This window comes from Rana temporaria, chromosome 6 (genome assembly GCF_905171775.1).
Source record: "Rana temporaria chromosome 6, aRanTem1.1, whole genome shotgun sequence".
In the NCBI taxonomy this organism is placed as follows: Eukaryota; Metazoa; Chordata; class Amphibia; order Anura; family Ranidae; genus Rana; species Rana temporaria.
This window is the reverse complement of record NC_053494.1, coordinates 33,242,478-33,381,040: the sequence shown is the minus strand read 5'-3', so window position 1 is coordinate 33,381,040 and position 138,563 is coordinate 33,242,478. Positions and strand designations below refer to the sequence as shown.

Below are 138,563 nucleotides of genomic sequence, written 5' to 3'. Positions count from 1 at the left end.
TGCGCCCTTAGTTACGGTGGCGTAACGTATCTGTGTCGGCGTAAGCCCGCCTAATTCAAATGTGGACGTGTTTTATGTATATTAACTGTGACCCCGCGTATCTGACGTTTTTTACGAACGGCGCATGCGTCGTTCGTGAAAAAATCCCAGTGCGCATGCTCAAAATTCCGCCGCAAATCGTCATTGCTTTCGAGGTGAACGTAAATTACGTCCAGCCCTATTCGCGAACGACTTACGCAAACAACGTAAAATTTTCAAAACTCGACACGGGAACGACGGCCATACTTAACATAGGATACGCCTCATATAGCAGGGGTAACTATACGCCGAAAAAAGCCTAACGTAAACGACGTAAAAAAAAAGCGCCGGCCGGACGTACGTTTCTGAATCGGCGTATCTAGCTCATTTGCATATTCCTCGCGTAAATCTATGGAAGCGCCACCTAGCGGCCAGCGTAAATATGCAGCCTAAGATACGACGGTGTAAAACACTTACGCCGGTCGGATCTTAGGGATATCTATGCGTAACTGATTCTATGAATCAGGCGCATAGATACGACCGGCCGGACTCAGAGATACGACGGCGTATCTGGAGATACGCCGTCGTATCTTCTCTCTGAATCTACCCCCTATTGTACTTCTGCTTTTTTTTTTTCGCCCACGCAAGAATGACATCTAATGTTTCCCAGACCTTTCATCCAAATACTAAATGGCTGCATTTGTAAATGTCAAAAGCCAATATAAAGATATAGCAGTGCTAAAAAACACACTTTTATTTGTATAATTTTCCTTGAACCTCCTTCCGCCCACACTATAGCCGCATAACGTGTACAGCGTGGGCATTAATTGCCGGGAGGCCGTCATATGACGTCCTTCCGTGCATGAGCTGCCTGCACGCCCCCTGAGTCTATGAGACTCGGCTGATGATTACAGATCGGAGTAAAAGGCCGATCCTGGCCCCTTACCACGTGATCAGCTGTCAGTCAATGACAGCTGATCACATGATGTAAACAGAAGATTGGTAATCTTTTTCTTTTTTTTCCCCCCTCACACTATCAGACTATGGGGGGGGAAACGATCACCAGCTTCTGTCAGAGGGACATCGGTCCCTCACACACACAGAGACCCACGGCTGCCTTATCTGTGCCCACCAGTGCCCCTGCCAGTCCCACCTATCAGTACCCACCAGTGCCACCTACCAGTGCCACCATCAATGCCCACCAGTGCTGGCAATCAATGCCCATCAGTGCCTCATCATCAGTGCCACCGATCAGTGTCACCTACCAGTGATCATCATTGCCACCCATTATTGCCGATGTAGCACCCTGATGTTTAGGCAGGGTTGCTATCAAATTTGGTTGCCAAGCGATAGTTGCCTTGGTCGATTGTTAGGAGATCAATTCATTCCCCTCTAAATCTGGACTTTCTCTTCTGTCACTAGGTGGCGCTATGCTGGTGACACTAGATAAGACAGGGGTAAGGATGAGCTCCGGCATGTTCGCATTAAACACGTGTGGAGCCCGCCAGGAAGTTGGCACCCGCGCTGCGCTAATCACAGCCAGGCAGACATTTCCCGATCTCTGCAGCCGAGCATCGGGAAATGTCTGCCTGGCTGTGATTAGCGCAGCGCGGGTGCCGACTTCCTGGCGGGCTCCACACGTGTTCAATGCGAACACGCCGGAGCTCATCCTTAGACAGGGGCTTTGCAAGCTCAGACGTGAATGAATGGGTGCCTCAGCCAATGGACAGTGATTTTCTTCGGTCCCTTGGCCTGCTGGAAAAGCCTATTTATTTGGGTGGAGTCAGGTGATTGGGGTTCTGTGCCACCTGGATGGCTGTCTGGGTAGACGTTAGGGTGACCACATTTCCAAACTGCCATTCAGGGACACCCCCCCCCCCCCCCCAAAAAAAAATACGTTTTTTTACATATTTTTTTGCCAGTTTTGGGGGCAGGGGCGTATCCTGAAATCAGCGGGCCCGTGACAGAGGGCTGGGTGACAGGGGACTGGGTGACAGAGGGCTGGGTGACAGAGGGCTGGGTGACAGAGTGACAGAGGACTGGGTGACAGGGGACTGGGTGACAGGGGACTGGGTGACAGGGGACTGGGTGACAGGGGACTGGGTGACAGGGGACTGGGTGACGGAGGGCTGGGTGACGGAGGGCTGGGTGACGGAGGACAGGGTGAAAGGGGACTGGGTGAAAGGGGGCTGGGTGACAGGGGGCTGGGTGACAGGGGGCTGGGTGACAGAGGGCTGGGTGACAGAGGGCTGGGTGACAGAGGGCTGGGTGACAGAGGGCTGGGTGACAGGGGACTGGGTGACAGAGGGCTGAGTGACAGAGGGCTGAGTGACAGAGGGCTGGGTGACAGAGGGCTGGGTGACAGAGGGCTGGGTGACAGAGGGCTGGGTGACAGAGGGCTGGGTGACAGGTGACAGAGGGCTGGGTGACAGAGGGCTGGGTGACAGAGAGCTGGGTGACAGAGATCTGGAGCTGGGTGACAGAGGGCTGGGTGACAGAGGGCTGGGTGACAGGGGACTGGGTGACAGGGGACTGGGTGACAGGGGGCTGAGTGACAGAGGGCTGAGTGACAGAGGGCTGGGTGACAGAGGGCTGGGTGACAGGTGACAGAGGGCTGGGTGACAGAGGGCTGGGTGACAGAGGGCTGGGTGACAGAGGGCTGGGTGACAGAGAGCTGGGTGACAGAGAGCTGGAGCTGGGTGACAGAGGGCTGGGTGACAGAGGGCTGGGTGACAGGGGACTGGGTGACAGAGGGCTGGGTGACAGAGGGGGACAGGGGGACTGGGTGGCGGAGGGCTGGGTGTGGGTGACAGAGGGCTGGGTGACAGAGGGCTGGGTGACAGGGTGACAGAGGGCTGGGTGACAGGGTGACAGAGGGCTGGGTGACAGAGGGCTGGGTGACAGGGTGACAGAGGACTGGGTGACAGAGGACTGGGTGACAGGGTGACAGAGGACTGGGTGACAGAGGACTGGGTGACAGAGGGACTGGGTGACAGAGGGACTGGGTGACAGAGGGACTGGGTGACAGGGTGACAGAGGGCTGGGTGACAGGGTGACAGAGGGCTGGGTGACAGGGGGTTGGGTGACGGAGAGCTGGGTGACGGAGGACTGGGTGATGGAGAGCTGGGTGACAGAGGGCCGGGTGACAGAGGGCCGGGTGACAGAGGACTGGGTGACAGGGTGACAGAGGACTGGGTGACAGAGGACTGGGTGACAGAGGACTGGGTGACAGAGGACTGGGTGACAGAGGGCCGGGTGACAGAGGGCCGGGTGACAGAGGGCCGGGTGACAGAGGGCCGGGTGACAGAGGGCTGGGTGACAGGGTGACAGAGGACTGGGTGACAGAGGACTGGGTGACAGGGTGACAGAGGACTGGGTGACTGGGTGACAGAGGACTGGGTGACAAAGGGCTGGGTGACAGAGGGCTGGGTGACAGAGGGCGGGGTGACAGAGGGCGGGGTGACAGAGGGCGGGGTGACAGAAGGCTGGGTGACAGGGTGACAGAGGGCTGGGTGACAGGGTGACAGAGGGCTGGGTGAGGGGGGACTGAGTGACAGAGGACTGGGGGACAGAGGACTGGGGGACAGGGTGACAGGGGACAGGGTGACAGGGGACAGGGTGACAGAGAGCTGGGTGACAGAGAGCTGGGTGACAGAGAGCTGGGTGACAGAGAGCTGGGTGACAGAGAGCTGGGTGACGGAGGGACTGGGTGACGGAGGGCTGGGTGACGGAGGGCTGGGTGACAGGGACTGGGTGACAGAGAGCTGGGTGACGGAGGGCTGCCTGACGGAGGGCTGGGTGACGGAGAGCTGGGTGACTGAGAGCTGGGTGACGGAGAGCTGGGTGACGGAGAGCTGGGTGACGGAGGGCTGGGTGACGGAGAGCTGGGTGACGGAGAGCTGGGTGACGGAGGGCTGGGTGACGGAGGGCTGGGTGACGGAGGGCTGGGTGACGGAGAGCTGGGTGACGGAGGGCTGGGTGACGGAGGGCTGGGTGACGGAGAGCTGGGTGACGGAGAGCTGGGTGACGGAGAGCTGGGTGACGGAGAGCTGGGTGACGGAGAGCTGGGTGACGGAAGGACTGGGTGACGGAGAGCTGGGTGACGGAAGGACTGGGTGACAGAGGGACTGGGTGACAGAGGGACTGGCTGACAGAGGGACTGGCTGACAGAGGGACTGGCTGACGGAGGACTGGGTAGAGAGAGATTATACAGTCCAGATTACAATTTGCAGGGGCAGCAGAGGTGACAGAGAAAGGGGGGTGCACCATGCAACCCCCCCCCCCCTTTCTCACTGTCACCTCTGCTGCCCCTGCAAATTGTAATCTGGACTGTATAATCTCTCCCCCCATTGCATGGTCAACCCCCCCCCCCCCCCCCCCTGCACCTACCTTTTCTGCCCCTGCTCCAAGGATGGCCGGCGCGGCGCAGCGGAAGTCGGGACTCGCGGGAGGTCGGGACTCAGGACGGGCGGCGGATCGAGTCCAGCTGAGCAACCAAGGCCTGAAGGGGAGGAGGAGGATGTCTTGGTCTGTGCCGCGGTAGGTGAGTGACTCACTGCTGTGACGGTGCTGTCTCTCTGCCTGTTACGCTGGCGCTGCTGCTCTCTCTGCAGCAAGAATCGCGGCTGGCCGCTGGAGGAGGAGGAGGTGGGGGAGGAGTCGGAGGCGCAGAGAGCGGGACACGGTGACGTCACTGGTTGCTACAAGCCAAGCGGGGCTTCCCTAGCAACCAGTGATTTAGAATCATTTAATTACAGCGACAGCAGCGGCAGTGAGTGTGGCAGGCAGTTGATTCCGGGACTCTCTATTGTCCCGGTTTGAAGGCTCCCGGGACACGGGACAAAAATGTATATTACGGGACGATCCCGGGCAAACCGGGACACGTGGTCACCCTAGTAGACGTGTGTTACTCTGCACTGGGCTGCTAGGCCATAAGCTTGAAGCCTATCCCGGGGACAACTGGCTGCTAGGCTGTCTAAAGTAGGGTGACCAGACATCCCCAGTTTCAGGGGACAGTCCCCGGATTGAGGACACTGTCCCCGAACCAAGTCTGTCCCCGGATTTGTCTCCGGATTGGATTTGAACAGGGGTTGAGGCAATTTCAAAGACAGTCAGTGCAGAATAAAAAATAAAAACTGAAAACTGAATTACACCCCCCCCCCCCCCCCGCCTCTCCTACTATCTTAGGTGCGGGGGTGGGGTATTTTTTTCATGATCTGTGCCACTTTTTGATGATCATGTGCTGGTCGGAGCAGAGGGAATATTTTTTCAGTTTCGGGTGCCCGTTCAGCTCCGCTCGCATGTTCTTCTGCCTTGGCTCAAGTCCCGGCCAGCCGCCTGCCTGCTTATCGCCTTGCCTTGCCTGGTGGAGTGATCTTCCTCCGCTCCCCACCCAGTAGTAGCCGGGGGCCCGGAGAGTGAGACTTGATAGGCTGTGAGGTGGCAGTGATGGGCAGAGAGTCGATGATTGCCGCCATTACTAGTAAAAAAAAAAAAATATGTCCCCGGATTTCATTTTAAAAATCTGGTCACCTTACTTAACAGTATATCCCCTATGACCGTGCAGTAAGTGGTTACAGCATAGCTTCCAACTGTCCCTGATTTAAAGAAAAGTCCCTCTGTCCCTCTTTCCTCCTCATTTGTCCCTCATTTTGGTCTGATCTATATAGTTGTATATAAAATATAGTTTTTATCTTTCAAAAAGTGTTTCCCAGTGCTAAACCTTTCATCTAAATTCTAAATGGCTGCATTTGTAAATTTTAAAAGCCAATATAAAAAAATAGTCGTGGTAAAAAAAGGCCTTTGTGTATTTAATTAACCTTTTTTTTGTTAATTCTCCTTTAAGCGGATGTGGCAGGGGCGTGTCCTATGCCTACATACGCTTGCTAGTAGATGTCCCTCATTCCGATCTCAAAATGTTGGGAGATATGGTTATAGAGACAGAAGGGAGGAAATGTTCATGTAGTGCAGAGATGACTAAATATTGTGTTGAATTTTGTACAGAAATACACAGCAGACCAGTGTGAGGAAACCTCCCGCCACTGGAATATGAGGGAAGAGGTGTCACATGATCTGAAGAATTTAGGATTTACCTGGATATGGTACAATCAGAAATTGGCACGCTCCAAGGTGAATGACATCATCTGGTGAGTTGGAAATTTTTGCTGAGTCCACAGTATTTATTTATTTTATACGATTTAGATCAGAGGTCTCCAAACTTTCTTAAGAAAGGGCCAGTTTACTGTCCTTTAGATGTTGCGGGGGCCGAACTGTGCCCAGTGGGAGTAAACAATGCCCAATCTTTTATATTAGGAATAGAAATAGTTGGTGTCAGTGACAGGAATTATGCCCCGTTGTTGGTGTCAGTGGCAGGAATTATGCCCCGTTGTTGGTGTCAGTGGCAGGAATAATTGCCTTAAGGGCCGGATAAAGGCAAGCAAAGGGCCGCATCCGGCCCCAGGGCCACAGTTTGGAGACCACTGGATTAGATTGTCAGCTCTGTGGATCACAGCTGATGGTGTCCAATTTCACCCGCAGCGTGCTGTGAATTCCTCCCTGGTGAATGATGTGAATCTTGTGTATCACCTCCTGTGGACGGCCATGGCTGGACATGTCTGGGTCCCCGGGGAGGGAGTCCTGCCAGTCAGGGTGCATGCGCCGGAGGGAGACGTGTCTGACGGTCAGGGTGTATGTTCCGGAGGAGGAGCGGCGTCAGTCAGGATGTATGTGCCAGGGGGAAGCGTTGTCAGTCAGGGTGTATGTTCCGGAGGAGGAGCGGCGTCAGTCAGGGTGTATGTGCCAGGGGGAAGCGTTGTCAGTCAGGGTGTATGTTCCGGAGGAGGAGCGGCGTCAGTCAGGGTGTATGTGCCAGGGGGAAGCGTTGTCAGTCAGGATGTATGTGTCGGGGAGGGGGGATAGTGTTGGTCTGGTTGTATGTGCCGGGGATGGTGAGAAGTATTGATCAGGGTGTATGTGCTGGGGAGAGGAAGCGGTGTTGGTCAGGGTGTATGTGTCGGGGGAAGTGGTGTCGGCCAGGGTGTATGTGCCGGGGGAAACGTTGTCGGTCAGGGTGTATGTGTCGGGGAGGGGGGATAGTGTTGGACTGGTTGTATGTGCTGGGGATGGGGAGAAGTATTGGCCAGGGGGATTCGATGTCGGTCAGTGTGTGTGTGTGCCCGGGGGAAGTGGTTGTCGGTCAGGGTGTATGTGTCGGGGGGGGGGGGGGATAGTGTTGGCCTGGTTGTATGTGCCGGGGATGGTAAGAAGTATTGGTCAGGGTGTATGTGCTAGGCAGGGTGTATGTGCCGGGGGAAGCGGTGTAAGTCAGGGTGTATGTGCCGGGGAGGGGAGTGTATGTGCCGGGGAGGGGAAGCGGTGTCGGTCAGGGTGTATGGGCTGGGGGAAAGCGGTGTTGGTCAGAGTGTATGTGCCGGGGGAAGCAGTGTCAGCTAGAGTGTATGTGCTGGGGACGGGAAGCGGTGTTGGTCAGGGTGTATGTGCAGGGGGAAGCGGTGTCAGTCAGGGTGTATGTGCTGGGGAGAGGAAGCGGTGTTGGTCAGGGTGTATGTGCAGGGGGAAGCGGTGTCAGTCAGGGTGTATGTGCTGGGGAGAGGAAGCGGTGTTGGTCAGGGTGTATGTGCAGGGGGAAGCGGTGTCAGTCAGGGTGTATGTGCTGGGGAGGGGAAGCGGTGTTGGTCAGGGTGTATGTGCGGGGGGAAGCGGTGTCGTTCAGGGTGTATATGCCAGGGGGAAGCGGTGTCAGTCAGGGTGTATGTGCTGGGGGGAAGCGGTGTCAGTCAGGGTGTATGTGCCGGGGGGAAGCAGTGTCAGTCAGGGTGTATGTGCCGGGGGGAAGCAGTGTCAGTCAGGGTGTATGTGCGGGGGGAAGCGGTGTCGGTCAGGGTGTATATGCCAGGGGGAAGCGGTGTCAGTCAGGGTGTATGTGCTGGGGGAAGCGGTGTCGGTCAGGGTGTATATGCCAGGGGGAAGCAGTGTCAGTCAGGGTGTATGTGCCGGGGGGAAGCGGTGTCAGTCAGGGTGTATGTGCGGGGGGAAGCGGTGTCGGTCAGGGTGTATATGCCAGGGGGAAGCGGTGTCAGTCAGGGTGTATGTGCCGGGGGGAAGCAGTGTCAGTCAGGGTGTATGTGCAGGTATTTCTTGCAAGAAGCCTCAGCCTCCCAATGTTTTAACCAAAGGGACCTGCGCATGTGTACCTGTAGGAGATTCAAGCGAGATGCTTGTTGAACAGAGTCCATAATTGCATCAATCGCAAAGCACAAGGCCTTAGGAAGGTCCAGATAAACCTCAATCTCTTCTGTAGGGAGGAGGTTAATCATCTGCTTCATTTGTTCCTTGAGGAACTAACATACACCAATGGCTGCAACTGCAGGTTGTACTACAGCCCCAGCCATGGCAGAGGAGGCTTTTAATAGGGACTCCAGCTTTTTATCAGTTGAATCCTTAAAACCCTGTGCATTGTCTAAAGGACAAGTCAGGTTTTTGTTTGCACAAGAAATAGCTGCATCAATAGCAGGTACCCCCCATTTCTTAGTGAAACCTTCCTCTATAGCAGTGGTTCTCAACCTTTTAGGGCAGTGACCCCTTGATAAAATTTCCCAAGTTGTGGGGACCCCTAACAATAAAATTATTTTCGCAGCGTGGGTATTATTTTCGCAGGCAAGACAAGTAATCCTAACCCACCGACATTTAGCTCATACAGTATTAAAATCCCTATGGTACATTTTAAGATGAGTGGGGAGTTGGTATGAGTGGCAGTGCTGGGGAGAGTTCTGATCAGCCAACTTAGGTGCTCTTGATCAAGGTCATCTGCTGATCTTAGAACTGTAGTGGGGACTTCTAATGGCAACTATAGTCACAGGTAGGGTCTCCGGCTTCACTGTGTCTCCGGCTTCACTGTGTCTCCGGCTTTGTGGTATCTCGCAGCAGTGACACCTATTTTGATAACAGGAGATAGGGTCTCCTCCAGCCCCTCCCACTTCACATTCCTCACCAGTCAGCTGACTTCTAGTCTCTGCCCCCCAGCCATGCCATGAACTGAATGGGCGGCTGTGAAGAGGCTGAGTGGGCGACCGTGGGCTCCAGGGACAGCCCTGCTGAGTGGCCGTGAAAAGGCTGGGAAAGCGGTGTGGGCTTCAGGAACATCCCAGGATTTGGTGACCCCTGGCAAATCGTCATTCGACCCCCGAGGGGGTCCCGACCCCCAGGTTGAGAATCACTGCTCTATAGGATAAAGGAGGGAGAACTGCTTAGAAAACAGTTTATCTGGGTGAACCCAGTCATCATACATCAGTTTATCCAGCAAGGAATGAACTGGAAAGGAGCATGCAGCTTGTGGGCATTTCCAGGATCCCAAAGAGGAAACAGAGTGCCTAGAAGCTTCAACAGGAGGCAATTTGTAAGTGGCACACACCATCTCTGCATAATATTGCACCTGCATCTTTAGCGAATGAGAAGTCGCAGGAAACCTCTCATCCTATGAGTCTTCAGACTGCACATGATCCTCATTTTCAGAGAGGGATTTTTCACCCTCAGAAGGCTTATCTGAAAAGAGAGCCAGAGCAGATGAAGGGGATCTACCCCGTTTTCTGCTGTCTTTCAAGGAGGTTGCGACAATATTAGCAATCCTTCCTTCCAGGCCATCCAAAGCAACTTTTAAAGCATCCTCAGTGACGTATACAGGAGCTGCCATTGGAGAAGCTGCAAAACCAGACAGGGGTTCATCAGGCTGACATGGGATGGTAAACTGCAGGCAAGCTCAGAATCCTTAGCTGTAAGCAGGGATTTTCTGGCCTCTTTTACTCGCCCTAGACCCACTTCTCTGGGACATAGTCCTTACTGCAAAGCAAAGGTACTATCCACAAATATAAATGCAATCACTGTTGTGCTATAGTCTTACAATACACAAAAATATCAGCTCACTGCACAACCTGATGCCGAGCAGGAGTCTTAGGTTTGCCTGGTCCACAGGGATGCTTACAGCCCACAGCTCTGTGTCCATGCTGTTTACAGAAGGCTCTGGCATGTTGGGCTTTTGAACCAGCCTCTTAGCGCCTGCACCCAGGTGTCCTGCATTGCGCACGGGCACTAGCAACCACTTTTGGCTCTCACCCCATTCATGTCTCTATTCTGACAGAAAAACGCGCTCCCGCGCGCGCAGGTGGGCACACACGCGCACTTGCGCCGCTGTCATGGCCCCGCCCAGGAGACAAAGAAGAGGGGAGAGAGATTACTGGGGGTGATATTGTGGACCCCTGTATACGTTTCGTGGCAAAGCCTGCAGCGGAAGGAGGTAAGTGGTGTTGTATTTGACCAACTTCACTGAGCATGTTATCCTGGAAGGCTATGTAAGAAAACAGCAGGTTGCACTTACTCCCTCCAGTGGTGAGAGCCAGGAAAGACATCCTACTCCAAAGAAGATAATACATAAATAAAAATGATCTTCTTCTTACCTGATTCATGCCGCAGGAAAGCTACTAAAAGTAGTTCCAGCTTTCACCCATCACTGCAGGTAAGTTGTGCCAACCTTCAGGTTTACCAAGGGTTTTATTAGAAAAAACCTCATACCTGGACCTGTAGAAGACTTTGCCAGAAACTTTTCGTGCCACAGATGTATTAGTACACCAAAGTCTGGATCCCAGAGCCCAGATCTCCGCAGAGAGACATTACAGGCAAACCTTGTTTCTTCTTACACGAGGCCCGGGTACCAACCATCTTAGGCCTTTGATATCAGCCCGAGGAATGGATCCAGTTATAGCTCCTAGGTCTCCGCAGCCAGACCATCTAAAGAGCATTTTTCTTCTTAGCACATGTTGAACATGACCAACCACCTTAACACTGGCGAAAAAACTGAGGTACTCTCCATTTGGGAGGGGTTATATAGGGGGAGGAACTCAATTTTAATTGGGTTTGTCAGTGTCCAATCACCTGTGGTGACTGCATAACCCATTAAGTAATTAAGGCTCTGTGTCCCGTGATGTATGATCAAAAAATGGAAAATTTCAAGGGGTATGAATACTTTTTCATTTTATTTTAAAAATCTGGTCACCTTAGTCTAAAGGTCTATCCAGAAGCAGGAGAAGCAGCGCAGGGTTGGGACTGCGGGCTTGTAGTTCAACCAGGAGAAGTGGTTCAGCCGGATGGGGAACCAGCTGTGATTGGAGGTAGAAGGGGAAGCCACTAAGGGACCATCATCCACCTTGTTACTGGAGATCACTGTGAGTAAGCTGAGGACAGTACCAGAGCAGACTTCTCACCAGCCAGGGGAAAGAAGTGGGGAAACTTCAACAAGTTCCAAGTCAGGGACCCAGCAGGACAGCAGAGGTGATGCTTACGGAGCACCAGTGAGTGCCAAGCCAGGGATCTAACGTGTCAGCAGTGGTGACTCTTGAAGAGTATCCAAGTGCCAAGTCAGGGACCCACCAGGGAAGCAGGGTGACGCATGAGGAAGGTACAGAGTGCTAGAAGTGGAAGAGCTCAGGGGATCCAGTGGATAGTGGATCTGAAGTCTAGTGAAAGACTGGGAGAAGGATGTCAGCTGTCCCTAACTCTGGAGGTCACCATTAGGCCTCAAGGGACCTGGGACTTTGCTACACCAACTATCAGTGCCACCTATCAGTTCCCATCAGTGCAGCCTCATCAGCACACATCAATTAAAGAGAAAAACGACCTGTTTTGAAAATTTTATAACAAACTATAAAACGTTTTTTTTTTCTTCAAAATTTTTGCAAATTTTACTAAAAAATTTAAAACACAGCAGTGAATAAAAAAAAACAAAAGAAAGCTCTATTTGTGTGAAAAAAAAAATGATAAAAAATACAGTGTAGCATGACCACACAATTGCCAATTCAAAGTGTAAGAGCGCTGAAATCTGAAAATTGGTGGGGGAACCCAATGCGCGTGGCTGGCAGGCGCGATCCCCGCCAGCATGGGGATTTGTGTCTGTAAACACACAAATCTCTGTGCTGTCAGGGGAGAGGAGACATGTCATTTGTTCCTAAAAAGTAAATAGGAACAACGATATATCCCCTCTCTTACTCAGTCCTATCCCCATACAGTTAGAACACACTGAGGGAACACACATTTAACCCCTTGATCGCCCCCTAGTGTTAGCCCCTCCCCTACCAGTGACATTTACACATTAATCAGTCAATGGTCCCAAAAATGTGTCAAAAGTGTCCGATTTTTCCACTGCAATCCAGATAAAAATCGCAGATTGCCACCATTACTAGTAAAATATAAATAAATAATAAAAATGCCATAAATCTTTCCTATAGTTTACAGACGCTATAACTTTTGCGCAAACCAATCAATATACGCTTAATGCTATTGTTTTTTACCAAGAATATGGTAGACGAAATGTGTTTTTTAAAAACATTTTGGGGGATATTTATTATATCAAAAAGTAAAAAAAATATTTTTTTTTCAAAATTGTTTTTTTGTTTATAGCGCAAGAAATAAAAAATGCAGCGGTGATCAAATACCCCAAAAATAAAGCTCTATTTGTGGGAAAATTTTGTTTGGGTACAGCGGCTCATGACCGCACAATTACCAGTTAAATCGACGCAATGCCAAAATTGTAAAAAGTGCTCTGGTCAGGAAGGGGGTAATATCTTCCGGGGGTGAAGTGGTTAAAGGAACAGCGTGAATATCTATAACATCGAAAAACCTCACAGAAATATTCCTACTACATTAGTTACTTGTTTTATCTCCCTGCCATAGCAAACATATACAACAAATTGTCCAAATAGGAGAAAGGCGCTTTGTGAGAATCTGCAAAGCCACCCATTTTTATGAACATAGACTAGGTGAAACTGGAGGCTAGCGAAGTAAGCCCACCATTTACAATGGAGACAGTAAGGCTTTGTAAACATTTCTACCTCTGTATCTTTTCTTTAACAGATCTGCATCAGAGGATCTCTGTGTCAAGCCATCCTCACTTTGGCATCCTCTACTTCTTTGCTCTATTGAAGGATTCTCATCAGCACCTGTTTCCAAGTGAGCAATGCCAGCAGCTCTTTCAACAGGATTGGACCGGCTATGAGGGGAGGTTGTAGCCCTGAGTCCTTTTTTTCCATAGGCATGCATTGGACTGGCTATGAGGGGAGGTTGGAGGCCAGTAGTCCTTTTTTTCTGCAGGCATGGGTTGGACCGGCTACGAGGGAAGGTTGGAGGCTGGTAGCCCTTTGTTCCTGCAGGACTGGCTATGTGAGGGGAGGTTGGAGGCCAGTATTTTTATTTAGGTGTGTATTGGACTGGCTAGGTGGAGAGGTTGGAGGCCAGTATTTTTTTTAGGTGTGTATTGGACTGGCTATGAGGGGAGGTTGGAGTCCAGTTTTTTTATTTAGGCGTGTATTGGAATGGCTATGAGGGGAGGTTGGAGGCCAGTATTGGACTGGCTATGAGGGGAGGTTGGAGGCCAGTTATTTTTATCTAGGCGTGTATTGGACTGGCTATGAAGGGAGGTTGGAGGCCAGTATTTTTTTTAGGTGTGTATTGGACTGGCTATGAGGGGAGGTTGGAGGCCAGTTTTTTTTATTTAAGCATGTATTGGACTGGCTATGAGGGGAGGTTGGAGGCCAGTATCTTTTTTTAGGCGTGTATTGAACTGGCTATGAGGGGAGGTTGGAGGCCAATATCTTTTTTTAGGCATGTATTGGACTGGCTATGAGAGGAGGTTGGAGGCCACTATTTTTTTTTAGGCGTGTATTGGACTGGCTATGAGGGGAGGTTGGAGGCCAGTATTTCTTTTTAGGTGTGTGTTGGACAGTCTACAAGGGGAGGTTGGAGGGCAGTATCTTTTTTTTAGGCATGTGTTGGACTGGCTATGAGGGGAGGTTGGAGGCCAGTATTTGTATTATTTTTTTCATCTGGCAGGTGTGTTGAACTAGCAAAAAACATTTGCTGAAATAATAAGTTGGGAACTCTGTGCAGCTTCCCATACAGTATCTCACAAAAGTAAGTACACCCCTCACATTTTTGTAAATATTTTATTACCGTATATACTCGAGTATAAGCAGTGTACCTGAAATTCTTGACAGGCTGAGGGTGTCCATTGTTTAAAAGTCGCGGTCTCCTCCTGGTCCCTTCCATGATAGGCGTTTCCCAGCAGACACAGTTCCACCTATCACAGACATTCTCTCATCTTCGGACTCAGTTTCCCAGCAGACACTGTGTTCAGTGTTCCACCAATCACAGACGTCCTCTTGTCCGAGGATGAAAGGGCGTCCGTGATTGGCTAATTAACCTAATGGTTGCAAAATGTTAATCCATCTCTTCCTTGACCGTACAACTTACTTTAGTTTTTTATTATCCTGTCTCAATCTTTTTGAGATGTTTTGCCGCCATCAGTTTTAAAATGACCTTATTTTTTTTCCTTGGTTATGCTTTGGGGATCACTACATTCACATTTGTTTCCAATTACAATGTATTTGACCATATGGCATATGCACATTTTTATGTGGTTATTGATTTGCACAGTTTGTAATGGTAGCACTGCACTCTCTCTTTCACTATTTGGTATCACAAATTTTAGTGCTGGCAGCTCCAAGGTCTTCTTTACCTGTAGCGCAGGTAAAAAAAAAAAAAAAATTCTATATTTGTACATGTGTGAAGGAATGATCACTAATGGAAGTCTCTGTGTCTCCATGGCTCGTTCATCTATTAAATAACAGAAGAATAGTATAATAAAGGGAGCAGATTTTGAGTATTTGGTGTTTTTTTTTTTTAACTAAACAATTTTCCTTCCCTAAAAAGAAAGTAATGGTTGTCACTGGAACAGGAGTTCCACTTTAACTCACTTTTGCTTAGGTAAATTAAGTTATCCTATCAAGACAAGGGCATTGGATTTACACACGCAAAATCAAAAAGGAGAAAAACATGCTTGGATAGATGTATTTTATTGTAGTTTACACTTTTAAACATGTTTATTGTCCCCCATGCCATACATTATGCTGCAACCTAACCAACATCTGAAAAAGCATAAACCCCTCACCAACATAAAAATGATATATGGCTTTGTATGCTTTAAAGTAGAACTATAGGCACATTTTCTTTGTTATCATTTTGGATAGAGTAATGGAGGGCAATGACCCCTCCACTTCCTGTACCATAATCCAAACTGGAAGCGAGAGGAAATCTTTGAAGATTAAATGGGAATCTCTTGGGAACCCCCAGAACTAGTGTCCCCAAATTTGAAATTCTCTTGCTGCGCTTCCTATAAATGCTGCAGCCACAGGCTGCTGCAGCACTGCTGCCTCTCTCGTCACTTCTTCCTCTTCCCTGTAGCATGGCCAAGCTCCTCTTCCTTCCTCCTGTCAGTCCGGCCGGGTACCGTGCGGTACAGGAGTTTCAGTTTCCTGTTCCCGGCCAGACTGACAGGAAGTGCACACTGAGGGCTCACTTCCTTTCAGTCCGGCCATGGTGGTGTCCCATTCGGCTCCCCATCACAGAATGCTCCGGAAGTGACGTTTTGTCGCCGCCATCTTGCTACACCCCACACTCATGCACAGTAATGATAGAGTGTGAAGGGGGCAAGCGGACATCTTGTTACACCCACCGGAGTTTTAGATTTCACAAGTATTTTCAACACAAAACGGAGCTTATATGCTTAAATACAGTATTTGGAAATCCGACGGACAGTTTACATGTTGAATTTTAAACGCAGAAGCAAACCTGCTGACCTTACATGGTTGCTAATGTGACAGAACACCTCTGATTGTCACATTTAACATGTAAACAGTCCATCGGATTTACAAACACTGTATTTAAGCATATAAGCTCTGTTTTGTGTTGAAAATACTTGTGAAATCTAAAACTCCGGTGGGTGTAAGAAGATGGCCGCTTGCCCCTTCTCACTCTATCATTACTGTGCAATGGTGTGGGGTGTAGCAAGATGGCGACGACAGAATGCTCCAAAAGGGGATCCATGGGGATCCATGGGGACCCTGCTCCAAAAGGGGATCCATGGGGGCCCTGCTCCAAAAAGGGGAACCTGCTCCAAAGGGGGATTCATGGGGGACCCTGCTCTAAAGGGGGATCCATGGGAACCCTGCTCCAAAAGGGGGATCCATGGGAACCCTGCTCTAAAAGGGGGGTCCATGGGGAACCCTGCTCTAAAAGGGGGGTCCATGGGGAACCCTGCTCTAAAAGGGGGATCCATGGGGACCCTGCTCTAAAAGGGGGATCCATGGGGACCCTGCTCTAAAATGGGATCCATGGGGAACCCTGCTCCAAAAGGGGATCCATGGGGAACCCTGCTCCAAAAGGGGATCCATGGGGACCCTGCTCCAAAAGGGGATCCATGGGGACCCTGCTCCAAAAAAGGGGAACCCTGCTCCAAAGGGGGATTGATGGGGGACCCTGCTCCAAAAGGGGGATTGATGGGGGACCCTGCTCCAAAAGGGGGATTGATGGGGGACCCTGCTCCAAAAGGGGGATTGATGGGGGACCTGCTCCAAAAGGGGGATCGATGGGAACCCTGCTCCAAAAAGGGGGATCCATGGGAACCCTGCTCCAAAAGGGGGATCCATGGGAACCCTGCTCCAAAAGGGGGATCCATGGGGACCCTGCTCCAAAAGGGGGATCCATGGGGACCCTGCCCCAAAAGGGGGATCCATGGGGAACCCTGCTCCAAAACGGGGATCCATGGGGAACCCTGCTCCAAAACGGGGATCCATGGGGAACCCTGATCCAAAAGGGGGATCCATGGGGAACCCTGCTCCAAAAGGGGGATCCATGGGGAACCCTGTTCCAAAAGGGGGATCCATGGGGAACCCTGCTCCAAAAGGGGGATCCATGGGGAACCCTGCTCCAAAAGGGGGATCCATGAGGAACCCTGCTCCAAAAGGGTGATCCATGGGGAACCCTGCTCCAAAAGGGGGATCCATGGGGAACTCTGCTCCAAAACAGGGATCCATGGGGAACCCTGCTCCAATGGGGGATCCATGGGGACCCTAGCCTGCTCTGTTTTGGATGGTTTTAATTTGAAATGTACCTTGGTGTCCTTCACTAAGGTTCACTAAAGTTCACTAAAGTCCACCACAGCCTTGGTCGGTGCCCATCCTTGCTCCTGTGATCATCTGGCATTTCTTCAAAGAACTTTCAAAGTATGCAGTTGACTTGGAAGGAAGTCCAGATCAGCAAGAGCAGCCCCCATAATTCTCATAAAGTCACCCCTACCAAATAAACTCAGTCAAACACAGTTTTCTTATATCCTAATGGGAATGTCACCGGAATAATCACCTTATCCCCACAGCTGCAGCAACTACTAAACCAAAAGGTGGTCAACAGAAGTTTTTATAACCCTTTATCCATTTATAGTCCTGTGTGTGTGTTACGATTTGTTTTGCTTCCTAACCTTGCACCGCTGTACTGGCAGAGCTGAGTAATGGCCACACCTCTCCTCACACAGGCTTGTATTGCAGGAAAGGGGAGGGGCAAGTCCGACCAAGTCTCTTACCAAGTGCTGATTACTGAGAGCGCTGGGTGGTGGCAGTTCTCTATGCTAGCATGGCTACCAGCCAAATCCTACAACATACGTCCTTACACAGACTTGTAAGTAAGTCTAAAGCTGGCCATAGACGGATGAATATTTGTACGGTTCAGCAGGGAGCAGCTGAATTTTCGATCCATCTATGGTAGTTCCTGCTTGACAGAGGTCGATCTAACAATCAATTACTGTTGAATGGGAATGTTGGAAAATTGTCATTTTATCAGCAGCTGCAGCCAATCGGCGCTGATCAGTGTATTCTAACAGCAGGGAAGGCCTATTGTCAGAATACAATAGTGCAGCGGGAAGAATCCCTCCATCCACCTCACTTGTGTTGATGGAGGAATTTGCTCTTGTTTTTCCCCAATCAGCTTACTGGCTGATCTAAAAAAATAAAATAAATGACCCATAGATGGGCAACCTTATCTATGGTGGCATAATAAACCACATAGGTGTGTGCAGCCTATAGCATTAGGGTGTGCACCCCAAAGCCCAAACACATACTACCGATCACTCACAATGTTTATTCAAAAAGGGAAGAGGCTGGTAAATTATATATTTACTGGCCCCTTCCCCACTCCTAAAACATCCCAGCAGCAACAGCCGATAGGAGAGGAGGAAAGCTGGCAGCGCTGTGGGGGGAAAGATGGGAGCCAGGGCAGTAGAGGGAATCTGTGCTGCACAGGGTGATTAGGGTGTGCCTGGGCACACCCTGTGCCCACACCTATAATAAGCCACCACATCACATGTCCTAACACAGACATGTATTTTACAGAAGGGTGGGGGGTTGTCTTACCAAGTCTGTTGCCAAGTGCTGAATACTGAGAGCTAAAGCTAGTCATGTATGGATCAAATTCGGTCCAATTTGTCCTGAATCAGCATACTTTTTTTTTATCGACTTTTATCAAAGAACTCTGGGTGAAAAATTCTCAGCCAAACAGCATCTGCATTCAGCCAGATGCAGGCACTGTTTGGGTATTCTGATAGCCACGGCTGTAGGGTGTCATTGTACGGTAGCCGGCACTGCAGATTTGTAGACCCAGGCATTATGTAGCATGGATGGAGAATCAGGTGATTTCTCTAATTAAAGCGGTGGTTCACCCTAAAAAACAAGTTTCTACCATGAAATCCAGCATACCAACGTGAGCTACAGTATGCCTTTATTTTTATTTTTTTGCGCCGTACTCACAGTTTAATACCGTATTTAAGTTTCAGACTCCCCGCGGGGAGTAGGCGTTCCTATGCAGAGGGGAACAGGATTGACGGCCGGCTATGGCGCATCACGCTTCCCGAAAATAGCCGGAGTAGGACTCGGCCCTTCACGGCGCTATATGGCGCCTGCGCACAGACTAGGAGCTGACTGCGCAGGCGCCGTGAAAAGCCAAGTCCTATTTCGGCTATTTTCGGGAAGCGTGACGCGCCATAGCCGGCCGTCAATCATGTTCCCCTCTGCATAGGAACGCCTGTTAAGTCTGAAACTTAACTACGGGATTAAACTGTGAGTACGGCGCAAAAAAAATAAAAATAAAGGCATACTGTAGCTCGCGCTAGTATGCTGGATGGCATGGTAGTATATATATTTTTTTTTTTTGTTAGGGTGAACCCCCGCTTTAAGCCTGTGGGGCTGCATGTGAGAAATCTTAACATGTATGGCCAGAAGAACTCTCGTGTTCATTATTGCCCTATGCTGGCATAATAAATAGCCACATGCCCTTACATAGACTTTTCTTGTGGAGAAGGAGGGCAGAGGGAAGGTGTATCTGACCAGGACTGTCAACAAATGCAAACTATTAGGAGACCCCCGAATCTAACTCTGGTGTTTATTGAACTGCACATTCATATTTCAGTACCCCGCACAACTCCTGTATAAGGAAGGGGCAGGCAAGGCTAAAAAAGTGTAAGCTGGAACTACAATGAAGTTGATTTGCTAAAACTGGAGATTGCAAAATATGGTGCAGCTGTGCATGGTAGCCAATCTGCTTCCAGTTTTTTTCTTTTTTTGGGGGGGCAAATAATGTATTAAAGTGGTTGTAAACCCCACTTTTTGACTTTTACCTACAGGTAAGCCTATAATAAGGCTTACCTGTAGGTATAAAGAATATCTCCTAAACCTGTACGTTTTAGGAGATATTCCCCCCGCAATGCGCCTCTGATTGCAGCGGCGCATGTGCAGGGGGGATCCTCGGCTAAGGGACCGGCAGCTACCGTGCCTTGCCGAATTGAAGTCTCCCGCGCGCATGCACGGGAGTGACGTCATCGCCGCTCCAGCCAATCACAGCGCTGGAGCGGCGATACCCGGAAGACACGCCGGAGCAAGATGACATCTCGCTGGGCGTGGACCAGGTAAGTTCTCTTCACCTTGTTTTAAGGTAAGTATTTCATAATGAGCTAGTATGCGGTGCATTATAGCTCATTATGGTTTTTCCTTTACAGGTGTAAAAAACAAAACAAAAAAAAAAACAGGGTATACAACCGCTTTAATTGAATAAGCTGAAATTAGAAGCTGATCTGGTACAGCTGTACATGGGAACCAATTTTGCACTTTCCAGTTTTAGTAAATCAACCCCAATATGTATTTTTTGGGACTTGAAGTGGGCTTTAAAGCGGTTGTAAAGTATGCTTTGTTATTTTTAACCTACAGGTAAGCCTATAATTATTATATATAATTATAAAAAAAAATGTTTTATATAATAATAGTTTAGGTAAAATTAATATCTCCTAAACGTTCACCATTTAGGGGATATTCACCCTTCTTTCCGCCGCTGACATCAGCAGCGCATGCACTCTAAAGGTCTGCCAGACGGTAGTGACGTCAACCCAGCTCTGGCCACTCACAGCACTGGAGCCTGCGAACCCAGAAGAAAGGGGGGGAAGACATCAGCATTCTCAGCAGTGACCAGGCAACGCTGGGAGGGCTTCATGCTAAGGTAAATATGTCGTAATGTGCTAGTATGCAATGCATACTAACACATTATGCCATTTTCTCGCAGGTTTTTTTTTTTCAGCAGTTTACTACTGCTTTAATGTCCATTTAGGATTTTTCACGATTTTGATTTAATGGGCAATTGTAAGATCCAAATACATTTTTGCTTTGGTTTTGTGGGAGACGGAGAAGGCTATTCTTGGGAGAAATCTCGTCATTAGATTTTATAGAAGAGATATAAAAAGCTTGAAAACTCCCTATAGCAACCCAAAACTAATATTTCAGGTATATTTTATTTGCAACTAACTGTCTTTTCTCACAGATAACCAGATTGTCCCGTCTATCCACTGATCACGATATAACAGAGAAGATCGATGGCTCTTTTCCATGACCGATAGCTGGCACTCTGGCGACATCTTGTGGCTGCTGTATGGTCATGCACAAAAGAATAGGAGTCATCTCCTGATCAGCAGCCAGGAAATAAGGCACTCTAGCAGGATGGATGAAAATAAAGCAGTTCCTCAGGTAAGTCCTCACACTGCCTCATCTTATGTTAAAGCCGGATTCATCCATACAGCCTCTCCTGCTATGTAGGTTGCTTCCACATTCAAGCTATCATCGAGTAAAACAAAATCTGTGAAAATAAAAAGAAGATTAAAAAGTGCTAGAAAAGACAAGAATAAAGAAAAGGCTAGATGTAAAACTAAAAAGAGCTCATTTCAGGGTACAAAATAAATCAATCACCTAATCATTTATAGTAATGGATAGAGCAGTGAGGGGGTTAAAACCTCTGTCCGGTTTTTATGTCTGTCTGTGTTTTGATTGAACCCCTTTCCCACTTGTACGACTTGTCCCACGATTTGGGACTGGAAAGTAGCATGACAAGTCGTTCCCCAATGACAACCATTCAAGTTGTGCCGACTTCAAAATAATCCCTGCACACCGCACACAGCATTAGAGCAGGAGGGAGCGCTGAGTCAACATCGGAAGAAGAGCAGAGGGAAGAAGACAACGGAGAAGACTGGGCAAGAGCGAGCAAAAGAGCAGAAGATATCGGAGGAGACCCGGCAGAAGACATCGGACAGAGGGAGAAGAACCGGAAAGGGAGAAGTTGGAGCAGACCCCCAGAGCGGCCTAATAAATTGCTTTAAAAACCTGTGTATTGCGTTTTATTTTTGACACTTTTTTTCAGGTGAATGGGTAGGGGTACAAAGTACCACATACTCATTCACATAGGATGGGGGGCCAGGATCTGGGGGCACCCTTATTAAAAGGGGGCTCCCAGATTCCATAAAGCCCACCGCCCGCAGACCCTGACAACCAATGGCCAGGGTTGTCCTCATCAACATGGGGACAAGGTGCTTTGGGGTGGGGGAGTGTTAGATTTTAAATTTATTAATATTTTTATGTGATAAACGCTTCTGAATCATTGGTTAAACATGGTAGTTTTGAGGACAGACAAGGTCAGTTACAGGACACTACATCTATTCTTGAAGTTCTACGTCAAGACAGTGGGTGGCGATATGTTACTTAAATATACTCAAGTGGGTGTTACGTTTGTGACAGAAGCTTGCCACCATCCATGGAGCTAGTCTAAATGTGCATTATGCTTAGCTTGGCTTTTAAAACAGTATAAGAACACATGTGGTGTGCGTAGCTAGTTAGGAAGCTCTGGGGTCACCGACCCTACAGGGAGATGGGGGGCCCACCCAGCAGGAAGCTTTCTCTATGGAAGCCGAGCAGAAAGACGTACCATCATAACATCTCCTGAAACCTTTCTGAATTACCATCTAGCAATGTGTTATCAGCTGCCAATATGTAAGCATTGACTGTTTTGCTTGACTATCTTTGAAGAATAAATTTCATACTATTTGGAAGAAAATCTGAGTTTTGTATATTGGGAACGAAGCGCCTGGAAGAAGGAGACTTTTGACATATCACTTGACACGTGTTAAAAATGTCCCCTCTCTCCCACATTCTACAGGGAGCGCATGGCCCCCCTGCCCCAAAGCACACACCCCACATGTTGAGGGCATGCGGCCTGGTACGTTCAGGAGTGGGGGTGCTTGCTCGTCCCCCCACCCCCTTTCCTGACCAGCCAGGGCTGCTTGCTCGGATAAGGGTCTGGGCATGGACTTTGAGGGGACCCCCACGCCATTTTTTCAGTGTGGGGGTTCCCCTTAAAATCTATACCAGGCCCTTCCTTAGGGGAACCCATGCCAGTTTTTTTTGGCATGGAGTTCCCCCTAAAGATTCATACCAGACAGACAGTGCCTGGTAGTGTCGGGAATCAAAGTCGTATCCCTGTTCATTGAAGTCGGACTTCAAGTCGCAGGGCAAAGTGGGATCCACAGTCGTATACCGTTTTGTCAAAATCGCGGAAAAATCGTGCAACTTTGAAGTTGCACAAGCGTGAAAGGGGCCTTAGGGAGATTTCCTCTCACTTCCTGTCCTAGTGACCACTCTGAAGAAGGCGCTACAAGATTTTGTATGAAGTATTAAATAATGTTCAGTTAGCGCGTTCAATTTGTTTTCCCTGTGTCATTATTTTATTACACATAACTTAATTTCTGAACTCATTTGTTTTGGTTTCTTTGTATGTATGGATTGCATGGGTTGACACATGGGGAAAATGTCACGTCAATAGCACCTTTAGAAATATATTCACCTAGAAAAATGGTGACGTGTTCAACTCTTATTTTACCCGCTGTAAACGCTGGAATTTTTTTTTTTATACTAGCAAGAGCAGTAGTCAGAGACTTCTAGTGGAACTGTGGTGGGCAATCTAACACTAACTGACGCTGGGGGAAAATGACTAACTGCCACCGACATCACCAGTGACACTAATACAGTGATCAGTGATAATACTGTATACTTTCACTATACTAATGACACTGGCTGGGAAGCGGTTAACATCTAAGGCAATCAAGAGGTTAAATGTGTGCCTAACAATTGTGCTGGTTTTACTAAGAAATGTGTCGGTTTTTACTTCCGGCTTTGCAGGGAGAAAAAAAACGACACATCGCTGCTGTCAGTAGAGAGCCCTCTGTTCAGCTACACAGGGTTCTCTTCTGTCATTCGCTCAGCTGATCGGCAGGTTCTGGCCATAAATCATTGGCAGGGACCCGCCGATCGGGTTGTGCTGTAGCGAATGACAGCACAGCCGGGCGGCAGGCATGCGCTCACGCACCCCCCTACCCTGGGAGTACCAGATCACATACGGTTAATCTACTATTTTGCCTTTCCTGGTTCCTCCGTCCCCTCTCCTAATCAATGAATGAAATGTTTCCTATCGTTGCATGCCTTATTTTAAATTCTGTGACATCATCAAGGGGTCTCTGTGCTTCTCTATACAATACATGCAGATTAAACCATGTAGGAGAGTTCAGCAGGGTGCTGTACATAATTTCAACCAATTAAAGTGCTTCCAGCGTTTAGGTGCCGCTCCCCCATGCACAGCCTTTTACCGGAGAAAAGATCACAAAGCGTTTTGTATAATGCCGAGGATCCCGGCAGCCAACTCCAGTATGGCAACAACTAAGGGTAGCTCTCTCATTATCCAACTCTCCAATTCACAGGTATTACCCAAATGAAATTATGGAGAAGCCTCATAGTACACTACAGCTTAAAAGCACAAATTTATTTGCACTCACATTTCAGTAGCAACAAACAGTATGAGTATGCACAGCACTGCTGCGGGACCGGCAGGTGTGCATGATGATGTCACAGAGAAGCTCCGCCCAACACATTCCCTACATACGGGCGTCCCCAGCCAGGGCTGTCTTTTCCATTGGGCACGCTGGGCAGTTGCCCGGGGGCCCCACTTGCCTGGGGGGCCCCCCCCCCCATCGGCTGCCCAGTGACCCCAGTAAAAAATGGTGGAGAGCGGCGGGTCAGAACTGTATCGTGTCTACAGTCTCTGAGGGAGAGTCTGGAGAGGAGTCAAGAGTGGGAGCGTCGCCAGGATGGGGGTCATGGGAGAAGTCAGACACGAGGAGACTGTAGGATAAAACCAGAGCAGCCAAGCTGGAGCCATCTGACTGAGCCTTGCATGGTGCACCTTAGAGGAGGTCAGTGATAGCACCGCCAGGCCAGTCTAAGGGGCAGGTGGTTGCTGATGTAAGGGGGGAGTGAATACAAAAATATTAGTGACCCCCCCCTTTACCTTAGTGTATTTACTCTACGGAAGGTGGTCTCTGGTCACCAGAGTGCCCCACACATCAGAGTTCCTGGTGTTCCCCTTTACATCAGAGTCTGCAGGATTCCCCCTTACAGTGCAAGGGGGAAATCAGTCTTAGGACCCTGATGTAAGTGGGAACTCTGATGTAAAGAGAAAGCAGTGGACTCTGATATAAGGTGGTCTCTGGTCACCAGAGCCCCCCTCCACATCAGAGTTCCCCATTACATCATGATCTGCAGCGTTCCCCTTTACATAAGAGTTCCCTTTCACTGTAAGGGGGAATCCTGCAGACTCTGATGTAAGAGGAAACTCTGAGCAGGCTGGGTTATAGTAACCTAACCTTTAATGTCAATGAAGACATTTGTAAAACTGTAATTTTAGGTGCTTTTGTTTGCAGTGCCGGTAAAAAAATGTGGTTCTGCCAGTAAATTTCATAATTGTTGTCAGTAAATTCTTGTGCGTGATTGTGTAGACAGGGCCCCAGTGCACTGTATTGCCCGGGGGCCTATAATGCTCTTAAGATGGCACTGTCCCCAGCAAAGGAGATTCCTCTTGATATAACTTTCGGACATTGTGGCATTTATCCTTTATATGATTTACTTGCATTATTTATATTGGAGTATTATATAAGAAAAAATAAATGATATATAATTTTTTGGTGTAGTTTCACTTTATGATTGCATTTTAAAAAGGGACATGCCCACTTATTGTTTTATTTACTTGTTTATGTCCTGTATTCAGACATTTGTGAGTGCTGCAGTCCTATACACTGATGCAGTTTACACACGATAATTTTTCAGCAATTAAAAAACTTCATTTAAAATGATGGTGTGTGGGCTGCACATCGTTTTTCAGGTTCTGAAAAACGACAATTTTTTTCCCCGAACATACTGCATTTTTTTACGTCGTTTTTCAGGTTGTAAAAAATGATCGTGTGTGGGCTAAAACAACGTAAAAAACCTGCGCATGCTCAGAAGCAAGTTATGAGACGGGAGCGCTCGTTCTGCTAAAACTACCGTTCATAATGGAGTAAGCACATTCATTACGCTGTAACAGACAGAAAAGCGCAAATCGTCTTTTACTAACACGGATTCAGCTAAAGCAGCCCAAAGGCGAATGGAACTTCCCCTTTATAGTGCCGTTGTACGTGTTGTGCGTCACCGCGCTTTGCTAGAGCATTTTTTTTTAACGATGGTGTGTGGGCAACATCGTTTTAATGATGAAGTTGGGAAAAACAACGTTTTTTTTTTCATGCTGAAAAATGATCGTGTGTACGCGGCATAAGTGTGAGTTATAATCTTTTCTTTTTCATATGTTATACATCTATCATCTCATCTCCACATCTAGTGGGACCGTGTTGATTTATGTCACTACCATACCTGCATCTGCTCCAAAATCCAAAGTCCCCTTGCGGTTCTGTAGGCCCAGGAGTTGTGCTGGATGAAGAGAGGCGGCTTCTAGTGCTTCCTCCACTGTACAACCTGGCAGAAAACACACGCTCAGTAAATCACCATCATACTATGACCAAGGTACAATATTGACGACAAGGGGCAAAATGGGGACAAGGGGACTTTGAATGAAACACATCACTGGGATTGGAAGAAACAATCAATATATAATAAACAAGTTGTTTTATTCATAACATAAGGGAGCCTATTGCATAGAATGACATTTCAGTTAATAAATACTAGTGTTGCTCACGAATATTCGTATTGCGAATATTCGGCTCGAATATGGCATATTCGAGTATTCGCGATATATTTCGAATTTCGCGGTGAATATTCGCTATTCCGAATATTCGCATTTTTTCAATTTTATTTTTAAAACAGATCACATCCTATCGACGTCTAAAAGCATTGCTGGTATGATTAGAGACCCTGGGCCGAGTAGCTAAGCTGAGGCGATCCTTTTATGTTGCCGAATATAAAAAAAAAAAATTGCGAAATTTCGCTAATGCGAAAATGATTGCGAATTTTCGATAACTGTGGTAGGAGAACTCTGATTGTCTCTGATGCAAAAGGGGGGGGGCTTTGTGTATGTTTCTGTTATGAATATTTGTATGTTTGATATTTTTTTTTTTTGTAAGAAGGAAAAAATTGCGCATACCTTAAAAAAAGGGGAGAATACAGCAGCAACTCAAAAATGTTATACAACATAAATTAATACAAGACAGAAAATGGAGTCGCTCTACAAGAATAAAAAATATGTCTAGTGACAAGACATGTGGGCAAATTATAAAATAAGCAAGCGCAAATAACTTGTGAAATACACAGTCAAACAAATATATAAAGAAATATAGTCCCAATAATAGAAAAATAATCTTTCATAAAAATGTCTTTGATATGTGAAGTGAAAAAAAGTCCAAAGCATGCAGCATGAACGTGTTCAATCTTCAAGGTGTTTGATTGACAAACGGCTGTGACAGATGGATAGAGTAAAGAATCACCACCAATGCAAAACACTTTTTATTTTCTATTGTAAAATATCACGAATATTCTGAGCCAATCAGAGTGCTCCTTCCGCATTTGCCGAATATTCGCAAATATTTTCTATTGTAAAATATCACGAATATTCTGAGCCAATCAGAGTGCTCCTTCCGCACTTGCCGAATATTCGCAATTATTTTGTATTGTAAAATATCAAGAATATTCTGAGCCAATCAGAGTGCTCCTTCCGCATTTGCCGAATATTCGCAATTATTTTGTATTGTAAAATATCAAGAATATTCTGAGCCAATCAGAGTGCTCCTTCCGCATTTGCCGAATATTCGCAATTATTTTGTATTGTAAAATATCACGAATATTCTGAGCCAATCAGAGTGCTCCTTCCGCATTTGTCGGAATTTCGCAATTATTTTGTATTGTAAAATATCACGAATATTCTGAGCCAATCAGAGTGCTCCTTCCGAAATTTCGCCATCAATATCGCATTTGCATTTTGCGAAATTTCGATACAATATCACGAATATTCTGAGCCAATCAGAGTGCAAAATATCACGAATATTCTGAGCCAATCAGAGTGCTCCTTACGCTGTTGTCGAAAATTCGCAATTATTTTCGCATTCGCAATAGCGAAAATTCGCAATCATTTCATTTCGATAAAATATCACGAATATTCGAATTTAGCGAATATATCTCGAATATTCGACTATATATTCGAGATATATCGCAAAATCGAATATGGCGTATTCTGCTCAACACTAATAAATACGTACAGAGTGAGATAAACACATGGGGCCAGATTCACAAAGAGATACGACAGTGTATCTCCTGATACGCCGGTCGTATATATGCGACTGATTCAGAGAATCAGTTACGCATAGATATTCCTAAGATCCGACAGGTGTAACTGTGTTACACCGTCGGATCTTAGGCTGCAATTCCAGGCTGGCCGCTAGGTGGCGTTTCGTTTTTTTTTTACGCGACTAATATGCAAATGAGGAGTTACGCCGATTCAGAAACGAACGACCGCCCGGCGCTTTTTTTTTACGTCGTTTGCGTTCGGCTTTTTCCGGCGTATAGTTACCCCTGGGTCTTTGAGGCGCAGCCAATGTTAAGTATGGCCGTCGTTCCCGCGCCGAGTTTTCAAATTTTTGCGTCGTTTGCGTAAGTCGTTCTCGAATACGGATGGACGTAATTTACGTTCACGACGAAAACAATGACGTCCTTGCGACGTCATTTGGAGCAATGCATGCTGGGAAAATTTGCGATCGGCGCGGGGACGCGCCTGATTTAAATAGTACACTCCCCCTAGCCGCGGAATTTGAATTCCGCCGGGGGATTTACGATCCGCCGCCACAAGTTTTGAGGTAAGTGCTTTCTGAATACAGCACTAGCCTCAAAAACTTGCGGCGGCGGATCGTAAATCAGATAGGTTAGCGGATCTTTAGATCTGAATCTGGCCCATGATTGGTAATTCACAATGAGGAAATCACATAATTAAAAACATAATAAACAATGTAACATATGGTAAGCGTAAATGTCAGCAATTTACCCAAGAATGTATGAAAAAGTAGCATAGCATAGTAAATTGATAATTCAACCAATTGATTAAAACCCATGAGGACCACATAATTGCTGTAGTGAAACATAAATAAAAGGCTCTACGCGTTTCGTGGAGTGATATCCACTCATCAGGAGCTAGTTGGGGACACCTATAATATAGAATGATTTAATTAATGGTAATTAATTAAAGCAGGAAGAGAGGGAACAATAACTGTAATCCTAACACTCTTACCTGAAGGTAAAATATAAATGTTGAAAGGAAGAGCTACTGCTAGTATTGAGAATAAAAATGCCTAGGGGCGGAAAGGAGACCGACCCCCTGAGGTACAATATTGTTAACATTACTGACAGACAAGAGTGTCCGGCAATCTTGTGAGTGTGGAAACACAACCAATTTCACCGATAAAGTTGTCAATATTCACATATAAAATGTTATTGGTCATGCAAGGTAGGCCGGCTCACTTTCATCCCAGGGCCGGTTCCTGGTCCCAATCTGCCACACTGGAATTCAACCTTCCAAGGTAAAAGGACCACACACAAACACAAACATCAAGGCATAGAGTCCATTTATTCAGGCTAAGTGATTGCAAAACAACAGTGTGACATGAAGTGACTTGAGGAATTTCACAAGCACTATACAATTATAAGAACCTTATGATGAAGTAATCCTTGCATGTTGTCCATTCATGTCATACTATTGCTTGTAAGCATTCAAAGTACATGTGAACTAACAATGAGATTTACTTTGCTAAAGCACCACACATGATAGACCACTGGAGTTTTATGAATACTGGGCCAGATCCACATAGAATTGGATAGGCGCAGCGTATCAGAGATACGCTACACCGCCGTATCTTGCCTGGCTTTAAGTCGAATCCAGAAAGATTTTGCGCCGTAAGTTACGGCGGCGTAGTGTATTTCTGGCGGCGGAATTCAAATCGGCGGGTAGGGGGAGTGATTCATTTAAATGAAGCGCGTCCCCACGCCGATTGAACTGCGCATGCTCCGTTTCGAAATTTCCCGCCGTGCTTTGCGCGAAATGACGTTGCAACAACGTAATTTTTTGAACTTAGACGTGACTTACGTCCATCCCTATTCACGGACGACTTACGAAAAAAAAAAAAATTCAAATTTCGACGCGGGAACGACGGTCATACTTAACATGGCAAGTCTATCTATACGCCGCAAAATAGCAGCTTTAACTATACGCCGGAAAAAGCCGACTAGAGACGACGTAAGAGAATGCGACGGCCGCGAGTACGTTTGTGGATCGTCGGAAAAAGCTCATTTGCATACCCGACACGGAAAACGATGCAAACTCCACCCAGCGGACGCCGAAGTATTGCACCTACAATTCAAAGGCGTAAGAAGCCATACGCCTGTCGGATCGAACCCAGATGCCGCCGTATCTTGGTTTGAGGATTCAAACTAAAGATATGACGCAGGTAATTTTAAAGTACGCCGGCGTATCAGTAGATATGCCGGCGTACTCGCTATGAGGATCTGGCCCACTGTTTTCACCTTTCTTTTTTTAGGTCTATTGTTGTCTACCAGCACACAGTGCCAGCTGGTGCTCCAAATTTTTGGGGGGGTGCAAACAAACTGAAAAATTCTGAAAAAAAAACAAAACAATTGAAACCTCACTGTGCACATCAAACGCAGCCACTGTGCCATCAATTGGCACCACTGTGCCCCATCGAATCCTGCCACTGTGCCCCCACCCGCAGTCTGCCCGGCACTTACCCTGTCTCGGTGGGGCAGCTGGTGACTGCGGCGAGCAGTGTCCTCCATGTCTTCTCCCGTCCTCTCCTATGATTGGAGCCTGTCGTTTCAGCCAATCAGGTGATGGGCAACAGACCCGAGCACCTGATTGGCAGAGAGGTGGTTCAGTGTTGGGAAAGCAAATATTCATTCACTTTTCTCATACAGCTGGGTGAACTGCAAAGAGCCAAGTATGGCACTCGCTGTTTGCCTTTTCCGACGCCTATTAGAGCCTATGGCTCTAATCAGGGACTTAAAAAACACCCCCCGCCGCTGTAATTCAGGCGCTTGAAAAAAGGCCGGCGCCTGAATAAGGGATGGCATCGGCGGCCATGGATAGATTCATGCAATGCATGAATCCATCTATTGGTGATAGAGGGGGGTGGCTGGAGAGAGGGGGCGGTGCCCGTGCACCCTTATGGACGCACCGCCACTGTCGGCACAGCTGATCTCCTGTGATTAAAGGTCCTTGTTCAGGTATTTCCTGTTATGGAATGACAAAGCTCTGTCTCCCAATTGTGTTCTTTCCCTGTACCATTTACTTCCAGTGGAGACTATAAAGGGGGCTATACACTGCCCTCTGGAAAGCGATCCGTGGTGGGACGACAATAGCCATTGCTGCCAGTGTGCAATAGCACTATTTTTTTTTTTTTTTTTGGATGAACGAAAAAAAAATTAACAGTGCATATCAGGGGTGGTCCATCCATTAAGAGAGAGAGAGAGAGAGAGAGAGAGAGAGAGAGAGAGAGAGAGAGAGAGAGAGAGAGAGAGAGAGAGAGAGAGACTTGTAAAGCGCAACACATGCGAACTGAATCGCCTCTGGGCGCTGTATCCATTTCATGGGTAAGGAACCCCTTGACCTCAGAAGAGATGGGTTTGAAACTTTCTCCTGAAGGCCAAGTGGTCCGACTCCGACTCGGATGGTGGTTGGTAGTGCATTCCACAGGCGAGGTCCCTGGACTGCAAATCTTCGATCTCCTTTGGACTTGTATCTGGCTTTGGGTATTTGGAGGAGGTTTTGATTGGTGGATCGCAGAATGCGATTGGGGTTATGGGCTTTTATTTTTTCGCATAGATATTGGGGGGCGTTGCCTTGAATACACTTATGTATTAGGCAGAGTGCCTTGAAAGCGCCCCCGCTCCCCAATCCATGCGTCCGGCCCCTTTCAGGACAACGGCGCATGGATTCCAATGCAGGGGCCGATTTTTTTGAAGCACCGATTAGAGCCAGAGGCTCTATTAGGCTTCAATATAGGGTGGGCTCAGATCGCAGAGAGTATGCTCCGATCCCACCCAGGTGTGTTACAACAGTGAATGAATATTCGCTGTTATAAGACTGAATGTCCTCCCGGCCAATCAGGAAGCCGGTTTTGACACCAGTCACTCGATTGGCTGAAAGGACAGGTGATCCTATTGCACGCCTAGTAGGAGGGGAGCAGCTGGAAGCCGCCATGAAGGAGAGGACACGGAGCCGCTGCCTGCCGTCGCCAATGTGGGAAGGGGCCGGCAAACAGCAGGGCGGGTGCCGCGGGGGGGGGGGGGTGTGTTTGCCACCATTGTTACCATCAGTAAACCCACCTTGAGTGCTGATGGGCAGCTGGGGTGCATGCAGATAGAAAGTGGCTAAGAGGCTGCAGAGTAGATAAGCAGAGCTGAAATGCAACCAAGGATAATAAAAATTAAATAAATAAAAAAACAGTATTTCTAAAAAGGAAAAAACAAAATATGGCCACTGTACTCAATACCCAGTGCTTTAGCAAACGCTAGTACATCTAATTAGGGGTTACATCCGATGATTAAACATGCCTAATTCTTTAAATTAGATAACATTTTTTAAAAATAGTCGGTCTGTAACTTTCTAAGCGGAAGGTGTACATCTTCGCCGTTCATTTGCACTCATCAGTCATTTGGAAAAAGGGAAATCCTGGAATTCAGCCGTCATGTAACCCAAAGCAAACAGGAAGAGTTAAACCGGAGCAGATGGATACACGGGTCACCATGGACAGCCTGCCTCTGGCATTTAAAACCCCCAGCTGTCAATAGAGGATTAATTTAACCCCAGCACTACAATCAATACTCAGAATGTAACAATGACTGCAGACAATAGTCATGGTGCATAGGAGTGGACACAGTTCATGTCATTTATTGATGTATGCTCCATGCACTAGTACTATCTATATGTGGACCTCAGTTATCATTGCCTCAGAAGGAAGAAGAGTTATGTGGGGTGCCAATAATGACAAGATTTAGACTTCATTTTTGGTGCAGATTTTAAAATCACTGGAAGAATGGGAAATATCTAAGCGGCATCTGCCAGAAATATTTGTGGTCCCTCCTTAGCAACGACATCCTTTTCCTGTTGCTAGGCATTTTAGACCATCAAAGGGAGCAGCCGGTTGGTAGCAAGAGAAAAAATACAGAGCGTTCCTCAGCGTGACATTTTATATGAAATGCCAATAAACCTATTTGATTGCTAAAGGAGAATTCCACCTTTAAAAAAGTTAGCAAAAAATAAAAAATAAAGTAAAAATGTGCATTTTATATTTTTGCATTTAGCCTACCAAGCATTGCAACCATAATAATTGGATTACAGGTGCAATGCCTTGGCTCTTGCAGGCTCTCCCTTAGACCCCATTCACACCTAGGCGTTTTTACGCCTGTAGCGCTACGCCGCTGCCGCCAGAGGGCTGAAAACAGATGTCCCTCTATGGAGATGGTTCACATCTCCACGCCGAACGCCGGACGCCTGTCGCCTGCCGCGTGAAAAAAGGTCCCGGACCTTTTTTTCAGGCGTCTTCGAGCGTTCGGCTAGGAGATGGCAATCATCTCCATAGATGGGGTCATCTTGGGGCACATCTAGGCGGACAATACCGGCGTTTTGTCGCCGCAAATCGCGGTACAAAACGCCGCTATTTTTACCGCGATTTGCGGCGACAAAACGCCGCGATTTCGTCCGCCTAGATGTGAATGCAGCCTTAAAGTGGTACTAAACCCACAACAGTAAAATCAGTCTGTACATGCAGTAAATCATGCTTGTTATACTCACTGTGGAACCTAAGGGGTTAATCCTCTGCATTGTATAAAAAGGCTGTTTGATCCTGTCTTCTCTGACCCTCCCCTTTTACTGTCCCCAATCCATCGGATAGAACAGAGCCTTGGGGGCACTCTGCACATGCGTGTGTATTGCTAAAGAGGTTTTTTTTTGGAGGGTGCATGTGATCAGCACAGGGCCCATCGGCACTGTCCAGACAGAGGGTCAGGGGTCATGCAGCATCATAGGACAGTCAGAGGAGAATAAAAACTTCTCCTACAAGCTTTAACCAGACGCTAATAGAAGTCACATATTGTTGATGAGAAAAGGTATTTAGCAGTTTATAATTACTAATACTTTTGCATTTCCATGTCCTGTGTACTGTGGGAGACCAGATATAGTGAATGCAGGGTCCTGGGTTTAGTTACACTTTAAACTTTAGAGCTGGAGGAAATATCAACAAACTACATGTGCAGGGTTCACTTAATTTCAGTTACCGTCGGGGTATACTGTGCCCCAGCGTATAACACGCACCCCAAGCTCAGCAAGGTAAAAAATAAATAAAACTTACATTTTTGCCCTGCGTCCATCGGCGGCCTTGTCCGGCATCCGTCTGCGGCCTTGTGGGTGTCCGTCTCGTCCAGCGTGTCCGTCTGCGGCCTCCATCCAGGTGTCCGTCTCGTCCAGCGTGTCCGTCTGCGGCCTCCATTCAGGTGTCCGTCTCGTCCAGCGTGTCCGTCCGCGGCCTCCATCCAGGTGAGCGTCTCCGGTGTCCATTTTGATTTTGGCGTGAGCCGAGGGGAGACGGATTTCCTGTGTGTTCGGCTCCTCTCGGCTTGTCTCGGCTCCTCTCGCGCTGCTGCGGGTGGAGCTGAGCGTGGCCGAGCCTAGCCGAGTGCGCAGTACACTTGGCTCGGCCAATGTCGGAGACAGCGGGGATCGGCATATATCGCGCACCCGCGATTTTCCCCTGATTTTAAGGGGGAAAAAGTGCGCGGTGTACACCGATAAATACGGTACTTTTTAGTTAAAAAAATAATTCACAGTGGAGAAATTACTACACGCGTTATTGTTTGCTGAATTGAAGCCACGTATGTGCATGAAACCTAATGAACACCACTGAAAAGTCTGAACCAGGTACTAGAACACTGATGTCACTAACCTGTGGCTTCATGAAAGTGCCTTACACACATGTCCATTGTAGCAATGCTGCCTGCCAGCGTATGTGTCCCTATATAGCAGAATGAAAAAGAGAAAAAAATAATCTTATAATCCAATAAATCAGCAAAATGTCCTTCTAATAATAGTGAATACAAACAGTGGACATAGGGGGAGATTTACTAAAACTGGAGCACACAGAATCTGGTGCAACGGTGTATAGTAACTAATCAGTTTCTAACTTTGGCTTGTTCAATCAAGTTTAGACAATAAAACCTGGAAGCGGATTGGCTACCATGCACAGCTGCACCAGATTCTGTGTGCTCCAGTTTTAGTAAATTTCTTCCAATGTTCTCAGACATCGATGGCCACAGTGCTGGATTACCAAATAGGCAGAGTAGGCATTGGCCTATGGGCAATGCTGTATCCTGGCCTAGGCCAACAAGGCCCAGGCCTAGGGCAGCACTTTGCAGGGGGGCAGCATGGAAAGTGTCCCCGCTGGCTTGTGCTACACTGTTGATGTAACGCAAGCTGTTTCTAATTTTGACTGTCCTATCATCCTGGACCACAAACCTTCCTCATTGTGCTATATGTTTTCTGCTGTACCATTGGCATGGTTATATCTTCTTAGTCAGGAATTTTTTCGGAAAATCAGTTAGTCTGTATGGAATTCCGACGGGAAAAAAAAACATGCATGCTCAGAAACAATTGTTGACGCATGCTCGGAAGCATTGAACTTAATTTTTCTCGGCTCGTCGTAGTGTTGTACGTCACCGCATTCTTGACAGTCGGAATTTGGTGTGACCGTGTGTATGCAAGCCAAGCTTGAGCGGAATTCCGTCAGAAAAAACACCCGATTTTTTTCCAACGGAAAATCCATTCGTGTGTACGCAGCATAAGAGGCGAAATCTCTTGAATAATGCAAAAATGGCCAGAAAAATGAATTTTAACTATTCCCCAATCTATCTAAAATAAGAAAAAATAATACTTGGCTTTATTAAAAGGATATAATCCTAATGCCGCGTACACACGACCGTTTTTCGGGTTGTAAAAAAATAACGTTTTTTTTATGTCATTAAAAACGATTGTGTGTGGGCTCCAGAGCATTTTTCACGATGTAAAAAATGGCCATTAAAAATTACGAACATGCTCTAATTTTTCACAACGTTTTTAACGTTGTCGTTTTTAACGTGGAAAAAAATGGTCGTGTGTGGGGCTTTAACGACGTGAAAAAACGCGCATGCTCAGAAGCAAGTTATGAGACGGGAGCGCTCGTTCTGGTAAAACTACCGTTCATAATGGAGTAAGCACATTAATCACGCTGTTACATACAGAAAGGTGTGAATCGTCTTTTACTAACACAAAATCAGCTAAAGCAGCCCAAAGGGTGGCGCCATCCGCATGGAACTTCCCGTTTATAGTGCCGTTGTACGTGTTGTACATCACCGCGCTTTGCTAGAGCATTTTTTTTAAACGATCGTGTGTAGGCAAGGCCGTTTTAACGATCGGGTTGAAAAAAACGTTGTTTTTTCTAGACCATTAACTACTTGCCGACCAGCCACCATCATTTTACCGCGGCAGGTCGGCTCCCCTGCGCGAGAGCCCTTAGCTATACATCGGCTCTTGCGCAGGCCACTAGGGGCGCGTGTGTGCCGCCGGAGGCGCGCGCGCCCCCTGATCGCCTCCGACTCCCGTGCGCATGCCCAGCGGGCGCGATCGCCACCGGGCACACGCAATAGCTCGTTACAGATCGGGGACCGGGAGCTGTGTGTGTAAACACACAGCTCCCGGTCCTGTCAGGAGGGGAAATGCTGATCTTCTGTTCATACAATGTATGAACGGAAGAGCAGTCATTTCCCCTAGTGAGGCCACAGTTAGAACACACCCAGGGAACATACTTAACCCCTTCCCCGCCCCCTAGTGTTAACCCCTTTCCTGCCAGTGGCATTTTTATAGTAATCCAATGCATTTTCATAGCACTGATCGCTATAAAAATGCCAATGGTCCCAAAAATGTGTCCAAAGTGTCCGCCATAATGTCGCAGTACCGAAAAAAATAAAAAAACGCTGATCGGCGCCATTACTAGTAAAAAAAAAAATATTAATAAAAATGCCATAAAAATACCCCCTATTTTGTAAATGCTATAACTTTTGCGCAAACTAATGAATAAACGCTTATTGCGATTTTTTTTTTTACAAAAAATAGGTAGAATAATACGTATTGTCCTAAACTGAGGGAAACAAAATATTTTTTTATATATTTTTGGGGGATATTTATTATAACAAAAAGTTAAAAATATTCATTTTTTTTTTAAAATTGTCGCTCTATTTTTGTTTATAGCGCAAAAACTAAAAACCGCAGAGGTGATCAAATACCACCAAAATAAAGCTCTATTTGTGGGAAAAAAGACGCCAATTTTGTTTTGGAGCCACGTCGCACGACCGCGCAATTGTCAGTTAAAGCGACGCAGTGCCGAATCACGAAAAGTGCTCTGGTCTTTGACCAGCAATATGGTCCGGGGGTTAAGTGGTTAAAAACATCATTTTTTACAACCCGGAAAATGGTCGTGTGTACGCGGCATAAGAGATTCCATATCTGAATACAAAGAGTCTCCAGTAATCTACTCACCAGCCACATAGGCATTTAACCCATCAATGAGGATTTCCTGCTGGCCCAGAGTGTGTTTACCAGGTCCTAGACCCATGGCTGTGATGGCGTCTGTCACCAGAACCAGGCCTGCAATACACAAGATACATACAATGTGTGTCTCTATGAGGAAATGGATCCCATGTATAAGAAAAGAGGAGAGGTGTTGCTGCTTCAAAGTAATCGCATTGCTCTTGGTGATGATGCAGAAACAAGCTCTCTCCAATCTAATCACAGCACACTCACCATTGGGGTGTGCGCGGTGTGCAATCCTCAGTGCAGCAGGGTTTGTGTGTATTCCATCTGCAATCATCCCATAATAAACTGTCCTCCCAGCTGGAATGCGATCACTGGTCAAGAGCCCCACAATGCCGGGATCGCGGTGGTGGAACTAGAAGGAAGTTATCGTGATTATTACAAAAGCAGGTCATTTGTGAATGAGATCAGAAAATTTCTTAATATAAGACATCCTTCTACCGAGGTTGTATCCACCTTTAGATAATTGACTATCTTAAACCAGTGTGATCTTATAACCCTGCTTTAAACTTCTCCACAACTTTATCCCTGACTTGTCTGGTGTGTTCCTTGGCCTTCATGATGCGGTTTGTTCACAAAGGTCCTCTAACAAACCTCTGAGGGCTTCACAGAACAGCTGTATTTATACCGAGATTAAATTACACACAGGTGGACTCTAGGTGACTTCTGAAGGCAATTGGTTCCACTAGATTTTAGTTAGGGGTATCAGAGTAAAAGGGGCTAAATATAAATGTACACCACACTTTTCATATATTAATTTGTAAAAAAACAACATTTATAATTTTCCTTCAACTTCACAATTATGTGCCAACAGGGGCGTCGTTAGGCCCGGGCTTAGGGGGCTGGAGCCCCGAATGGGTCCCCGTAAAGCCCCGAGCCCTGGGCATTTAGCTAGCCGTTGTTAGCCCCGAGCAGCGAGCACCGGGACCGTTCTGATCCCGAGTGCCGCCGCGCCGAGACCGAGTCCTGCCGAGTGCCGCTGCGCTGATTGTGGCCGAGTCCTGCCGAGTGCGATAGCAGGCTGGTCCCGCCTTCTGGAGCCCAACGCATATGATGGACGTCCCACTGATCCAATGCCAAGACCGCGGGACGTGTGACGTCCATCGTAGGCGCCCGAAGCTTCAGAAGTCGGGAATTACAATACCGCGCCACATCACTGAGATGATCCCCACTTGGAGCTCGGGCGGTCGGCTCACGCATCGACGGTAAAGGTAAAGGTAAAGGTAAAAAGGCCACAAGGTCCAACAGGCAGTAAAGTAAATGTAAATGCAAAATGCAAAGTCAGATAGGTAGGTGAGTGTATGTAGGTCAGGTAGGTGTATGTAGGTCAGGTAGGTGTATGTATGTCAGGTAGGTGAGTGTATGTAGGTCAGGTAGGTGTATGTATGTCAGGTAGGTAGGTGAGTGTATGTAGGTCAGGTAGGCTTGGCCAGTGTAGGTCAGGTAGGTGTATGTCAGGTAGGTGTATGTATGTCAGGTAGGTAGGTGAGTGTATGTAGGTCAGGTAGGTGAGGTCAGTGTAGGTCAGGTAGGTATGTCAGGTAGGTGGTGTATGTATGTCAGGTAGTCAGTGTAATGGTCAGTGTGTCAGGTAGGTGAGTTTAGTGTTCAAAATTGATGTGCAATGTCAAGCCAGGCAAGTGAGCTTACCCCCCACCGCCCAGCCAAAAAAACCTGCGCCATGACCATCCCGGATCCAAAACCGCGATGACGCCGCTCCCCCCCCCCCCCCCCCCCCCCCCGGTGCCGGCCTCGGGCTGAAGCGCCGCCGACGTCTCCCACCCCCCCCCCCCTCGGGCTGAAGCCCCTGGTCTTCTTGCCACCTAGCAACGCCCCTGTGTGCCAATTTATATTCGTCTATCACATAAAATCCCAAGAAAATACATTTACGTTTTTGGTTGTAACATTCCAAAATGTGGAAAATTTCAAGGGGGTGTGAATACTTTTTCAAGGCATTTCAAAGATTTACTCAGCCTTTTTATCTGCTTATGTGATAGGACAGCACATGGCGTCTCCAGGAGAAGGCGGATCAGCGGGGCTTCCTACCAAGAAAACTCTCAGAGTGTGTTTTGTGCCAATTAACCACTTCCCGTCCAGCAATGTACCCGTACGTCGCTGGATTTTCAGTGGTCATATCTGACATCTTAATACTGCCAGCGTATGAGTTCCTGGACAATGAGAGCAAAGAGATCCATATTCTTTAATTGAATCATTGCCCATTTTCTTAATTGCTCAACTCCTCCGCTACCAACACCTACCTTCCTGTGCTTCCCCGCCGGAGCCTTGTGAAATATCCAGTGCTTCCAATCAAAAGGTAGCATGTGACCTTCTATTTATTAAACCTTATGCTGCGTACACACGGTCGTTTTTCGGCATGAAAAAAAAAAACGTTGTTTTTAAAAAACGTCATTTAAAATCATCGGGCCAGATTCAGAAAGAAGTTACGCTGGCGTATCTATTGATACGCCGCGTAACTTCTAGGATGCTCCGGCGTATCTTTTTTCTGTATTCAGAAAACAAGATACGCCGGAATTTTGCTAAGATCCGACTGGCGTAAGTCTCTTACGCCGTCGTATCTTAGTTGCATATTTACGCTGGCCGCTAGGTGGCGCTTCCGTCGATTTAGGCGAGGAATATGCAAATTAGGTAGATACGCCGATTCAGAAACGTACGTCCGGCGCATTTTTTTACGTCGCTTACATTAGGCTTTTTCCGGCGTAAAGTTACCCCTGCTATATGAGGCGTATCCTATGTTAAGTATGGACGTCGGGCCAGGGTTGAATTTTTCGTTGATTACGTCGTTTGCGTAAGTCGTTCGCGAATAGGGCTGTGCGTAATTTACGTTCACGTCAAAAGCATTGGCTTTTTGCGGGTTAATTTGGAGCATGCACACTGGGTTACGTTCACAGACGGCGCATGCGCCGTTAGTCAAAAACGTCAAATACGTGGGGTCAGCCTTTATTACCATACAACACGCCCACTACATGGATAATTTGAATTCCGCGGGCTTACGCCGGTCCACATACGCTACGCCGCCTTAACTTAGGGCGCAGGTTCTTTCTGAATACAGAACCTGCCTCACTAAGTTACGGCTATCTGAGATACGCTACGCCCGCACAAATTTACGCCGGGCTATTTGAATCTACCCCATCGTGTGTGCTTTCCACATCGTTTTTCGGCTTCTGAAAAACGACAAAAAAAAAATTCGAACATGCTGCATTTTTTAAACGTCGTTTTTTAAAATGTCGTTTTTAGGGTTGTAAAAAATGATCGTGTGTGGGCTAAAACGACGTTTTAAACCCGCGCATGCCCAGAAGCAAGTTATGAGACGGGAGCGCTCGTTCAGGTAAAACTACCATTCATGGAGTAAGCACATTCATCACGCTGTAACAGACAAAAAAGCGCGAATCGTCTTTTACTAACAAGGAATCAGCTAAAAGCAGCCCAAAGGCGAAAAAAAACTTCCCCTTCAGAGTGCCGTCGTACGTGTTGTACGTCACCGCGCTTTGTTCATCATTTTTTAAAAATGATGGTGTGTAGGCAAAATCGTTTTTAATGATGAAGTTGGAAAAACTTCGTTTTTTGGACATGCTGAAAAATGTCGTTTTTTTTAATGCCGTAAAACGACCGTGTGTACGCCGCATTATACAATCCTCTGTCAAGGCCAACATCCATCCATCCAAAAAGAAACTGACTTTCTAGATATCATATATAGAATATTACCCATCAATCCTTGCGGTCCATTTTTAATTCAAAGATCTACCTGAAAAGTGAAGCTTTAAATCCTAGAAATGCACTTGTCTTTCAGCCATTTAGATACACCACAGGCAGGAAACACGGACTTACTGGCAGCATGGCATTGAAGAGATGAGTAATAAACGAAGCACCTTGATTCACAGCATCTTCGGCCTGAGATAAATTAGCCACCGAGTGACCTGAGGACAAAGGACACACATCACCAATATTTCTCTCAAACAATTCTTCTTAGCTACATCTGAGAGACAATGACAAACTCCAGGCTGATATAAAGGGCACAAAGAAATGCATAAATCCATCTTTATTTAAAGCACAACTCTAGGCAAATTATAAATGCAGTGAGGCTGTGTGAGAAAATGATACATAGAAGCTTCACGTTCAAACCTTGAGAAAGAGTTACTCCACAGCGCCTGCATCTACAGAGGTCAGTGAGGTCTTGATTTAAAGCGCATTTACTTCTTGTTAATAATTTGTAAATATTTCAATGTCCATCATTTGGCCACAGTTCTACTTTAAAGCAGATTACTCACTTTTGGGTGGGTTGGGGCAGGGTTTGATCTTTAACGACTTCCCACCTGGCCTATAGCAGAAGGACAGCTGGGTGGGGGTTTCATTGTTCTGAGTGGACGTCATAACGTAACTCAGAACAAGTGATCGTGGTGCCGTGTGTCCCTCAGACACACCGTATTTCTGATCTCAGTAAAGAGGCTATGATGTAGGCTCTTTACCATGTGGTCAGCCGTGTCCAATCACAGCTGATCACAGTGTAAATAGGAAGTGCCAGTTACCGGCTTTCCTCTGCTCACTCTGACAACACCCGAGGATTGGGGATCTGTACTGATAATCAGTGCAATGATTATCAGTGAAGCCCCATAAGCAATGCCTGCCAGTACCCACCAGTGATGCCAATCAGTGCCCATTAGTACCGCCTATCATTGTCATCTATTAGTGCCAACCATCAGGGCTGCATATTAGGGCTGCATATCAGTGCAGCCTCATCAGTGCAGCCTCATCAGTGAAGGAGAAAAATTACCTTTTTACAATTTTTTTTAACAACATTTTGGGCCTTTTTTTGTTTGTTTAGCACAAAAAAATAAAAAAAGAATCCAGTGGTGATTAAAATACTGTCAAAAGAAAGCTCTATTGGTCTTACAAAAAAATATAAAAAATGATAAAAATTTAGTCTAGGTACAGCATTGCATGATCGCGCAATTGTCATTCAAAGTGCGACAGATAAAGCTAAAAATTGGCCTGGGCCGGAAGGGGGTGAAAATGCCCGGTATTGAAGTGGTTAAATAGGCTGGTACTGTTATCATACCCGTTGTGGCATAGCAGTAGCAAGCCAAGCATGGCTTTTCAGCCAAGTTGCTGTGACCATTGAATGTCTTCTCTGTATTCCTGTGGAGGATCCACCAACACAGAAATACTGCATTAAAGTAAAATATATGTAAACCCATCTTGTAAAACAACCCATTCAGTTTAAAATAAAAATGAAAGGCAAAACATGTGTGTACATACAGCATCAGAAAACATTATAAATACCTTTTACCCCCTTTTTTATAATTGATCACATTCCCTCTGTTCTCAGCTGCATCAGAGCTAGGGGAGGAGAAGCAGCAGCAGCAGTATGCTGATCTTCCCAGTGAATTGCTGTGATTTGGGGGGGGGGGGTGTCAGCACAAGCCTGATCATTTGATTAGCCCCCAGCACAGCCAGAAAACTGACCATGCTGTGTTCTTATGCCTATTGTTGTTTTGTTTTAAATAGCAAAGCAGAGGGACTGGCAGGGACACCAGGGATTTTACTCAAAGGAAGCACATGGTACAGCAGGCACATATCAGGAATATGAAATGTTGGGTTTACATATCCTTTAATTTCCCATAGGAATATATAGCGGGTTCACAGGCTGTTGAAATATATAGCCCACCTAAATAGTTAGAGGGTGGGTGGAACCTCCCTCCTGAGGACGTAAACCTTGGCCCACATTATACAAAACAGAGAAACCAATCTTAGGTGAAGTTACTGATGGTATATATCTACCTAAGGAGACACATATTCCACGATTCACCAGTTCCTCGATCACCTCTTTACTCCTTTCCATTTCTGGGGCCAGAGTCACAATGCTGACCCCATCTAAGGTCCCGTAGGTGTCCATAACTTCTGAGAATCCTCTTTCATTGTACGACCGTAGACAATGCTCTGGATGGGCTCCCTTCTTCTCCAAACTGATGTATGGACCTTCCAGGTGCATGCCTGCAAGAGAACATTCAGTAATCAGAAAGACCAAGAAACGTCAGGTCTTTCATGGCAAGTAACATCTTTTATTAGTCTGCCAGTTTTAGACTTGGACTTGTGATCTGGCTGGTATGCCTGCCACCAGAAAGGGGAGGATATCAGAAAATATTTCACCTGTTGTGGAGCGCCTCAGCTTCAATCAGTGCTGTTTTACAAACATTAAACAAACTCGAGCTATAATAACATACTATAGTGATAGAGTTCTCAAATTTAATAATAAGGAAGCACTAAACAAACTGAAGACCAGGATTACCAACAGACTGATTCTTAGGTTATCAGTTAAAGCAATTCTAAACTAGCCATTCTCAGCTAGGGTTTTAAGGGCAGGGGTGTCAAACTCAATTTTTATTGTTGATTCAGCACTATGGTTGCCCTCAAAGGGGCAGTTGTATCTGTGTTGTGCTATGTACAGAGTGCAGAGATCAAGGCTGCACTGTGTACAGAGCACAGGGTTTAAGGAATGGGCCATGTACAGAGCGCAGGGTTTAAGGGATGAGCCATGTACAGAGCACAGGGTTTAAAGGATGGGCCATGTACAGAGTGCAGGGTTTAAAGGATGGGCCATGTACAGAGCGCAGGGTTTAAGGGGTGGGCCATGTACAGAGTGCAGGGTTTAGAGGTTGGGCCATGTACAGAGTTGCAGGGTTTAAGGGATGGGCCATGTACAGAGTGCAGGGTTTAAGGGATGGGCCATGTACAGAACGCAGGGTTTAAGGGATGGGCCATGTACAGAGCGCAGGGTTTAAGGGATGGGCCATGTACAGAGCGCAGGGTTTAAGGGATGGGCCATGTACAGAGCGCAGGGTTTAAGGGATGGGCCATGTACAGAGCGCAGGGTTTAAGGGATGGGCCATGTACAGAGCGCAGGGTTTAAGGGATGGGCCATGTACAGAGCGCAGGGTTTAAGGGATGGGCCATGTACAGAGCGCAGGGTTTAAGGGATGGGCCATGTACAGAGCGCAGGGTTTAGGGGATGGGCCATGTACAGAGTGCAGGGTTTAGGGGTGCACCATGTACAGAGTGTAGTGTTCAGGGGTGTGCTGTGTACAGAGTGCAGGAAGGAGAACTACTCTGAACCCGGGTGACAGAGGATGAGGATGATAAGGACGGCTTTGTTATCCACTCCACAAACTCTTCTGCATGTTCTGGCTCAATAACACGGCCAGCAGCGAAAAAAATATTAAAAAAGGACAAGCGTGGCCCACGGCCACCTGCAGAGGATGCACCATGTCTACGACCAGACACAGAGGCTGCTTGCCCTCTTTTAGTGGCCTGTGAGCGCCTGCCTCTCCTTGGTGGCCTTTCTGGACATGATGTATATTTTGTACACTGTATTAGATACCACAATAAACGGCCTCTAAAATGATTGCATTTTGACAGCTGGAACCTGCGGCTGTCAGAACACCTGAACAGTGACTGTAGCCGATTGGCCGCAGTGACTGTTTTCCTCCTGCCTCCTTAGAATTCTTAAATTAATTTTATTGAGCCGAATGGTGTAAGCGGGGCCACCAACAGCTAAAATTTCAGGAAATGGACGAAATTAAAGTCATGTAAACCCAGCCTTAGTCTACCAGAAAATCGTTATCGATTGTTTATTTTTATTCTGTAGAATTTTGTACCGCAAGAGGAAAAATAAAGCTGAAATTGTCTATCCCAGTAGAGAACATGTTGATGCCACTCAGTCTGAATGTACAAAGCAGAAGATCCTTACCCAGCACTCCAGCTCCATGTGGTCCTCCGTCATTCACAGTCATCTGAGGAAGCACCTGTAAATAAAAGGAAAGGGTTAGTGCCACAAATACCTTTGTTTCCCTAGTTTTCTAATGTTAAAAGAACTCTATCAAAAACAGAAAATTCTGTTCTAGGTGGGTCACACCAAAACAACATGGACATGTAGACAGATCCAGGCAGACAACGACACAGCAGACTCACCCGTCACTATAATAGCTCAGCTGCACTCCAAGTAAACACGGGTCAAAAACAATACTTGCAATAAGAAAAGAAACTGAGGATCACAGCTAACTATAATGCAAATCTGTGTTTCCTAAAGCTGCCCATACACTTGGCGATTTTAAACTCTGGAAATAAAAAACCTCCAATGTAGTGGGTATCCACCCCTCCCCCTCCACTTCTACCCCACACACTGCAAGGGTTAATTGCTCAAAACCACTAAAGAATGGAGCAGGACCGCCATCAGGGGGGGTACTGCGCATGCTCCGTTTTGAAATTTCCCGCCGTGCTTTGCGAGAAATGACGTCGCCCCGACGTAATGTTTTGAACGGCGACGTGCGTTACGTACTTTCGTATTCCCTGACGACTTACACAAAACAAAAAAAAAAAAAATTGAAATTCGACGCGGGAACGACGGCCATACTTTAACATGGGCTGTCTATTGTTACACCACCTAAATAGCAGCCGTAACTTTGCAACGCGAAAAGCCGACTAGCGACGACGTAAGAGAATGCGACGAACGGGCGCACCTTCGTGGATCGCCGTAAACAGCTAATTAGCATACCGACGCGGAAAACGGCGCGATCTCCACCCAGCGGCCGCCGAAGTATTGCATCCTAAGGCGTACGAAGCCGTACGCCTGTCGGATCTTAGCCAAATGCCGTAGTATCTGTTTGTGAATTACAAATAAAGATACGACGCGGCAAATTTGAAAGTACGCCGGAGTATCAGCAGATACTCCGGCGTACTTCTTCTCTGAATCTGGCCCAATGTTCTTTAGCAAGGAATATACATTACACATTAATATTTATTCTACCAAAATTAGTGTGTGCATTGCTCCTTTCTCTTCCTGCTGGAGGCCGCCATATTGCTGAATCCCAGAGCCCCTGAACAGCAGTAAATCATAAAGTGGAACTAAACCCATTGATTTAACTGTTTAAAAAAAACAGTTACATTTCTGGAATGCCGAGATTGCCAACTGTCTCATTTCATACCTCCCAAACGTCCCTGATTCGCCAGGACCGTCCTGGAAATTGGTCCCTGTCCCAGAGAATCAGGGCTGAGTCTCAGATTGCCCAGTGTGTGCGGAGTGTCTAGGTTTCTGCACGCCGTGGGCAACACTGTGTATGGCAGCCGCCAGCTGGCATCTCTCCTTGCCGGTCCGGCTGCCTCTGACACACATGCAGCATTCACAATGCAGAGTGGAGCGTCCTTATTGGTCCTTTATAGTGAGACTTGATCACCGATCAAAACGGAGGCTGAGGAAGTAGCACAGGCAAGTGCAGAAAATGAATTATTTAGAGAGGTTATATATTTAGTCTGTGTAACCTGCGGGGCATTAGGTCACCTGATACAGAGACGTATAACAAGAGTAGGGTGAGATTCCATAGCAAACACCCATACTTCAGGTATTGGCAGCTGTTACAGAATTAACAGTATAATAAAAGGACAAACAGGAGAACTTGCAGATAACAAGACCAGAAGACCAAAGGTCATGATTGCATTATACCATATCAAGTAAAGAGAAAATGCTGAGCAATGGCATCCTAAGATACTTGTTAGTTCTTGTATGCCTGAGATAGAGCTACAGAGTATAAAAGAGAAGAGAGGCGCCTCCAAGTGTAGCAAATGCAATATGGTTACATTAAATTAAGGTGCAACATTTAGCAACTCACATGGTTGATGATTAAAGCGGTAGTTCACCCTCACTGGCTTGATTTTACCATCGAGACAGGCATTGTAGCGCGAGCTACAGTATGCCTGTCACGATTTTTTTAACCCCGGACTCACCTTGTAATCGGACATCGTAGATTTCGGCTCCCGCGGGGAATGGGCGTGCCTATGGAGAGGGAGGATGATTGACGGCCGGCCCTGGCACGTCACTCTCCCCGAAGACAGCCGGAGTAGGTCTCGGCTCTTCACGGCGCCTGCGCACAGGCTATGCGCAGGCGTCGTGAAGAGCCAAGCCTATTTCAGCTATTTCCGGAGAAGCGTGACGCGCCAGAGCCGGCCGTCAATCATCCTCCGTCTCCATAGGCACGCCCATTCCCCGGTATCTTCGATCTACGAGTACAAGGTGAGTACGGGGGTAAAAAATTCGGGACAGGCATACTGTAGCTCGCGCTACAATGCCTGATTTTATGGTAAAAGAAAAAAAAAATGTTTTTTTCGTTGATAGGGTGAACCCCCGCTTTAAGTATGCGTGTGTGCGCGTATATTATATTATCAGGTATTTAAGTGGCAAATTAAGACCATAGCCCCACTACCTACATCTACATACTCAACACCTGAAAAGCAAGTACAAATTCAAGACCCGACTACAAGTAGACCCATGAAATATATAGGTTGGCAAGCGAAAGGACACGGTACTGAAAGACAAGAACAGGAACAATCACACCATCATCAAAAAAATGATGAGGGGCCGAGTCATCAAACGCCCCATAACAATAAACAGAAGAAACCCTATAAAAAACCGTTCAAAAAACCTAATTGGAACCGTCGCAATTCGGAGAGGGAATATAGGGACAATAGAGGACCTATGTACCATCCACCGCCCCCTAATCCTCCACCCTATTACCCGCATTACTATAACCATTTGCAGCGGAGTCCAATTTCTACCTACAATAGGTACGAGCCCCTACGACACTATCCAGAACATCACTATCCAACATACCATTATGACACCCAAAGGTCTTTTTTAGACAGAGATCGGAGGGATCGTTCTCCAAGGAGACACCCCCAAGAAATGTATCAATCCCCAAGGAGATACACTCAAGAGGATCGCTCACCCCCAAGGATATTTCAAGAACCCCCCAGATCACCAAGAAGACCAAGGGAGGAAAGACTAACCCGCACATCAGAAGAAAACGCGGATGCAGAGCGGGGAAGAGATCCCAAAAGAAAAAGAGTGGAAAAGGGGAGGGTGTCTTCAACATAAGTGGAAAAACATTGTCCGTAGAGGAGTTGGCAGTACTGGAAGGGGGCCTTAAACATGCACCTGTAAAGAATTTAAACAAATTCGATACGTACATTAATATCCAAAAATACATTCGAAAAATAAATATTAAAAAATACTTCCTAGGAAATCCAGCGAAACATCAATTATCCACATCCATAACTAGTGACTTCATACAACACAGTACTCTTCGGAACAATTCTGTGTTTAACCCGCAGGTTGTCAATGGACAACACATAGAAGTATTCAAGAAATTAGTGCTTCAAGAGTTGGATGGCCTCAAAGTAAAGAAAATATCAGACCCCCCACACATTAAAAAGGGAATCCAAAGCCTAAAAAAACGTAATGACATTGTGATCCGCCCTGCGGATAAAGGGGGAGGAGTGGTTGTCCAATCGAAGGAACAATACCATGAAGAACTCCTCAGACAACTTGAAGATGAGGATACCTATATAAAATTATTAGGAAATCCTATTGCTAAATATAAAACACAACTAAAACAACTCATTCATTTAGGCAAGAAAAAGGATATTCTAAATAAAAAAGAGGCCATTTATTTGTTGCCTGAAACCTGCAGAATCCCTGTCATTTACACTATCCCAAAATTACATAAGGATAAGATTAATCCTCCGGGTAGGCCGATCGTCAATGGGATTGATTCCCTGACTGCAAGGATGGGTCAATATTTGGACCATTTCTTGCAACCAGCGGTTCAGCAGACGAAGGCCTATTTGAGAGACACAAAACATGTCCTTCAAATACTAGAAGAAATACCTGTCTCAGAAGGGAATACAATACTGGCCACTGCAGATGTGTCATCTCTGTACACTATCGTGAAACATCATCAAGCCTGTAGTGCAACCAAGTGGCTTTTGAAGAACTACACCATTTTAGCCTGTAAGCAACGTAAATATTTGATTAAGTGTTTAGAGTTCTGTTTAAAATCCAATTATTTTTGGTATAATCAAACCTATTACAATCAACAAACAGGCATTGCCATGGGGGCAAAATTTGCTCCGTCGGTGGCTAATGCTTTTATGGCACAGTGGGAAGAGAATGCAGTGTATTTCAACACCCCACCAGAATTAATCCTGTATAAAAGATACATCGATGATGTGCTGATTGTTTGGAAAGGTTCAAAAAATTCCTTGGAAGAATTCTTTACACGACTTAATTCAAATGACCAAAACATTAAGTTGGTGGTCAACATTAGTGAGAAAACCGTTAGCTTTCTAGACTTGGACATCACGATTACAGAGAATTCGCTTTTTACTAAAACACATTTCAAAAGCGTTGACACCAACAGCTATTTATCATTAAAAAGCTGCCATTATAAATCATGGCTATTAAATATCCCGAAAGGGCAGCTAGTACGCATTCGGCGGAACTGCACGAAGGAAACAGATTTTCTAATTCAAGCTGAATTCATCGGAGATAGATTCCAAAAGAAAGGCTACTCTGAACATTTTATTCAGCAACAAATTCAAACAGTAGCAGGACTTGACAGGAATTCAATGTTACGAGGAGACATCAAAACACAACGTAAAATGGAAGCACCGGTTATCATTCTGGACTACAATGTCCAGCATAAGGATGTGGAAAAGGTATTCAAAAAATACTGGCATGTATTGACAGCAGACAAACATCTGAAAAAGATTCTACCTGCTCGTCCGAACATTATTTATAAAAGAGCACCAAATGTTCGAGACATGTTGGTTAAAAACGTGATTGACCCTCCCCCTAGGAGTGGGTACACGTTCTTCAATCAAAAGGGCTTCTTTCCTTGCAAATATTGTTTTGCATGTTTGCACGCAAGGGGTCCTCAATTAAAGAGAACAGAATTTTTGGGTACACACACCAGTGTAATGCATCCCATTAAAGATTTCATTAGCTGTCACACTGAGGGTGTGGTGTACGTATTACAGTGTACATGTAATTTACAGTACGTAGGCAGAACCAAAAGGCCATTAATGGTCCGCATTAAAGAACACATTAAGAATATTTTGAAGGGTTCTGACAAACACAATGTCAGTAGACATTTTGAGAAGTTCCACAATAAAAATCCACGTGATTTATCCTTTTGGGCGATTGATAAGTTTAAAAAACCATGGAGAGGGGCACATTTAGTTAGAACTATCAGTCAAAAGGAATCCCAATGGATACACACTTTACATACATTAGTGCCTGATGGATTAAACGTGGACTTTGATGTCAACTGTTTTATAAGCAATTTTAAATTTTTATGCATTTTAAAGCAATTTTTAATTTTTAATTTTATGCATTTTATTGTAAAGGACGGGATTGAGCAGCACTGTTGGTCTAGTCTTCTAGTTCCTTTAAATCCCTCCCTGTGACGTGTTTGAGTGAATCTCCACGTTAATCATAAACATAACAGTTTGTGGGGTTGCTGTACTTTATCCGTGCAATCCACTATATGGTTCCTATTTTGGTCTTAAAGCAATTTTATAATTAATTCAGGAATCTATTTTAATGTATAGTCCTCGTTTTTAATACACCTATTAAATATATACTATTTAAATATAGTTTTTAGTAAAGTTCATTCGTTCATGCAGCTCATGATGATACTATGAGGATTAAGATGTTTTCACATCACTTTGCTTGCCAACACTTGGTTGTAATGAATTGCGTGCCCGCCTTCTATGTGTTTCCCACACACAAGATGGCCACGATAGATTCGATGGGTTTTCCCATCTTCAAAATGGCCGCTATTGACTTCCGCCTATTAGCCTATATAAAGGGGGTCCGTCTAGCCAATCCCCAGCCTCTGATGAAGTCACGTGACGTGACGCAACGCGTAAGGCCCTGTATAGACGTGACCGGAAGTGACGTGACGTTCCGTCCGCACATTTGATACTCGCTGTTTCAACGTTTGATTTTTTAGCTCATGTTGAGCATTTCACTTTTTTGACCAATTAAAGACTGTTTGCTGAGAAATATTTCACCATTTGGAGCTCCTTTCTTCTTTCCTTCTTTCACATCCGATCGATGGCTTGTGTATACTTTGAGTACAGAGCCTCCATTTTGGTGTAGCCCCGGACCACACACAGAGAGGGTGACGCTCTCCAGGCAAAAGGATAGAGGATTGTACTACACTCGTCCCGAGCAGAAGGAAGGTCTTTAAGTCTCCATCTGAGCATCCATACGCTGTTTATATACATCAGGAAGGTAAGCGCTCCGTGAGCCCGGCTGCCGGTGGGATCGTATTTAAACACTTTGATTTGGATGCACAAGTTTTTGTTCATCACATTGGGACATTCACTTATGTTTCTTTCATTTATTATTTTTTATACACATGGACACTTTGCCTTATTGTTTGTTCATCACTGTCACAGTGATCTGAGTGATTTGATTTAGTAGTTTAATCATTCGTTTACTGGCTTTTTCCCTATATTGGGGATTATATTTATATTATCATTGTTTGTATACTCACCATTCACTTATTTTTGCGCTCATCATTTAAACTTATTCATATTATATTATATTATATACACACATATACATATACATACACACGCACACGCACAATATTACCAAAAGTATTGGGACGCCCGCCTTTACACAAACTTTGGGGCAGATCCACAGAGATCTGCACGGGCGCAGCGTATGGCAGATACGCTACGCCACTGTAACTTTCTTTTGAATTCTTTGAATCCACAAAGAATTTGCGCTGTAACTTACGGCGGCGTAGTGTATCTATCGGCGCGTAATTCAAATCGGCGGGTAGGGGGCGTGTTTCATTTAAACGAAGCGCCTCCCCGCGCCGAATGAACTGCGCATGCTCCGTTTCGAAATTTCCCGCCGTGCATTGCGCGAAATGACGTCGCAACTACGTCATTTTTTTAACTTAGCCGTGACTTACGTCCATCCCTATTCACGGACGACTTACGCAAAAAAAAATAAAAAATTCAAATTTCGACACAGGAACGACGGCCATACTTAACATGGCAAGTCTATCTATACGCCGCAAAATACCAGCTTTAACTATACGCTGGAAAAAGCCGACTAGAGACGACGTAAGAGAATGCGACGGCCGCGCGTACGTTCGTGGATCGTCGGAAATAGCCAATTAGCATACCCGAGGCGGAAAACGAAGCGAAATCCACCCAGCGGACGCTAAAGTATTGCATCTACGATCCGAAGGCGTACGCCTGTCGGATCAAACCCAGATGCTGTCGTATCTTGGTTTGAGGATTCAAACTAAAGATACGACGCAGGAAATTTGAAAGTACACCGGCGTATCAGTAGATACGCCGGCGTACTCTCACTGTGCATCTGGCCTATTATCTTTAATAGTAATAAAATAATATTGCGCAAGCCACTAAGTGTCGTGAATCAGGCAGCCAACATAACAAAGTGGATACTAAGTGAAAAATGCTGTAAATAAATGTAGCGCCCAAAGTGAATAAACCCTTAAAAGGATGTAGGATAAAAAGAACCTGATAGTCAAATGATCTGCATCACCAACTAGTCAAATCCCCAAAAATATGTGAACCTGTGAAGTAAACACAAATACATAGACCAAAAATATTCAAATAAAGGTCTATATGATAATGCCAAAAAATTGTGTCAATATATACAGTGCTATGATCAAAAAGTGAAAATGATATCTGTATGAGTTCAAAATTCTTTCTCAGTAGTCCCTGAGAAAAAAATAATGTGCAGAGATGACATATAAGTGATCAAAAAACACAAGTCCTTAACAGGAAACAAACATGATAATGAGTTGCGACAAAAAGGGATAAGAACACCTTGAGTGGTTCAATGACTGAATAGGTCAGTGAGCGTGACACCATAACAGTGTTAAAGGAAAAAAAGTATTTTCGAAAATGCACATAAGATCTTCAATTGTTGGAATGGAGCCACAATCTTCAAGACACATAACAATCTTCACACATGGGCATTGATAAAAGGGTGGGTATGCTTACCAGAAAAGGTGGACCCTCAAACTACACCGTATGGTGGGAGGGTCATTAGAGCTTGTACAGACTCGCGTCTGGATCTGGGAGTCTCCCCTTCAGATGGTCAGAACCAAAGATAGCCTCAGGTGTACTCGATTGTCCAGGACAGAGTAGCTGAAATCAACTCATCAAAATTGCTCCAGACATCCCAATAGTTATGCAAAGAAAAAACATATAGAGGTGCTCCTCATAGTGTAAAAAAGTTTTTTTATTTGCACTCATAAGGCAAATTTCAAAATTAAAATAATGAAAAAGGCTTACAAAGCCACACTGCAGGTAAAAAAACACAAACAGCAAGCTAAAAAAATCCACGGTAAAAAACCACAGCAAACTGATAAAATAGCAGCAGATACTCTCACTTCAGATGGGTATGAGAGAATTTCCAATAAGTCAGCAATGGAGTTATAATAGAGCTATCACCCGACCGGTTTCGTCTCGATAGGACTTCAACTGGGGTACTGACAGTCTACCAACTGCCATACCTGCAGTGTGGCTTTGTAAGCCTTTTTCATTATTTTAATTTTGAAATTTGCCTTATGAGTGCAAATAAAAAAACTTTTTTACACTATGAGGAGCACCTCTATATGTTTTTTCTTTGCATAACTATTGGGATGTCTGGAGCAATTTTGATGAGTTGATTTCAGCTACTCTGTCCTGGACAATCGAGTACACCTGAGGCTATCTTTGGTTCTGACCATCTGAAGGGGAGACTCCCAGATCCAGACGCGAGTCTGTACAAGCTCTAATGACCCTCCCACCATACGGTGTAGTTTGAGGGTCCACCTTTTCTGGTAAGAGTACCCACCCTTTTATCAATGCCCATGTGTGAAGATTGTTATGTGTCTTGAAGATTGTGGCTCCATTCCAACAATTGAAGATCTTATGTGCATTTTCGAAAATACTTTTTTTCCTTTAACACTGTTATGGTGTCACGCTCACTGACCTATTCAGTCATTGAACCACTCAAGGTGTTCTTATTCCTTTTTGTCGCAACTCATTATCATGTTTGTTTCCTGTTAAGGACTTGTATTTTTTGATCACTTATATGTCATCTCTGCACATTATTTTTTTCTCAGGGACTACTGAGAAAGAATTTTGAACTCATACAGATATCATTTTCACTTTTTGATCATAGCACTGTATATATTGACACAATTTTTTGGCATTATCATATAGACCTTTATTTGAATATTTTTGGTCTATGTATTTGTGTTTACTTCACAGGTTCACATATTTTTGGGGATTTGACTAGTTGGTGATGCAGATCATTTGACTATCAGGTTCTTTTTATCCTACATCCTTTTAAGGGTTTATTCACTTTGGGCGCTACGTTTATTTACAGTATTATCTTTAATGGCATCCCAGTCTTGGTCCGTAGGGCTCAATATTGAGTTGGCCCACCCTTTGCACCTATAACAATGTCTACTGTTCTAGGAAGGATGTCCACAAGGTTTAGGAGTGTGCCTATGAGAATGTTTGACCATTCTTCCAGAAGTGCATTTGTGAGGTCAGGCACTGATGTGGACGAGAAGACCTGGCTCCTAGTCCCAGGCTACCAATCAAGTTCCTCCACCCCAAACTTGCTCATCCATGTCTTTATGGACCTTGCTTTGTGCACTGGTCCAAATCATTTGGTGGAAGGCAGATTATAGTGTGAGGTTGTTTTTCAGGGGTTGGGCTTGGCCCCTTAGTTCAAGTGAAGGGAACTCATAAGACGTCAGCATACCAAGACATTTTGGACAATTTCATGCCCCCAACTTTGTGGGAACAGTTTGGGGACGGCCCCTTTCTGTTCCAACAAGACTGCTCACCAGTGCACAAAGCAAGGTCCATAAAGACATGGATGAGCGAGTTTGGGGTAATTTGTATTTCTGTCCATCCAGTTATGAGATTTACAGAGCAGTGCTAGACAGCACGGCCAGCTTGGTGACCTGATTTTCTGTAGTACAGCCAAGAAACACAGCTAGGTTGCATTGCTTGGGTATGGTGGCATACAGTGCTTGCCCAGTGCCCATGGAAAAATATGCAGAACTGCGCCTACATTTCTCACTGCCAACACATGACGTAGATGGGTGTACTGTCCTGTGCCCTGCCCCCACTTGAAGGTTCTGTGACTGGGGTGGCTGCCCCTGCAGGGTCACCCCACCTTCGCCCCTATTTGTCCTGGACCTGGCTGCACACCTATAAGAACTACTTGATCTGACTGTCAATGGCTGGACCAGGCGATCATTCTTGTCTCCAGCGGCCCATTAAAAATAAAAATACTCCAGCTGTAGACTGCTATACTCTTATATTCTTAGGTCATACCTTGTGGTAAAGCGATTTCGGCGATGTCACCAGGGTCGGACAGAAAGAAGTCACTCCATGTGGCAGGATGTTACGAGCAACCAGAGAAATCCCTTGTTTTACATTATCTGATTCCTGGGAAAAATCCACACCGAACCCACCTACAATATAAAAGGGGGTGAGGAATAACCTGCAGCTTCAAGCTAGGTACACAATTATTTTAATGGCATTTAATCTACTTAAAGTGGACGTTCCATAAAAAAAAAAACAATTTTGCTTTAAACTGTAGCTTACGACTAAAAAATAAAAAAAATATATTTTTTTTTTTTACTCATCTGGAAATGCCTGTTGCTATGCGGTCCCACGAAATCTGCCTTTGAAACCACCTAGGATTCTGACATCATCTCCCTCTAATGCTCCTGGGAAATGTGTCATCATTTCCCAGGATGCATTGCGCTGTCCAGTTATCACTCCCCATCCAAGACTTCCAGGAAGCAAGTCCCTGTAGGCTTCACAATGCCCACAAGCAAAATGACAATGGTGTAGATATAGTTTTATAAACTATATTTTTTGAATATCTATGCGGATCGGCGGCGGATTGTAAAATAGTAAGTGAGCGGATTTATATTATAAAAACGCAGGATGAAAGGACATACATTTAAAAAATGCTAATTGTGGTTGGAACTCCGCTTTATTTCTTTGGGGTAAAAAAGTTGCCAATAATTTTCAGCCTTCATATTAGGTTTAGAGGCAGTGGCATCCTCCACATTGATGCTACTGTTGATGATGTGTCATGGCAGGCAGACCTCAAGTTCCATAGACAAAAGTATTCTTCTGCGCTCGAGGGTGGTGTAATGGTTTTATCAAAGGTTCTTGGTGGCTCAATAGAGAACACAGGTTTTGCTGCCCTCTAAGGGTTGGGGGAGAAACCCAATGGAAATCGTAAAAAAGAAAAAGAAAAGAGGGCACACCAACCTTGTGCATTACCCAAGTGGCATCTTTAACCACTTAAGACCCGGACCTTTAGGCAGCTAAAGGACCCGGCCAGGTTTTGCGATTCGGCACTGCGTTGCTTTAATAGACAATTGCGCGGTCGTGCGACGTGGCTCCCAAACAAAATTGGCGTCCTTTTTTCCCCACAAATAGAGCTTTCTTTTGGTGGTATTTGATCACCTCTGCGGTTTTTATTTTTTGCGCTATAAACAAAAATAGAGTGACATTTTTGAAAAAATTTCAATATTGTTTACTTTTTGCTATAATAAATATCCCCAAAAAATATATAAAAAAAAACTTTTTTTTCCCTCAGTTTAGGCAGATACGTATTCTTCTACCTATTTTTGGTAAAAAAAAAAAAAAAAGCAATTAGCGTTTAACGATTGGTTTGCGCAAAATTTATAGTTTACAAAATAGGGGATAGTTTTATGGCATTTTTATTAATAATTTATTTTTTACTACTAATGGCGGCGATCAGCGATTTTTTTCGTGACTGCGACATTATGGTGGACACTTTGGACAATTTTGACACATTTTTGGGACCATTGTCATTTTCACAGCAAAAAATGCTATAAAAATGCATTGATTACTGTGAAAATGAGAATTGCAGTTTAGGAGTTAACCACTAGGGGGCGCTGTAGCGGTTAAGTGTGACCTCATGTGTGTTTCTAACTGTAGGGGGCCGGGGCTGGACATGTGATGTCAGTGATCGTCGTTCCCTATATCAGGGAACAGACGATCACTGACATTGCCACAGTGAAGAACGGGGAAGGTGTGTTTACACACACCTCTCCCCGTTCTTCAGCTCCTATGACCGATCGCGGGACACCGGCGGCGATCGGGTCCGTGGGTCCCGCAGGTGCGGTCACGAAGCTTTGGACCGGGTCGTGTGCGCGCACGACCCACGGCTGGGCTCTTAAAGGGGACGTATATATATGCTCTTGTGCCCAGCCGTGCCATTCTGCCAACGTATATCGGAGTGCGGCGGTCCTCAAGTGGTTAAACACTTGCCAACTGCCTAACGTAGAGATATATGTCGGCAGAATGGCACGGCAGGCAAATCAACGTACAGGTACATCTGTCGCCTGTATGGGGGCGGGGCTGGACTTGTGACGTCAGTGCTCATCTTTCACTATATCAGGGAACAGACGATCAGTGACTCTGCCACTGTGAAGAGCGGGGAAGGTGTGTTTACACTCACCTCTCCCCGTTCTTCAGCTCCTGTGACCGATCGGGTCTGCGGGTCCCGCGGCCGCGGAGCTTTGGACCGGGTCGCGGGGGCGCGCGACCCACGGCTGGGCACTTAAAGAGGACGTACAGGTACGTGATTGTGCCCAGCCGCGCCATTCGGCCAACGTATATCGGCGTTAGGCGGTCCTTAAGTGGTTAATTGGCTCCTGCTCAAATTGGCCCTAATATGTGTACGTATGAATGGGAGTTGGGGACCTTAGAGTGTAAGCTCCTTGAGGGCAGGGTCTGACGTGAATGTACTATATATATATATATATATATATATATATATATATACCGTATTTATCGCGGTATAACGCGCTCCCGCGTATACCGCGCGCCCCCGAAATTCCTGTAAAAAAAAAAAAAATGTTATATGATTTCATTACCTACAGTTTTGGTGTCTTCCCAGCGTCCATCGTCCGGTCCGGCGTCCGTCTGCGGCCTCGATGGTGTCCTCCCGGCTTCTCCAGCCCTCGCCTCAAATCGAGTCCCAGCTTCCCGCACTCAGTTCGAACGCCTCCGCCAACATATACCGAGTGCAGTACACTCGGGTACATTCAGCAAGGCTCGGCGTCGCTCGCGCTCTGTGACGTTTATGCGTGAGCACGAGCGAAGCCGAGCCTGGCCGAATGTACCCGAGTGTACTGCACTCGGTATATGTCGGCGCAGGATTTCAAACTGAGCGCGGGAAGCGGCTATCGGCGTATATTGCGCACCCACGATTTTCCCCTTATTTTAAGGGGAAAATAGTGCGCGATATACGCCGATAAATACGGTATATATATATATATGTAAAGCGCTGTGTAAATTGATCCCGCCATAAACCAAATGTAAACCATTTGGCATATATTACTTATTTGTATAAATTGTTAAAAAAAAAATATTATAAAACAGTTTAAAAATGATGAAAAGAAACATAAAACTATTATAATTTCTCCATAAAATGGTCTATTCAGGCTACAAGAGCAGCGCCGTTCTCTTACTGTAGACAAGCAGATCAGAACTCTTCTAGATAGGAATATCTTACCATTGATCTGTGTGTCAATAAATCCGGGTGCAAGGATTCTCCCATGACAGTCCACCTTGACATCAGCTGCCCCTTTCTCATCAAAGAAAAGTTTTTTGGGGTTGAGGATCCTCCCCTGCCGCACCCATAGATTCTCCCTACAACAGTTAGGGGCAGAGGTGAGACTTTAAAGAAAGCGGTCAGTAAAAAAAAAAAAAACACACACACCTGGAATCTGCCTCTTCTAATTTAATTTCAAAGGTGCAAATACCAGAGCTCTGTCTGTTATGAGACCCGAGAAACTGCAGATTCTGTGGGTGGATCTGTTGTCTGGAGCTCGGTGGGTGGAGTCGTGATGTCAGTAGACTCCCCGCCCACCTCTACACTCCCCTTGTCAACATGCATTTTTTCCTATGTATTCCTTACACTGACTTCTGCTATGATCACTAACATCCAGTCAAAATCCAGAAAAGTAACCACATGACTTCAGAAAAGGAGTGGGGGTGGGAATTTAAAAATAATGCCTGTCTCCAGGCTAGTGCATGAGATATTTAAATAACCTGTCACTCACAGCAAGGGGGCGGAATGGACTAAGGATTTTCCAAGTCCGTTTTATTTCACTGAACAATAAAAGAGGATTGCTCAGAGCTGGATTAACTCTGTGTGGCAAGACTGGGCACAGATGATAGGAAATCTTATACTCTACATTGTGACATAATAAAAAAATAAAAATAAAATTTCGGGTTTACATCCACTTTAAGCATAACTTAGATAAAAAAAAAGAAAAAACACACAACATACAGTATATGCTTCAAGTTTCAATACTTGGTTGTTATATATATACACACTGATTTGGGTTATTTCACCAAAGAAATGTCGCAGAATAAATGGTGGGCCAAATTTATGAAGAAAGATTATTTATTTGCAAAATGTTATAACAAAAAAGAAGAAAAATGCAGTTTAAAAAAAAAAAAAAAAATTTTTTAAATAAAATTTAGCCAAAAAATAAAAAAATACAGCGGTGATTAAATACCACGAAAAGAACTCTCAAGTAGGATGAACAAAACTATAAAAAATTTGTGTTGCATGACATTTGTCATTCAAAGTGTGACAGCACCGAAAGCAGAAAATGGGGGTAAAAGTGCGTGGTATTGAAGTGGTTAAAGGGGTTGTATAGGTTTTTTGTTTTTTTTTCACCTTCATGCATCCTATGTATCAAGGTAAAAAAAAAAACTGCCAATGATGGCCCCCACAATTGGCGTCATCATCGTTTTGCTTTTTTGTTTACCTGCGCCCGTTCACCTGCTGCGCTCACCTTCGACGTCCTCTTTTCCACTCAGTCTGGCTGTTGATTGGCTAGATTGACAGCAGCGGCGCATTGGGGGCGGGGCTAAGTGATTCAGTCACGCCGGCTGCATCACGGGAGCGCGCCCACAAGAACTAACCCCCATGGGAGAGCGCTCCCGTGAAGGGGGTTAGTTCTTGTGGGAGGATCAGAGACAGCCGCCGAGGGACCCCAGAAGACATGGATCGGGGACACTCTGTGCAAAACTAGCTGCACAGTTGAAAAAGATGAATACCTCTAAGTGAGGTGAGATTTTTCGGGCAACCAAAAAAAAATATAGTGACAACTAGGTCATAAAAATATATAAATTTTAATACATTAATTTACAGCATAAACATTTCATAGTGACAACATTATTATGTTAATAATGTTGTCACTATGAAATGTTTATGCTGTAAATTAATGTATTAAAATTTATATATTTTTATGACCTAGTTGTCACTATATTTTTTTTTGGTTGCCCGAAAAATCTCACCTCACTTAGAGGTATTCATCTTTTTCAATTGATACAGAGATGTTGGCAACCTCATGCCTCCATACATGAGCCAAATTCTTTCAACTAGCTGCACAGTGGAGGTAAGTATAACATGTTTGTTATTTTTTTTTAACCACTTCCATACCTGAAGGATGGGCACTGATAGGCGGCACGGATGGGCACTGATAGGCGGCACGGATGGGCACTGATAGGCGGCACGGATGGGCACTGATAGGCGGCACGGATGGGCATAGATGGGCACTGATAGGTGGCACTATCGTATGTGTTGTACTAATGGATGCCAATCAGTGCCAAACAATGCCTGCCAATCTGTGATGCCCATTGTGGGCACTGATTGGCATCCATTATTGTGTCATTGTCATCCCTGGTGGTCTTGGGTGGCATACCTGGTTTTTTTTTGCATCCCTGGTGGTCTAGTGGCATCCCTGGTGGTCCAGTGGGCATCCTTGGGGGGGGGGGGGGGGCTGTGCTGATAATCGATCAGCAAAAACCCCCCTGTCAGAGGCGCAGCCGATCGGCTCTCCTCTACCCGCGTCTGACAGGAAAAGCAGATTACCGGCTTTTCCTGTTTACATGGTGATCAGCCGTGATTGGACACGACTGATCACGTGGTAAAGAGTCTCCGTGAGAGACTCTTTACCTAGATCGGTGTTGCGGGGTGTCAGACTGACACCCTGCATCAACTGTCATTAGGGTTTAGATCGGGGGACTCACACTGGTGGCCCTCCAGCTGTTTCAGAACTACAAGTCCCATGAGGCATTGCAAGGCTGACAGTTACAAGCATGGGTCCTATAAGCAGAGGCATGATGGGACTTGTAGTTCTGCAACAGCAGTTTGAGACCCCTGGTTTAGATGAACATAAAATACATATTTTTTTGTAAATAGGGCGCTCTTTCGCACATTACAGGATGTGATCTTCATTAAGCGAAGCGTGACACATATTCCTTTCGTAGATTAGCGCCGTATTTTTAGACTTTCATACAAACCATCGTAACATTTTCCTTCATACATAAATATAAGATAAAGAAGCGCAGATCAGAGGAGTGTGGGGTCCTCCTGGGGTACTTACCACTGCAGTCGGTGCTCCCTGAGGATCCTGCAGTTCCTGAACTGGGTGATGGGGGCATCAGACACTGACTTATTGGAAGGCATTCCTTACCCGGTACTGACACTCAGCACTCCTCACCTCACCTCATCCATCCACCCTCATCTCCCCACTCACTACACAACACTCCACAACAGTCACATGAGCCACAGTCACATGACAGGATGAGCTCTGCCCTCCTCACGTGACCCAGCCGGCTGTAGCAGCCATGTTGGAGGTGGCACATCGGCCATCTTGGTAAGATCACTCCAGCAGAATTTATTTATATTTATTATGAGACATTTGTTTAAACCAAGGCCACATTCTGTATTCGTATTTGTTTTGGAAAAACTGTCCTTCTGATTGAAATGGCCATTTTCAGCACATGCTTTTTAAAAAAAGGAAGGAGGAAATGGACTTGGGGATGGATCTAGGAAGGGGGGGTTTTATAGTGGGTTGTAATTTCAGTTTTAACCACAAGAGGGCAAAATCTGAGAATTCAGGCTGAGCAGTGAAATCTGCATACACTATGGCCCAGATTCTCAAAGGAGATACGACGGCGTATCTCCAGATACGCCGTCGTATCTCTGAGTCTGAGCCGTCGTATCTATTCTATGCACCTGATTCTTAGAATCAGTTACGCATAGATTTGTATTAGATCCGTCTCTTACGCCGTCAGATCTTAACTGCATATTTACGCTGGCCGCTAGGGGCGTGTACGCTGATTTACGCCTAGAAATATGTAAATCAGCTAGATACGCAAATTCACGAACGTACGCCCGGCCGACGCAGTACAGATACGCCGCTTAAGTTAGGCTTTTCCCAGCGTAAAGTTACCCCTGCTATATGAGGCGTACATGCGGCGTACCAATGTTAAGTATGGACTCTGTTCCCGCGTCGAATTTAGAAAAATTTTTGTTTTTTGCGTAAGTCGTCCATGAATGGGGCTGGACATCATTTACGTTCACGTCGAAACCAATACGTCCCTGCGGCGTACTTTGGAGCAATGCACACTGGGATATGTCCACGGACGGCGCATGCGCCGTTCGTAAAAATCTTAATTTACGTGGGGTCACATAACATTTACATAACACATGCCCACATCTTCCAAATTTGAATTAGGCGGGCTTGCGCCGGCCTATTTACGCTAAGCCCCTGCAACTTACAGAGCAAGTGCTTTGAGAATACTGCACTTGCCCGTCTAAGTTGCGGAGGCGTAACGTAAATAGGATACGTTATGCCCGCACAAAGATACAGCGATCTACGAGAATCTGGGCCTATATTGTCAAAAGTATTGGGACACCTGCCTTTACACGCACATGAACTTTAATGAGTTGAGTTGAGAGGTATCCTGATATATAGCGCGGTCTTATCCCGAAGGGTCCCGACATCCCAATCTTATGCCACGTACACACAACCCTTTTTAATGTCATGGAAAAAAACGTTTTTCTCGATGTGATTCTTGGCAAGCCTGCCTTGCATACACATAGGGTTGCCACCTGTTCGGGATTCACCCGAACAGTCCAGGTTTTGACCCATGTGTCCGGGTTTCAGGCAGACTGAAACCCGGACACATTATCCTGACTGGCCTGTGGCTTCCCAAGTAACCAAAATAGTCACACTGTCGGCGGTTATCTGGGGGCAGGTTCAGCATCACTGGGGGGCAGGGTGATGATGTCAGCAAGAGCAATTTGGCCACACCCACTGTTCGCTACGGCATGCTATGCACACCACATTATTACTCTACTTGGGGCACCCAAAGGTGTCCCAGGCCGCTAAAGTGTTCGGGTTTGGCTTGAAGAAAAGGTGGCAACCCTACATACACACGATCGTAAAAAAAAAAAAAAAAAATGCTCAAGATAATCGCGGTGACGTGCAACATATACAAGGTCACTATAAAGGGGAAGTTCCATTCGGATGGTGCCACCCTTTGGGCGACTTTTGCTGATTTCGTGTCAGCAAAAGTTTGGTGAGAGACGATTTGCGCTTTTCAGTCTGTTACAGCGTGACGAATGTGCTTTCTCAATTAAAAACGCTAGTTTTACCAGAACGGGTGCTCCCGTCTCATAAGCGTTTTTTTCCCGTCGTTAAAGCCTACACATGACCGTTTTTCACAACGTGAAACGACGAGAAAAAAATAGTGCATGTTCTAAATTTTTAATGCCCATTTTTCACGTCGAGAAAAATGCTCTGGAGCCCACACACAATTTTTTTTAATGACCAATTAAAAAAATTGCATTTTTCTCGTCATGAAAAACGGTCGTGTGTATGCGCCATTATATTCCGTAGGGTTCAATATTGAGTTGGCCCACCCTTTGCAGCTATAACAGCCTCAACTCTTCTGGGAAGGCTGTCCACAAGGTTTAGGAGTGTGTCTATGGGAATGTTTGACCATTCTTCCAGAAGGACATTTGTGAGTTCAGGCACTGATGTTGGATGAGAAGGCCTGGCTCACAGTCTCCGCTCTAATTCATCCCAAAGGTGTTCTATCGGGTTGAGGTCAGGACTCTGAGCATACCTCCCAACTTTCTGAGATGGGAATGAGGCACACCTATTAGCAAACGTAAGTAGGCATTAGACACCCCCCCCCCCCCTGGAAAAGTTGGCTGCTCAGTCTAAACAGCCCGGGCCTATTTTTTGTCCCAGGCCGGGCCTGCTCTGGGGTGTGGTGGTTGAAGCTACGCACCAATAGGTAGATTCAGTAAGAGTTAGGCCGGCTTATCAGTAGATAAGTCGACCTAACTCAGAATCTACGCCGACTTATGTTTAAGCGTATGCTCAAACAGAGATACGCTTGAACATATCTAAGATACGACGGCTTGCGCCTTCCTATCTTAGATTGCAATATTTTGTATGGCCGCTAGGTGGCGCTTCCATTGCGGTCGGCGTAGAATATGTAAATGAGGAGATACGCCGATTCACAAACGTACGCCCGGCCGACGCAGTACTTTTACGCCATTTACGTAAGAGATAGGCCGCGTAAAGTTAGAGCTAGGCTCTATTGGAATAGTAATGTCAAGTATGGCCGCCGTTCCGTGTCGAAATTCGAATTTTTTACGTCGTTTGCGTAAGTCGTCCGTGAATCAGGATTTACGTTGTTTACGTCCACGTCAAAATCAATAGGCCCGTGCGGCGTACTTAGCCACAATGCACACTGGGAAACGTAGGCGCCCGGCGCATGCGCAGTAAAAGAAAACGTAAAAAACGTGAGGTCAAGCGCCATTGACATAAAACACGCCCCCCTCAAACACATTTGAATTAGGCGCCCTTACGCCCGCCGATTTAAGCTACGCCGACGTAACTTAGCAGGCAAGTACATTGTGAATCATGTACTTGCCTCGCTAACTTACGGCGGCGTAGTGTAAACACGATACGCTACGCCGCCGCAAAGTTAGGACGCCCTTTGTGAATCTAGCTATTTGTCCCTTTGGTGGATCCTGTAGCTCAGGCCTCCTGCTGGACAGGTGCCAAAGGCTCCCAGGATGGCTCAGGAAAGCCTAGCTGATGCTGAAAGTGTGTGAGGCTTCAGCTGCTGCTCTCTCTTTCTCTCTCCTCCTCTGACTCCTTCCTTCTGCCCAGGGGAAGAGCCCCTTAACACAGGGGGCCCCTCTGGGCGACAGGGCCCTGGACTCTGCTCCTCACAAGACCAGGCTCAAGAATACTTATAGCCTGCCACTCCACCTTCTGGGTCCTTAGCCAGGGATTGGAGGAGATTCCATAAATATTCAGGTCTCATTTTCTGCCCCTCTGGAGAATTCTAGGACTTAGAGGGCGGCCTCTAAGTCCTAGAACTCTCCAGCAGTTCTAGAAGCCAGGGGGAGGCAACAGAGAAGAACCCCTGAAACTCTTCCAGACTAACCCTAAACAAATTACCCCCGGCTCTCTGTCTACAGTGGAGCCCAACTAAATGTTCCTACAATGTACACAGAGGGTGCTATAATTATGGCCAGTGTCAGGCAAAGTGAAAAACATTGATTATCTTGTAACAGTGAGGGAAGAGCAGCGCCATCTAAGTGCAGCAGAACGGTTGTTATTGGACAATATCAGACAGCAACTTACAGTGTAGGAAACATCTCAGCGCTTATGTAAATATGAAAGGATCATCTGCTCTGAGGGAGGTCGCCGTGCGGTGGATGGAAGTGCAGCCTATGGTCCTGGCTGCGTTGTTTTCTGAAGGCATGGGGGCACTGGGAAGTGGCCGATAAAGTCACATCCGGGTACAAGGGGTGAGCGGTTGGTGCTTTTGTTTCAGCATTGCGGACTGGTATTTCCACTCACAGATTACAGCGCTGTGATCACTGTTAGCCTGGATTATTATTAGCAGCAGATCAACCATGTCTCTAGTTCGCCAATATTGTTTGCAATTATCGTGTAACAATACACCACAAGGTGGTCCCCAGATCCTGCTCTTTAATAACTAAGGGGCGGGGCCACCTTTTTTAGTTACTAGGCATGGAAGAGGAGGGAGGGACTGGGCTGTCATTTAGGATCTGTACACACGCCCACATGTGTGATGTCAATATCACGTGACCTGAAAAGCTCAGCTCAACAAGGAAATATTCTCTCCAGCAATAGAGACCAAACTGAGCATGTGCAGGGGGACCACTTTTACTCTGTCTTATCTGGCCTTGCCTGGAGAGACCCTGTGGAGGGGGAGGATCTGTGCATAGACGATCAAAGAGCCTTTTTACACAATACAGTTCCACAGTGAGTATAACAAGCATGCCAGTCTGCATATACAGTGGCTTAAAAAAGTATTCATACCCCTTGAAATTGTCCACATTTTGTCATGTTGCAACCAAAAACACACATTTATTTTATTGGAATTTTATGTGATAGACCAACACAAAGTGGCACATAATTGTGAAGTGGAAAGAAAATGATAAATGTATTATTTTTTACAAAAAAATATCTGAAAAGTGTGACATGCATTTGTATTCAGCCCCTCTGAGTCAATACTTTGTAGAACTGCCTTTCGCTGCAAGTCTTTTTGGGGATGTCTCTACCAGCTTTGTACATCTAGAGAGGGACATTTTTGCCAATTCTTCTATGCAAAATTGCTCAAGCTCTGTCAGGATGGATGGAGAGCGTCTGTGAACAGCAATTTTCAAGTCTTGCCACAGATTCTCAATTGGGTTTAGGTCTGGACTTTGACTGGGCCATGCTAACACATGAATATGCTTTGATCTAAACCATTCCATTGTAGCTCTGGCTGCATGTTTAGGGTCGTTGTCCTGCTGGAAGGTGAACTTCCGCCCCAGTCTCAAGTCTTTTGCAGACTCAAACAGGTTTTCTTCTAAGATTGCCCTGTATTTGGCTTCAGCCAATTTCTTAACCACTTCCCGCCTGGTCAATAGTATATTGATGTCCGGGAAGTGGTTGTGTTATCCTGACTGGACATCTATTGACGTCCAGCAGGATAACATGCTAGCGTGCACCGATCGGTGATGTGGGGTGTTAGTCTGACACCCTGTATCTCCGATCTCGGTGGAGGCTCTTTACCACGTGATCAGCCATGTCCAATCACGACTGATCATGATGTAAACAGGAAGAGCTGTTGATCGTCTCTTCCTCACTCGCATCTGACAGACGTGAGTAGAGAGCCGATCGGCGGCTCTCCTGACAGGGGGGGGGGGGGTTCGTGCTGATTGTTTACCAGTGCAGCCCCCCCTTTGGATGCCCACACTGGACCACCAGGGAAGCCGCCAGGACCACCAGCAAAGGGGGCAACAATAAAAAAAAATTGTACAATAGATGCCAATCAGTGCCCACAAATGGGCACTGAATAGCAACATGGGCACTGACTGGCACAAATTAGTAAATAAACAGTGATGCCCAGCAATGCCATCAGTGCCACCCCTCAGTGTCCATTGCCCATCAGTGCCGCCTATGAGTGCCCATCAGTGCCGCCTATGAGTGCCCATCAGTGCCACCTCATCGGTGCCCATAATTGAAGAAGAAAACTTACTTATTTACAAAAAAAATTAACAAAAAAATACAAACTTTATTTTTTTCAAAATTTTCGGTCATTTTTTTAGTTGTTGCGCAAAAAATAAAAATCGCAGAGGCGATCAAATACAACCAAAATAAAGCTCTATTTGTGGGAACAAAATTATAAAAAAATTGTTTGGGTACAGTGTAGCATGACCGCGCAATTGTCATTCAAAGTGCGACAGCGATGAAAGCTGAAAATTGGCTTGGGCAGGAAGGTGCGTAAGTGCCTGGTATAGAAGTGGTTAAGCAATGAGCAATTAATAACGGTTGCCAGTGATTTCTAAGAGCTTCCCAATTTACTAAAACGCAGGAAAATTTGGAAATGTTACATTTTTTTTAAATGCACTGCACTGTAGTACTGAAATGGGAACAGACACTATGGGGTATATTCAGAGCTTTTTTTCTCAGAAAATAGGTGCAGGAACTCAACCACGATCCCGTTCAGATTTCACAAACAGTACAAGGGTCTTAAATACGAGGATTGCATTACATACAGAGTGCCGAGTTCAGGGGGGCTACACACAGTGCAGAGCTGTCACTTGTAAACACAGAAACCAGACTTCTGTGTTTACAAGTGATTGTGGTGAGCAGGCCCAAAGGGTTTGGAGCCAGAGGTGGTGGAACTGAGTTCCCCCTGAAAAAAAGCCCTGGCGTATATTTATTAAATGTTTGCATAGCAATTCGCCCAGTGAAAGTGCATATACATGTGTTCTGTGACTGCAGTAAAAAAAACAATTGTTATAAGTCTATTTTCTGTGCAGGTTGAATGTTTTTCACTGTTTTGAAAAGGAAAATACCACATTTGGTCATTTGATGGTGCTATGATACCTAGCGCCTACTAGTGGCCAAATGGAGCTTTTAAATTGCTTCCCTTTTCTTTTTTTCCCTGACCTGCAAAGTAAAGTCATAGGCCCGGATTCAGATAGATTCGTCTATCAATCTGCGGGCGGAACGTATCTCAGATACGTTACGCCGCTGTAACTTCGGGCACAAGTTCCATATGCAGAAAGAACTTGCGCCCTTAGTTACGGCGGCGTAACGTATGTGTGGCGGCGTAAGCCCGCCTAATTCAAATGGGGATGTTGTGGGCGTGTTTTACCTAAATTTAAGATGACCCCGCGTATTTTACGTTTTTTGTGAACGCCGCATGCGCCGTCCGTGAAATATCCCAGTGTGCATTGCTCCAAAGTACGTCGCAAGGACGTATTGGATTCGACGTGAACATAAATGACGTCCAGCCCTATTCGCAAACGACGTAAAATTTTCAAAACTCGGCGCGGGAACGACGTCCATACTTAACATTAGCTACGCCTCATATAGCAGCGGTAACTATAAGCCGAAAAAAGCCTAACGTAAACAACGTAAAAAAATGCGCCGGCGGGAAGTACGTTTCTGAATCGGCGTAAATACCTAATTAGCATATTCCTCGCGTAACTATACGGAAGCGCCACCTAGCGGCCAGCGTAAATATGCAGCCTAAGATACGACAGTGTAAGACACTTACGCCGGTCGGATCTTAGGGAAATCTATGCGTAACTGATTCTCTGAATCAGGCGCATAGATACGACGGCGTATCTGGAGATACGGTGTTGTATCTCCTATCTGAATCCGGCCCATAATGTGCTAATATGCATCGCATACTAACACATTATTTGAAACTTACCTGCAAACGAAGCCCTCGTTGTCACCGCTGGAGGCCACGCCCATCTTTCTTCCGGAACCGTGGACTACGGCTCTGTGACTGGCCGGAGCCGCATGCGCGCGGGAGCCACCGGTTAGGGCATGAGGCTCTGAAAAAATTCCTTCAGAGCGCATTCGCCAAAGATGTTATCAGCTGCATATGCAGTAAATATCTCCTAAACTGCACACGTTTAGGGGATACAGTATTTAAAGTACCTATCAGTAAGCTTTATTATAGGCTTACCGATAGGTACAATCGATGGAAGTTTAATTCCACTTTAAATCAATGAAAAACATTCATCCAGCGCAGGAAATAGCCTAATACTTTGCCCTTCACACAGAACGAATGTATATGGCCTCGTGGAGCAAATATTTAAAATAAACACACTGCTTTCTGTATTATGATGAACTATGACACATGAATTATAGCTCTCCTTAATGCTTACATTAAAACATTTTAGTGGGATACTTTGTGGCATTTGTGTAGTAATGACTTTCTTCTGGTGGCTCGACCGTGCAGCCCATCTTTCCTCAAGTGTCTCTTTATTGTGCATCTTGAAACAACCACACCACATGTTTTCAGAGAGTCCTGTATTTCACCTGAAGTTATTTGTGGGTTTTTCTTTGCATCCCGAACGATTTTTCTGGCAGTGGTGGCTGAATATTTAGATGGTCTACCTGACTATGGTTTGGTTTCAACAGAACCCCTCATTTTCCACTTCTTTATTAGAGTTTGAACACTGCTGATTGGCATTCTCAATTCCTTAGATATCTTTTTATATCCCTTTCCTGTGTTATACAGTTCAACTACCTTTTCCCACAGATTCTTTTTCTTTCCCCATGACCCAGAAACGTCAGTGCAACACTGGATGAAAGATGCAAGGGTCTGTCAGGAGTCCAGAAACGCATTGACAAGCAAAAAGATACAGTGCCTTGCGAAAGTATTCGGCCCCCTTGAACTTTGCGACCTTTTGCCACATTTCAGGCTTCAAACATAAAGATATAAAACTGTAATTTTTTTTTGAAGATCAACAAGTGGGACACAATCATGAAGTGGAACGAAATTTATTGGGTATTTCAAACTTTTTTAATTAAAAACTGAAAAATTGGGCGTGCAAAATTATTCAGCCCCCTTAAGTTAACACTTTGTAGCGCCACCTTTTGCTGCGATTACAGCTGTAAGTCGCTTGGGGTATGTCTCTATCAGTTTTGTACATCGAGAGACTGACATTTTTGCCCATTCCTCCTTGCAAAACAGCTCAAGCTCAGTGAGGTTGGATGGAGAGCGTTTGTGAACAGCAGTTTTTACTTCGTTCCACAGATTCTCGATTGGATTCAGGTCTGGACTTTGACTTGGCCATTCTAACACCTGGATATGTTTATATGTGAACCATTCCATTGTAGATTTTGCTTTATGTTTTGGATCATTGTCTTGTTGGAAGACAAATCTCCGTCCCAGTCTCAGGTCTTTTGCAGACTCCATCAGGTTTTCTTCGAGAATGGTCCTGTATTTGGCTCCATCCATCTTCCCATCAATTTTAACCATCTTCCCTGTCCCTGCTGAAGAAAAGCAGGCCCAAACCATGATGCTGCCACCAACATGTTTGACAGTGGGGATGGTGTGTTCAGGGTGATGAGCTGTGTTGCTTTTACGCCAAACATAACGTTTTGCGTTGTTGCCAAAAAGTTAGATTTTGGTTTCATCTGACCAGAGCACCTTCTTCCACATGTCTGGTGTGTCTCCCAGGTGGCTTGTGGCAAACTTTAAATGACACTTTTTATGGATATCTTTAAGAAATGGCTTTCTTCTTGCCACTCTTCCATAAAGGCCAGATTTGTGCAGTATACGACTGATTGTTGTTCTATGGACAGAGTCTCCCACCTCAGCTGTAGATCTCTGCAGTTCATCCAGAGTGATCATGGGCCTCTTGGCTGCATCTCTGATCAGTCTTCTCCTTGTATGAGCTGAAAGTTTAGAGGGACGGCCAGGTCTTCGTAGATTTGCAGTGGTCTGATACTTTTTCCACCATTTCAATATTATCGCTTGCACAGTGCTCCTTGGGATGTTTAAAGCTTGGGAAATCTTTTTGTATCCAAATCCGGCTTTAAACTTCTCCACAACAGTATCTCGGACCTGCCTGGTGTGTTCCTTGTTCTTCATGATGCTCTCTGCGCTTTAAACGGACCTCTGAGACTATCACAGTGCAGGTGCATTTATACGGAGACTTGATTACACACAGGTGGATTCTATTTATCATCATTGGTCATTTAGGTCAACATTGGATCATTCAGAGATCCTCACTGAACTTCTGGAGAGAGTTTGCTGCACTGAAAGTAAAGGGGCTGAATAATTTTGCACGTCCAATTTTTCAGTTTTTTATTTGTTTAAAAAGTTTGAAATATCCAATAAATTTCATTCCACTTCATGATTGTGTCCCACTTGTTGATGATTCTTCAAAAAAAAATTAGTTTTATATCTTTATGTTCGAAGCCTGAAATGTGGCAAAAGGTCGCAAAGTTCAAGGGGGCCGAATACTTTCGCAAGGCACTGTAACAGGGGTGTGTGTGCTACCTCTATTTTATCTGACAGAGCATCTAGATTTTTCTATACCGCCGATTGAGAGCATACAGCACTGATGGGGAGTAAAGAGCTGAGTGGAAGCATTTATCTGGGTTTTACCCCCCATTAGGGGAATGCTTACTTAGACCCACTGGTGAAACAGGGGTCTAAGGTGAGTGGCCATCCATTCACTGGTGGAGAAATATTTATGGGCAAACATTTTTTTTCAACACAGAGGTGGTAGTTCACAGTATTTTGTTTTATTAACAGCACAATGAACTGTTGAGTCACAACACGTGCCCGTTTTCTTTTTATTTCTTTGTTTGGACTGACCTTCAATGTTTTATCTGATTGTAGTAATTTGCTGTTTAAGACATATTGTTGCACAGTTCTGTACATATATTCACTTTAATGTTTAATTGTTGCTAGTTGCGTTGCACTATACATATTGTTTATATTGACGTGAGTGAGAACAGTTGAGTGATAAGCAGCAACTGGAGTACTGTATTGCACATATAGTCACTTGGATTTTATATATAATTTTTGAGACAATATTACTTATTTTATTTGAGCTGATTAAGGTAAAGGTTTATAAAAAAAATTATATATAATCAATCAGTCCAGTGCAAGATCAAAATATATATATATATATTGATGAAGTCCAATTCATGCTGTGTCCAGCCTACACCTTTTAGAAAGCCTGGGAGGCGCAACATGTAAGGTGGGCAATGACTGTATCATGCTAGGAGGAGCTGAGGATGTTGTGTCTCGATACTATACTGACATGCTGCTTTGATACTGCTGAAATGTGAGTCTGTTGCATGCGCTGTGAAAAAAACCTACCTCCGTGCCGTTTCTTCACTCATATGTGCCGTGACTGATGGCTCCTGTGCGCATGCACGGGAGTGACGCCAGGTGGCTCCGCCAGTCACAGAGCCAGAGTCCACGGCACCAGAACCAGTTAAGGTCACCTACATGGGGAGTTGCCATTACTGACTTGTTCTTGAATGCTTATGCTCCAGGAGTTATTTTGATTATTTATTTATTTTTGTAAGTCAATAATCCTGAATAAGTATATCCATATGAGGTGCCCCAATCCTAACAGAATTCTAAAGTGCTGGCATTGTTTTAGAAAAGCAGTGCAGTGGTGATCACTTTTCTCAGTCCAAATTCAAAATAGCTTCAGCATCTGCAGGGGGTCCAGGTGGGGTGATGAAGTTGATTGTTGTCAGTGACACTCCAGATCCATTGGATATTCACCCAAGTTTCCAGTCTTGCTAAATAGTGCTCTGAAGCACAATGTAACCAAAAAGCTTCTTCATTGTGGTTACATGGGAAATCCCAGTGATGGTAAATATGTTTCAACACTCCCTCTGAAACAATGGTCATCTGCTACATGTGGAAAAGAGCTGTCAATACTACATTGTCTGTTGCTGCAGAAGGCCTAATGAACACATTGGATGCTGTAGATTGGATGCAAATTAGCAGCCCCGTTTACTTACCTGACCCCTCGAAAGTCCCGCTCCGTAAACACGCTTGCTTCTCGGGTCATTTATTGGTTGATTGAAAGCCATTGGCTGGCGCTGCTGTCAATCACATCCAATGACACGGCGCGCCGGGTCGAGTGATACAGTGAGTGGCTATGGCTGCTAGCTGTATCACAGGAGCGTGCCCACAATAACTCATCACCATGCAAGCTCGCATGAAGGTGATGAGTTCTTGCGAGGGAGAGCTGAGACAGCCGCTGACTGGAGGTAAGTAAAACATGTTTGTTATTTAAAAAAAATAAAAAAAAAAAAAAAATCCTTTACATACCCTTTAAGTGCATCACTTCATGTCCAAAAAAAAAAATCTAACTCTTAAATCCTGCAACATAGCTTGTGTCAAATTTACACCTGTCAGTCGTAGTGCATTGTGGTAACAGATAAAATTTCATTAATATTCAGAGCTACCATGCAATGTAATGCGCTGCATCCAAGGATAATATATATATATATATATATATAAAGCATATTTTCAAATTTTTGTCCATTTTGGTGCATTGAATAGACTGTCTTAACACACTGTGGCATTATAATACAGTGCCCCAAAGCAGATATGATTGAATGGACCCTGTCCTTGACAATTAGGTTTTGAGGGAAATTTGGCCAGAAGATGTGCCTTAAAGCAGAACTTTACACTGCACTTTTTTTTTTTTTTAGGCCTTACATACCTGGTGGTCAGTGTTAATTTTGACAGCAAATTTCAATTTAGTCTTGGGACTAAAATGGCATTTAGTCCCATTTTAGTCGAATTTAGTCAACTAAATCTCAAGGTCGTTTTCGTCAACTAAAACAAATTTTATTCATATAAAATCTAATGGGTGTAGTTAAATTGTAATGCATTATTTAAGCATTTCTACAAATTCCAAACTCATTATATACTGCTGGAGCAAAAAATCTAATATGTTATTATTTATGGTACTGAGGTATGAATGAACATGCACAACAGACCAGTGCTAATTTTGACATCAAATTTCAACTTAGTTTTAGTTGTATTTTAGTCATCTCAATTTAACTAAAATGGTATTAAGTTAGTCGACTAAAATGTTTTAGTCAACGAATGTAACATTGCTGGTGGGGGGTTCTGCTAACTTTTGATATTCACCCACCCAGTTGGTCCAACTGAGCGCTTCTTCCCTTCTGGCAGTGCTCACACCCATGCCGCCATGTTTCCCCAGTGGCATCATCGCTAGGCTGCCTGGTATTACGGGCTCAGCTTCCACACCACCCTATGAGGCACTGACAGGCCTCCCCCTTCTTTCCTCCAAAAAAAAAAAGCTTTGCCTCTTGGGATATGTGATGTACCTATCCCAGGCGGCACAGCGTGCAGCATTGTGCATCATTCACCAGCAACTGACGTGCATGGGGAGGCAGGGCGGACGTTTTATTTAAAAAGGTCAACAAAAACGAGAAAAAATAAACCCTATTCCTGCAGACAACGGGAAGAAAGGTGGAGAGACAGGATCATGCTCGGGAGACTGAAGGTTCACTTTAAAGCACTACCTGTCAGAATCATCAAAAATCTGAAGATTCCTGGTGCCACAACTCACAAGTCTTAATTGCCAATGAAAATTTTGGCTGGATATACACGGCGCAATTTTTTTTCCTGCAACAACGGGTTGCAGAAAATAAATTTGTACAATTTCTCCATCGACACAGACAGTGATGACAGGGGAATCCCTACTGCCGAGCAATTGTCTGCTAAGCCACCACCCGCCTGGAGAAGAGGGTGATTTTTCACTAGCGGCTATAGCAGCTGCGGCATTTTCCTACTATTATCGCTAGCAATCACCATACACGCTAGCAGTCATCGATGTCTTCCCCTGCCGGGAGCAGACAACGGTCTGTGTTGACGGAAATAAATTTGCTCCATGTATGGCCAGCCTTAGACTACAGCAAAGAAAGGCTTTGCAATTGAAGTGGTTAAAGAGACACTGAGCTGAAACAAAGGTGAGGCGCTCAAAATTCACTGGCTGCATACTTAATCCTGATGAGTAACTCACTTAGTAGTGATAGGAGGATGCTGAGTCTTCAAAAACAGGGCAGCCAGGGATTGGATTTCCTGTGCTCTGTATACAAGGAGGATTCATGTTCTTGTAACGCATCAGAAATTCAGAGCTAAAAAATACATTGTCATATCAAACACAAAAAAGGAGGAGCAAACTAGATTTCTAGTATATCAATAAACAACTGAATTTAGAAAAGTTTGAGGGGGGAGAGAAACCAAACAGGTACATCACTCTCCTTAAAGAGGGGATTCACCCTATAAAAACATTTTTTTTTCCTAGCATTAAATTAAGCATGCCTTTATTTTTTTTTGCCCCGTACTCTCTGTGCAATCCTATAGTGAAGATTCCAACTCCCTGCGGGGAATGGGCGTTCTATCCAGAGGGAAGATGATTGACTGCCGGCTCTGGCACGTCACGCTTCTCCAGAAATAGCCGAAATAAGACTTGGCTCTTCACGGCGTCTGTGCGCAGGCGCCGTGAAGAGCCGAGACCTACTCCGGCTATCTTCGGGGAGCGTGACGCGCCATAGCCGGCCGTCAATCATCTTCCCTCTGGATAGGAACGCCCATTCCCGCGGGGAGTCGGAATCTTCACTATAGGATTGCACAGTGAGTACGGGGCAAAAATAAATAAAGGCATACTGTAGCTCGCGCTACTATGCTTAATTTAATGCCAAAATGTTATTGTGGGTGAACCACCGCTTTAAAACAACCAGGGTCCAGTCTTGCATATGAACAGAAAGGTAAAAATGCAGGCTACAGGTTGCTACCATTCAGTCTTCTGGTTTGTCCAAGTACAGGATATTGTAGCTTTGTTGCAAACAAAAACGGTCACTCACCAAAGCCAGTTTCAGCCAATAACTGGCCATTTAACTCAATTGACAATGGCTGGCTAACAGACTAGCATTAGTGCATGTCATTTATAAAGAGACCCAGGCAAATGTACCATAGAAAAGTGAATACTGTACATCAGAGATATCCTGAACATAGAAAGGAGAGACCTTGTACATGAGCCAGATTTAATTAAAACCTTTTTTTACAAATTTTTCATCATTCAGTTGGTGTAGGTCTTTCAACATATCAGTGACAGGGCTCAGAGGATGGGTGACTTGTTTTAAACAAGGAATTGCCACTCCAGGTAGGTGCCAGGAAATTAAAACTCTCCTCGGGATGGGAACAGCAGGTGCAGGATAGGCATTTAGCGATGAGGCAAGGAAAAGTTCCAGACAGGAAGTATGAATAAACTACCACAGAGCTCACAGCACTTGGTAGTTCATTGAAAACTACAAGTAGGCTGCCAGAACTTTGTGGTTTTCCCCATTCAGGACTGTAAATGGGAGACAACCGAAACAGAGAAGATCCCTCAGTCTGCTTTCATAGGGTGGGAAAATCAGGGGCCAGTGCATTCATAACATGTTGCACCCTAAATTTGGAAAAGGTGAACTTATTTTTTTTTAACCATTTGGGCTCCCTCCAGTCATCTGCCCTTCATCTATCCATCAGCATACATGTGCTTCCATTGAGAAGATTTTTAGAGTTAGGACGGCAGTACACAGGGGGCCTGCAGCTTACGCATGTATTTGCAAATGGGTGCAACTGAACCCCTTGTTTTTAAACGCACTATTAGACAGGCTGATCGGTTGGCAAGTTGAGCTTAGTTATTTTGTTTGACATGTGTCCACCCTTCCAATGCTCCTTGCTGTGAAGACCAGTCATAGGTAGGGGCAGTGACAGTTTGTTTTTACTGTTTAACATTTAAAGCCTGCCACAACTGCTTGCATTTGCAGCACAGCCTTTACTTGAATGTGTTGCATTGGCAGCCGAATGTGTAGTATAGCTTTGGCACCCTGAAACCCCCCCCCCCACCCTCAGTAAGGTGGGAAGCTATACAGCAATATAAAAAGTAGGTATTTTCTACAAGATTTTACATACATTTGTTAAAGCTGAATTACAGGCTATACAAATCATTTGTATTGCTTTGTTGTCCTGGATTTAAACAGATCTGAAGAGAAACAAAAATTACATGAGATCAAAAAGACACCCACACTGGGCAGGAGCTTGCTGGAATAAGCAGTTATTGTTGCTCTTACTTTGTAGCAGCCTGAGCTGCGCTATGACCAGTCACCCCGCACAAAGTAATGTCACCGCTACTTTTATATGGAAATATCTGGGTTTACACAGGCATTTAGCACACATGGTTTATATCCTTTGTGACTTCCAATCTGAAAAGGTTTATTTGAATTTAGCTTTACGTAAAGCAGAATTCACCCTCAATCAACATTGCCTATTTGAATCTTCATGCTGTTAGCATTTATTACTAAATAAGCATATGCAGCATTTTTCTTTAAAACACATCCCAGGAGTCTTCAAGATAGGGCTTTCTCAGCCAACGATACCCTCATGCCTGCACACCTGAGCCAAGGGCAGAGGGATGCCAGGAATTAAATGCAACATAAATCTGCCCGTACGCAAGGATGGCCATGGCAAGAAACAGATTTTTTAAAAAAGACTTCCAGGCAAAATAAAGCATGGAGACACAGATGAGTGTTTTGTTTGAATACTAAAAATTAATTAAATGGTGTTTTTGCTTTGTGGTGCTCAGATACAGTGTAGTTCCACTTTAAATACACTGACTTGTCTCAAGTTTCAAAAATTTGTCTGACAAGCTCCACTCTCATTTCAACCCATGCGATTTCTGGCCACCTGAAAACATTCAAGGAATGTTAAGGTTTCTGCACATGACAATGTCTGAAGCACATCAGGCTTAAACCCATCACAATCTTACACAAAATGACAGCTTCTGTGTATTGGAGATGTTTTATTTGGAAATGTTCGATTCCCAGTAGTGGGTTCATCTTCAGCATATGTTAAGGTTTTGCTTTTAAAATATTCTGGTCACCAGTTGAACACGGACGGTAATCAATCTTTTTGTATTAAAACAAAAAAACTAGAACAAAAATATATATATATTGAGACCTCACTCCAATGTCAGAACAGTACAGCAATCTTGAACCAAAGTACATCCAGGGAATTCTCAGCACTTACAAGGAAACCCCCACACAAATATACAGCTATAGATTAAATATATATATATATGCAGCAAAGGGAGGAGGGGTGGGATAAGTTACAGGAGGAAAAGAAACAGCTGGCTCTGGTTTTTTTAAAGTATGAACAATGAAGATTTTTTATATTTATAAATAAAACATTGAATGGCAAGAGGGAAATTACAATGCTAGATCATTTTTTTTTACATGGAACGTTTGTTAGGAAACATCCAGAGAAGAAGATGTGGGAAGAAAAATAAACACTGCACGCAGAAAAGGGAGTCTTGTGATTCGTGGAAGTGATGCCTGCTTCCTTCCCACAACACTGGCATCAGGACTACTTGTTGCCCTGAAGTCCACCCAATGAATATAGCTAGAGGGTTACACACAACAGTCACTAACTTACAATTGCGCCGTTACAGGGGAGAGGAGGGAAGAGAATCTACTGAATCAGGGTGGGTGAAGGATGACTGTACACATGAGATAAAACCATTTTTTTGTAAGTGACGATTTCTGGAACGCTGGGAAGAACTTTCTTTATTTTGTGGAGAGGATAAGGGCCACAATCAGACCGTACAGACCCAAGACTTCAGCAAAAATGAGGATCAGGATCATGCCTACGAATAGTCGGGGCTGTTGTGCTGTTCCCCGCACACCTGCATCTCCCACAATGCCAATGGCGAACCCAGCAGCAAGGCCACTCAATCCTACACTGAGGCCGGCACCTAGCTGTAAGAAGCTCCTAAATGGGGAGAAAAAAAAAAAAGTGGTTAGCGTCAATAATAAAAAAAAAGTTATAAGAGGGAATTGCCTTCATGCACATTAATATCTATGACACAGGGTCCAATATGATCATATCATTCTTGTTAGAATTACAGAAAAAAAAATCCTATACCGTGTACATTACTTCCATATGAATTTTACCCATATACTGCAGCTTGATCAAAAGCAGTGCACAAGATCAGTAGGCAGTTGAGAAGTTTAATAACTTGCTGCATTTAGGTCCTAAAAAGCCAAAATGGAGGTGGGGGCGGTTGGCCCCCCACTCTTGTAGGTAGCTCCCTGTCCAACAGTTCTGAACACCTCCGTGTTGAATTCTCCTGAGTTACCTCGAGGCTGCAGTTCCTGCTGCTAGATGGCGACTGTTGATCTGATCTTACATCCCCAAAAATTCAAGAGGCAGTACTTAACCCTGCACTATTGTGCTGGACATCAGAAAGCCTTCACCTACTGAACCACTATGCAAGTGCACCCTATACTGGATTGCTTATTTTTATAATAAATTATGCTGGACTAGCCTGGCACTTCCATCATCTCCCTACAATTTCAATAGGCTGCCATTCGCATGAGAATGGAATGGAAGTCCGTGACCCTTTTTACCTTCGGACACAGCTGATCACAGATTGGGGTAAATGGCCAATCACATTGGCCCTTTACATGTGATCGGCTACTGCTCGCGTATAAAATTGGCGGTTATTGGAATTATCTCCTCATGCACTGTCAGTGGGGAGAGTTGGTAACCGGCAATTGTGACTTACACCAATCAGAGAACCGATTGAGTGCTACCTCATCAAATGAGAAAATTTGCCAAAATCTATAACCCCCAAAAAAAATTGAATAAAAACTGTTTGTGTGTGGGGGGCCATTTTGAAGTGTGACAGCACTGAAAGCTGAAAATTGGCCTGAGCAGGCAGAGGGCAAATGTGCCCTGTAGGCATGTGCTTAATTGTTGTGACCCCATTGATTACAATTGGGTCATAGAACATGGAATTAACAACCCAAAATATGGTAACAAACCAAGGTTCTAACTTCTCTACTCAAAGCCATGGCTGGAAAGTTGCCCTTAATTTTGCCCACTGGAAGTGCTAGACATGGCTGCTATTGTCCTCAGTCATTGAATCATTTAGTATGCTCAAGCAGCATCACAGGTTAGAGAATCACAACCCATGTCCTAGAAAACGGCATATATACTCATTTACTAAAGGGAATAAAATAAAAAAATAAAGCATCTTGTATAAAATGGACAACACTAAAGACTCACTTGTATAGTGTGATGTCTGGTGTGAGAGAGTTTGCAATAAGCACTGCCACTACCAGTCCATAGATAGCTATGATACCAGCCATGACCACAGGAATGATAGACTTCATGATTAGCTCAGGCCTCATGACAGACATGGCAGCAATGCCCGTGCCACTCTTCGCCGTTCCATAGGCTGCCCCTAATGCTGTATAGAGATTAAAAGAAAGAATAAATAAATCAGTATTTGCACAGAAAGGCAGGCAGACACTCACTACAATCCACACTCCAGTTTATTACATAGGAAGGACAATATACAGAGCAAACTACAGTGTTATCCACAGGCATCAAATTTACTTTCATTAGAAACAAGTTGAAATACAACTGACCAAAGTGTACAGAAAGCCTTTGCAATTTCCATTCTGCTGCATGCGATAACAGTGCACTGCAACAATGACAGTTCTGTTGGAAATTTAGTTTTAGAAATTTATATTGGATTAGGCTTTACCCAAATTGTGGTCACATTAGAAGTAATGCAACCAAAACACACATACTGTTCCCAATTGGATTCTGGAATCCTTTAAGGGTTTAAAAGGCCTTTCCCATAGGAAAGTCAGCTTCTGACAGACATGTAAAAATTGCAAGGTAGATTAAAGTGGAGTTCCACCCATAAATATAAAATTACATCAGTAGTTTAAAAAAAAAAAATTTTTTTAGATGCCTTCAAAGTGACACAAGATAAACGGACTTGTAATGAGCGGACGAACGGTCCGCTAGTGTGAAAGGACCCTAAGGGGTTAATTTTTTTACTGTGGGACAGTGGAAGCAATATTTACAGTAGCGATTTGCTTTTTGGTACTATAAAGGGCTCATTTTAGTTTAACCCCATTATGTTACTGGCCAATCAATCGATTATGAAATTGATTACAATTTATTATCGAATAGTTGTTTTGGCCCTAAAAACATCTCTTGAACATTATCACGCATGAGTGCAACTAGTAGACGACCCCACTTTTACATGGGACATGCACACTACGTATGAAATGGATTGGGTAATGTTGGCGACAATGACGACCAACAAACTCAAGATTTTGTTGGTCGATTTTTTAACTATTCCTGCCATTACAGATAGCCAAGCTCAATGGTGTCACTGGGAACTTTTCAAAGAGGCAAACATTGTTCAAGGAACTCCTGGCAACCTCTGGAGGAACCCAGGTTCCATAAACCCTGGTTGAGAAACCGTGACACAAGACAATCATCAAAATAAGACAAACATCCAACACAAATTACACTCAAATACTTGGCATTGTCAAAGTACCACTCAAACCTTTAGAAATAACTTCTACACACCTCAGGGTCCATTCTCAGTCTGACACACTGTAGTGCATTACCACTTGAACGCTTTAAGCAGGGGGAGGGGGGATGCCCCCTTCCACTGGCATTTCTCAGGATTCCAGCTTTGGTGGCTCCAATAGGTGATCAAAGTAGATCCTCTGATAGTCTATGACCTTGGAGGACCAGATTGGCACTTCTGGTCCAGGTTAGAAATTACATTTTCTCTTGATCCATTAAAAAGTAAGTTTAGGCTCTTTTTAACCCCAAATCTACAGTAGAGAGGACCAGTCATTTTGTTTTTATTACAAGGGATGTTTACATTCCTTGTAATAAAAAAGGACCAAAAAAGGGACAGAAAACTCAGAAAAAAATCAATTTAATGTGCCCTATGCACACGTGAGGCATGAACATTAGAGCGAGAGCAATAATTCTAGCGCTAGACCTTTTTTAACTTTTAAAAACTATGTCTGGGGGTTTTAACCACTTCATTACTGGGCACTTAAACCCTTCGTGCCCAGACCAATTTTCAGCACCAACTCATTTTGAATGACAATTGTGCGGTCATACAACACTGTACCCAAATTATATTTTCTTTTCCCACAAATGGAGCTCTCTTTTGGTGGCATTTGATCATCTCTGCGATTTTTATTTTTTGCGCTATAAACAAAAAACCAACAATTTTGAAATAAAAAACACTATTTACTTTGTTATAATATCCCAATTTATTTTTTCATCGGTTTAGGCCAATACATATTCTTCTACATTTTTTTTTTTTTTAATTATGTAAAAAAAAATAACACACGCAATAAGCGTATATTGATTGGTTTGCGCAAAAGTTATAGCGCCTACAAAATAGGGGACAGATTTATGATTTTTTTTATTTTACTAGTAATGGCGGTGATCTGCGATTTTTTGGTCGATATTGCGGCGGACATATCGGACACAATTTTGGGACCATTCACATTTATACAGCGATCAGTGCTATAAAAATGCACTAATTACTGTATAAATGTGACTGGCAGGGAAGGGGTTAACACTAGGGGGTGAGGAAGGGGTTACATGTATTCCCTGCGTGTGTTCCAACTGTGTGTGGAGGGGGACCGACTGGGGGAGGTAACCGATGCTGTGTCCCTAAGTACAAGGGACACAGCATCGGTCTCCTCTCTGCCCGACAGGACATGGAGCTCTGTTTACACACACAGAGCTCCACGTCCCTGCTGTCACCGCCGATCGCGGGTACCTGGCGGACATTGCGGCCGCCAGGCACGCGCATCGGCATTTCAGCGATGCGCCGGGCACAGCGTTTGCCCGCTGCACGCCCCCAGCGGCGCGTGCAGGGAATGCACATAAAAGGACATCCACCTGGCCGTTGAGAGCCGCGCTGTGGATGTCTCATCTATAAGCGCTATTTAAAATTGTAAACAAAAAAAAATAAAAATATATGTGCCAGAAAAGGCCAGAGCTTTAAGTGGCAATGTGCACATTTTTTAGGGCCGTCAATTCCTTTGGATTTGCTACACAACTATAAATCATGTGCTTCAAAGCAGTAATGACGCTAGTGTTTTTTGTTTTTTTTTAAAGGAGCCATTGTGGATAGTGGTTTAGAACCACTATTAACAGTTTATAAAAAGGGTGCAGGCTTTAAGGTGATCATCCTGCTCCTGGCTTCTAGACAGTCTGAGTGAAGAGATATGCAGAGTTTGGAGCTTTCAGGTCTGATGCAAAATGGTCAACACTTGACAAGCAATCCTCTGGAATGCAGAACCAAATCACAGGACCAGAGTGTGACCAAACGGGTTATTTCTCATTACTACAAGAATGGAATCTACAACCAAAATTTCATACAAGATGAAAACTATTAGTTATATAGTAGTTAGGATGTTGCAGCGCTGCAAGATTAAATCGCAAAACACTATGATCACATTCAACCCCCCCACGATCCTAATCAGCCATTTACATGATTTTATGTAAACAGTGCAAACCTCAGCGCTGAGAGATAGAAGAAAAGATATACAAAGTAACATTTAGTTATTTTAGATCTAAGGCATGACCCTTGGGTCTGTAAGTGAGGGCAGTTTAACCACTTAAAGATTAAGCCTTTTTCTGAAAATTACTTAGAACACCCATTTTTTTTTTTTTTTTACATGTCATACTTGCCTCCACTGTGCAGTTAGTTTTGCACAGAGTGGCCCCGATCCTCCTCTTCTGGGGTCCAACGGCAGCTCCTCCCCGTAATGGATAACCTCTGGGAAGCTCTCTCGAGGGGGTTACCTTGCGGGCACGCTCCGGAGTCATTCACTCAGTGTCCATAGCCACTGTACGACTTGGCCCCGCACCCAGGAGCCACATCATTGGATTTGATTGACAGCAGCAGGAGGAGCCAATGGCTGCACTGCTATCAATCTATCCAATCAAGAGCCGAGAAGCTTAGGAGAGAGCGACAGATTTTTGGGGTCGGCCAACTTGCCTAGGTAATCAGTTATGCTGGTACATGACTGTTGCAATGCAGTACATGCAAGAACAAAAAAGTATTGCTTCACTTTAACCACTTAAGCCCCGGACCTTTAGGCAGCTAAATGCCCAGGCCAGGTTTTGCGATTCGGCACTGCGTCGCTTTAACAGACAATTGCGCGGTCGTGCGACGTGACCCCCAAACAAAATTGGTGTCCTTTTTTCCCCACAAATAGAGCTTTCTTTTGGTGGTATTTGATCACCTCTGCGGTTTTTATTTTTTGCGCTAACAAAAATAGAGCGACAATTTTGAAAAAAATTCAATATTTTCTACTTTTTGCTATAATAAATATCCCCCAAAAACATATATAAAAATTTTTTCCTCAGTTTAGGCCGATACGTATTCTACCTATTTTTGGTAAAAAAAAAAAAAAAAAATCGCAATAGGCGTTTATCGATTGGTTTGCGCAAAACTTATAGCGTTTATAAAAATGCAATAAAACTATCCCCTATTTTGTAATTTTTTTTTTTTTTTTACTACTAATGGCGGCGATCAGCGATTTTTTTCATGACTGCGACATTATGGCGGACACTTCGGACAATTTTGACACATTTTTGGGACCAGTGTCATTTTCACAGCAAAAAATGCATTTAAATTGCATGGTTTATTGTGAAAATGACAGTTGCCGTTTGGGAGTTAACCACAGGGGGCGCTGTAGGGGTTAGTGTTCACTTAGTGTGTGTTTACAACTGTAGAGGTGTGTGGCTGTAGGTCTGACGTCATCGATAGAGTCTCCCTATATAAGGGATGACTCGATCGATGCAGCGCCATAGTGAAGCACGGGGAAGCCGTGTTTACATACGGCTATCCCCGTTCTTCAGCTCCGGGGAGCGAGCGCCGTCCCGCTCCCCGCGGGAATCCGACCGCCGCATGTAGCGGGGGGTCCTGATCGGACCCCCCATCCGCGAGAAGGCAAGGACGTACATGTACGCCCATTTGCCTGTACGTGCCATTCTGTGGACGTACATATACATGCGGCGGTCGGGAAGTGGTTAAGAAAAATTTTAATTTTATGTACATGCTCTGGTCCCATTGTGTACAAAAGTGGTGTATGCCTGAATCTAGATTTTGCAGCTGGCCTCAAACCTAAACTGGAATTGCTGTAAAAAAAAAAAAAAACGTTCATCTGTTGTCCTTTTAAAACATTTTGACAATTTAACCACTTCCCCATCCTGCCCACTTACATATGACACCAGCAGGGGGGGTGGGATCTCCCATCCTGGGTGGGCGTCATGACGTCATGGGCTTCCCGGCCGTCTAGGGAGCGCACGCTGCATCACTCGGGACCCGGTGCGCGTGTCCCCAGCAGCCACAATTGCCCGTGATCACAACAGGACCATGGATCTGTGCATGAACACACAGATCCAGGTCCTGTCAGATGAGACAATGCGTGTTCCCAGTACAGAGGAACACTGATCGGGCTCCTCCCCTACAGTTAGAATTACTCCCTAGGACACAATCTCCCTTGATAGCCCCCTAGTGTTAACCCCTCTCTTGCCAGTCACATTTACACAGTATACAATGCATTCTTATAGCACCGATTGCTGTATAAATGTGAATGGTCCCAAAAATGTGTCCGATATGTCTGTCGCAATGTCACAATAAAAATCAGATCTCCACCATTACTAGTAAAAAATAAAAAAGCCATAAATCTATCCATTTTGTAGACGCTATAACTTTTGCTCAAGCCAATTAATATATGCCCATTACAAATAAACTGAGGATTTTTTTATTGACATTTATTAAATCAAAAAAAATATTTTCATGATTTGTCGCTCTTGTTTATAGTGCAAAAAAATGACCGCAGGAGGTGATCAAATACCAAATAAAAGCTCTATTTGTAGGGGAAAAAACCCCAAAGATTTCATTTGGGTACAGTGTTGCATGATCGCGCAATTGTCATTCAAAGTACGACAGCGCTGAACACGAACATTTGGTCTGGGCAGGAAGGGGGGTGAAAATGTCCTGTATTGAAGTGGTTAAAAAATTGGTTGAACATAACATGGGCAGTGTTAAAATCAGTATCCATTTATAAAGGATAGCCATGGGGCATCCCATCTGAATATTACATAAGCAGTACTGTACAGTGGGTTTACGTTAATCAATGAAAGATGCACCCCAAAGTAGTCGGTTTCATTTCAAAAGTTTGCATGCCTTGAGCTATTCAAGTTAACTCAAAAACCTGAAAGAAAGCTTAGAAAAGTCCTACCAGATATTTACCACTTCCCACTGCACATCTACGGCCGGGTGGGCGCTTCCTCCTGATTGGACATTCAGGAACGTCCCTCAGAAGGAAGGCGATCACTCGTGCCCATGCAGCGGCGTGATCCTGATGCACTTGTGTCACCTGGACAGGGTGCACCTCCGATCGGCAAGAGGGCTATGTGATTGGCCCTCCCGATCACATGACGGCTTTGTCCAATCACAGTCGTGATGTAAATAGAGCCAGTTGCTAGGCGACCGGCTTTGCTCACACAAGATGTCGGAGAGAAGATTGCTGCAGCCGTCTTGTGATCAGAGAGTAGGAGTTATTTATTTTTTACACACTGATCACCAGTTTAGTGTCCCCCCCCCACAGTAAACACCTGTCAATGTAAAATCATATGTCCCAATGATCAACTACACATGATCACATAAACAAATTACAATACACTTAACAGATTTTTTTTTTTTTAATTAAAGACCTGTAGCAGAATACGGTTTTGGCTTAAATTTATGACAATTTGATCGAATTTATTTTAAATCCAGAAAGTAGAAAATAGTTTTCAAAATGCTTTGCTTATATAAAAATAAAACCAAGTCGTGAATAAATAAGCACCAAAAGAAAGCTCTATTTGTGTGGATAAAATGTTTATTTGGGTACAGTGTTTGCATGACTGCGCAATTGTCAGAGCCATGTGAGCACTGAAAGCTGGCCTGGGAAGGAAGGGGTGAAAGTGTCCAGTATTGAAGTGGTTAAATAAAAGCTACACTAGAACTCAGGCACTAAACTGTGGCAACATCCTGCTTTATGATGGATTTAGGTGGTGTTGGAAACTTGGAATAAAAACTATTTTAAAGAGCAATTTACCTTTTTAGAAGGAAAAAACGAAAGTGAACTTTCTAGACCCCGACTGCACTCACTTTTCAGGAGCAGTAGTCACTGCCGCAATGTGAGGCCCTAACTGCAAAGTTTAAAGATGGACAAAAGGCTTTGGATACACAATTCACTTGTAGCAGAAGATACAGATCAGTGTTCCAGTCATTCAAGCAATTCCATAGCAGATCATGTGTCACATTCCAGGGTGGAAAACATAATTGCTTTCATCACTTATATGGCAAATTCCAAGGCTTGCAAGAACCCACAATCACCAGACATCTAGTAAGGATGACCAGAAAATGGTTGGACCACACAAAAAACACCAGTCTATATTGCTCCAACTATAGTACAGTCTGGAGAGGGGGGGGGGGGAACCTCCTTGCCAGATAAATTGCTCCCATATAGGCATTGCAACCGAGTATTTAGCTTGCCTGGACTTATGCTGCCACAGCCAATTTATACACAATAGATGTTTATCAAGCACCATATTTTCAGAAAATTCACACCACACACTAAAATTCAGTTTTAATGCACAAAAAATACCACCCAGTTTTGGATATAAAGAGGTGGCACAAGTACAATCCATGTGAAACCTTAAAATTGCGCTTGCCGATGAAACCATTAGACAATTTTTAATAGACAATGCTGTACAGTGACTAAACACATACACCCAGTGAAGTGACAGGCCTCAGGTGATGCAGCTAAATAAATCCACCTACATAAGGCTCTAGTGTAGATTTCAGATATGAAATGACAATGGAAATCACATTGTTTTCAATATTGCTCATTCACATCAATGCAGCCAAATGTCATTGTAAAAAGTTCCTGCACTATGTGATGCAATTCCAGTGGAATTTTGGCCACATATAACATGCAAACCACTTTGAAGTCAACTGCACACACAAAAAAAAAAAAAAAAAAAAAAATCAGGATCACATAAGTGTGAACCCGACCCTAGTTGTACCCGTTTTTCTGCAGCTATCTGTCTTGTACAGTGTGTACACCACACAGATAAGTTTTTTACTCAGCAGAAAGCAGGGGGCGGGAATCTGTCACATAATGCAGAGCTAGACCACAGAGCAGAGTGATCTGAGAGCAGAAAGGATTTCGATTTGTGCCGATGAGCACATGACAGAACTATGCAACATATACCCACAATGCTGCAAGCAGATTTGGTAGCACATTACTGAACTCACCATAGCATCCAATACTGGAGAGAAAACAGACCCATTCCCAAATTGGGAAATTAAATCCCAACTCCTATACTGAAAAATATATGCATGGTAAAGAATTAATCTTGTGACCACGTTTCAGCCATATTTAATTGCATTCCCCACTTGCCTGAATCACAAAGGTGTCTGAATTTAGCATGGCCCTGCCTGTACAGCCATGTTATCCATTTACAGGTATCTGAAAAGAAAGCTACAAGCCCCATCTGCCTCAACACAGCAACTCAGTCATCACTGCACTTGTAGTCCATGGTTTACTTCCTTTAGCCCAATAACTGAAGGGCAGTCCCTTCACATGGAGCTAGGATGAAAACAGTGCACGAGCCTGTGCATTGCATCCATGATTCATAGATCACGGCTACAATGCAAAGAATTTATTAAATGCGCATTGTAGGTAAATGTTTGCAAATGATGGACTTTGCCTTTAACCACTTCCATACAATGCACTTACACACCCCTTCCTGACCAAGCCAATATTCAACTTTCTGCGCTGTCGCTGTTTAGACAATTGCGCGGTCATGCTACACTGTACCCAAACAGAATTTTTTTTATCATTTTGTTCCCACAAATATAGCTCTTTTGGTGGTATTTGATCACCTCTGCGATTTTTATTTTTGCTATAACAAAAAAGACAGAATTTTGAACAAAAGTTTTCCCCTCCCCCGTTATAAAATGTTGTAAATAAGTAAGTTTTCTCCTTCACTGATAGTGCCACCTTGACAATGGTGGCTACTTATGGGTGGCACTGCAGGCCACTGATATGCATCCCTTGCAGCACTGGCAGGGATTTTGGGTGGGCACTGTTTGGCAGCTGCCTGTGCATTGATTGGCAGCTGCCTTGGGGCAGATTGCATTCCTTAATGGTCTAGGGAGCATACCTGGTGGTCCTGGGCAGAATCCGAGGGGGGGCTGCACTGATAAACCATCAGCACAGACCCCCTCCCCCCATCAGGAGAGCAGCCAATCAGCGCTCCTCTACTCGCATCTGTCAGATGAGTGTGAGGAAAAGCCAATCAGCGGCTCTTCCCATTTACCACGTGATCAGCCCTGTCCAATCACGGCTGGTCACAATGTAAAGAGCCTCCACCGGAGGTTCTTTACCACGATCGGTGTGTCAGACTGACACACTGCACCACTGATCGCCACGATGCACGCCCCCCACGGGCATGCGGCAGCTGTTATCCTGCTGGACGTCATGATGTCCAGTCGGGATAATGAAACCACTTCCCGGACACCAATTTGATATTGACCGGGTGGGAAGTGGTTAAACACTGCATCAGTTAGAAAATATATAAAAATACAGGAAAAACTAATTCACATTCAAAAACACATCTGGGGGAAAAAAAAAAGCTGCACAGCATTAATATTTGACAATGCATGGTAAGCCGTTTAGAAATTGATGGTGTATTCACTGGGTCATGGAGACCCGATTACAAGGAAAAGGCCTCAGACAGTGCACAATATAGCAAAATCCCACACCAGGGTTTGACAAATTTGATTGGAATCTAGGAGCCAGCTAAAAAAGTTAGGAGCCAGAAAACGCACCCCGTCCAGTCGAGCTTGCGCACAGAAGCAAACACATATGTGAGCAGCGCCCGCATATGTAAATAGTGTTCAAACCACACATGTGAGCCATCACCAAGATTGGTAGAGCGAGAGCAATAATTCTAGCCCTAGACCTCCTCTAACTCAAAACATGCAACTTGTTGAATTTTTTTAATAGTCGCCTGTGGAGATTTTAAAGGGAAAAAGTTTGTCGCCATTCCATGCGCTGACGCAATTTTGAAGCGCGACATGTTGGGTATCAATTTACTTGGCGCAACATTATCTTTCACAATATAAAAAAAAAAAATTGGGCTAACTTTACTGTTGTCTTATATTTTTTTTTTTTTAAAAAGTGTATTTTTCCCAAAAAAGTGCTTGAAAGACCGCTGCACAAATACAGTGTGACAGAAAGTATTGCAACGACCGCCATTTTATTCTCTAGGGTGTTAGAATAAAAAATATATATAATGTTTGGAGGCTCCAATTAGAGGGAAGGAGAGGGCAGTGAAAACACTGGGAAAGCTCCATTAGAATTGCTGGTTTACTTGTCATGCCAACAGCCACCACAAGATGGCGCCAGATCACAGAAGGAAGCATAGGCCTGCAGAAGGCCACAAAGCTGCAGCCTCAATTACCGGCCTGCGCGGGCGCACGGAGACACAAAATGGGGTATCCTGCGTCTCCATGTGCCCCACCTCCCCCGCTGCGCTATTGCGTCGGGCCGGTCGGTATTTGAGGCTGCGGCTTTGTGGCCTTCTGCAGGCCTAAGCTTCCTTTCCCGGGCACCCAATTCTAGTCGCAATTGCAAACGGGCACCAGTATTTTGTCGAACCCTGCCCCACACGCAATAATATTCTTCTATTCACACTATACAGCGCGGATAGACTAGTCCAGTGATGGAGAACCTTGGCACCCCAGATGTTTTAGAACTACATTTCCCATGATTATTAACCACTTGCTTACTGGGCACTTAAACCCCTTCCTGACCAGAGGACTTTTTGCGATTCGGCACTGCGTCGCTTTAACTGACAATTGCGCGGTCGTGCGACGTGGCTCCCAAACAAAATTAACGTCTTTTTTTCCCCACAAATAGAGCTTTCTTTTGGTGGTATTTGATCACCTCTGCGGTTTTTATTTTTTGCGCTATAAACAAAAATAGAGCGACAATTTTAAAAAAAAAAAAAAAAAAAAACACATTTTTTTACTTGTTGCTATAATAAATAGCTCAATTTTTTTTACGTTTTTTTTTTATCCTCAGTCTAGGCCGATACGTATTCTACATATTTTTAGTAAAAAAAAAAAAAAAAAAAAAAAAAAAAATCGCAATAAGCGACTGGTTTGCGCAAAAGTTATAGTGCCTACAAAATAAGGAACAGAATTATTATTTATTTTTTTTACTAGTAATGGCGGCGATCTGAGATTTTTATTGGGACTGCGACGTTATGGCGGACACATTTGACACATTTTTGGCGCCATTCACATTTATACTGCAATCAGTGCTATAAATATGCACTAATTACTGTATAAATGTGACTGGCAGGGAAGGGGATAACACTAGGGGGTGAGGAAGGGGTTAAATGTGTACCCTAATATTAGTCTAACTGTGGGGGAAGGGGGGTGACCGATCTGTGTCTATGTACAAGAGACACAGATCCGTCTCCTCTCTCCCTCGACAGCACCGCTGTCTGCGAGAGCCGGGAATGAGAGATGATCTCATATGTAAACATATGAGATCATCTCTCATTGGCCGCACAGATCGCCTAGGAAACGGCCGCTCCGATTGGCTGTTCACGGCGATCTGTGACTGTCTGTGTCCAAGGGGTGGCCGTAAAAAGACAGCCTGTTAGAGATTGGGAGCCGCGCTGAGGCCGTACAAAGTCGTACGGCCGTCAGCAAGTGGTTAACTATACTGCAGTGTAGTGGAGCATCATGGGAAATTTAGTTCCAACACATCTGGGGTGTCAAGGTTCACCATCACTGGGCTAGTCTCACTGTGGCCAGTTACAGCTGGCTTCAAATTTAAACAGTAACAGTTTGATTGGATAACAATTCTCTGCTTAGCCATTTCAATTGTCAAAGCATGTCAGGTGAAATGGCGGTGCAAGGCCATCCACTGATCAAAGGTTAGCTGGCACCCCAGTGTGGTGTCAGTCTGACACACTGCATCTATGATCCTTGCAATGAGCCTCCGACATATGCTCTTCACACTGATCAGCTATGATTGGACACATGATCACATGGTAAACAGTAGAGAATAACTGATTGGCTACTCTGACCAGGGGGGGTCTGATAAACCACCGGAGTCCACCAGGGATGCCTCATCAATGCAAAAAAATAAAAGTTTAAAGCCATTTGTGGGTAAAAAAATAAACTTGTTTGGGTAGTGTCGCATGACCGTACAATTGTCATTCAAAATGCAACAGCACTGAAAGTTGAAAATTGGACTGGGAGTGCAAGTGCCCAGTATTGAAGTGGTCAAACATACTCAAATTCGCAAAATACAAGGCATTCTGTAATTGGAGGAGAGGAGTGAATGAACAGGACAATCCTTTGTCCAATCACAAAATGCCTTGTATTCTGCTAACAAAATACAGGGTCATTAACCAATGTGTGGAGGGATGGAGGAGAGCATGCAAAAAACAAATCTGTCATGATAAAGATTTATTTTTCCAATGGAGTTGGTTGTGGGCCTCATGCACGCTGGGTGTCTGCCTGGCTCCCCTGAACGCCTTTCTCCTGGCGGCAGCAGCACCAAAAACAGGCCTAGAGCCCCATTTTTGTAAACCTGTTTAGGCACGTCAAGCACTTGGGCATAAGATGCATTTCAGTGGCCAAAATAATTTATTCTGGTCACTGAAGTGAACACTCAAGCACTAAATACACCTATTGTTGACGAGGGTTAGGTTCTCTGCACCAAATTGCTGCTGCTCCTCAACATGCTGGCGGTAGGGTCTCTTTTAAACAAAGCTGAGGACCGCCATTAGTAGTAAAAAAAATTGTTTACAAAACATGCCATAGAACTATCCCCCATTTTGTAAACAATATAAATGTTGCGCAAACCAATTGTTAAACGCTTATTGTGATTTTTTTTTACCTAAAATAGCTAGAAGATATTTTGGGGATATTTAATATAGCAAAACATATTGAATTTTTTTCAAAATTGCTCTATTTTTGTTTATAGCGCAAAAAATAACCGCAGAGGTGATCAAATACCACCAAAAGAAAGCTCTATTTGTGGGGAAAAAAAATATATAGGACGCCAATTCTGTTTGGGAGCCACGTCGTACGACCGCACAATTGTCAGTTAAAGCGACAGTGCCAAATCGCAAAAGGGGCAAGGTCCTTAACCTGCATATCGGTCTGGGTCTTAAGTGGTTAAAGAAAACTGCTCCAGCTTTAAACACCCAAAAGCTCCATTAATGAATACATAAACAATTCTAAAGAAAGCAAGTCATTTCCTAAAAGGAAGTACAAACTGCACCTTATAGCACAAGTTCACCTGCAAAGAAAAAACAAAAGTGCATGTTAACAGTAAAAATGTATTCAATTGTTTTTTCCCCCTGCATGAGCCTGGGAAGCATTGCACCTGTGATCAGTGGTGCAATGTCAGGCTTCTGCAGACAAACCATACAGCTTTCTTCCTATACCTTCATATGGGCAGTCTGTTGAAAGCTGCAGGGCTTGTGAATGAACTACGAGAGCACTTGGCGCAGTCACCGCCCATTCAGAACTAAAAACCATCAGCCACAGAGGCAGAATGTAGTTGTGGAATCCTGAATTTCCTTAATTTGCAGAGATATCCTCAGTTCCCATTTTGGAAATATGGGATAGGATGTGAAGCTAAACGTATCCAATGGGAAAGAGATGGAGGGGGGGGACGACACCTAACAGGCATTAGAACTCTCCCTTACTCTATCCAAAATAGGAAAAAACTGCATCTGATCTAGCTTTTCTGGCTATAGCTAGCACATACAACTAAAAATGTTAATGTTATACATTTACATCCTGTGACCAAGTGAATACCATGCTTAATGCATGAAGAGTCTGCCTAAAAACCAACTGCTAAAGTGATCAGAGGCCTAGTGTCACCAGCGTTGCCTTCCGTTTAACTGAACTACAATAAGCCGACTTGCCATGCCTTGGTCTGCACTGCCAGTGTGATGTGGTAATCTTGGTAGAGGCAAGGCTTTAACATTGACTAGCAATCAGAAGTGCCCTAATCTCAGTGATGAGACTGGGCACAGAGCGCCTAGGTGCACACTGCTGTTTTTCATGCAGTATATATTTATGAGTACTGCTTAAAAAGAGGAGTTCCACCCAAAAAATGGAACGTCCACTTTTCGTAACCCTCCCCCACTCGTGTGGCATTTGGCACCTTTCAGGGAGACTCGCTTCCGGGTATAGACTTCCCATAGTCATGCCACTTTCCATCCCCCCGCTGTCTCCTGGGAAACACTGTTCCCAGGAGAGCGGGAACCAGTGAGGATGGGACGCACCCCTCATGCATGCGCAGTAGGGAACCGGGCAGTGAAGCCGCAACGCTTTACTTCTCGATTTCCTCACCGAGGATGGCGGTGGGGCAGCCAAGAGGCAATCGATTGCTCCGCCTCGGCAGCCGACATGCAAGTGTCCATCTTTTAAAAGTCAGCAGCTGCAGTATTTGTAGCTGCTGGCTTTAAAATAAATAAAATTTGGGTGGACCTCCGAAGCACAATCATTTCAAAACTCTTCCTTGTAACATGGCAAATATGTAGTATGACAACTGGCTAACATGTTTTAAAGCTGAACTCCAGGCAAACAGCTGCTGCTCCACTGTCCAGCGACGTGCCGCCCGGAGCTCCGCTCCCCCGTCACCTCCATTTTACTGTGGGCACCTGGCCGTGAGCTTTTGGCTTCACAGCCGGGGTGCGCTACCCGATTGGACAGGTGATCGCCTGGGACCCGTCACGTGTCCCAGGCGATCGCTTACAGGGAGGGGCCACCGTAGGCAATATGATGCATCGCCTAAACGGTCCCTGGGCGGAAGGAGGAAGTGGGACAGGAATTCCCACTCAAGGCCCCACTCCACCCCCTAAAACATTTTTGGATTACATTTATTTAATGTAAGGGGGCGAGGAGTGGTTTAAGCGGAAGTTCCACTTTTGGGTGGAACTCCGCTTTAAGCCATTTTGCAAACAATGGGCAAAAATGTTCACTCTAGAATGTACAAAGCTGGTAGAGACATCCCAAAAAAACTTGCAGCTGTAATTGCAATGAAATGGGGTTTTACAAAGTATCGACTCCACAATTTGTAAAATATTTTGAAAAACATTTTTATTTTTCACAATTATGTGCCACTTTATACATTTACATTTTTGATTGCAACATGACAAAATGTGGAAATGAGGTATAAAAACTTTCAAGGCACTGTATAGACACATAGCAGTTTGCTATGGGGCAAGCATGGATACTACCAAGCCTTGATCTGCATGTCCAAGATACAGAGACAAGGCTCACCCCCCTGCCTCCCCCACTGGCTGTGATTGAGAGCTCAGAGTCTGAGCCAATGAGGCAGAGGTACTGCTCTTGTGCATGAGCCTGCAGGTGTGCCATCATAGGAAGCAGCTTCATATGATGGCACAATCAATAAGACACGCTTTAAATCACTTTAATATCTGTCTGGAGCTCAGCTTTAAAATATGCCACTACTGCAGAAAGGAGGTGACCAAGCAAGGTCACCAGTTCTTTGGTTTAAGCTTGAATTATACTAGGAAGAACAAGTTTTCCTGAGCAACTTATTTACTACTAGCATGATTAGTTGGTTTGTTTAAAGTTTAAACACTAACCCACGTGTCCAGCATCCACAAACCAGAGGACAAAAAGCGCAGACTAGTGTTTAAACAAAAAACAAACCAATCATACTAGCAGTAAATGTGTTTAATAATCAGACAAATGCATTTAGATCACTTTCCACTTACAGCCAGGTTTCCTAATAAAAAATAAAAAGTAGTTTGGCACCAAGTGTTTCTTGGCTCCAATAACCCATACCTCCACTGTGCAGCTCGTTTTGCACAGAGTGGCCCCGATCATTCTCTCCTGGGGTCCCTCAGCAGCTCCTCCATGCATCAGACATCCCCCTAGGAGAAGTGCTCTCCCGGGGGGATTACCTTGCGGGCACGCTCCAAGTCCAGTATTTTAGTCCATAGACGCAAATGCCGTACTCGGCCCTGCCCCCCAGGTCATTGGATTTGATTGACAGCAGTAGGAACCAATGGCTGTGCTGCCATCAATCTATCCAATCAATAGCCAAGACACCGTGCAGAGAGGGAGTGTGCGTCCTCGCTGAGGGAAATATGGGGCTCAGGGTCCTGTCACTGACAGAAGTTTTTTCACCTTAATGCATAGGATGCAATAAGATGAAAAAACACAAGGGTTTACAACCCCTTTAAGGTTGTGCCCATTTAGGCTTAAAGGGGAAGTAAACCCTGACTTTCCCTCCTGATTTTGGCTCCGGCTGCTGGCAACATCAGTTAGCCAATTGGGATAGAGCGGACGGGGCCGAATAGCAGCTCCATGTCTGAATGGACAGAGCTGCAGCTCTGCTCTGGAGGGGGGGTTCCCGAACTTCCGGGAGATTGTGCCACAGCCCCTCTCAGGGGGAGGGGGATGAAGTAAGTGGAAATCTGCTTAAATTTGATGTTTTACCAAATATTTTACTGCCTTGCAGTAAGCAGTTTCCACTTAAAGTGGATGTAAACCCCCCAAAAAAATATGTTTTTGTTGATGTCACAATGTAGAGAATACGATTCCCTATCATCTGTGCCCAGTCTTGCCACACAGTTAATCCAGCGCTGAGCAATCCTCTTTATTGTTCAGTGAAATAAAACAGATTTCCAGATATAGACCAAAGTCATTGCTTGAGTGACAGGCTATTTACATATCTCGTGCACTAGCTTGCAGACATACACAGCTTCTGTAAAGTGCACAATTCACATCCCCCTCCAGCTCTCAAAGGATTGGCTGTCTTTCCTGTGTTTTGATTAAATGTTTTCAAAATATGGGGTGATCCACAGTTCAGTGTAAACAGCCATCAGAATATACATAGACAAGAAGCTGTGTATGTCTGCAAGCAGTGCACGAGATATGTAAATAACCTGTCACTCAAGCAAGGACTTTGGTCTTTATCTGGAAGTCTGTTTTATTTCACTGAATGATAAAAATAGGATTGCTCAGCGCTGGATTAACTATGTGTGGCAAGACTGGGCACAGATGATAGGAAATCGTATTCTCTACATTGTGACATCAAAAAATTTGGGGTTTACATCCACTTTAAAGCAAAAGATCAGCAGATAGTATAATGAAAAAAATTTGCTCTGCCAAACAAGCCGAAATACTGTATTTCTAAAACTGCTCCACCAACCAATCATCAACAACAGAAGGCAATTTATTCTATATGGCTTTGAAAAAGGTTATAGCAGGAAAATGCAGAAATATCTATATCCAACAAACATTGGACCCATCAGATTTAGGCCTCATCTATCAAAGCTGTATAGCTACAGCAAGTTGACCTGTCCTGGAGGAAACCATTTGAAAATAAATGTAGATTGTAAAAGGACAGATATTTACACACCCAGATATGAAGCCTGGCATGTTTAGAAACTTGACCAACCCACAGAGGACCACAGGCTCAAATCTGGTCAGCATAGATAAATGGCAAATGTGAAGATAAGATCCCTTTTGTGAGCATGCTTGCTGTATTTCAGGATAAGCTCAGACTGAACACGAATGCGATTGTGTGGATGTAAAGAAGTGGTGCTATCCTAATGCTGAGCTTCTCCCACACCAATTTGCAGTGTTAACATGAAGCATATATGGGGGGGGGGAGGGATGTGATCACACCATCTGTCAGTACACAGTGTTTTGCACACCTTCACTGATCAGCAGGAAGAAAAGGAAACTGCAGAAAAGATTAAGGCAGGCAAGGACCATTCTAAAAATAGACTCATCAAATCTACAAGACGGATGGTGCCGTCTTCTATAAAGGAAAAAAATCTAACAGATTTACAAAGGAAACCAGAGCCTCTTGAAGGTCACTGCAACAATTTAGTTAATGCTCTTATAGCATGATCAGTTATTGATTGGTCATTACATTTAGACTGACAAGTTAAGCATATTTGAGATTTCTTTCTTAGGGCTTGGAAAAGACTATCTAATGATTTGATATCAGCTATAGTAAACCAGAATGTGCTGCTGTTACAAATGACCTTGGTGTGACACTAAGACCACGCTAAAGACAAGATGAGGGCAAGAACTAGATTTAGAATACTAAAAATGTTGCCCTGAATCCTCCTCTAATATTATAGTTTAACCTAGGCCTTAAGAATCATGCACACAGAGGCAAGATAAACTGCAGTTGATGCATGTGTCATTACAGATCTGAATGCAACTAATAGTCTATGGCCAAAGCACAAAGCTTTGTAATCTGGAGATCGAGATCAGCATCAGTCACGGCTATGGACTGTATGCAACGTGGTACGCATGCAAGCGTTTGTGCCAATGCTTACAGTGAACCTACACACCCCCCCTCCCCCCACGAATACCAATGAGGCTAGGCGGCCAAGAGACACAACATCCTCAACTGCACATAAAAGTTCACAAAAATGCTCCCAAGACAAGATTCTACATAGATCTTCTGCCAACAGACCCTATGAAAAGTCATAGACATGGATGTGAATGAGCCACTAACTACCACATCAGTGAAGTACTGTGGTCATACTGACAGACAATCTCTGGCAGCCATTAGGGAATACAATAAGGACCAACTTGGAACAATCATTGCAGCAGACACTTGCTTTAAGGCAGGATAAACATTACTTTTATTTAAGAAACCGCCACTCAATAGCTAAAATGGTGATGATTTAACCCAGAAAGCTGAAGTAGGAAAACATTTAGAGGCGATTCACAGCAAAATGTGGTGCAGGAAAGGTGTGTTCTGAATGCTTTTCCCACACCACGGGTGAATGTGCTGCCATTGCAAGAGTGAGGGTGCCAATGAATGACACCCCAAATTCATCTGACAAATGCAGAACATTTGCATGCATTCTGAAAAAGTATCGCTTTCCTTCCTGCATTGCAGCGTTTAGCAGCCCATTAAAAAAAAAAAAAAAAAAAAAAAAAACACGAGCTGCAAAACCAGAATGCCCAGGAACATGCATGTTCTGGTGTGAATGGGCCTCAGTATTGAGCCACAAAGTACAGAAAGAATGAATTAGGGCCTACCCACATTTTTCACAGGACTCCAATGTACAAAAGAGATTACAATGAGTTCCACAGATTTAAACTTCTGATCATTATGGCCAGATGCCATATTAAAAAAATAAAAATAAAGTGATTGGTAAAAATCTGCATTGGCAGCAGAATTGTTTTAAGGTGCTGCAATCTACCACACATTAAAGCCCTGTGCAGGAATCTACCACAATGCAGCAAAACAGTCTAAGCCCACGTTCACATCAGGACGATTTGACAGGTCGATTCACATGCCAAATCAGCAGTCATTGCTGGCAGTGGCACCATCCGAATCATTGCAGCGCCACACCGATTACCAAAAGTAATTCCTGTACTACTTTTGCCATCTTTGGGGGGGGGGGGGGGGGTGTTTGGACATCTGTGCATGAACCTGCAGAGATGTCTGTCGAATCGCCCTTGATGTCCGACTCCATCGCCGGCTTACAAAAGGGGGGGGGTCAGCTGAACTCGCACAATTTCTAACCCACAGGCAGTGTGAACCTAGGCTAAATGGGCCATATATTGCAACCTAAAAAGACTGGGAAACATAGTTAAACCCACAGATTTACAAATAAAAAACTCAATTTAAAAACTTCCTGACCAGCAGAGCTTTTATGACAGAGACCCTATTGGCTCCACACACACACGCAGCTCAGTGTACGTCTACAGAACCCGCTGTCAGCCATGGTGATGCGACCACCATGTGTTCAGGGGTGACATTGCAGCCTGGCCATTCAGGTGGCAGAACAGCCAGAACCTGAATGGAAGACCAAGGTGATGGAAGGATCTGACAGCATGGCACTGGAGGGCTGATAACAGGCAAGTCTTGTGCGCCAATATGCAATGCATACTAGTCATTATGGTATAGCCCGCCTAGGGACACAAATAAAATAAATACACCACTTTAAGCGCATCTTTCACACGGATGACAGATGAGGTCCGTCTGTCAGTTTTTCAGGCGCACCCAATCCCACTAGCCACTGCTCCCTATGTGGAGACTTGTTTGCCGGCATTCGATCCTGTCGCTAAAAACAGTTGGATGGGGATCCATTGGATCAAATGGAAAACAGACAGGCAGTACTTTACCAGACAGCTCCATAGAGAACAGCGGGGCTGTGTTCACTTTTCATCAGTGAGCAGACACAGACTTGTCGTCTACCGGCTGAGTTGGGGTTAGTGGAGATCCCCTGCCTGAGTGGGCAGATCTGCTGGTGGCGTCCGCCAGTGTGAAAAGGAGCCTTATACTGCTTAAGTAAATGGGGTCACTATGGGTAAAATGGGGCCATACACCAATGAGATCACCGTTACTTTTTGACGCAGCAGATGGAAATTCTCTTAAAATAGATGAATCTTGGTGTGGTTTTCATTTTAGAACTTACATGCATCCCAAAATAAGACAAAACAAAACATTGCTGCTATTTCAAACAATGTTCACACCAGTCATCGAATGTAAAAAGAATTTCCATTACAAACATTCATAGAAATGGTCCATTTAAAATCTAGTGTACAGCCAAGCTTAACGCCGCTATCCAGCAGAGCACAACAATGAAATGCCCCAGCATTACCATCATATCTATGGGCAGCACCAAGGTCCATGGTTTAAATCCTGGCCAGAACATTGGCTGGCGTCTACATGGCATACACGTTATGTCCTTGGGCTTGTATGGGTTTCCTCCACACTAGGATATGCCTGGAAGGTTAATTTGTTCCCATCTAAAATTGAGCCCAGTGTGTAGAGGGCCCTTTCACACGGGCAGACGAACGGACAGTTTTTTAAAAGTCCGTTTACGGACCTTGTAATGCATCCCTATGGGATTGTGGACGTTAGCGGGATGATGCATCCGCTAACGTCCGTAACGATCCGCCTCTGCAAAAGATCCGCTTTTTCAGATGGAAGAAAAACCCAATTTTTCTTCCGTCTGGCGGAAACGGATCGATGAATACGGACACACGGTCCGTATTCATCAGATTCCCCATAGGGAGAGCGGAGGAAAGACAGGGCGGTCTCTGCACAGTGTGCGGGGGACCGCCCTGTCCGCCGACAGCTCAGCGGGGATTTACGGATGATCCTCGCTGAGCCGACACACGCGGGGCGGATCAATACGGATCCACTCCGTGTGAAAGAGCCCTTAGATTGTCAGCTCATTGGGGGCAAGGACAGGTGAATGAACGGTATGCCACCCTGTGAATTGTTGGGGCTCGATAACCAGCATCAGCAAGCTTCTACTTCACCATTTCAGTAATGTTTTCCAACTGAAATTCAGCTTCTTGTACAAGAAAACCCTGAAAGCTTTCATAAACCGTTCCCGTCAGGCATGTGATTATCACTTCAGTGCAAAACAAGTCTATTTTCATCTGCAGCGGCAAGACTGCAAGGACAGCACAATGGATTTTTACAGCTGGATGGAAAAGCCATTTATTTTCCTTGTCCCCGGTTCACTGACAACCAGTAAGAAAGTCACAAGACTGAACCCGGGCTGAGCGGACAGCTCACTAGTCCTGAACAACCCCTCCCCCCCCCCCTCAGTCTTTTTTTCCCCCTCTGCAGTCATGTGACAAGCTGTAGGAATCACCCCAGTGACGTCACACACACACTCATCTCCCCTCTGGGAAGAGACACACACACACACACACACACACACACACTCATCTCCCCTCTGGGAAGAGACACACACACACACACACACACACACACACACACACAGGCGTACCACTGATTCATGCATAGATAAAACCCCGAATGAGCTCGGGCTGTGGAAGCGGAAACGACCGAAGTGTGACACAGAAGGAGGAGACTAGTACAAGCAGCCAGTGAACCGAGGAGAGGAAAGATGGCAGGATGGAGCCGGGTCACATGACAAGGAGGAAGAAGAAGCAGGCTGTACTGGGAATGAGATCTACAGAAGATCATCATGTATAGATAGATTTACACATTCACACTGTAACCCCTTCATGTACTAAGCAACCCAGTCACTGCATGGAGTCACTGGGATAAATGACATGAAAATACTCGTCCTTTGTCAGGTTATTTTACGGCCTGAAGACAAGATAATGCAGGCTGTCCATTACTGATTACTGACAACACCTCGCCCCTTCCGAGTACAGCCGAGTGTATCATACAACACTGCCGCCAGGAGAAGCAAACACTGCATTGTGTCATCTATACATCATTCCCACATCTATACCGGGGACACAGGGAGCCACACCAGAGAAAGGGGGGGCCACACCAGAGAGAGGGGGGCCAAGAGCATACACTAGGATCATTTTATACAGGAAAATACAGACATCTTAGACACACAACCCCCCCACACACACACACAAATAACAGGCAAAGGACAAGCACACAGCCATAGAGCAAGCAGATATTGTCACCTATAAACCCCCCCCCCAAAAAAATAAAATTAGTCACCCACTCCTATAACCATACCCCATTTATAATAGAGGCACCCTCTTCTATAATGGAAGCTCCCTATAATAACCCCCCCCCCCCCCCATTAATATAACGAAGGCACCTTTCCTATTCTATAATGAAGTCTGCCCTATTTCCTATAAAAAACCTTCCCGATAATCCCCCCCCCCCCCCCATAACCATCCAGCCTCACCCAAATTATGCTGGAGGGTCCCTATATTGAACCCCCCTCCCCTCCTACTATAAGAGCCCCCCTTCATCCCCAAATAATGGAGGTTCCCAAAATGAAGACCCTCCTATAACCCCCCAATAATGGAGGTTCCCCATAATACCCCCCACCCCCATAATGGAGGGTCCCCATCCTATAATAACCGCCCAAATAATTGATATCTCCCATAATGAAGAACTCCCCTCATCTAATTACACCCTCTCCAATAATGGAGGTTCCCCATAATGAAGACCCTCTTTTATAATAACCCCCTTAATAAAACCCCAGCTCTAGCCAATACACCCACCAATAGAGGACCCCTTCCTATAATAAACTCCCCCCCTCTAAAAAAAATAATATATATATATATATATATATATATATATATATATATATAGCGGAGGCTCCTCATAACGAGGCCCTTCCAGTAATAACCCATATTATATATTTCAGATGAACCCTATAATTAAGCACCCCAATATTAAAGGCCCCTTGCTTATAATACCCCCACTAATATAATGAGGGACCCCCACATAATGGTGGCCCCCCAATTTTATAATGGGGTGCCCTTCTATAATGCCGCCCCCCCCCAATGAAGGCTCCTTATGAGCGACAAATAATATTAAACGAAGCCCCGTCCAATGGGAGGAGGTCGGCCCGTAAAGCGCATCTCTCGGTCTGTTTTTCTCACCGCTGAACACCATGGCTGACGAGGCGCCCATGACGGCGAAGAAGGCGGAGTACTCCGGAGCGTTGCCTGTGGTGCCGGTAGACATGGTGCCTCCTGGTCCGGGTTCTGTCCGCTGACTGAAGGTGGACGAATAAACCTCCGGAGTTGGGGGGAAGTGAAGACAGATAGGCCGGGGGAGGGAGCTGTGTCGGCGGATTCTATGGGAGGAAGAAGGAGGAGGAGGAAGGGAACGGACTGATTCTGCTGATGGCTCTCGGTGCGCCTCTCACTGGAAGAGGTGAAGCGCCGCTCTCTGCTCTAAATACTTCACCGCAGCACAAAATGGCGGCCGGCCGGGGCGGTCACGTGACGCGGCGCTTCCCTGGTCCTGCTGGCCCCACCCACCGGCGGACCGAGCTGTTCTGTCGGCGGCGGGTGGTGGGATGTGAGGGGTTAATCAGGTCCATGGGGGTTTAATTTCCCGGGTTAGCAGGCAAGGTTGGCCCGGGGTGCCCTGAGGGCCCGGTAGGCTGAGGTGCAAGGTGCGTCAGGTAGGTTCGTGAGGAGAGGGGGGGATGGGCGCTCAGCACTGGATCTGCTGACTTCTGTCAGTGATAACAATGAGAGGTCAGCCTGCAGGTACAGAGGACACCGAGGGGGACTAATACAAGGAAGATACAATACAAGTACATGAGGAAATAAAAAGACACTTCCTGGTAATCTGAGGGGTTTGGAGCCCATTCAGAGCCCTCATCCAAAGCCCACGTTACCACAACATACACCAACCCATGTTATGTACATGAACACCATTCACAGGTGAAATATGTCCTCTGCTATAGATTTCGGGCCAGATTCTCAAAAGAGATACGACGGCGTATCTCCAGATACGCCGTCGTATCTCTGAGTCTGGGCGGTCGTATCAATGCGCCTGATTCTTAGAATCAGTTACGCATAGATTTCTATTAGATCCGACCGGCGTAAGTCTGTTACGCCGTCGGATCTTAACTGCATATTTACGCTGGCCGCTAGGGGCGTGTATGCTGATTTACGCCTAGAAATATGTAAATCAGCTAGATACGCGAATTCACGAACGTACGCCTGGCCGACGCAGTTTAGATATGCCGTTTACATTAGGCTTTTCCCGGCGTAAAGTTACCCCTGCTATATGGTGGCGTACCAATGTTAAGTATGGACGTCGTTCCCGCGTCAAATTTTGAATATTTTACGTCGTTTGCGTAAGTCGCCCGTGAATGGGGCTGGATGTCATTTACGTTCTTGTCGAAACCAATACGTCCTTGCGGCGTACTTTGGAGCAATTCACACTTGGATATTCCACAGACGGCGCATGCGCCGTTCGTGAAAAACATCAATCACGTCGGGTCACAAGTTATTTACATAAAACGCGACCCCCCTGTTCCAAATTTGAATTAGGCGGGCTTACGCCGGCCTATTTACGCTACGCCGCCGCAACTTACGGAGCAAGTGCTTTGAGAATACAGTACTTGCCCGTCTAAGTTGCGGAGGCGTACCGTAAATAGGATGCGTTACGCCCGCACGACAATACGCCGATCTACGAGAATCTGGCCCTTAGACTATTTAGCCTCATACGACATCCCGGCGGGAAAACTGTGAGGAGAGCTTTTGGTCGGGAATCCTGGCCGTGTGTATGCTCCTCGCAGTTTTTCAGATGGGAAAACCGCCGGACAAAAAAAGAGAACCAGTTCTCTTTTTTCCTGCCGGGAAAACCGGCGGACTTTTGCCCGGGTTTTTTATGGCAGTTTTCCTATGGGAAAACTGCGATGGAGCATACACCGGATTCCCCGGCCAAAGCTCCATCGCAGTTTTCCTCTCGTGTGTAGGGGAAAGACTGAACCGAGCAGGTTCTTAGCTTTCCCCTCTAGATTTTCGACGGGAATCCGTACTTGAGTACGAGGCATTTGTACCTCATGAAGTCTGACTGGAAATCTCCTAGGCCGTTGCTAAGAGAGACCTAGCTAGTCCTGCTCACCTCTGCCATCACAGGAGTGAGCTCTTTTTCTGATTCAAACCCCCTGACATATTCTCCCCTGTTTTTATATGGAGATGCCCCTTACCTATGTAGCGCCCCCTTACTTTTAGTATGGGCACTACGCTAAAGTTAGTGGGGAATGGGAGAGTTATTTGCTCCCATTCACAATTTGTTAAATTGCAGGGCTGCTGTCCTTTCAGAACTGTCTTGTAGGTCAGTCTGCGTCTCAGGGGTGCGTTTCCACCTCTGGGCGGCAGTTGGTGCTAGAGGGGTTCTGGCAGAGTCACTTTTACCCAGCAGCCAATGAGAGGAGTTTTTCCCCTGCTGGGCATGCTTGGGAAGGGTATATCTGGGGCAGACTCCATTGATTCAGGTCCGTTTCGCGGGGTCCGAGTTCCAGGTGCGGCATCCACCTTGAGGGTGCGCGCATCCATGGACCCCGCCACCATGGCCTACCTGGCCGGAGTTGCGCATCATGCGGAGCTTCATCCTGATGATAAGGGCCCCAGCGACTTGTTGGGTCCCACCCTTTGCTAAGAGGATCCTAAGCTGAGAGCTGTGCGGTGGGGAATCGGCCTGAACGAACCACCGGGGATCTGGTCACCACGATACTGACAGGTATGTTGCAGCTGTCAACTGGTGACCCTGAATAAACTTTACTGGGAGGATTCGCTCAATCCAATTATTGCACCCTAAATCGCTAGGCCTGTGGCAGAGATCCAGAGTCAGGCCTGTGGCAGAGGTCTGTTCCTCCCAGCTATTTTTAAGTGACACTTCGGCTGCCAGGCTTGTGACAAATTCTGTCCGGGGCACTTTACCCACTCTGGCTGGAGTGGCGACGAACTGATCTCATTATTATTGAGAGCAGGACTGCTCTCTTCATATCCAAGGCCTGATACTAAAGTTGTTCTCATGCTTCATCAACCTTTCCTATCTTGTCTTATGTTGATGTTGGGCCTTGGAATAAAGCATTGAAGAAAACCCAATTGATGACTGGACTTTCGCTCATTGTCTTAACTCACTCAGTACACCCCTAGACACCCTGCACGATGACTCAATACGCCGATCCCACAAACAACCAGCGGCTCCTGCGGGGGTAGCGCTACACGTGGGGGCTCGTCCGGGATTCGGCCGTTACCGTTGGCAACAAGAGAACTGAGTAGTAATTTATTAAAGAGCGAAGAGTGTTCGGTATCGTGGTTTTGAACTGTCCGTCAACGAGGGAGTTAACCTCGCACCGCTGAGCTTGGGTGTACGTGCAGCATAGCACGCGCCTGCAACGTGCCTGGACAAGTTCTTCCAAGTGGGAGAAGCCACCCTCCCCTACGTGAGACGTACAGTGGGATTTCGCGCCAAGCAGCAAAAGCGCCGCCCATCTGCCAGAGAGAAGGAGAACCGCGTGGTGATGTCTGCCTTCCTACAACCGGGTGTTGCCGCCCAGCGACTGAGGCCTCCAACCACTTCACCGGGGGTCTTCAGCGCATTTGTACCGTCTGGGGCACCTGTGACAGATACAGGCGTCCGCTTGTCTACCCAGGGACAATTCGTCCTCCTGTCCAGTGGAGGGACGGAGATGCTAGGCCTAACCTGTCCCGTTGCGGGGACCTGTCTGTGAAGATCCAGCCCTTTGCCCGATGCCGGGCCTACTTGTTTGTGGCTGTTTCACCCACGCAGGCTCTGAAGGAGTACCGGGTGAACTTTATTACTGCTACCCTTACCGCGGAGGAGGAAACAGTATGGTTGGAGCCCTCCCCGTCGGTGGTGATCGTGGAACCAAAAGTCCGGGACCCCGACGTGATTTCAGTATCATCCACCCTGACCCTACCTTCGGCTACCTCGCCACCTTCCTCACTGGAGGTAAGCCTTGGGGAAAACCCGGACTTAGAAAGTGTTCTATCCAGTGTGACCAGTTTATCGGATGTGACAAGCACTCAGGGCAATGCCACCTCAGAGATGACTGCAACTTCCACAGCGGTCTCCGTGTGGCGGGTCACTACCGAAGAAGGACCCACTCCAGCCTCCCGCAGTTGCGGTCAAGGCCTACTTGCTCAGTGCCCTTCAGACTGGCCGAGGGACCTCGACACGGCAAAACCCTGCGGTCCCCTGCCAGCAGAGGAGTGGTGTCTAACAGACTTTGATCTATCGCCGGATGATTCTATGGTCGATGACTGTGACCCCCTCTGATCATTTCCTCGAGCCCCATGTCCTAGAGTCACAAGGCTTCAAGAAATCCAGTGCCTCCGATGATGCTCAGGGGAGGAAGAACTGCTCCGGCCGGAGCGAACCGAGTGGGTCTCAGCAGCCTTCCGTGGACGTTCCGCGTTTAACCTGGGGAGTCAGTGAGTCAAATTCTGTGTCTGTTGCTGCACTCACTACCCCCGTACCCCTTGTTGCCCCTATTTTGAGAAGGGCACCGGACGCTCTGGTGTTGCCGGCACGTGGAGACCCATGAATCCTGCCCAGATTGGCTCGTCTACAGCGTGTGATAGTCCAGACAAAAGTCCAAACTTTTAACCCCTACATGGATTGACTCCTGTGATCGCGCTTCCCGTCCATCGGACTCAGCTGATCACAGATCGGCTTGAGAAAGGAGAAAGAGAGCCAGTGCTGCAAATCTGGGATCGCGGGCAGAAGTAGGAGCTTTTTTGGGCGACAAGCTTACCTTCCATCCATGTGTAAAAAAAAAAAAAAAAACATAAGTGCAATGTGATATACTGTGTACGTGGGGAAAAATAAATAAAATTAAATTTGAAAAAGTACTATCCTAGATACAATGGCTAGGCCTTGCGGCCTTGTAACAAAAAATGGTGGTGCAGAATTTTGAGGGTTAAAACAGGCAGTGAGGAGGCGCATGCTAGCTGCATGTGTGAGGAGCCCTAAAGTAGGGTGACCAGACATCTCTGATTCCTGGAGACAGTCCCCGGACTGAGGACACTGTCCCCGGAGCCTGTTTGCCCCCAGATTGCGGGGGCCGATCCTGGACAGGCAGTGGGCGTGGCCGCATTTGCTGTTCCAGCTCTGTGCACTTGGCATGTGCAGTAATAATCTCAAAGTAGCTGGAGTGGAGGAGTTGGTGCGGCTCCAGCCGTCACTCCTCCTCTGCATTTTTCTGCAAAAGTAGATAGTAGAACCGCCGGCTGTGATTCCGGGGACACATGACTGCCCTCTCCCAGCATCCCGCCTCTCTCCTCCTACCTCTGCTCCATCCTCCCATCACTCTCCCTGCAGCGGCAGTACACAGGGAGAGAACAGAGCACAATGTTCCTCTCTTCCCCTTCCTCCTGGATGATGTATTGGAAATAATTATGGGTAATGTAGTCCAGAAGGGTGATATTGCTTTAAAAAAAAAAAACGGAGCTACAACGAGGAGGTGAATTTGTGTTATACAATTTTAATAAGTACATTTTCTCCTTCACTGATGGCTGGGCACTGATGAGTTGGCACTGATAGGCTGCACTGATGGGCACTGATAGGCTGTACTGATGAGCACTGACAGGTTGCACTGATGGGTACTAATAAGTTGGCACTGATAGGTTGCTTTGATCAGTTGGCACTGATAGGCTGCACTTATGGGCACTAATTAGGGGTGGCACTAATAGGCTTCACTGATGAGTTGGCACTGATAGGCTGCACTGATGGGCACTGGTCAGGCTGCATTGCTGGGCACTGACGAGGCTGCAAAGATGGGCACTGGTGAGGCTGCATAAATGGGCACTGGTGAGGCTGCATAGTCGTATCTCGGTTGAGAATCTGGGCCACAGTGTATAAATATATGTACAACACGCCCTTTATCCCGAAAGAGGACATTGCAGTCGTGGTGGGAACAATCATCAATTCCAGACTCGACTACGCAAATGCCCTTTATCTTGGACTCCCCAAATACCAAATCACTCGTCTGCAAGTCGTTCAAAATACGGCCGCTCGACTAGTGACTGGGAAAAAACCATGGGAATCAATCTCACCTTCACTGAGATCCCTTCATTGGTTGCCGGTAAAAGACAGAATCACTTTCAAGGCACTCTGCCTAATACATAAGTGTATTCAAGGCAACGCCACCCAATATCTATGCGAAAAAATAAAAGCCCATAACCCCAATCGCATTCTGCGATCCACCAATCAAAACATTCTCCAGATACCCAAAGCCAGATACAAGTCCAAAGGAGATCGAAGATTTGCAGTCCAAGGACCTCGCCTGTGGAATGCACTACCAACCACCATCCGACTGGAGTCGGACCACTTGGCCTTCAGGAGAAAGATTAAAACCCATCTCTTCTGAGGTCAAAGGGTTCCTTACCCATGAAATGGATACAGCGCCCAGAGGCGATTCAGTTTGCATGTGTTGCGCTTTACAAGTCTCTCTCTCTCTCACAACACCTGGGATGTATATATATCCTCTACACACTGTAACTTTAACTGACTAGCCTGCCTGCTCTATCTACCTGCAAAAAATTACACTCTCTCTGTCTCTCTCTGTTCTCTCGTATTCATCGAAACACACTACACAAGGCCGACCTGCAGGCGGCCTTTTATAGTGTGGGGCGTGTACTAAACCCCCTGAGCCATAATTGGCCAAAGCCGCTTTGGCCAATTATGGCTCTCGGTTTTTTGCAAGCTGTGATTGGCCAAGCATGCGGGTCATAGTGCATGCTTGGCCAATCATCAGCCAGCAATGCACTGCGATGCTGCAGTGAGCTATGGGCTGTGAAACGTAACTCGAATTTGACACGAACGGCCCAAAACGTTCGTAAATTGACGAACGATCGAACTTAAGATGTTCGAGTCTATCATGAGTTCGACTCGAATACGAAACTCATCCCTATTGAAAATATAGGGATATTGACAGTCACAGTGGAGTGCCATGATCCCTTACAATAGAACTATGGCCAAGCTAAGGAGATTCAGATATTTACACATTCCTAACAATCAGTAAATACGCTAGGACGCTTAATTTAAGCATCATTAAAATCACTGCTCCAGAAAAAACGACCGTTTTTAAAACTTTTTTTCCATTGATGCATGTTCTCTGGTGTAAGACCCGGGTTCTCAAAGACGTTTTACGACAATAACTTGCATATTAGGCTTTAAAATGAGCACTTTTGAATTCGAACGTTCGAGTCCCATAGACGTCAATGGGGTTCTAAATGTTCTCGCGAACGCTCGGTCCGTTCGAAGGTTCTGGTGCGAACCGAACGGGGGGGGTGTTCGGCTCATCCCTAATTTACAATAATGGTGTATTATTGTACCATTATATATCTGACCTTATTAGGTGGGAGCAAAGGGAGCGACGGGGGGAGCTTTCACGCTCCCTGGCTTTCTCCCTGAGCTTCCAGAGCTCTCGTTCCTTCCTGGTGGGGAAGGGGACTGTGTCGGTCTGGGCTGTTGGTCAGGGTTGAGAGAAAAGCCTGTGGTGAATGTGCCCCTGGAGTGGCAGTCCAGGGGCGCCATAGCTCGCATAAGTGTTTTGAGGGGCACTTCGAGATTTGGCACCTTGGTCACTTTACCATACACACTTTTTTCACACCTGCCTCTAGGGCCGAGTCTTTTGGCTAGGACCAGAGGAATTTTTGATTTCTGGCCGGAGGGCTGGTCATTGTGATACACAAGGGTCACTTTTCACTCTTCCCACCTTCCTTCTCCCCCACTTTCTTTTTATTAATCCCTGTGTTTGTCACTTATTTGTATCTTTTTGTTGGTTGTCTACACGTTTTGTCACAGTGTAATTAGTAGGGTGTAGGTCCTCGGGCCTGCCCTGAACGTCTTGGGGGTGGGTGGACATGGCCTTCTGTCTTAGTTCACCTGATCTCATGGGGTCTCCCTTCGGGGGAGCCCCACCTAGTACTTGAGTGGGTCTGTTTCGGCAGACCCTCCAGAGAACGGGGTCCATCTGGTTTCGGCCAGATGGACCATGTGAGTACCTCAGTCCCCGTCTGAAGCCTAACGCCCTGGGGGATCAGGGTAAGGTCCTTCCTAGTGGAGGACAGTGTAAACACCCGTTGCACATTTTGTGTCACTCTTTATGTGTGTGCACTTTTTTTGGCACCGGGTGGAGTTTCACACGCCATGGGCTTTTCAAAAAAATTATATATCTGACCTTTCTTGTCATTAGAAAGGCAATAAATATTTTTTGATTACAGTATGATACTGGAAGAAACCAGTGGCTCGGCCTTGCCTTAGAACTTGTTTAGGGTATAAATGTGTAAGTTAAACCGGTTATGGCACTTCAGTTTTAACAGCTATAAATACAGAAAATATAATAGGATGTTTAAAACTTGTCAGATTTATAAAAGCAGGTTATTTGACAGAATTAACCTTTCTAATTTATTTTTTTAAAGCTTAAAGGAAAACCTAGAAAAATAATATTTCCATGATCAATACTGTATACCTAAAATACACTTCAGTCTAATATACTAATACTGTGTGTGTGTGTATAACACAAGAACATCTTCCTATTACATAAAAAGACAAAGAGAGGTTGGGAGTTGTTTTATTTTTTTATTTTATTTTATTGATAGGCATTTAGTATATTGGGTGCCTAAAATACTCTACATGTTTAGCCAAAATGTTATTTTTTTAATGTATTTTTTAGCTGGGATAGGAAATAGTTAGAACCACTGTTGGGTTGTCTTTTGCTGTCAGAGGAGATTCTTCTTCATTTCCTTTCCTGGATACAATACAGGAGATGAGCCAAAATGTTCCCAAAGTGTATTTCTTCTTTTAGACAAGGGTTTCTTAACCAAGGTTCCATGGGACCCTAGGGTTCCTCCAGAGGTTGTTAGGGGTTCCTTGAATAAACAATTTCTGACTCTCAGAGAAGTTCCCATTGACACCATTGATCTTTTCAGCTATCTGTTAGGACCCTTTCACACGATCGGACCGTTCAGGTCCACCTGTCAGTTTTGACGGCGGACCTGAATGGCCGCTCCATGCAGTCCTATGAAACGTTGCATGTCAGCGGAGACATGTCCGCTGACATCCGACCTGATCCAATCTGCCAAAATCGGACGGATGGCGATACGTCCCCATCCGTCCATGGCGGATCGGGTGAGATCTGATGAAAACGAACATGTTCAGTGAGCAGAGAGGGACTTGTCATCCGCCGGCTCAGCGGAGAGATCTCCCGCTGAGCCGGCGGGAGCAGGCTGACTCCGAAGAGGCCTAAGGGGGGAATTCTTCCCAGTGACCACAGGTGTAAGGAGTATTCTTCCCACTGACCATCACACTAATGTATTATGAGTTGTAGATGTAGTAATTATTAGCAGTGGTTCCCTTAGACCGGAAAGTTATTTTAAGGGTTTTTCTATGTTGAAAATGTTGAGAAAGGCTGTTCTAGACTGTTGTCGCAGGTGTCCCATGGATAATTTACTCTAACCTCTAAAGCCTCGTACCCACGGGCCGAATTTTTTCCCTAAATTAGCCGGTACAGCACATTACAGCCGACATTCGAGCCGTTTGTATGAGTCCTTGTTTGACAGAAGCCAATCTCATAGCCGCTTCTGTCAAAAGAGCTTGCTGGAAAACCAGCTGCGGGCACTGACCAGTGTGTTCTGGCGGGGGGTGCTCCCCCTGTCAGAACACAATAGCTCACCAGGGAGATCGCTTTACTAAAATGTCATCCTTAGTACAGCGACCTCTTCCAGATTTCTTTCATTTTTTTTGTTCAACCTGCTGAGCTGAACAAAAAAAAAAACTTACTGTGTGTACCAGGCTTTACTCTGGTTGCTTGCTTCAGTTGCACTACCAGGGACTGAAATGCTCCAGGAAAGCTCTATTCATGCTGAGCTAATCAAAATGACCACAGCTGATCACAGTTGAAAGTCAAATAGCTTTGTGTGGCATTGAGAAGGTGATTAGCTACATTTTTAGGAGGAGGTGATCCTTCTAACAGATCTAAGGCCGCGTACACATGGTCGGACAAAACCGATGAGAATGGACCGAGGTTCAGTTTCATCGGTCCAAACCGACCGTGTGTATAGCCCATCGGTCTGTTGTCCTTCGGTCCAAATTTTTAAAACATGCTTCAAAATCGAACCGATGGCCCGCTGCCCGATCGGTCCAAACCGATGGTTAGTACAGAAAGCATCGGTTCAAAACCCGCGCATGCTCAGAATCAAGTCGACGCATGCTTGGAAGCATTGAAATTTGTTTTATTGAGCACGTTGTGTGTTTGACGTCACCGCGTTCTGACCCGATCGGTTTTTGGAACGATGGTGTGTACGCACTTCAGACCATCAGGCCACTTCAGCGGTGAACCGATGGAAATGGCCCGTCGGACCATTCTCATCGGTTTGGAACGACCGTGTGTACGCGGCCTGAGACATTAGATTTCTAAGACATTAGATTTCTGTGCTCACTTTCTGTCTCAGTGACAGCGATCACCCAAACAAATAAAGGGGTGAATCTCTGAGGGTCTTAATTTTCCCAAATCTATCCAAAACGATGCCCTTACATACACTATAAAGCAATTTGGTCTCAAAATGTAAAGTGCCCATAAAAGCTGTACTTGTAAAGACGCTAAACACTTCTCAAAACCAGAGGAATTAAATCTGCTAAAACTGATACTTCTCAAAAGTGTCAATCCCCATGGTCACCCCAGCACTCAGCCGTTCCTTCCTCTGACCTTCATGTGACCACTGTGGAGAGCAACAAGAAGTGTCAGTTCCTGCAGAAGACTTCAGTTCGGTGGCGCAGGCAGCAGAAGAGGTAAGTATCACCTGTCTATTTACATGTGCAGCTTTCATGGACATTTTTTTTTCATCTAGGTATTCTCAAAGAAGAACAAAGTTTCTGTTTCATTCTGCAGAAAAACAAGAAAACAACAGACGCTTGATGTGACCCTTCCATACAACCATGAAGTACAGTGGTACTGTAGACAGGAATGTTACATGAAAAATAATACAGTGACAATGGAACTATATATGAAATATAAACGCACTAGCTCATTAAAATTGTCATTAAAGCGGTAGTTCACAGGCAAAACATTTTTTAAGATTAGATTCATGCTCATTTTGTCTAGGGGAATCGGCTAGTTTTTTTAAAAACAAAGCAGTACTTACCATTTTAGAGAGCGATCTTCTCCGCCGCTTCCGGGTATGGTCTTCGGGACTGGGCGTTCCTTCTTGATTGACAGTCTTCCGACAGGCTTCCGACGGTCGCATCTATCGCGTCACGAGTAGCCGAAAGAAGCCGAACGTCGGTGTGGCTCTATACGGCGCCTGCGCACCGACTTTCGGCTACTTTCGGAAAATCGTGACGCGATAGATGCGACCGTCGGACCAAGCCTCTGTCAATCAAGAAGGAACGCCCATGCACGAAGACCATACCCGGAAGCGGACGGAAGAAGATCGCTCTCTAAACGGTAAGTACTGCTTCGGTTTTTAAAACACAACTAGCCGATTCCCCTAGACAAAATGAGCATGAATCTAATCTAAAATGTTTTTGCGGAGGTGAACTAACCGCTTAAAGGATTAACTGTTGTCCTGAGTAGATTTTTTAATGTACTGAACATACAAAGGAGTAAGACCGACCATAGATGATTCAAATCTTGGCAAGAACCAGACGAGATTCGAACCGTGTATGGGCAGGCTGAATACAAGTAATGCTAAGATTTGATATGTAAATTCAACTAATGCTATCATCTAATGTAATCAATATTTTGTTAATTGTACCAATGTTTTTATTTACAAATTTTAAAAAACTAATTTGACAAGCAAGAGGAATAATTGTTTAAGTCTCATGGAGAGGGGTATAGACACATGTGGTTTTCTTTGCAGTGCTTCAAGCCACTGTTCTTCCATAAGAATATGCAGTGCTTCCAAGCCACTTCCATAAACAGATCCATATGTTTAACTTATTTTTTGTCAGTGCCAGTGGCTAGTGATCTAGTAAGTTTAAAGGGCAATTTTAGTTTCAAAACAGGGTTACTTTTAAACTTTGTTACCTTTAGAACATGGTGGGATTTCGAAAAAAGTGTAATGAATTTACTATAAACTGTAGGTGTGGGAACACAAGATAAAATATTTAAGGGAAAAGGCAGTGTCTGGAAATGAGTGTTAAGCCCTTGTATACACGATCGGATTTCCATTGGAAAAATCCATGGAATTTTGTCGAAGGGCGTTGGCCGTGAACTTGTTCTGCATACAAACTGCTAAAACTTTTGTCGGCTAACATACAGAAACTACGTGGTTTTCCTGCTCTTTAGCGCCACTCTTTGGGCAACTTCTGCTAATGTTGTGCTATGGTTAGCATTGCTTCTTAGGCCGCGTACACACGATCAGTCCATCCGATGAGAACGGTCCGAAGAACCGTTGTCATCGGTTAACCGATGAAGCTGACTGATGGTCTGATGTGCCTACACACCATAGGTTAAAAACCGATCGTGTCAGAACGCGGTGACGTAAAACACAACGACGTGCTGAAAAAAAAGAAGTTCAATGCTTCCAAGCATGCGTCGACTTGATTCTGAGCATGCGTGGATTTTTTAACCGATGCTTTTGCATACTAACCATCGGTTTTGACCTATCGGTTAGGCGTCCATCGGTTCAATTTTAAAGCAAGTTCTAAATTTTTTTAAACGAAGGTTAACTGACCGATGGGGCCCACACACAATCGGTTTGGACCGATGAAAAGGTCCTTCAGTCCGTTTTCATCGGGAAAATCCGACAACAATTGTCCGATGGAGCATACAAACGGTCAGATTTTCCGACAAAACCCTGCCATCATACATTTGTTGTCGGAAAATCTGATCATGTGTACGAGGCTTTAGTTACTACAAAAATGATGACTAGGGTAGAGAGGAGGATGGATAGACAGATTAGAAGGATAGTTATTAAGAGTAGTAATTGTCAGATACCAGTGGAGCCTTTAACTCTTCAAGAGAGCAAAAGTTTGATTCAATGCCTGCCAGAAAGGTATTTATTTTTCTACATGATGAATGAATTCCCTTACTCTAATGATACGGTCACTATTAAGAACAATTGTACTTCCAATAACCCACCCTTTCTTCTTTGTTATAAAGTAATCTTCATGGAAACCCTTTACCCCAGCTTATTACATTAGTAACACAGATGTTGCTTCTGCCAATGCTTATGCCCACTCTGACCAATGGCTCTTCAGTGTTTGCTGCACCTGCACAATGAGCTCTCATGGGGTTGTGCATGGCCATCTACCAAGTGCAGTGAGCCACCATATTGTTTTAAAGGGCCATCGCCTGAGTCTACTGAGTCTACCTGCATAATTGGCCCTCATAGAGTTGCACAGGGCCATCTGTCGATCATCTCCAGTCTCCCTGTGCAGTCTATACAGTCATCTTCCAAGCATCACCAATCTACCCACACAGTGAGCCCCCCTAGATTTGTATAGGTCTCCCAACCATCTCCAGTCTACCTGCACAGTGATCCCTATGGAGTTGTATAGGGTCATCTCCAGGCTAACTGTGCAGTGAGCGATTATAGAGTTGTATAGGACAGTCTCCCCAGTCTCTAACTGCACAGTGAACCCTCAAAGAGTTGTATAGGGCCTGTCCCAACCATCTCCACCCTCAGACCAAATCCAAAGCTTTGTGGACGCATTGTGCAGGCATGGATTTATACCAGAGATACTGTAAACATCAGAGGAGACTGCATCTGCACTACTGACATAAGTAAGAAGCTGTTAGGGGAGGTGGCAGTGGTAGTGTAGGCTATCAGGTCTTTTGAGTATCCACAATCTACCTGTGCAGTGAGCCTTCATAGATATGTAGAAGGCCGTTTTCCAAGCACCTGCAATCTACCTATGCAATGAACCCTCGTAGAGTTGTATAGGACCATTTCCATGCCACCTCCAATCTACCTGTAAAGTAAGGCCTAATAAAGTTGTATAGGGTTGACTTGCAACCATCTCCACCTTCATGAGATGTCCCCATACAGATCTATGAGGACTGTGCAGGCGTGAATTTTCATCAGAGAGGCTGTAAACATTGGAGGAGACTGCAGCTGTGCTGAGCTGAGCTGAGGTAAATAAGTAGTTGGGGTGGGTGAGGTTCTAGTGTACGTTCAATCTACCTGTGCAGTGAGCATTCAGAGGGTTTAACGAGGCTTCTCCCAACCATGTGTAGTCCACCTGCACAGTGAACCCTCAAGGCAGTGGCTCTCAACCTTTCTAGCCGTGACCCCATGGTAAAATTTCCCAAGTTGTGGGGACCCCTAACAAAAAAAATTTTTTTTGAAACTTGGCTTGTCGGCACCCAAGGCAAGACAAGTAATTTGCGCCCCTAACCCAGGGACATTTAGCGCTCCCTGAGTCCCTTCCACTCGTACAGTATTAAAACCCCTTATGGTACATTTTTTCTTTCCCCATCCCTCTCTCTAGCCGTTTTTCTTGTTCTTTCTCTCATTTTCTCTCTCCATTATTCTTTGTTCCTCCCCCTCTTTTCCTCTCCTTTCCATGTATTCTCTATTTATTTCCTTCTCTTACTCCTCTTGGGGGGGGGGGGGGTTGGGAGAATGGCAAGAGTGGCAGTGCTGGTGGGGAGTTGGGATGACTTGCAGTGCTGGGGGGAGTTCTCATTGGCCAACTTAGATGATTTTGATCAAGGTCATCTGCTGATCTGGGAACTGTAGTGGGGACTTTTAATGGCAACTATAATCACAGGTAGTGTCATTCACCGTGTCTCCGGCTTCACTGTGTCTCCGGCTTCACTGTGTCTCCGGCTTCACTGTGTCTCCGACTTTGTGGTGTCTTGTAGCAGTGACACCTATGCCGAAATCAGGAGATAGGGTCTCCTTCAGCCCCTCCCACTTTACATTCCTCAACCAGTCAGCTGACCTCTAGTCTCTGCCCCCAGCCATTCCGTGAACTGAATGGGCGACTGCGAAGAGGCTGAGTGGGCGGCCGCGGGCTCCAGGAACTGCCCAGCTGGGCGACTGCAAAAGGCTGGGAGAGTGGTGCAGGCATCAAAGAACTGCCCAGGATTCGGTGACCCCTGGCAAATCATCATTCGTCCCCCGAGGGGGTCCCAAGGCACAGGTTTGAAGCACTGCCTCAAGGGGTTGTTTAGAGCCATCTTTTAACCACCTCCACCCTCATGAGATGCCCACATACATGTCTATCAAAGCTCACTGTACAGGTGTGGATTTTGACCAGAGAGGCTGTAAACATCAGAGGTCACAGCTGTGCTACTTATGTAAGTAAGAAGCTGGGGTGGGGGCCTTTAGTGTAGGTTACCTTAGGAGGGCGGGTTACAGTAGTTTTTATTAAAGGTACAGCTGTCCTTTAGGCTGAACACTTTTTACATGCTGTATATACCTGAAAAAATCATTTTCCATCTAATTTCCGTGAAAGACGAGAATAAAAGATCTGGAAGCAGGAAGGGGTTTGGATAGGTGAGAATAAAATGCATACAAAAATAGAAAGCCAGGGCTAGATATATTGGCCTATGAGATGATGGCGAGCAAATGACGTAATTGTCAAGACAAAATGACGAAAGAGTATAAATGTTCGGGAGGAATGTTCTGTGCAATATTAATAAGGACTGACGGTAATAAAAAGAGAGTGATAGCAAGAGACAGGCCTACAGAAATGTTATAATGTAAATGCAAAGACGTGATGAAATTCAGGGAATAGGAGGAAAGCACAATAATATGGATGGATCTGATAGAAGAGACAGGAGAATAGGAGGGGGTGGGGTGAGCAAACCAATGACTGGAGAGGGGGTTGTCTGCAGCCTGTATGATACACAGTCACTGTTTTATCAATGGCTTTCCCTGCAGTATTAAGCAGTAAGGGATCCTCTAACAATTGCTGTAATGCGAGTAACCCAGTCTGGGCAGACTACGAGGCTTCTATCGGATCGAAGAGCAGCAAGCTTTGCATAGGATCCCTAACTACAAAGGCACCTCGACCCTTTCGCTCAGGGTGGGTTGGGCGGTGGTGAAAGGGTCAACTAAACACCATTATATTATTTTACCAGCAGCACTGTACAATATTTCCTATAGACGAAGCAAATGCACACGCGTTAATGAATAGCCATTGATACATTAAAATATTTCGGCGCCCTCGTATAAATACCGCTGCGCTCAGCATCATTATAATTCTGCTGCCTGGTGGGACTGGAGGATGTGCATGTGCTGCAGATCCCAGCCAGTCATGCTTACACTAAATGCAGCAATTTAATTTCTCAAATATTGTTTAATTATTAAGTATCTGATAAATATGTAACATGTTAAATGTTTTACAGGCTCTGGGTATTAATGCTTGTACATCTCAAAAAAAATAAAATAAAAAAAAACACGGGCAGACAGTGGATTTAATGACAGATTACACTTCTATGAATAATGTTTGCAGGATTGGAGGAAGAGGATGACAGAACATTGTATGGCATGTGATGCAGTCACAGCGTATCCTCAGGGATGGGGAGAAATACCAAGAAGAAAGGCGTAGAGGTCTAGTATACTGTATACAACGCAGGCAGTATATGAATGCTTATTTAAAGAAAAAGCATAAGGGTGCTCCAGTAGCAACCACTGGATTCATTCTTCTAAACCAGGTAGGATAGCGCAGTCAATGATTGGACTGGTTGCTCTGCGTTGTTTTTATTCAACTGGATGTAAACCCCCAAATGGATGACTGTTTAGCCTTTATTGCATAGCCTTCTACATACACTCTAGCGATGGCAATGTGGCCTTTCTCAGGGTAGGTTTTCTGACGGACCATGTGGAAATAGCTATTTGTAGTTCCCATATATAATATAGAATCCCATATACAGTAATAGGGTAACAACACAGAAGCAGTGGTGAAAGACAGGACCAGAGCGGCATTTCCACCCCATACCAGGAAATGCCTGCACAAGGTAACATTTTTATTAAAAATTCAGTTTTAATTTGAATGCCAACTTAGAAACAAAGAGATCATCACAACGCGCCAACCAACGAGCTAACCCATACAGGGTGTGCTGGGTGTGCCCAGGCACACCCTAATCATTCTGTGAAACACAGGTTCACCCTACCGCCCTGGCTCCCCCACTCCTTCCCTCCTCTCCTCTCCTGCCAGATGTTGCTGCAAAGATGTTGTAGGGTGAGTGAGGGAAGGGGCCAGTAAATATGTATTTATCAGCCCTTCCCTTTTCTGAATGAATATGGTGAGTGATCGGTAGTGTGTTTGAGCTTTTTCTGCATTGGATTTAATTTGCAGATCCGTCACCCCTAGGGTTGCCACCTGTCTGGGATTTCATCCGGACAGTTCGGGTTTGGAATCATGCATCCGGGTTTCAGGCTGCCTGATACCCGGACACATTATTCAGACTGGACAATGGTGTATTGGTCACCACGTTTACGATTTCCCTTCCATCAACCACGACAGCTTATCTGACACTCCAACCATCCATCCCATTTCCCAGAATAACCCAAGACAACACAAGCTCTGGTCTCTGGTTTCAAAATGAATGAACATTTTAATGGTAACTCTCAGTCTTATATACAGTACAACATGTTACAGTAATCAAAGGAACAAAGAACTCTCCACCCACACATCACTTCAATACACACTCTCTTAGACAATGACATCCCGTTGAGCTAATTATTCCCCAGACATTCCGTCTCCGACAATAAGTGATTCACCTGCAGAATACACATTTCTATGACAGACGTTTTGGGCACCGATTTAACATGACCTAATTACTACAGCTGAGAAGTCACATTCCACACATGAAACAGTATTAGCATACCTAATGAAAGGTCTTTCAGGAGCCAGGCTGTCTACCAAGCTCAAATCCACCTTACCCCAGTACAGACTCAATTACCATCTCAACAGCCTGTGCTACACAGAGGAATGAGTCATTATTGACCGGTAGGGGTCAGAATATGTGTCTGTTACACACTTTTTCACACTGCCCAAAGCCAGCACTAACAATACCCCCCCCCCCAATACACACACACAGACTGGAGAGGAGAGAGGGCTCGATCTGCTCCTCCTCCTCCTGCCCCTACCCCTCTGTGTCTGCCCTCCCAATTCTCGGCCACAGTGCCTCAGAATAGCAAAGTGGGGGTCGGAAATTTTAAGTCCAGCAGCCTCAGATACATCTAGATGAGAGGTGCTGACTGCCAAGGGGTGAGTGAGCTCACCACCAATCTCTATCTGTGACTGAAGTCTCCCCACTTCTCTCTCCTGCCTCTGAGCGAGTACCCTAAGCTAAATCAGGGTTCCCAGAGCACTCCTTACATCAGAGTTCCCCTTTACACCAGAGGCCACAGTGTTCCCCCTTACATCAGAGTCCTCTCTGTACATCAGAGTTCTCAGTGTTCCCGCTTATATCAGGGTTCCCAGAGCATCGCTTACATCAGAGTTCTCAGTGTCCCCCCTTATATCAGGGTCTGCACAGTGAACGGAAACTCTGCGAGTTCAGATGTAAAAGGGGAACTCTGTGGACTCTGATGTAAAGGGGGACTCTTGTGATTAACTTCATATGATTTGAAATTGTATTTATTAGCAAAATATATGTGTAAAAAAAAATTCCTGTGTGCCGCTAAAGTGTTCAGGTTCGACTTGAAGAAAAGGTGGCAAACCTAGTCACCCCCACCGTGGACTCCTGCCCCTTCCATACCCACGGTGTGGGTAAACCGCAGCACATCAGTGTGAAAGCAGCCCTACACTATTACACCCAGTGTATTCCTTCACACTGACCTGAAGATTTCTTCCCACCTGATGCTGGCACCACTCTGGAGATCACTAGCTGGAATTAGAGATGGAGTGCAGTTGGTATCACTCTGCATGGGACAGGAGCAGCACTACAGAGGAGGCATCAACTTATGTGTCTCTTGCTCCCTACTACACCTCCAACTTTACATGTAGTCCCTCTGCATTGCACTCTGATGCTCTGGAATGACGGGTCAGCAAGCCCAATCACCTGTCCGCGATCTACTGGTAGATCAAGATCTACAGGTTGCTTACCCCAGCCCTAGGGTGTCATTCTCCCCATTAAAAATATTTCTAAATGTTTTCTGGCGTGCATTGATACAATGGGTATGATTGCTCGCAGGCCACATGTACAGGTTCTGAATCTTGTAGTCTACCTAAACAAGTCTTTTCACAAGCTGCTATTTTAAAGTGTATTAGGTAGATTCAGTAAGAGTTAGGCCGGCTTATCAGTAGATAAGCCGACCTAACTCAGAATCTAAGCCGACTTATGTTTAAGTGTATGCTCAAACAGAGATACGCTTAAACATATCTAAGATAGGACGGCTTGCGCCGTCCTATCTTAGATTGCAATATTTCAGATGGCCGCTAGGTGGCGCTTCCATTGCGGTCGGCGTAGAATATGTAAATGAGTAGATACGCCCATTCACGAACGTACGCCCGGCCGACGCAGTACTTTTACGCCGTTTACGTTAGAGATAGGCCGCCTAAAGTTAGAGCTTAGCCCTAATGGAATAGTAATGTTAAGTATGGCCGCCGTTCCCGCGTCGAAATTCAAATTTTTTACGTCGTTTGCGTAAGTCGTCCGTGAATCGGGATTTACGTCGTTTACGTCCACGTCGAAATCAACAGGCCCGTGCGGTGTACTTAGCCGCAATGCACACTGGGGAATGTAGGCGCCCGGCGCATGCGCAGTTCACAAAAAATGTAAGGTCAAGCCCCATTACCATAAAACACGCACCCCTCAAACACATTTGAATTAGACGCCCTTACGCCCGCCCGCTTTAGGCTACGCCGCCGTAACATAGCAGGCAAGTACATTGTGAATCATGTACTTGCTTAGCTAACTTACGGCGGCGTAGCGTATAAACACGCTAAGCTACGCCGCCGTAACTTTGCACCATTCTACCTGAATCTACCTATATGTATATGGAATTTAATGAGATCTAACACCTTTCCTCTCAATGGTAGTTATTATTGGGAAGTGTGCCTTTATGGTGCTAGTCACAAATTCTTATTGGGGTGCAGTCTTCTGTATACTCTTGTTCTAATTTTGTTCTGCTAAAGATTGTTGTTCATGGTCTATTTGTATCCATTCATATTGTCCTGTTATGTTGTGTTATTTTGACACATACCAATAAATAAATAAAAAAATAAAGTGCCATTTTAGCTCGTACGTACGCAAAATCAAGCGCAAACGTCATTGGTGGGCCAGCCCAGAATAAGGAAAAGAAGCTGGTGGCCAATTATGCTTTTTTTAAAAATTAAAAAAAAAATATAGCAGCACCTGCTGGGGGGAGAACAGACCATGTAGATTGCAGAAGACATCATAGAAAGATGTAAGCAAGTATTACTAATTGTATTGTTTTTTAAATGTTTGTTTTGCTGTTGTCAGTTTTATTAAAGTAGTAGCAAATCCTGCATTTGTATTTTTACCTATAGGTAAGCTCAAAATAAAGCTTGCCTGTAGGTAACATTAATGTCTCCTAAATGTGTACCGTTTAGGAGATATTCTTGCGAGCAACAGCTGGTGGCGTCACCGACGCATGTGCTCTGAAGGAATGGCATACGCGTGGCATTCCTTCAGAGCTGTGTGGCGGGTCCGAGTGACGTCATTGCGTCCTGGAATCCCCAAACCCGGAAGAAAGACCGGGTGCGGACTGAAGCCCCTGCAGTGGCGACAACGCACCGCTGAAAGGCTTAGTTTTAAGGTAAGTCTTTCATAATGTGCTACTAAGCGTTGCATACTAGCATATTATGATATTGCCTTGCAGGTGGTATTTGTTTTTTTTCTTCTTACAGAGTTTACTACCGCTTTAAAAATGGAACTTCCGCTTAACCCACTCCTCGCCCCCTTACATGCCACATTTGGCATGTAATTTTTTTGGGGGGGGAGTGGGAGCTTCAGGAGGAGGGGACTTCCTGTCCCACTTCCTCCTTCCGCCGAGGGGCTGGTAAGGCGATTAGCTTAATCGGCTTATTGCAGCCCCTCCCTGTAGGCGTCGCATGCGCAGTGCCGCTCGCGAATGCGTGCGCAATGGGTGCCCGGCCGCGAAGCCGAAAACTGTCACTGCCGGGTGCCCACACTAGGAATGAAGACGCCGGCCGGCGAGGAGAGGAGCCCCGGCCGGCGAGGAGCTGGAGCCGTGGAGCAGGTAAGTGTCTGTTTATTAAAAGCCAGCAGCTACACTTTTTGTAGCTGCTGACTTTTAATAAACTTAAAAAAAGGCTGGAATACCCCTTTAAGTGGAAAGGCAGTAGTTGACTTTAATATGTTAAGCCTCGTACGGTCTGATGGACCGTTGTCATCGGTTAACCGATGAGGCTGACTGATGGTCCGTCGCGCCTACACACCATCGGTTAAATAAACGATCGTGTCAGAATGCAGTGACATAAAACACAACGACGTGCTGAAAAAAATGAAGTTCAATGCTTCCAAGCATGTGTCAACTTGATTCTGAGCATGCGTGGATTTTTAATTTGAAGCAAGTTGGCTTTTTTTTAACCGATGGTTAAATAACCTATGGGGCCCACACACGATCGGTTTTGACCGATGAAAATGGTCCATCAGACCGTTGTCCTCTGTTTAACCTATCGTGTGTACGAGGCCTAAAAGCTTATATGATATTTAAGTGCTTGAGTTTACATATTCATTGGGGCCCCCTTCAGATTATATGTTGGATTTCTGTTTGTTAGCATAAGCAGCCCATTTATTAAAATAGGTTGACAGTGCATCATAAACAGTCCCTCTTACCAACTTAAAAAAATGACAGATAAAAAGGCTTATTTGCATAATTTTTCCTTACAAAAATTAATTTTATTGACATGCAATGTGCCACTGAACTTGCAGCAAATTCAACTACTTCCCTGGCACAGCCCTCTCCATTCCTCCTTGCAAGTCATAGTCCTCTCCTCCTCTAGAAATGTCTAATTACTGTCTGTGCTGGCCTTGTTCTTCTACCCCCTCTAGTCACCAACCTACATAACCTTTTCTATGATGAATCTGGGAGAAACGAGGAGTACTATAGGGTGTTGTTTGATTGATAGTTCTGAATCTGCTAGGCTGCTGATATCACATCCAAGATGGCGGCCCCCACCAGTATTCTCAGCGCTTTTGAACGTCTATACAAGAGAGGCTGTTACATTACATTAACATACCAAAAATACATTAAATGCACATTTAATCTCATGAAAAGGGTGTTCTTGAAAAGAAAGGTTGTGGCAATAGTGCGCTGTGGTGCCATGAATACCATTGCAGCATGGTGTTTGCCCATTTATTGTACCTTACCATAATGCACCTAACTGAATTGGCCCCTCTAGTAAAGACTGATAGGATTTGTATTATTTTTATAAAGGTTTACAGGTAATGACCAGGACTATTTGTTTTCTCATTATGGTTTGCAATCTAGCAGTCTATCAAAGCCTACAGCCTGGGTGTATGAGTTATTTTAATACTGACATCTTCTTCCTGCTGGTAGATACACCCCTTCAAAAGACAGCTGGCACTTTTTTTCTGTGGACTGTTAAATACACACTTCAAATGTGTATGTTGAACCTATGTAATCCCTTCAAAACACTCATCTCTGTCCATGGGTTGTCATACATCTATACTAGCCATTATCAACCTGGATTCCTCAAGAGTTTGTAAGGGTTTCTTGAGCTGTGGCTGATTGAACTTTCATCTGGTGGTGCCTAGATAGTTCCAGGTACAATGCAACTTGGCAGAGCTAGAAGCATGACATCAATGATCTTCTTAGCTGTCTGTAATGGGTACATTCTTACCATCCCTATAAAGGGGCATTCTTCACACAGGCCACCAATGTACAATTGTGTAGTACGGGATACACTTCCCACTGACTGCCATTGTAATAGGCATTCTTCCCCCTTACCACCAGTGTATAAGGCATTCTTCCCACTAACCACCAATGTAAGGGAATTATTCTTCCCGCTGACCAACAATGTAAGGAGCATTCTGCCCACTGACAATCAATACAGTATAAGGGGCATTCTTCCCATTGAACCCCGATGAATTAACTTTAGCAGGGGTTCCCTTAGATCTGAAGTTTATTTCAAGGGTTTCTCTGGGATAAAAAGGTTGAGAAAGGCTGATCTACCCATTTAAAAAACCTGTAAAAAAATTAACAAACATAAAACGTTATTGATTTTTGTAATGCATTTGCAGATCAGCCAATCCTAGTATGTCTATCACAGGTTAATCTGATGCATTATTGAAGAGTTCTGTGAACATTATCACCCAAACATTAGGAGGTTTGTTAGATAACACTATATAGTGTGATGCCAACTTGCTTGATTATGGTTTCTGTCATGCAAGGCAATGCAGCCATACCATCAGTGGCAGCCTGCCCATAGGGGGCGCTCGGGCGGCCCCCCAAGCTGTGAAAAAAAAAATGTGAAAAAAAATGTCACTTTAAGAGTGACCAGGCGCTGGACATGCAGCGGTCTATGGGAAGCTTCCCAGCCTGTAATCAGCTGATTGCAGGCTGGGAAGCTGATTTGCCCGTGTTTAGGGCGTGTGCAGGGCGCAAGCTGTGCGCCCGCACACACTCCCACTTCCTTTGATTTGCTAGCATGCCCATACCATTACCAATATGTAACATATATATTATTAGTTCTGCAATTTATATACTAGTCATTATGGGAAGCCACGTGCTAGCTTTTCTCATAATGATTATCTGCTGTTCCTCACTTGCCCCTTTCTTCCATTTTTTTTGTTTTCTCCTTTTCTCCATGCGCTTAGTCCTACCCCAGACCCCTCCCCTTCCCTTCATTTTCCCCTTCCCATCCTCACCAATAATTATAGCTAGGAACCCCATAGCTAAATTTCAAGTCTGAAACATTTATATAAGTTTTCAGCCCAGACGTCCACTCTATATAAACTCCCATAGTTTTGGAAAGGGACGCTCAACAAGATCATTTAATGTAGGTGTGATGGTCAGGTGTCCAAAAACTTTGACTACATAGTGTTTCTTTTCACATTCCCTACAGAATAAGATTCTCTGCCTTTAAAAGAGCCGTATGGGATTCACATTTTTTTGAGAATCATACTGACCGATGCTTCATCTGTCCCCCATCGGCTCTAACACTGAGAACCGTTTTCAGGGTTCCCTGAGCAGAGAGCTGGTAAGTGTCAGTCATTGGCTTTCTTATCTGCCCCCCTGGTGGCTGAGGCTCTCAGTGGCATGCCGAAAGGCTGAACCAGGTGCCGATCCAGGCATTTGGGCGGATCCCGACCATATGGTCGCGATTCTTACCGAGCCTGGACAGGCTCTGTGAGGTCAGCCTGTTGTCTGTTAAAAACAGGTCACAGGAGTGAAAAAAAATCTGCACTACTGTCATCCATAGAAGTACAACCAAATGAGCTTTGGTAGCAATCCACCTGCTTTCTTTTCTTCATATAGTAGAAGTGACAGAAAACAAGAAGATCCAGGAATAGACCTTTAGGCTTCGGCCTATAGGTATGCACAGAAAAAAACGGAAATACCTGTATTTATCGGCGAATAACACCACCACCCCCCCCGAGAATGAAGTGCAAATAATGTGCGTGTGTTATACGCCAATATTTTTATTGGGCTGGAAGGGAGGGGCGAGCGCCACCAGATTACACAGAACGGGGATCTCTTGTTTACTCGGTGACCTCTGTAATACGATGTTCCGCCTCCTGGACCGGCTCCTATGATAGACGTCACATGTCCCGACATTGGACCAGCGTTCTGTCTATCATAGGAACCGGACCAGGAGGCAGGACTTTGAATTACAGCGGCCGCCAAGTAAACGGGAGATCCCCACTCTGTGTAATCCGGCGCCTCTAATCTCCGTGCAATGGTGAGGCTGCAGAAGGGCACGGATCAGGCTGCAATGGTGAAGTTGCAGATGGGCACTGATCAGGGTGCAGATGGGCACTGATCAGGCTGTATTGATGGGCAATGGTGAGGCTGCAGATGGGCACTGATCAGGGTGCAGATGTGCACTGATCAGTCTGCATTGATGGACAATGGTGAGGCTGCACTGATGGGCATTGGTGAGGCTGCATATGGGCACTGATAAGGCTGCATTGAAAGGCACTGACCCTCACTTTGCTTTGAAGCTCTTTGTTTAAAATTTACATTTTTTTTTCCTGAAACGTCTCTGTTAAAATTAAGGTGCATGTTATCTGCCTGTGCGTGTTATACACCGATAAATACGGTACATGACGGATCTTATTAACATAACAATAAACTGGGTGCCCTTTATGTGGATGTTAAAATATAATCTATATTATGTAGTGTTATAGCCAGATTCACATAGACTGGCTTACTTTTGAGGCGGCGTAGCGTATCGCATATACGCTACGCCGCCGTAAGTCAAGAGGCAAGTGCTGTATTCACAAAGCACTTGCCTCCTAAGTTACAGCGGCGTAGCGTCAATGGGCCGGCGTAAGCGCGCCTAATTCAAATGAGGATGAGGGGGCGTGTTTTATGTAAATTACTCGTGACCCGACGTGATTGACGTTTTTCACGAACGGTGCATGCGCCGTCCGTGGACATATCCCAGTGTGCATTGCTCCAAAGTACGCCACAAGGACGTATTGGTTTTGACGTGAACGTAAATGACGTCCAGCCCCATTCACGGACGACTTACGCAAACAACGTAAATTTTTCAAATTTCGACGCGGGAACGACGGCCATACTTAACATTGACTAGGCCAGCTATTTGTTCGACTAACTTTACGCCGGGAATCGCCTTGCGTAAACGGCGTATCTTTACTGCGACGGGCAAGCGTACGTTCGTGAATCGGCGTATCTCGCTGATTTACGCATTCTAGGCGTAAATCAGCGTTCACGCCCCTAGCGGCCGGCGGAACTAGACAGCTAAGATACGACGGCGCAGGCCGTCGTATCTTAGCTAGGTTTAAGTGTATCTCAGTTTGAGAATACACTTAAACATACGACGGCTTAGATTCCGAGTTACGCCAGCGTATCTACTGATACGCCGGAGTAACTCTTTGTGAATCTGGCTTTTAGTCCGGTATTTCTGCCATTATTCAAGACATTCACAGAATGCTTTGCGTTGATTTTAGCAGGACAAAATTGTGTTTCTTGTTTTTCCTGTTTTTTTTTTTTTTTTTCTTTAATGAAGAATTACTTTAACTATTTACCTAAAGTGGACCTTCGCCCTTTTCAACTACTTTCCACAATAGTACCCTTTTCCACCTCCCTCCTTTTTCTCTCATAATGGCTGACCTTTTTTTTTTAACATTTACGCTTGTGTCAAAACAAAAATTATGTACCTCTTACTTCCCGCAGCCTCCTGGAATACTTATGCATCCCATTGTACATGCACCGTGGCGTGTCAACAGGGGGCTGGTGCCAAGAAAAGGAATAGATAGTCACCCCTCAACTACGTAAGACAGTGGTTCTCAATCACCAGGCTGTGTCCTGGTATGGGGCCACAGCCTTCCTCTTGCTAGGCCATGTTTTTTTAATCTGTTCTGACATTTAGACTGTTAAAGCAGATTGGGATCATGGATCTTGCACTTCTGCTGTCTCCTGGAGCAGGAATGGAGATGTAGTGGTCTTTCTGGCTAGCTGTGGCTGCCCTTGGCATCTGACACTCTCAGTAGACTGATGCACACCAGGCTCCAGCTTCCTTAAGGCTGCATTCACACCTCCGCGACAAGATACGCCGCGTACGCAGCGTATTTTGCCGCAAGTGTGTAACTTTTTATTTTTTTTTAACAAAGTCTTCCCATTGCTTTGTATGGCCGAACGCCAATGCCGCCTGAAAAAAAGGGTCCGGGACTTTTTTTCAGGCGGCAGGCGTACGGTGTCTATGATATGTGAACCATCTCATAGACAGCAATGGGAATTCTCCCCTCCAGCGGCACGAGCGTCCAGCGTCGGGCGTTTTGTCACGGAGGTGTGAATGGGGCCTAATAGTACAGAGAGCTTTGCCCTTGTTCCCAGTGGGAGTGCAGGATAATGTGGATCTCAGTGTCATTTAGGATTTTGGTGTATATCAGTGGTGGCCCGTCCATTGGGGGCGCACCAGAGCTTCCCCCCCATCCATGCGTCCCGCCCCTGATTTAAATACAGGGCAATGTGACTATGAAATCCAATGGCGGGGGTGTGTTTTTCTGCAGCTCATGATTAGAGCCAGAGCCTCTAATAGGCTTCATAAAAGGGTGGTTTCTGGAGAGAATGGGAGTCAGCAACAGATTGACCTACCTGTTGATTGTGAAAGGTTTTGGAAGCATTTATCAGGGCATGGTCTACATAAGGTTGAGAACTACTGATGTAAAAAGATAAAATGGCAGAGTGGGACCCTGCATGTGGCAACAGGGGAGGGGGCAGATTACAGCAGAAAATACTGGCTTCACTGGACATCCTTTCTGGTTGAGGTGGGAAGGGGGCCGTGACTGTCCGGGCCGTGGACCAGGGTCCATTGAAAAGCCTGTGGAGATAGTGCCCCTGGAGTGGCAGTCCAGGGGTGCCATACATTGCACTGAGTGTGTGAGGGACACTCAACGTGTGGCACCTTTTTGGTCACTTATCTCCACACACACTTTTTTAGCACCTGCCTCTAGGGCCAGGCCTTTTGGCTAGGACCAGAGGAATTTTTGATTCCTGGCCGGAGGGCCGGCCAATGTATTGCACATTGGTCACTTTACCTCACTCTCCCATCTTCCTTCTTCCCCACTTTCTTTTTATTTTTCCCCGTGTTTGTCTAGTTTGTCACTTATTTTTGTTTGGTGCACTGCACTTTATGTGTGATAAGTAGGGTGCTGGTCCTCGGGCCTGCCCTGAACGTCTTGGGAGTAGGTGGACATGGCCTTCTGGCTTAGTTCGCCTGCTCTCATGGGGTCTCCCTTCGGGGGAGCCTCACTGTTGTGTCCGTGCTGGCTTCGGCTACATGGGCCTTGGATGGGTTCATGTGGCTTCGGCTGCATGGACCACTGACAACCTCAGTCCCTGTCAGGAGCCTTGCGCCCCGGGGGATCAGGGTCAGGCCCTCTTCGGAGGGCCTATTGACGATGCACCCGTCACAGGTTTTTGTTGCACCTCCTTATGTGTGTGCACTTTTTCCCTGCACCGGGTGAAGTTTTTGGGTTGTGTTTTGCACGCCACAGGCTTTTCAATAGAAAAAAAAAAAAAAAAAAAAAAATACTGGCTTCACTGGACATGTGAGTATTGTTTTTGAAGACCTATCAGACAAAATAAGAGGGAAAAGAGGATATTTTGCATTTTACTAGTCCCCCAAAGCTGCTTCTCTTCGACCCTACATACATACCTCCCAACTTTCTGAGATGGGAATGAGGGACACCTATTAGCAAAAGTATGTAGTATAGGACACACCCCCTGCCACGTCCCTTTAAAGGAGAATTGTATATAAAAAAAAGATTGATTAAACCCAAAAGTGAATTTTTACCACTACTATTCCTTTATACTGGCTCCTGGAATTTACAAATGCAGCAATTTAGAAATTAGATGAAAGGTTTATCATTGGAAAAACACTTTTTGAAATATAAACCGTGGGGCAGATTCATCAAGAGATACGACGGCGGATCTCCTGATCCGCCGTCGTATCTGTGAGAGCCGACGGTCGGATCTGTGAGATCCCACGGTCGGAGCTATGCGACTGATTCATAGGAATCAGTTCCGCATAGATCTCCCTTAGATCCGACTGGTGTAAATGACTTACACCAGTCGAATCTTAGGCTGTAATCTCCCGCCGGCCGCTAGGTGTCGTCGCTTTTTTTTACACGTCGCATATGCAAATGAGGAGAACCGCCGATTCACGTCCGTACGCCCGCCCGTCGCTCTTTTTCAACGTCGTTTGCGTTCGGCTTTTTCCGGCGGATAGCTACCCCTGCTAATATGAGGGGTAGCTAATGTTAAGTATGGCCGACGTTCCCGCGCCAAGTTTTAAATTTGTTACATCGTTTGCGTAAGTACGTCGGGAATACGGATGGCCGTAAGTAACCTAGCCGCCGAAAACAATGACGTCATTTGGAGCATGCGCACTGGGCTTTTTCGCCGGCAGCGCATGCGCAGTTAAATCGGCGCGGGAACGCGCCTGATTTAAATTGTACACTCCCCCTAGCCGTGGAATTTGCATTCCGCCGGGGGGAGTTAGGATCCGACGGTGCAATTTGCGAGGTAAGTGCTTTATGAATCATGCACTAGCCTCGCTAAATTGCACCGGCGGATCGTAAAACAGGTAGATCTGGCGGATCTAAAGATCCGCTGATCTACATGAATCTGGCCCAGTGTATTTTATATACAACTATATAGATCAGACCAAAATGAGGGACAAAGGAGGAAGTATGAGGGACAGTCCCTAAAAATCAAGTACAGTTGGGAGCTTTTCCTATATAGGCACTGTGACGTTAGCAGGTACAAAGGATGACCAGCAGTCTTGCATTGCAAGTAAGGACACAGAGGGCTTGCCGACACAACCCGGAGCATCTGAGAGAAGAGGAGAGTGCAAACTGCCAGGGGAATCAGGGATAAGGTAAGTAAACATGCTTATTATTGGTACCCTAGACCAGGGGTCTCCAGACTTTTTAGTTTGGAAGAGCCAGTTTATTGTCCTTCAAACTTTAGGAGGGCCCAGATTGTTGCCAGCGGGGGCAGAAAATGTCCTGGGCCCAGCATCAGTGAGAATAAATATGGCCTCAGGAATGGTGGTCGATAGGAAGAGTAGTGCCCCTAATAGTAAGAGGAATAGTATCCCATCATTAGTGTTGGTGAGAAATATTGCCCCATTGTTGGTGTCAGTGGGAGGAATAGTGCCCCAAAGGGCAGATAACGGCTATCAAAGGGCCCCATCTGGCCCTCGGGCCACAGTTTGGAGACCCCTGCCCTTGAGAAAACAGAGAATTTACCCCTTGGGGTAGATCCACTGAAAGAATAAATTTGATTTTGCCTAGCATTCCACTTTAAAAGAAAAGTGAAGGGAGATGTAATCTATCCTGGCAATGAGGACCACACCTTTCTCCAGGAATGAAGGACTCCTTGTTAGGATGATCAAGACTTTATTTCGACATGTGTGAGAACAGTAATGGGGGGAAGTTATTCTGATCTTTGCATTGTGCGCATAGCCTTGTAAATCAAGTAAATTAGCATAGGTAGCAAGATACACCCCAAAATACATTATAAATGAAACAAGATATTTTTTCCATCCGTAAGCTAAACAGTTACCCATCTTTTTTTTTTATAAATTTTACCATAATTTGACACCTTCTTGAGGTTTCTATCAATGTCTAAAAAGAAAATTAAAAGTCCAGAAATGTTATAAGAAACTGTCCGGTCACAAGTATGAAAACACATCAATTGCAGCCACTGTGCCCATGAAACGCAGCTACTGTGCCCATCAATTGCCGTCACTGTGCCATCAAACACAGCCCCTGTGCTCATCAAACGCAGCCACTGTACCCATAAATTGCCACCACTGTGAAATCAAACGCAGCTACTGTACCCATCAATTGCTGCCAGCGTGCTCATCAATTTCCACTACTGTGCCCATCAACTGCTGCCAGTGTGCCCATCAATTGCTGCTACTGTGCCCATCAAATGCTGCCAGTGTGCATCCCCCGCCCACCCGGCACTTAGCTGTCTCCGTGGGATAGCGGGTCACGGTCCTCATTTACGTTACGCCGCCGCAAGTTTTACGGGCAAGTGCTTGATTCACAAAGCACTTGCCTGTAAAAGTTGCGGCGGCGTAGCGTAAATCCTCCGGCGCAAGCCCGCCTAATTCAAATGATCCGGGTAGGGGGCGTGGATCATTTAAATTAGGCGCGTTCCCGCACCGATCGTACTGCGCATGCGCCGTCCCTAAAATTTCGCGACGTGCATTGCGCTAAATGACGTCGCAAGGACGTCATTGGTTTAGACGTTAACGTAAATGACGTCCAGCGCCATTCACGGACGACTTACGCAAACGACGTTACATTTTCAAATTTCAACGCGGGAACGACGGCCATACTTAACATTGGCTACGCCACCTAGGGGGCAGCTTTATCTTTACGCTGCGTATCTCTTACGGAAACGGCGTAAATTGACTGCGATGGGCAAGCGTACATTCGTGAATCGGCGTAACGACTCATTTGCATATTCTACGCCGACCGCAATGGAATCGCCACCTAGCGGCCGGCCTGGTATTGCAGCCTAAGATCCGACGGTGTAAGTCACTTACACCTGTCGGATCTTAGGGAGATCTATGCGTAACCTGATTCTATGAATCAGGCGCATAGATACGACCGTCGGAACTCAGAGATACAACGGCGTATCAGGAGATACACCGTCGTATTTCTTTCTGAATCCGGCCCAAAGTCTTTACTTGATGACCTAATTGGCCTGTATTAGGCAGCTCACCACAAAGACAGGTACCCCCCCGAAAGGACATTTACCCAAATCTAGAGAAAGACGGGTAATAGGTCAAATTAAATATCCTTAGGAGTCTTTATTGTTCAACTGGTTACAACAAACAGGTTGTAATGTGAACACCGGCACTGAAACCTCGTACACACCGGCCAGAATCTCATCAGGAAAAAAACATTTTTTTCTGACGAGATTCTTGGCAAGAATCTCTTGCCGCCCGAGTGTACAGACACTTCTTTCAAAATAAGCGCGGTTCTTTTGAAAGGCAAGAACGCAGTGACGTAATCGCGTACGACGAGCATGCACTCGTCACATTCGATGCCGTCGCCGCCATCTTGCTTCACCCTACCTATGCCGTGGAAGCTACCGCGCATGCGTCAAAGTCATTTCGAGCATGCGCGGGTTTCCACAGCAACAGGTAAGTATACAGATGCTTGGGTTTCTCGTCAGCAAACAGGCCGACAAGAATCCCGACGAGAAAATAGAGAGCAGGATCTCTATTTTTCTTGTCGAGATTCCCTGAAATGGGAACATCCTGGGGTAGATTCAGGTACCTTTTGCGGCGGCGTATCTCCAGATACGCCGCCGTAATTTGAATTCCGCGCCCGCGTAGCGTTACGCCAATTCACAAAGGCAGTAACGCTGAAAAAATAGGCTTCCTCCACCAACGTAACTTGATTGCGGTGGCGTAGAATTGTGTGCAATTTAACTTTGGCCGCTAGGGGCACTTCCGTTGTTGTCGGCGTAGAATATGATAATTTCCTAGATACGCCGATTCACAAACGTACGTGCGCCCGGCGTTCGTTTTTTACGTCATTTGCGTTCTGGCTTTTTCGGCGTAAGGCTGCTCCTGCTATTAGGAGGCGCAGCCAATGTTAAGTATGGACGTCGTTTGAAAATTTTACATCGTTTGCGTAAGTCATCCGTGAATGGCGCTGGACGCCATTTCTGTTCACGTCGAAACCAATGACGTCCTTGCGACGTCATTTACCGCAATGCACGTCGGGAAATTTTAGGGACGGCGCATGCGCAGTACGTTCGGTGCGGGAATGCGCCTAATTTAAATGATCCACGCCCCCTACCCGGATCATTTGAATTAGGCGGGCTTGCGCCGGGGGATTTACGCTACGCCGCCGCAACTTTACAGGCAAGTGCTTTGTGAATCAAGCACTTGCCCGTAAAACGTAAATGTCATACGTTACGCCGCCGCAGATTTGCCCGGTTCTACGTGAATCTGGGCCCCTATGTTTTCTGATGGGTAAAGGCCTTTGCTTATAATTGGGGATGCCAATTGAGCCTGTAAGCTGGCAAAGACTGCTCAGTATATCATGGATGATAGAAGACCTATGCTGACTTGATACAAACACGTATATTAGAGCTGTTATGGGGTGTAGTCTATCTAACACACACACACACACACACACACACACACTACATAATAAAATGCTGTTTACTGCAAACTGCTCTGCCGCAGAGAGATAAGGGGGTGAGCAGGACATGTATAGAGGAAGGTGAGCTGGAACAGGAGATTCGCTCTGTAATTGTCCAATGTGTGATCAGCGTTTGCCTGCGACTACGGCCGTGCATATTGTTCAGTACAGGCTGCAGGATTTGTGTGTAATGCAGACTAGGCGGATAGCCATGGGATGTGTATGTAGAGTGTTACCTGCTCGGTACTACAGTTATTTTCCCAGTGTAAACCAGAAAAGTGTTTTATATCCCTGCAGGGAGCAAAATCCAATTACAAGGAACTCAGCTCTGATCTTAAAAAGAAAAATTCGAGTTTTTCCCCAATTGGCATAGCTTATACAACGTGATGACCTCATGAGTCATTTTATAATCATCAAATTCTCAGATTCATTTTAACCACTTCAGCTCCGGAAAGGTTTACCCCCCCCCCCTTCATGACCAGGCCATTTTTTGCGATGTGGCACTGTGCTACTTTAAATGGCAATTGCGCGGTCGTGCGACGCTGTGCCCAAATAAAATTGTCCTTTTTTTCCAAATAGAACTTTCTTTTGGTGGTATTTGATCACCTGTGCGTTTTTTTTTTTTGCGCTATAAACAAATAAAGACAGACAATTTTGAAAATAAATATATAGGGCCAGATCCACAAAGAAGTTACGCTGGCGTATCTATTGATACGCCGCGTAACTTGTAGGATGCTCCGGCGTATCTTTTTTCTGTATTCAGAAAACAAGATACGCCAGAATTTTGCTAAGATACGACCAGCGTAAGTCGCCTACGCCGTCGTATCTTAACTGCATATTTACGCTGGCCGCTAGGGGCGTGTACGCTGATTTACGCCTTGAATATGTAAATCAGCTAGATACGCCAATTCACGAACGTACGCCCGGCCGTCGCAGTACAGATACGCCGTTTACGTTAGGCTTTTTCCGGCGTAAAGTTACCCCTGCTATATGAGGCGCAGCCAATGTTAAGTATGGACGTCGGGCCAGCGTCGAATTTTCCGTCAATTACGTCGTTTGCGTAAGTCGTTCGCGAATAGGGCTGTGCGTCATTTACGTTCACGTCTAAAGCATTGGCTTTTCTAACTGTGTACCTTTCTTGCTGTGCTATATGTTTTCTGCTGCACCATTGGCATGGTTATATCTTCTTAGTCCTCCATAAAATTATCAGAAATTTGTGCTTAAAGTAAAGCAAGACTTTTTATTTTATTTTGTATAGAGTAAGGGGGGGGGGGTTATAGCCCCTGTCAGTTTTTTTTTTACCATCCCTGTCCCATTGCAGAGATTTCCCTTCACTTCCTGCCCCATAGCCAAACAGGAAGCAAGAGAAAATTTATGCAAATCAAGGGAATCCAATGCCCCCCCTGCCCCCAGGCCCTAAGAACTAGTGTCCCCACTCGAAAATTTCAAGGTGAGTCTTAAACAGAAATGGGTGTGGCCTTGACAGGAAGGGGTGGGTCATATTTAAATTAGGGGGTGCACGAGTTTAGTCAGGCCTAGGGCAGCACAAAACCTAAATACACCACTGCGTACAACATGTATGACGGCACTATAAAGGGGAAGTTCCATGCGGATGGCGCCACCCTTTGGGCTGCTTTAGCTGATTTTGTGTTAGTAAAAGACGATTCGCGCTTTTCTGTGTGTTACAGCGTGATGAATGTGCTCACTCCATTACGAACGGTAGTTTTACCAGAACGAGCGCTCCCATCTCATAACTTGCTTCTGAGCATGTGCAGATTTTTCACGTCGTTAAAGCCCACACACGATAATTTTTTACAACCCGAAAAACGACAACGTTTAAAACGTCATGAAAAAATAGAGCATGTTCGAAAAAAAATTGGGCCGTTTTTCAGAACCCAAAAAATGCTCTGAAGCCCACACACAATCGTTTTTAATGACATAAAAAAAAACGTTGTTTTTTACAACCCGAAAAATGATTGTGTGTACGCGGCATTACACTTGTGAATTAAGGCCCAGATTCTCAAAGGACTTACGACGGCACAGCGCCATGTACGCCGTCGTAAGTCCTAATCTGGCCCGTCGTATCTATGCGACTGATTCTTAGAATCAGTTACGCATAGATA

The 138,563-nt window shown here is 45.4% G+C and overlaps 2 protein-coding genes across 2 annotated transcripts; both read right to left on the bottom strand.

Moving 5' to 3' along the window:
* Nucleotides 1-20,705: 20,705 nt before the first annotated feature.
* Nucleotides 20,706-61,834, bottom strand: AMDHD2 (amidohydrolase domain containing 2). The gene is made up of 11 exons (XM_040356620.1): nt 61,629-61,834; nt 58,739-58,875; nt 55,507-55,646; nt 45,026-45,080; nt 43,060-43,272; nt 41,110-41,198; nt 37,474-37,618; nt 37,210-37,317; nt 34,586-34,654; nt 26,007-26,108; nt 20,706-21,081 (listed from the first exon to the last, which is right to left on the bottom strand). Exons 1-11 carry the CDS (start codon nt 61,709-61,711, stop codon nt 20,996-20,998), a joined length of 1,227 nt encoding a protein of 408 aa, XP_040212554.1. The 5' UTR covers nt 61,712-61,834; the 3' UTR covers nt 20,706-20,995.
* A 16,393-nt stretch (nt 61,835-78,227) lies between these two features.
* Nucleotides 78,228-104,088, bottom strand: ATP6V0C (ATPase H+ transporting V0 subunit c). Its single transcript, XM_040356619.1, has 3 exons — nt 103,760-104,088; nt 80,512-80,695; nt 78,228-79,212 (listed from the first exon to the last, which is right to left on the bottom strand). The coding sequence occupies exons 1-3, from the start codon at nt 103,842-103,844 to the stop codon at nt 79,008-79,010; spliced, it is 474 nt and encodes a 157-aa protein (XP_040212553.1). The 5' UTR covers nt 103,845-104,088; the 3' UTR covers nt 78,228-79,007.
* Between the last annotated feature and the right edge of the window lie 34,475 nt (nt 104,089-138,563).

Coding starts and splice junctions, on each gene's coding strand:
- AMDHD2 (XM_040356620.1), bottom strand. CDS start 61,711: ATGCCTTCCAATAAGTCAGTGTCTGATGCCCCCATCACCCAGTTCAGG. Junction 41,199..43,059: donor TGGAATATGTGTCTCCTTAG/GTAGATATATAC, acceptor CTTTGTCCTCAG/GTCACTCGGTGGCTAATTTA. Junction 37,318..37,473: donor ACACCGCGCACACCCCAATG/GTGAGTGTGCTG, acceptor TGTGTATTGCAG/GCCTGGTTCTGGTGACAGAC.
- ATP6V0C (XM_040356619.1), bottom strand. CDS start 103,844: ATGTCTACCGGCACCACAGGCAACGCTCCGGAGTACTCCGCCTTCTTC. Junction 80,696..103,759: donor GTCAGCCATGGTGTTCAGCG/GTGAGAAAAACA, acceptor ATCTCTATACAG/CATTAGGGGCAGCCTATGGA. Junction 79,213..80,511: donor CCAGACATCACACTATACAA/GTGAGTCTTTAG, acceptor CTCCCCATTTAG/GAGCTTCTTACAGCTAGGTG.